Source organism: Corapipo altera, unplaced genomic scaffold (genome assembly GCF_003945725.1).
Source record: "Corapipo altera isolate COAL_440 unplaced genomic scaffold, ASM394572v1 78, whole genome shotgun sequence".
Taxonomy (NCBI): domain Eukaryota; kingdom Metazoa; phylum Chordata; class Aves; order Passeriformes; family Pipridae; genus Corapipo; species Corapipo altera.
Window position 1 is genome coordinate 5,931,924 of NW_020884904.1, and position 107,917 is coordinate 6,039,840.

The 107,917-nt window shown below is 39.0% G+C and overlaps 3 protein-coding genes across 3 annotated transcripts in view; 1 reads left to right on the forward strand and 2 right to left on the reverse strand.

Annotated features, from left to right (window-relative positions):
- NUCB2 (nucleobindin 2) overlaps window positions 1-1,112 on the forward strand; it is a 29,939-nt gene extending 28,827 nt beyond the window's left edge. The window contains exon 13 of the mRNA XM_027651259.1: window positions 1-1,112. This exon is cut by the window's left edge and continues 1,707 nt beyond it. The gene's annotated coding sequence lies outside the window, so the exon portion shown is untranslated.
- Window positions 1,113-17,493: 16,381 nt separating this feature from the next.
- KCNJ11 (potassium voltage-gated channel subfamily J member 11) lies at window positions 17,494-19,894 on the reverse strand. The gene has a single exon (XM_027651324.1). It carries the CDS (start codon window positions 19,799-19,801, stop codon window positions 18,599-18,601), a length of 1,203 nt encoding a protein of 400 aa, XP_027507125.1. The 5' UTR covers window positions 19,802-19,894; the 3' UTR covers window positions 17,494-18,598.
- Window positions 19,895-24,805: 4,911 nt separating this feature from the next.
- On the reverse strand, window positions 24,806-104,520 carry ABCC8 (ATP binding cassette subfamily C member 8). Its single transcript, XM_027651290.1, has 39 exons — window positions 104,269-104,520; window positions 102,737-102,878; window positions 99,964-100,085; window positions 94,484-94,650; window positions 92,510-92,752; window positions 91,427-91,615; window positions 84,545-84,709; window positions 82,445-82,600; window positions 76,566-76,700; window positions 74,933-75,095; window positions 70,574-70,614; window positions 70,122-70,267; window positions 65,575-65,680; window positions 65,243-65,353; window positions 63,199-63,274; window positions 63,004-63,109; window positions 58,333-58,368; window positions 56,747-56,782; window positions 53,352-53,450; window positions 52,482-52,566; window positions 51,152-51,232; window positions 48,430-48,567; window positions 45,974-46,099; window positions 45,210-45,309; window positions 44,446-44,693; window positions 43,731-43,891; window positions 42,483-42,552; window positions 41,633-41,790; window positions 40,340-40,432; window positions 36,192-36,294; window positions 34,707-34,820; window positions 33,962-34,082; window positions 33,659-33,789; window positions 33,028-33,106; window positions 32,048-32,156; window positions 30,547-30,650; window positions 29,604-29,737; window positions 28,189-28,251; window positions 24,806-25,430 (listed from the first exon to the last, which is right to left on the reverse strand). Exons 1-39 carry the CDS (start codon window positions 104,462-104,464, stop codon window positions 25,293-25,295), a joined length of 4,791 nt encoding a protein of 1,596 aa, XP_027507091.1. The 5' UTR covers window positions 104,465-104,520; the 3' UTR covers window positions 24,806-25,292.
- Between the last annotated feature and the right edge of the window lie 3,397 nt (window positions 104,521-107,917).

A 107,917-nucleotide genomic window follows, 5' to 3' on the forward strand; every position in this document is an offset into this window, starting at 1 on the left:
GACCTGGGCATATTCTTGTGCTCCACACGATATAACAGAACTCAGTGTGAGAACAGATTAGGGTTCCTTATCTGTTTCATCTTGTTAATTGTCAGGTCACATTTCCTTCATTTATACCACTCAAACAGTTGGACTTCTTTTACCTTTTTTTTTTCATTCTTTATGCAAGTAGTTGGCACTTTGGTTTCCAAAACCAATGTCTCCTCTGTTTGTCACTTCCATGCAATTCTAACAACGGTTGGATTTTGCCTGTCAGGAGACTAAAATACCTTTCAACAGCCTCATCTGTTTGCAAAGAAGCCCAGACATAATAATGGCTACATAAAGTTTCTTCATGCACAGCCCTGGCTTTGAGGTTGTAGCCTGATAATGTGTAACAGGGTGAGGAGGGAAACAAAGAGGGAATTATTCAAATGTCATGGAAAAGGTGAGGGGAAATTCTGATTGTGTTCTCCCTATCCCACATGAAAGTTTGCAGAGGACAAGTGATATAGACACATGTTTGTAGAGAATCAAGGACTGAAACCTTTGGTGTGAAGGCTTTTTTACCATACAAATCATTCCTTCAGGCTGGATCTGCCTCCTAACAAATGCCATTATATGATCATGATATGCTTTGCAATGTAATGCTCAAGCTTCAGTTTCGGTGCAACCTCTTATGTTTTGATTTTAAGATCCTCACTCTGCAGTTGGAGATTGGCCCCCTTATCCCATATACTTTGAAACAGCCAGAGTTTTGTAAAGAGTTGTTGTAACTTGGGTGCTGAACTCGTGAAGTAGAAAGCTATAATCACAGATAAATAAGGGACTGGAATATCACTGGCACAAGTGCTTTCACCTGTATTCTGCTTTTCACCTGTATTTAGGAGGTGATTACAAGAAAGCTGTATCTAACTTTGTTATGCAGACACCAGTATCACCACAAAGATGCAGAGATTTGGTTTTGTACTTGGCTGGGATTTCAGTAGGAGGATGAAGGGGTAAAATTTCATCAATGTTGTACAAATTCATATCTCCAGTGCAATATATGTATTAAAAAAAAAAAAAAAGCCCCACTCTGTACTTTGTATAGATTAGTTTTTAACTGGATTAAACTGAAACTCAGCACAGTGGCAGATGTTTAGTGTTTTATTTTTAGCGGGTGGGCAAGAGGCAGATTTACATCTATACAGCTTTGTATTTACAGAAACATAGAATGGCCTGGGATAGAAGAGACTCTAAAGATCATCTAGTTCCAATGCCACTGCCATGGACAGGGACACCATTCACTAGACCAGGTTTCTCAGAGCTTCATCCAACCTGGCCTTGAACACTTAGAGGGATGGGGCATCCACAGCTTCTCTGGACAACCCGTTCCAGTGCCTCACCACCCTCATAGTAAAGAATTTCTTAATATGTAATCTAAACCTACCCTTTTTCAGTTTGAAGCCATTCCCCTTTGTCCTGTCACTACCTACCCCTATAAAAAGCCTTTCTCCATCCTTCTCATAGGCTCCCTTTAGGTACTGGAACCACAATGAGGTCACCCCAAAGCTGCCTCTGCTGCTTAGAGGTCCTTCCTCTTTGCTCTCCACTTCCTGCTTTCTGGAAAGATGTGAATTTATAAAAAGATGTAAGGGATCTTGTGTCCTCCCTGGCACCACCTGTCTCACTGCAATAGCTATTCACTAATTTGGTACTTGAATACTCAATTTTCTATATTCCTAAATATATAAACCCAACTAATTAAAATGCTACAGCAACAGCATTACAAACTCTTAACACCACATGCTTCTTTGACTTGTTCAGATCCCAAACAGAAATCCTAGAGAAGGTAAAGCACTCGTGTGCTTAGTAACCCATTTTTCTAGAGGTTGCATTCTTTGCTTAGAGATTTTGCATTTATAGCCAGATGTTGGCCACTTCAGGATGTCAGAATGGCTGGGGCAAGGTGTCTGGTGAGATCCACAGGACATGATGCCATACCCAGGCACGTTAGAGTTTTCCATCTTGTAAGTGTATCTTGATTAGGAAAAATATGTAGAGGAACATTTTGCAAACAAGCAAAGCTCTGAACTCTGGCTTGTCCCTTGATAATTTATGCAAAAGTAGGTAGCAGATGTCAAGAGCTGTCCCTGAGGTTGGCCCCAGCAGTACTTTCTTGTTTACATCCTGAAATATCTGTTACTGAAATCAAGAGATAGTTGCACCAAGGTTGTGAAATTAGAGTCCCATCTAAAAAACCAGCACTACTGACTATAGTTTAGTTACATTTCTAAAAATGAGGGGTTTTTATTTTTACATGATGAGAAATAGGAATCTAGCTTGAGTCCTATTATTTATGCATCCACAGACAGCAAATATCAAACCATGTACAGTTACTCTAATGTTACCTAATACCATAAAAGCTACACTTGCCAGATGCACTTTGTATCCAATAGTAACAGTTTTTATAATTATACTATCAAATACTATGCTAAATGACAGCCCACATACTTGCTTCTGTGGTGAAGTACAGTATTAGTGAGGGAAAGTAATTTTTTCAGAGATCTCCAAGTTTCTAGACCTAGTATGTCTTTCAGTGACAAATGCAGGGATAGAGCAGCACTACAAAATTGACCTTTCCCTTCTTTGCCCCTTTTCTGTGAATTCAAGCATCTGTTGGTCTGAATGACTGCACAGTGACTGCTGCTCAGTCTCTGTGCAAGCAATTTGTATCTACTCAAATGTGTATTTGCTTTGACACGCAATAGCTCACAGCTGGTACCTCCTAAGAAACTGCCCACAGAGCCATTTCTGTGTTAAAGAAGGTGATGGTACACACAGTGTACAGAGTTTCCCCTCCAATATCTCCTTTCACACCCTCTCATTATCTTATCATTGCTGTTAATAATACATTGAAGACTTCCATTTTTGTGCCTCCTATCACCAGGGACAGTGGAGAAAGTGGGACGAAGTGCAGGCAGCCCTCTAACTCCAACTCTGTTCATACCAAAGCTACCCCAGTTCACAAGTCCAGGGCCCACCTTGGAGGAGTGGATGAGTTATTCAGCTGTGGAGTTCTCTGCAAACTTGTATGTATGGAAATTTCCAGTCACAGAAAGACACTATATACTTCAGCAGCCATGAGTGAAGTTCCTGAGCCCATGTTAATTCTACAGGCTGTGCAGACCTTGCCAGTGCATTTAATACCATGGAGAAGTGATACAACATCTGTTAAACACACAAGGATTTCTCAGCTAACAAGCATATACAGTTGCATACCATTTCTTCACTAGAGGGAGTCTAAGACAAGGATTACTGAGCACTTCCAAACTTAATAAAGGGGCAGAGTGGTGCCACAATACAACAGGACGTTAAAAACTGAATGACCCCTTAAAAGCTAAACAACATCTGCTATGTTTCAAAAGGGCTTTTACTTTTCTTTTACAAAAGTGAATTTCTTACATTATAAGCTGTTTCCTTTTGAAAGAGACCCTGAAAGTGCAAATAGGAACTAAGCTAAGGATGCTCTTCCTGAACACAGACACCTCTGTACCATCCAAGGACTGTGCACCACAACTGGATAACAACAGCATGAGAACTACTTGGTATTTAAAAACCCAAGGTGCTAACCAGGAAAAGCTACTATTTACATTTGTAGCTGGAAACCATAGTTCTCGAGTAGGATCCTATGTGATAGTGAAATAAAAAAGGCAATGCTGTACCATTCCTGCCAAAAAATACAGCTGGAGGAAACAGGATTAAACAGGTGCCAGCTCATTGTCACTCCTGAGGCTGCTCAAGGAACAGCTTCTTTGGAGGCAGATGACAAGTTGGTTCACATTAGCTTCCCCCCTCCCTCATGGGAATTCTAAAGCTGAAAGTTGCACGTATTAGAGCCAGTTTAGGGAAGCTGATTCACTCAGTCTCAAGCTCCCAGGGAAGCACGATCACCAATGAATAGCCAAGCAAAGTGATAAAGATAATTCTGTTAAATGCTGAACTGAGATAAAGGAATAGAGAGTTGTCATCCAGGCATGCCTTAAGTTTTTGTGCAGAGTTTCCACACATCTCTAGTTTAATTGTGTTCAACGTCATGCTGCTTACTACATATAAGGCCACAGCTCAATTTCAACCACAAAAGTTATATTTCTTAGTCTAAATAACCTCTTTCTATGCATTTTATTTTTAACAAGGAAAGAGGAAAATTATATGCTGTAAATGTTAATAGATTTATGTTCACTGAGGATTATAAAACTTAATAAATCAGAGACACTATTCATAGTTTAAATAACTATCTGTGTTTTAAATTTCTACAGCATTTTCAGAAAGAAAAAAGCCAGTCTTCTGTCCTGATGAGTAGATTTAGTTCAATCTACAGGCAATGACAGTATCACCATAATAGTCTTTATTAATTTATCTATTAATTATTTACAGGTCCCCAGTCGCATTTCAGTTGGCTCAGTCTTTGTATTAACAGCTGCTTGTCTTTCAGTTGGGCTGATTGCTTTCCTGTACATTAAGCACTATCAACCACATCAGTGGTTTCCAGTGTCTAAATTTCAATTCTGATTGTATTACAGTTTTGACACTGAAAACTGTTCTTGCAAATGATTTTATTCTAGGGCTAATAGGAGGGATCAGCGACTACAGCCAGCGCTGGAATACTCCTTTTAGCGCTACTGTGATCTTTAGCCCCAGCTCCCAAAAGCAACACTCACATGCTTTTGCTCCCATTTGCTTAAAAGCAAAGTTTTCCTTTGGTCCTTTGGCAGCTGCAGGCAGGCTGGAGATTGCTAAGCCATCTGTGCCGTTACGTGGCACTGCAGACCTGGGCCCTGCCGGCTTATGCATGTTTCATCCCAGCTCATCTGTCAGTCTAGACATGTCCTCAATGTTTCAGATGTCCCTTGGGCTCCTCAGGACAAAACCAGGGTGGCACTGAGTATGCACAGAGCATATTTTTAAATATAATAAACAAAAAAGCCCTCAGAACCAAATTGCAACACAGTAGTTATGAAACAGGGGAAAAACAGGGCTGGGACTAGATGCAATGTATTCACATGCTGCCACAAAGGACTGACTGAAAAGATGCAGTTTGACCCAGAAAGTGCCTAATACACATCATTCTGCTCATGCCTGATGCACATGTGCCATCAGTAAATCTTCAAAGTGGTAACTCTCAAGTGTTTGATGAGGTGCTTTCTTCATTATTAAACACTAACAAACTTATGCATCTAAATAATCCATTTACAAACAAATCCACACAGAAGAAACCTTGGAGGCTGTGTGGTTGTGCTGACTGTACAGTCACATGTCTGCCATCAGTGGTGGACTAAACACTGTTTAAATAATTGCAGCTCTTCAATCCAGAGAATGTAATTGCATGTTTTAAGTAATAAGGCAATAAAATACTTTTATGCACTATCACAGTCTAGTATCTAAACCTTTGTAAAGTGAAGAACCAATTCGTGTTTATGAGTTGAAAAAAAAATAAAGCTAACTCAAGCTTATTTCAGGCAGTCATTAGCACTGTGTAAATGCTAATAGCTGTTCTCTTGGTGCACAGCTCCTTAACGCTGCCCTAAAACTGGCTGCAGTCTGTCCAGCATTTGGAGGTAAGTGTGCATCTAGAAACAAGTGAGTCCTTTTTTCCTTACAGTTCCTCAAAAAATAGTAGTGTTCAAATGAAGCATAGAAAAGAAGCAGTGGGAAGAAGCAGTTTTGAACCATTAGCTTGTGGGCTTTCATCCCAACTATTAATACTAAAGTTTTTATCCAAAGTATCCATACGAGAAGAATGTACAAATTTTCTTCTGTACCACACAAAGCAATGCTGCAAGAGAAGATAAAGCAGTTCTGCTAAAGGACCAGGATGATCTAAAACCTTTTCAGTTTTGGGTGCACATAGAGGAGAATGGGACTTTCATGGCTCCACACACCATTCATGTTTTTCCAAATGTATGTGAGCAGCACAGGGCAGAGCCTTCCACTGAAATAATTTATGACATTCTTGTATCATATATTTTTTATGACATTTTTTATAAAGAAAGACAGAAGTAACATTCTCTTGAGTGGACAGCACCACTGACTGTCAAAATGCTTTGCCATGAAGTGACAATATAGTTTAGTTTCTGGAAGACAAGGAGGTGTGGGATTTACAGTTGGTAGAGCTACAGTCACTGTTAAAAAAGATAATCTTTTTAAAGAAAGTATCCACTTTAAAACTCCTAAATTTTCATCTCACTGCTGTAAGGATGGGCATTCTTTGTCTCCAGAGCTTCTACTCCAGACACTCCCATATGAATACACAGTGATTCTTATGTGTTCACATGGAATTGCTCTTAGTAATACTATTTATTTTCTCCAAATAGCTGCCCTAGCTGCCACAGTCAGCTGTCCAACAGCTGGTCGTTTCCCTCACAGGCCTGCAGGAACTAGGAGGATGCAAAGCATTTCCCGAGATCTTAAATAAGATGTCTGGAAGCCATTTCCCCACAGAAGTCACATTCCCTGCACAGAAGGCAGCTTAATCTCTCAAACACTGTTGGTCACAGCCACTGGATTTCTCTAACTGGGGAAAGCAAACACCCTTCAAACACATTGTTGCCTTTTCTTCAGAGGAATTTAACAGCTGCGTAGGGTGCGACCATGAAACCCATCCTTCCCCAATCCTTTTCTCTTTGCCTATGTTATGAGCTTCCAGCAGGGATTCCTCTCAGGGATGAAGAACTCCCCCAGTCAGCACCTTGCAGTGTTCTGTATTGTCTTGATAACATTTAAAGGAATCTGGTGATTTGCTTTTTAGCTCTACCAGTGCTGGATGCAGTGCAATGTTTAATGGGCACGCCAACTGCTGCGCAGGTGCTTTAACTTCAAGAGCCCATTCCTTCTTTCCTGAAAGGAATTGAACTCTTTAGGCATAGAGGTGATGAGTAACTCTCAGAAGGATCCTCCACAGATACTGAAGTTAAAAGCAAAAGAGTCTCTTCCTGCTGGAGTCAAAACTGTATTGCAAGGAAAACCAAATTTCATTTACAAGACCCTGCAGTGCAGTTCATTGCTGATCCTGCACATTGAAAGAATACTACAAGGAAATCCTGTTCCCTCAGTTTACAAGGTGACTCTCTTATCCTGTGTTCTTTGGGCAGTGTGTTTATGCCTTTCTCTTTGATTCACTTGAAAACATCTGGAGAGAACACACTGTCTTTAAACCTGTGTTGGCTCTGTCATGAGACAAATTTGCTCAATCTGCCCTGGAGTGAGGTCAGTGCAGCTATGTCCTGGATGTCCAGCTTTATAAGCATTGACATGCCAAAAATAGAGAGTTTTGAGAGGGCCGAACCTAAGGAGCAACAAAGATACTGCTCCTGATCAGATTTCACAGGATTTGACATGATTTTAATAAAGTGCTAAAAAAAAATCCTACACAAACCTGAGTGTTCCACTATGGCACACCTACAGAGCACTGCACTTGCAAACTAATGCACACAAAAGAAAGAAAAATGTAAATGTAGATCTAAATCTAGCCCAGGGACTAGATTAATCTTGAGAAACAGAGCTAGCCTGAGAATTTCAATGTCCACAGCACCTGTATTCCTGTCTCCCCCACTGCAAATCAGGGAGCCTAATCCATTGAGCAGATGCAATTGTCTATGTCTTTTGGAAGCTTTTAAGAAACTATTACAGAAAAAAAAAGGAAAGAATAGCTCTTGGAGTTTGTTAAGTATTTTCTTGAGGCAGCATATTTTAATAAGATGACACTGACTCTTGAAGAGAAAATAAATAGATTATTCCGCAGCAGCAAAACTGCTCCAATTCATAACCTTTTAAATTGTGCTGGCGTCGCTGTTTTTAGGGGACCGTAAGAAGGACTAGCAAGGAGAAGCTGGGAACTTCATAAACCAGGGAAATATGTAATTACATGTTACATTCGTTACAGAAGCCCTGTAGGTGGATGAGTACTAAATTAGTATAAATAAATACATTTTCATATCCAGAGGACTAGAGGTTTGTTATGTTTAAGCTGTCAAATGAACATTATTTCTCATATTCCTTACTGAGACAGGATTCCTCTTGCTTCCTCTATAATTAACCAGCTATATAAATACCAAGGCTATAAAGAGATAAATAATTAAATTTCTTTGGCCTCCTTTTAACAACTTATCTAGCAGTAAGAAATATTTATATTCTATGCACACAGACACAGAGACTAAGTGGTTTCTGACCTGAAGAGATTTAAACTTAGTGGTTAATGGAGGAGATATAATCAAGACAAGAGTTACTGGCCTACTCAGGCAACTGCTTCTACCTCAATTTTGTGCTTCAGGTAACACTACAGCTTTCATATTTGTGGGGAAAAAAAATGCTTTTAAAGTAATGTACTTTGTAGCCTGGAAAAAACAACAAACAAACAAACAAAACAAAGCAACAAACAAACAAAACAAAACAACAAACAAACAAACAAAACAAAAAAAAGAGATTTCTAAGGTTCCCAGGTATGTATACTACATCTATGGGTCCTTTCACCATGAGGGCAGTACAAAGCACTATTTGATGTAATTTGTAGGGGAAAATAATTTTATTTCAGTGGTACAGAGTCATTTGGAACAGGAAGGTGTAACTCATGAGTCACTGTGCAAGTCTGGTTCAGGCCCAGGAGAGGCCAACTAAAGTTTCTATAGAATTAGTCCACACAGGTATATTCATTTGGCATGTTATTTTTGCTACAGAGAGTCTTTACAAAAGCTCCAACAAACTGGTGTAAACAAAGGTTGAATTTAACTTGGATATTTGTTCTCCTTGAATTGTTTTATTTCAAATGAGTTAAGAATGTTATACTCCCTGCTACGAAATGCTGAAAGTGGTTGGGAAAAAAATAAAAGCCAAAAATTGAGGTTCTGTTACCTTTAATCCAGCTATTTCACCACCAATTTGCTTTCCATGAGATATCATATCTGACAGGATCTATTTCACTTACCTTCTACCCTCTGAACCACAATATGTAATTATCATATTTACCCTGCTGTAAAATTCTAGTGGCAAGAAAGCAGTATAGATTTTACATTTCATATTTGAGGACTGTTACCATCAAACCCTTGCCTGGGGTTTACTTCTTAACGGGTTTGTCCTCAAACTATAAATCTTCTTTTTTGTAGCAAAGTAACAGAATGTTTTAATTGGTGGATGATGGTGAATGGACTCAAAACAGCCTGTCCTAGTCAAGTGCTTTATTGCTATCGTGTTGATAGGAGTCATACTTTGGTCATATTCCTGCTGCAAGAAAAAAAAGCCACCCCCTTTAACAAAGAGTAAGATTTCTCTCTTCTAATACATGCAGTATGACTATTGGTATGTGTGTACTCAGTGTCTTACTGAGTCCAGGTATAGGGTACACAAAAAACAGCACATATACACTTTTTTTTTCTGTTGCAGTTCTTTGCTCTGTAATAAATCACTCTTGGCTTAGTGTCCCAGAAGTATTTTACTGCAGCAGCTTTTTAATGGAAGACTTTCTCTCTTGGTTTAGCAAAGCCTCCTCCTTTCTCCATGATAAGAGAAATTCCTACACAAACCACAGCCAATAAGACTTGGTGTGTCTTGAACTTTCCATATCAAATTTTGTACCTGACAATATCAAACACGTGTGTAGAGCAAGCCTTTCAACTCAAGCTTGCAGGCAAAGTGTATTGTTTTATTATTGTTTGTTATCTCTTAGAAGTTAGTTTAAATTTGGATACTAGTTTGCAAATACTCAAGCTTCTTTTAGACTGGCTGGATAAAGGAATAAGACACCCCACAAAGTTATTAGAGGTATTGGAGTCTTACCTAAAGGAGATCATATCTTTAAGGAAGTATTTTGGTATACCAGAATTATGTGGAAATATTCAATTTTCTATCCCAATTTTGCAGTTGAATGAACTAAAGCAATACCATAAACTTTAAAAGCAAACTAAAAGAACTTTCCACCAATAATTCACTAAGGACCAAGTCAAACTTCTGAATTAATGCTGATCAGTATTTTTTCATTTATAATAAACTGTTTCAGGAAAATGAATGAAATGTGAGTGCCAGTACACTATTTTAGCCAGGCTTTCTCTGAACTGCATCCAGACTTCTTTAAGTCAGTAAGACAACATCTGTTGAATTTAGCACACTGTGGAGTAGTTTCTCTGAGAGTCAGTGTGGAAACCAGTGATGACTGGATATTGAGAAATACCTACCACTAAAAACTTTGTTGAGTGGTGTAAACTGGGCAATACTTTTTAATACAAGATCGTGTATTTTTCTACAGATACATTAACTCCCCTTATGATAGGACAGGATAAGAGTATTACTACTGTAATTAATTTAATTTTTTCTTACTTTGTAGAAGAACCTAAAAGGGCTGCTAATAATCTGTCTCTGACACCAAATCAAATGCACACAAACCCATGAACAACAAAACTCCGTTTTAGTTTTAAAACAGAGCTATAAAGGCCATTCTGACAATATCACACCTGAGCATGACCTCCACCTCACCAGGCAAACCTCACCTCACCACCAAACACTACTGGAAGGTGTGATAAGTGACAGGGTGTTTATTCAGCAGCTGTTTGGCCCTGTATAACCTACAGAACTCCAGGCTTGGGATCAGCAAGGGGAAGAAATAGGCAAAATCCATATTGTCCATCACCAGCAAATCAGTTGTCTCCAGGTTAATTTTGGTAGTTTTTAAAGAAAGCCACTTTTTGATATGAAAGTCACCTGAAGGAGGCAGTAAGGGACCTCTGGAAGTCCAGACAGAGGTTCAGGGATAAAAGAGAAGTTTTTTGAACATGCAAGTTTCACACTGAGCCTACTCAAGGCCAAGTCCAAACAAGAGGAACAAGCTGGCAGGGAGTCTTATATTTATAGCTGTCTCTTCAGGTAGTTATTTAATGTTACAGTGAAATGTGAAAATTACAGTTTCAACAGTAAAACACAAACCATTCATCCAATATGACACATTCATGGAACAGCTTTGCTGCTAAAACACTTATTCTCTTCTCTCTGGAAAAGTAAAATAAACGATTCTGATTCATCTAGCCAAGAAGCAGTTCCCACATTGAAGATGAAGTGCATTACTACACATCCAAAGGCTACTGTGGATGTGACACCTCAGTGCCAGGTACATGGAAGTAATAGAAACCGATTGAGTTTAGTTACCTGGTTTAAGGGACTATTCCCAATGGAGAAAGAAGTCGAAAATAAGGACTGGATGAGGAGGGATTTGATTTCATCTCTTGTGTAACTTGCAAAACATAAAACAGAGTGAAGAATGTAGGTCCAAACATGAGGTTTCTACTGAAGGTGAGACTTTTGAGGAAACATAAATTTTAAAATTTAACTCCACTTAAAAAGAAAATGGATTCTCTTCAGTGAGGACAAATCTGGACAAAAGAGTAGAAACACTTGTAATACCATGGAAATATCTTGAAAGTAATTCAATACTGTAATTCAAGAGTTCTAACCACAGGTCACAGGGTTATGACACACTGTGGAACTTTTTATTTTATTTTTCTCCTTAAATAGATGATGTTCAAGAGCACAACAGAAGTGATGTGCTTTTCAGGTTATGTACAGTAATGAACAAAGCAAGTAGGAAAAAAAATGAAATAAAAATTACAAAAAGGAAACATGAAAGAACAAACTTTCAAACCAAATGAATCCAATTAGTAAAGCGGGTAGATTCTAAATGTAAAGATTTTAGTTATGAATATCCAGACAATCCTTGATAGAAGAAAATCTGTGAGAAAATAACAGCTACTTCCTACAAAGTAATTTTTAAAGATAGATACTGACTTTCAAAAAAAAATCTGTTTATTGCCTATAATTTTAGATAAATTCTCAGCAAGCATGAGCTTTCTCCAAGGTTGATGTAGCCAGCCATTAGTTCTTTCAAATCAAGCCATTCTGGTATATTCAGTGATTAGTATACATACAGAGTGATAGACATCTTGTAAAACATCACTGGGTAGGGTAGCTTCTTTACCCTCAGGTTCAAAATTTACCATAATTTTACACAAGAAAGGTGCTCTCTGGGCACTCTGCTACACCAAAATCCATATATTTCGCAAGAACATCGCTCTGATCTTCCTGCTTATCTCACTGCTTCTCTTCTCTACCCATGCCATGAAAGAAGCATTATCTAACTTTTATTCCTCAAGTTTTAAATCTAAAGTAGAACTAACATCTCCCTTACTTGTATGCACTCATCAGCAGACAGTGAGAACTTAGGATAAAAGAATTGTTTAGGTTGGAAAAGACCCTTAAGACCAGCAAGTCCAACCATTAGCCCAGCTCTGCCAAGTCCACCAGCAAACCATGTCCCTCAGCACCACAGCTTTTAAATACCCCCAGAGGTTGTGACTCAACCACTTCCTCGGGCAGCCTGTTCCAATGCCTGACCATGCTTTCAGTGATGAAAATTTTCCTAATATCCAGTCTAAACCTCCCCTGGCACATCTTGAAGTCATTTGCTCTTGTCTTGTCCCTTGTTACTCAGCAAAAAGAGACCAAAACCCACCTCACTGCAACCTCCTTTCAGGTACATGACAAACAGGACAAGTTGATCTAAGACAACGACATAAACATTCAAGTCATTCAAGTGCCTTAGCATAGAGGATTATACAACAGACACAAGGGCCATATTCTCTCACTCTAGAGAAAAAGAAATGAAACAGGATTTTTACTCACAAGGCATAGGAAGAAGTTCCCAGGAGATGCTGAAGCCAGAACAGCATCACTATTGCAGAAAAAGCACCATCAGAGACTATTTGAGTCAGCTGCCCACCCCATTAACCTAATAGTTCCCAACCCTAAGAGGGAAATCCTGGTGCTAATGAACTCCTTGGCAAGCTCTCTTGGATTTAAAGGCCCAGGATTTAAAATGAGGGCTGGATAGAAGGGGGGCTCATTGAAGTCAAGGGTCCCTTCTTTCTGGCACTGATGCTCACTGTTAATTTCTGTGCTTCAGCTTCACTCAGGGATAACATTATTGTGACTATAACAACAACAATGCTATTTATATGCTGTGCCTACCCTCTCTTGGGCAGAGAAAACATAAAGACAAGACCCTAAGCGGGTATTGGCCATTTAAAATAGCAAATGAAAAAGGAAAAACTAGAGAAGGAAAAATGTGGCTCCCACCTCCTGCCATAGCATGTGGCAGCTCAGGGCCTCAGCTCCTGAAAGGGAAAGAAAGAGAAGACATGCTTCTCTGTGGGGCCACTGTCACAAGGCCTCTAAACCCTCTCCAGTTCAGACTGAATTGCTTATTTAATGCTGCTGAGCTTTGCAGTAAGGGAGCTGGTTAGGAAAACCTCATTGGGTGTTGTCATTGGCATTTAAACTCCTAAGGCACAAAGGTTGACAGAGGCAAGTGGTGAAGAGGAGCTGCAGGTGGTGATTTTTGAAAATTCTCTTTAAACTGAGTCATTCCCCTGTGATAACTCCTTAAAGTCACACTATATATTAAAACAGGGGCGTAAGCCAGAAAAACATGCAGCATGCCATCCTCTGCAGGCACCCAGCAGTGCTTAGAGCAGGATGGAGGCAACGGTATCTGCAGCCTCTTAAGAATGTCTTCTGCTCTTTTAATAGTTCTCCTTGGGGGTATGGAGGTTTGTATCACGTATCTTTCTCCCGTTGCTGGATCAAAAATAGTGCACTGAGTCACTTGTCACAGGCAGTTTGACAGTCCCCAGCCACGCTGAACACACGTCCCACTTCCTGCCCTGGTCCAGCTCACCCAAGGCCTTCTTCACCCAAGGGTCCTCTCACCTCAAACAGCATCTTTGCTTCAGTAAGGTCTGCAGTGATGGTTAAATCCCCCTTTCTGTTGCAGCACATACTTTCAGCAGGTTGGCAGATTATGCCATTTGATCCAAAACCACACTGAAATAGGTGGAAATTTTTCTACTGCCTTCCAGGAGGCTTGGATCAGGGCTGATGGGTTTGAGATGTCCACCTTGGAATGGGGCAGCTGGGCCTGGATAAAGGCAGTTCCACACAGGAACATGCACTGCAAGGAGCACTGACCCTGCCCATTTTTAGTGGACACACCAGTATAACTTTGAGCATAAGGAGAGAGAAAGGTGTAACCAGGGAGCCTAAAATGCAGTGATTTTGAACCTTCTTCTTTTCTCCTCAACCTTAATCTGAAGAGCTAAAGCACTTCCCCTTCCACACAAACCTGCAAAATGAACAAGAGGGAATAATTCGTGGTGGTTTATTAATACCCAGTTCCTAGGAATAGGTATTTCCATGCTTTGTACAAATAACCACTATTAAAGTTGCAAGCTTGGCAATTTCACAGAGGTTTTTGAGTTTCTAGTATCTATTTAAATTTTGTATTTTATTTCTCAAAACATTCTTGTGCTTTATCCCAAACAATTGGTGCTAGCACACCTATGATAATTACCTTTAGGGGACACTGATGTACAAAGAAAGAGTGGAAGAGAATGGAAAACATGAAGTAACAAATTCAGTTTTCAAAAAACTATTAATTACCTCTTAGTTTGATATTATTAACTATTAATAAATAACTAACCACAAGGGTCAGATGCCAAAAAGTCCTCCTATAACACTGCTTCCAATAGGGCTCTGTTGTGACTCGTACCTTGCTCAACACACAGCAATATTGACCCACTGGATTGAGTAATGCTGATCATGCCCAGCCTGCAGTCTTGCCTTACAGGGCAGCCACAATTTTGACATTGACCCTGCTGCTAATCTATGCTAGCATGTAAACCATGGCCTTCTTAAAGACTTTTATACCAGCCTCTCATAGCTGCTTTTTAAGCCTCTGATCTCACATACCAGCATTGTCACACCTTTACTGGTCCTTCGAAAGAAAACAGTTTATTACTTCTTGACATGCTCGTCTTCTCACTGTGTAATTTCAGGATTTTAAATGTATTTATTTTGTGTCCCTTATTCCCTTTTGCCCTAATATGCCACCTCCTCAGTTCACTTCTGGTTTGTATCTATTTTATGGAGACATGTCCTACTGAAGTACTGTATTTATTATGGCCTTGAGGGATAAAGAGACAAAGTGGGACCTTGTTATACTCTAATTTTGCACAAGTATGTCCCTTGATTTCATTAGGAAACACAACGTCAAACTGATACGTTCAGTGGCTCACCAGCAGTCACTACAAGTATTTTAAAACTATGGCATAAAACATAAGTGTTCTCCAGTCTCCCTTTCTGATTAACCAGCTCTATGATCTTTCTCTCCATCCAAACAGCTTCACAAGCTCTAGTTTGAATGCACTAAACAGTGTGAACTTATGAGTACAAACTGATGATATCTGGATATCTGGACTCTGAAGCACATGAAAGACAATTCCCATGGACTCAGCTGGTTCTGCCACACTCAGAACTCATCACTGGGTCACTACAAAACCTGTGCTTCCTACTTCTTGTGTCCATGTCCACACCTCAGCCAGGACAAGCCTCCAGCTTCCCTCATGCCGGTTTCTGCGCAGAGGACATGTGGGAGCCACGGCACACTCTCCCCGGCTGCTAAACAGGATCCAAACTGTGATACCACCTACCAAAAAGCAGACATGGGCTGAGAAAGAAAGTTCAAAAGCCCACTCACTTTGGACTTCAGCTACAAAAAACTGCAGTGTTTGCTCATTGCTGAGAATGAGGACTTTTGTACGTCAAATGATTGCACTGACGCCTTCTTCAGAACCCTCCCACGGAGAATGGGGGCGGTCAGCACAAGTGCAACTTTCAGAAAAATTTCAGATACCTGTGCTCCTAAATACTGAGTAGATGACAAAATGAAAGGATCTCCAAAATGAAGTGATATCCCTAGTGCAAAATAAATACACTTACTCTTCCTTGCTCTGCCCCTGAAATGCTTTTGAGTATTTTCAACGGCGAAAGAACAGAAGGATTTTAGATCAAAACAATCCCAAGATTCAAAATCACCAACACTTCGATTCAAATAATTCACTGTTTTAACAGCACAAATCCTGCCTTCCTCATAATATTTTGATGTCTCTTTATTGCAAGACGTGGAAAATCAGGCCAATTCTTGTAAAAGAAGTGACATAAAAGATGGTCCTGACAGCAGCCCAGTGAAAGCAAACTGTTTCCTCCCATCTTTTCCCTTCCATTCACAGTGAACAAAGAGAATTTTCTACCTCTCTCCTTCACAGATCTCCCTGAGGCAAAAAGAAGCTTGCATCAGTTCCTGAAAATAGTTGCATGGTATTGCTGCTGAAACTGCTTCACATTTAGGTCAAACCTTGAAAAGAGCTTTAAAATTGCAACCAGAGCTGAAAATGTTTTATGAGAGAACCTTAAGGTGTATCTTACACATTGAAAGAAGGCACTAAGGAGGCCATGGAGAAGTCAAAGGTTTGAAGTCACTGGAAAGCTAATTAATATTTTGTCTATGGCTCCTGTAAGAATAGAGCAGTGCTATTGTGACAAGTGATTAAAAAAATGAACTTTCAAAGGAATGAAGGTGCCTGGGAAATGCAGGTAGCTCTACGGGAAGTGCCCTCTGACAGGCAATGGGAGACAGCACAGGGGCAGTAAAAGGGAAAGCTGGAAAATAATGTGAAAGTTCAACTCAGTCTGACAGGAGAAATTTAATCATCAAAGGCATTTAACTGTTCAGTATTTTAAAAAATAAGGGGGGGTATGATTACAAATGTAAAATATGCCTTTCCAAATTTTCTTTGCTGACTACTTGTTAATGCTAGTTTTACTGTCTTTCTGTTGTCAAACTCTTATCACACTTTCAGAGCTGTTCACAGAAGAGTACTGGTGTAGTGGGAATTTGGAAACTGAGCAGGTATTTATTCCTGTAACTGGCAGTCTGATAATGCTGATACAGGACTTCATAAAACTGAAATACACAAACAGCAAAAATATAAGTAATATTTTAGCATTTTAAAACAACATTTGATTTCAGCCAAAAATTGTTCTGTTTCATTATAAATGCCTGAAAGCATTCTGTAGTCACTATGGAAGTTTTCTTATACTTTTGAATGAGTTTGTCTTATTGTTACACTGACAAGGCATAAAAAGTTTGCCATAATGTTGCCAACACAAACCATTTTGGGTGTCTGTTGTGAACTACATAACACACAAGACTTGATACTAGAAGCTCCTTTAAGTTGAAACTAACTTGGTGCCTCTGCACAGCTTGTGTAACCAGGCGTTGGATCAGCTCTGTAATACTTATTTTTAGGTTGTATTTGAATATTATATTTTTTCCTGGGTGACTGGTTGCACTGTAGTTAATCCTGGAGCTACCTCCTGATAACCCTGCATAGAAATAAAATTGCTGCTGTTACCAGTGTGCCCAGATAGTGGATTTGCAGGAGTGTGCTAAGGGGAATTGCTCCTGTTATCACTGTGGAACCGCGAGGGTGAACATGGCTCCTTCATGTTTGCTGGTAAATGACAGATCTGGAATTCAGCTAAAAATCAAGGCAGGAGCCGGGTGTGGAGGGAGATCAGGATGAAATTAGAAAGGGAATAGTTTCCTCAGCAGGAGTATATTTTGTGACACAGCATCCCAGAAGTGACCACACTGTTTTACACATCCCTCCTTCCCCTAAGCACAAAAACCTCAGCTTCTTTTATAAAAGGGAAAGGAGTAAAAGGTTTTGCCTACTGCATGCAGATATAATTTCAGCATTCAGCACTGCCCTTTCATTTAAAATATCTAATTCTATTTTTATTCTCTGATTACCTAGCAGAATTCACCATGACCCAAGAGAGGTTAATTTTTTTCCTGAGTATCCTATTGCTATGTGGCTTGGGCAGAGGGAAATGTTGCTTCTCTTCATGTAGAAATTGAAATACAGAATTTTTCTGATTTATAATTAATTTAAACTGTATATTATCTGTTACTCCTTTTAAAGGCAAAGTATTGCTTACTATCAGAAATGTACAGTCCAAATAGGTATTCCTGAATGTTTTATTTTGGAAGTGTAAAGGTTTTTAAAATAAACAAAGGTAAATATTCAAATACATTTCATATTGCATCTGGTAGGAGTGGCTCCATACAACACAATATGGATGATGCAAATCCAGCAGTATATTTCTTTGAGACATAGAGTATAATATATAGACACTTCCAGATCTGGTCTTCCGTCATACATAACATTGTCTGACCCTTTTGTTATAATTTAAATCCAGCCTACTTTATTAATTATTAATATTTTATTTTGCTATATTGATTGTTCAAGTAAGAAAAAAAAGCAGTTAAAAACTACTGACTTGCGAACACTGCAAGACCCTAAAAACTGCAATGTCTGAGGATAAATACACATTTATTTTTTGAGAAAATGTGTTATTACCTGCAGTTGAATCAATGCAGAATGATCGTGCAATTAAATAGTCTGACTTGAAATTTAAAGCTGCAGACCATGATTTTTCTACACCCAGTTCTGCTTAAAATCTCTCACATCTTTAAAAAAATATAATTAGCTTTAGATTTCCCCACAATAAATAACACCAGAACATACCTTGTGCTACCAACCTGAATTTAAAAAAAAGTAAGAGGCCACCTCAGTGTTTTGAGTTCATGAGATCATCTTTCAGATACAAAGCCCTAACAGAGTTTTCCAGTCAGAAGGCATCAGGAAGGCTCCTCACTTATGGTAAACTTGGGTTTTAGCTTGACAGACCTCCTCCTCATTGTGCTTTTAGGGGACAATGTCATGGTGTCCATAATGCTCCTGTCCTCCTCTAGCTGCCTCGCAGTGCAAGAAGGGGTGGGCACTTTCACTGTGTTGCCAAATTTAGAGTAATCCACAGAGTATCGCCCATCTTCCTCTGCCACAATGGGCACAAACCTTTGGCCCCAGAGGATTTCGTCTGCCAGGTAGGAGGTTCTGGCTTGAGTGGTGATGCCTGTGGTCTCCACCACCCCTTCCAAGATGACAATGATTTCCAAGTCCTCGTGGTGGTGAAGGTTCATGGGGGAAATGTCATAGAGGGGGCTGTTCTTGTCTATCACGTGGTAGATGATGAGTGGGGAGACGAGGAAGATGCTGTTGCCCCCCACGGGGTTCTCCATCTGGATGTCGATCTGGTTGAGGGGCACCACCTCCCCCTCCAGGCTGGCGGTCTTCTTCACCACCTGCATGCGGATGGTGGCACTGATGATCATGCTCTTCCGGAGGTCGCCCACGCGCAGCATGAAGCAGAGCTTGCCCTCCCGCAGGGCGATGACCGCGTGCTTGCTGAAGATGAGGGTCTCGGCCCGCCGGTGGGCCTGCGAGGTCTTCATGAAGATGCAGCCCAGCATGATGGCGTTGATCACCAGCCCCACGATGTTCTGCACAATCAGCACCAGGATGGCGGCCGGGCACTCCTCCGTCACCATGCGCCCGCCAAAGCCGATCGTCACCTGCACCTCGATGGAGAAGAGGAAGGCAGAGGTGAAGGAGTGGATGCTGGTCACGCAGGGCACGAAGCTGGCCGGGGCCCCCGCCGCCCCCTCCCCGGGGTCCCGCTGCAGCCGCGTGCTGTGGTCCAGGTCCCCGTGGGCGAAGGCGATGAGCCACCAGACCATGCCGAAGAGCAGCCAGGTGCAGAGGAAGGACATGGTGAAGATGAGCAGCGTGTGTGGCCACTTGAGGTCCACCAGCGTGGTGAAGACATCCTGGAGGAAGCGTCCCTGCTCCCGGATATTTTTGTGGGCCACATTGCAGGCGCCGTTCTTGCCCACGAAACGCGCCCGCCTCTCCCGAGCGCGGTACCGGGCGTGATCCGGCACATCCTCCGCCAGCCGGGTCAGCACGTACTCCTCGGGGATGATCCCCTTCCTCGAGAGCATGGCTCCCCGCCGCCGCTCCGCCGCTCAGCACCGCCCCGAGCACCGGGGGCGGGAGGGACCGTGTCTCTGTGTGTGTGTGTGTGAGTGCGGCGGGGACGGGGGGGCGGCCGCGCCCCGGGGCCGAGCGGGCGAACGGCGCCGCCGCAGCCCCCGCCGGAACCGGCCCTGGATCGCTCCCCGTGCGAGCTGGGGGCGTTCCTTTACCTTTTACCCCTCAGGGTGTTGGTTTTGGTTTTTTTTTCTTCTCGTTTTTACTTATTCATCTTTCTTTTTTCCCCTAAAGGAAGGGTTTCGTGCCGCGGTTTGTTTGTAAACATTTGATCCAGGATGGATTTACTCCCCCAGCTGCCTTCCATTAACAGGGGGCTGCTTTGTGGGATGCTGTGGCTTCGGGTCAGGTGATTACTCCGTGAAATACAAAAAAAGAAAGAAAGAAAGGAAACGGTACTGGGCAATTTTTTTAAAACGAATTTTTAATGTTAATAATAATAATAATAAAAATTCCTGAAATTCACCTGCACGTTTTTTCTTTAAAAAGAGGAAAGTGTTCATCTAATAAATCGGGCAGTTGGTGGCAGGAAATTTGCTTCAAGAAGCTAAATCCAAGGATATAATGGTTACACAGAGACCTGGAAATAAAGGGACTGAATCCCACTTCTAGAATTTGCTTGAGGAAGCTAAATCCAAGGATATAATGGTTAAACACAGACCTGGAACTAAAGGGGCTCAATCCCACTTATAAAATTTTCTAGAGCTTTTTAGACTAAACAAGGATTTTTTTTTTTTTTTTTTTTTTTAACAAAGGAGCCCATGAACTTACGTGAGCTATGGCTGCTCAGGAAAATGTCTATAGTCCAAATAGAAGTAAAAATTGCAATAAAAATGATCCAGCTGCAAAGGGTTAACCCCTGGTGACATGAACTTCCAGAGGGGCATATCCTCGGAAGAGGCAACAAAAGGAGGCAGGAAGGTAGAACCCATCTGTGGCACTGTGATGTCTCTGTGGGTGTAAATACATACATGTGCACGCCTGAAAGGATGTATCTTCCTGACAAAATGCATTATTCAGAAACATTCTGATCTGACTTTTCTATTGTGTAAACAGCAATATTCTCATCCATGTGTTTACTTACTCTAATTTCAATATTTTGTTTCTATTTCAGTTTAGACACCAACATTGTAGAATTGCTAAAACATCCTAGGATGTTTTAGCAATCCTGCATAAGGGGTTTTTCTTTAGTGCCAGTGGATTTGTGATTATTTTTTTTCTAATTGCACGTGTCCATGGACTTTCCCTTCAGTTTAAGCTCTAAGTGCTGTGATACACACTGTAAACAGCTATTGGCACTGATTCCCTGGGCAAGGCAATTGTCCAGTTGATATTTGGGAGCCAGCCAGTTGGGGTTGAAATTAACTTTCACCACCTACAGCTACTTAAAGCGACCCACCTAGGGATTTCACACTACTATTTTGAAGTAATCACTGAGCACTCTGAGCAGTTGTTATCGGTCTTGCAATTAAATGCTTACTTTAGACTATTTCTACTTTTTATACATGAATAGTTGCATGTCCTTGCACACATCCATTCCTTTTAGAGGGTCCAGTTTCCCAGTATTGCATGATTTCTCCTATTCTAGGTCATCTTTCTTGCTTTTTTGATAAATAAACCTAGAAAAGCAACATGTGGCTGCCAGGACACCGAGTGTAGCCAAAGGTGTTTCCCCTTTCTCTGTATCACTTTGCTTGGCTCTTTTTGTGTGCTTACTGTGAATATGTCACCTGCACCTACACTTTTAGTTTTATATATAAATCATGCCAAGTACATGATTTATATATACAGTTTAATTTTTAAAAAATTTGGGTTTTTTTAAAATACTTTTTTTTCCTAAACATTTTAAAAAACCCCAAAACAACCCAAAAGGATGAAGTAATTTGAAGATTTACTTGTCAAACGTGTAGTTCTCTGGCTGATAGCAGCTCATACTTCCAGCATTTTGCGGTGAGCACGAGGAGGCTCTTTAACACCATGCAGTTCTCAGGCAACATTTCACACTCTTTTGCAGACATGGACATAGGGATTCAAGAGGTAGTCCTGACTTCTGTGCCGTTTTTCCGTACTCTTTTCTAGCCGTGGGCTTATTCTGTACCTTTTCCTCCAGGGGGCGGTACCTCCATGAACGTAGAATGGTTAAAAACTTGTGTGGGGGAGTGTTTTAAAGGGAAGAGTGAACTGCTGCGTCGCCTGGTGCTACGAACTACCCATGGAGCCCGCTACAGCAAGGGATATGGCATGAACACATTCACTGTGTTGGTTTTAGGAATCCTGACCTCTATAGAGCTAGAATGGTGTTTCCTTGTTTCCACTTCTGTTCTTTATTGGGACCGTCACTGGCTTACTTCTTTTTCTCTACCTCTGAGCACTTACGGGCTGAGATGGGATAGCAAAGCAAGTGGCTTCTGCTGAGGAATTTCTAGACCAGAATAAAAAGAAGCCCTGTCGTTGGAGATCAAGTGGCAGGTACTTAAAAAAGTGACAGATCTTCTGAGTGAGCCAACATAGTTGTGTCAAGAGCTCCTGAACAAATTGGGCTCCCAGGAATGAACAATCCCACTCTGTAATATTGAATCACAGGGGGTAAGTTTTTCAAACGAAAAACAGGATTTACATTTCAAAACTCCCTCCACCCCAATTTATCCTAATTTTAATGGCTATAAGATCTTAGGATAATTGTTAAATTAAAATCTAGCTGTTGCCATGGTATTACTCTGCCTTTAGAAGCAGAGTAAGGCTACAAAGGCTTCCCTTGGAAATCAGAACATGGTGAAATGGCCACATTAAGACAAGGGAATAAATGCTATAAAACCTTTCGTATAATAGAAGCATTTATAGAAAGGAAGCAAAAAAAAGTCTGGTTACATCTCCACGGGGAGTTTATCCCACAAATACCTTTGGGACTGAACTGAGTCCCATCCCAGAGGAGAACTGAAATTCAGGCCATGGCTGCTCCTGTGCTTTCTTGCACCCATTTCAGTCCAGCCCTTTGCTTAGCAATGCTTCACTGACTTGAAAACACATATGAGCCTGATTCAGTAGCAACTTCTGGACTGCCTATCTTGAGGCAACAAGGTTTATTGACTTGGATAAACACAGCGAGCCTCCCACCATAGAAAAACGGTCTTGGGTATTGCTTCAGACCACGGCTGAGACTCTAACCCTTTAGAGTTAGGGGCAGAAAATCCCTGGGACTTGGCCCCATATCAAGAAGACCAGATAAAACGTGCTGAGGAAATGTCAAGTGTGTCCTGTTCAAGTGGCAGCTGAGACTCTCCCTGTTCACACATATTTATTCAACATTGTGGTCCCATTGAAAAGATATAAAATCGTTGAGTATGAACCAACTCACTCTACTCTTCTACAATACTGCTTTTGTGAAACATAAGTCCCATTTAAAATGGAAACATATGACACTTGTACTGTGAGTTCTAATTTCTTAATACTGTGAGATGTAGCACAGTCACATATGCTGTGTCCTTTACTCCCCTGCTTTCCCTTCTGGGTGAGGTTGTCAGAAGCTTGTAGAATAGGAGCTAGTCCAAATTGCAGTGTCAAATCCCAGGCACTTAATTAAAAGCATATGAAACCTCACTTCTCTGCATCTCTCCTCTTGCCATTAGGATTTAGGATCTTCCACAGATGGCTGCAAAACCTCTGAGGATTTCTCTCTGCAGCATGAGTTTGAGATGTCCTGCAGAGTGGTGTTTTCCTAAGTCTTTACAGGATGAGATCCTGCCTTGAAGCAGTACTGGAAAACTAGGAGACAGCGTACACAGTAGCTGTAGTAGAAACTTGCTCTGTGCCCTTGAAAGGATAGTTACCTGTCTCCCATTTCCTCTCACTTTGCCCTAATGGAAGCCTGGTATCCCAGAGTAAAAATACACAAATAGTTCTGCAGCCATTTTTTCTGGGACATTGCCCAGCAAATGATTCCTTGGAGGAGGAGATATCTTCCAGCTGCCCATTTTCTCTCTTCAAGTGTAGTAGGCCATGTCAGAGCTCATGCATTTCATCTGCATAACCATATCCTACACCTCCCCACTTTTAACACTGCTCATACACCAGTGACCTGCCCTTTGTTATTGCCCAAATAACAGCAGGCAGATGGTGCAAATCCTCTGCTGTGGCACTGGTAACACTACTTAAACAGCAACAACAGTTCTTCAGTTTTCCTTGCTTTCTGCTGCAGTGTTAGAAGTAATGCATTAAAATATCATATATCCCATGAGAACATCAAGCTGTCTCTTTGTAGAAGATGAAGCCTTTAAAAACAGCTTTCAAATTAATTGAGCAGATTAAAGAGACAAAAAAAGAGTTCTCCAAAGTGTCAGTAATTCTTCAAAAAGGGGAAGATGACAACAAAAAAAAGTATGTAAAGGCAAAGTTGCTGTATAAAGAATAAGGGTGAAAAATGCACTGCAGCCTTCCATTGGGCTATTGACATTTTAACCCCCTAACAATGAAAAAATCCTGAAATGATTCTCACAGGGCAGAGATGAGTAGCCATCTAGCCAGATCAGGATACTTTCAGTGGTTAAAAATTATCCTAATAAGTATATATAATATAATTCTAAGGATCACAGTGAATCCAGAAATAGCATGACAGTGGGTGAAATATGTGAAAAGAGGAGACGATGAGTCAAGTTCTCATGGCTCTGAGCTACAGTGAAAGGTTTAATACTGTTTATTTACCAGACTTGGAGGGATAATTTCCAGATGAATTGGTACATCTGCACTGGTCTGGAAACAGTGGGCATTAAAACACTGATACTTTATCACAGCCTGCCTCCTCTCAGCTTCTTCATAGTTTGGGAAAGAGTCTGCCTCATTTCTGCCTAGAATCAGTATTCTATGGGCATAGAGATGGAATCAGATCGTGACTAATTTCTAGAAGGTATTAGAGAGTCTAAGACAACACAGGCACTATCAATAAACCACAATATAAAAAATGTTTTATAGATTTTATATTTGGATATTAAAGCTTTACAAAGTCGTGTGATTGAAAGAGATACAAGCTTTTCAGAAATACCTTTGGTATATAATTTTTCCTTCTGCATTTAGTAAGTCACGAGCGTTATTTACAGTAGGGCTATGACACATTAAAAAAATAACAAGTTCATAAATGACAGGAGAGGTTTGAGAGTTACATAAAAACTCCTTGCCGGCTATGTTTGTTTGGTGTTTATCCTGTTGCACGTCACCCCTGTAGTTTTTCTTAACTATATTTCATGGTTCTTTGGTAGTAAATAAAAAGAAGAGTAGTTGTATACAAAAAAGTAAAGTACACAGATAATTCATTAATGCTTTAGATGGAGAAAAATGGCTCATTTTATTAAAAAAGGAAAAGCTCAATTTATTATGAAATATTATTTATTTACAGTTATTTTACATTTATGGAAAATAATACAATTGTAATCTAAAATTTTTTTTTTTTTACTACTTATCTGCTTGTACAAAAGAAGCAAAGACACTGTCTTCTTGTTCTAGCAGAACCTCTGGCTTGTCATATTCCAAAATAACACCTCTCTTCATTACGATAACCAAATCTGCATTGAGGATTGTGTTCACACGGTGCTGAAAAACAAATAAAATGCCAGGTCAGTGTATCTATCCCAATATATTCCAAGATAAGACAGACTTCCAGAAATTAGTTTTCGTATCAAGTTCAAGTTTTATTCAGGCTACTTATCCTACTTTTCATCCTTATTTACTGTGCAAATACTGCAGATAAGTATACACACCAAGGGCCATGTGGGTATTCAAGTATCTAAACAGCACACAGGTACTTCAGTATGAAGAGTCCTATGAGTCCACACTAGAATGTCTCCAGCCCAGTGTCCTGCCACCAAGTGCTGCCACAAGAAGGTAGCCAGGCAGAGTAGAACAGGGCAAACAAGTGTGGTACTGCATGTGGGAATTCTCCCAGTCCTGGGTTACTTCTAGGTCAGGGAGCGTTCTTGAGCTTGATGTGGTTTGTCCATTTGAAAAATCAAATAGATAATTTTTCTAAGACTTTGCCCATGTCTTCTCTTGAGCTTTCATAAACATTTTGCATCCATATCCTTTGGAAAAGATTTTTCCACACTTCCACCCCACTATATGAACAAGTACTCCCTCCTTTTGTGTGCTCTGGGCCTTGTTGCTCAGAGCTTCATCTAATGCCCTTGACTCATGACTTTGCAGACCTCTCTCACATGTCCTTACATTGTCCTTCTTCCAGAAAGAAGAGCCCCAGCCTACTCAGCTGCTCCCCTTTTGGAGCAGTTCTAGCACCTGCAATCCTACTTGTGTTTCTCAATGTTTTTCAGTTGTAATGTGGTGTTCTTGGAATGAGGAGACTGGAACTACCCACAGTATTCAAGGTATATGCAAACTATGGACTTATACAGTGGTATTTTGTTTTCTTTTTTTGTTCCCTCTCCTTTTCCTAGTAAGCCCTAACTTGATTGATTAATTTAATAGCAAGAAACCTCCCCATTTTTTTCCACTGAAAACAATTACTTCAACTGTTCTGCAATAATGTTAGCTTTCATGAATCAATCATCAAATAGCCCTGTAAACTGACTGACATCTTGCCCCTGGTGTGTTTCATGGATTCTTTATTACTTTTTATGGCCCACAGATACTGCTCTCTTTTTGTTTTCTTTTGTCTGCCTTACTGCTCTTCACATGTAACATGCCATTTTGATAATTTCTCTTTTCTTTATTTGGCTATGAGTTCAGCTTTTACAAGAATGCCTTCTTGTTTCTAAGAATCTTTTTTATTTGTTTAACCATACCACTGTCTTTCTATCCTTACTCAAGTATTTCCTTAAAAATAGCATGCATTGTTTCTCTTTTTAAAAATAAAATCCTTCAGTGATTTCCAAAATGTCTGTCAGATTCAATTTTCTTTGCTGCTTCCTTTAGCTTTTTTTCACCATTTATTTTTGGGTTTCGTTTTTTTGCAAGCCTCCCCATATTGACAGAATTCTACTTTTTAACATTGAGTGTAACTGCATGGGATTTTTGGGGTCTGCATTACTCTTGCAGGGATATTTAATCTCAGAATACTGTTACACAGTCGCTTTTCACCCATAAGGATTTTTATCAGGTTTTGGGCACTCTCTGTACAAAAATAGCTCTTGTATTTCCTTCTGTGGCTTCCTAGCCAGATGTTCCATAAAATAATCACTGATGGCATCTACAAATCTCATTTCTGCTGCAGTTTCTGTGACATTTATCCAGTCCACAGGCAGTGGGAGGGAACTGAAATATCACATTCCGGTTGAACTTGCTGCCCTTGCTGTTTGATCTCTTTCAGTATAACACAGTCAGTGCTGCTGTTCTGATAACACAGTAAGTAACACAGAAGATAATATAGGGCCAACATTATAACTCTTCCCATTCCTGTTCTTCCTTAACACAATTTAGGAATATATGGATTTCTCTGGAAAAAGCAGACAAACAAACAAACCCCCAACCCCCAAAAGAACAACCCAAACAAAAAAAGGTCAAAACTACTACCCAATCCCCCCCAAAACAATGTTATGATTCTGCTACAGAATGTTTTGACTACAAACCCACCTGCTGTAAACCACATTTACAATTGGAAGAAAAAACATTAAAAGTGAGTTTATTCCAAGATGTCGTTTGTTTGAACTGTGCAGTTTAAAACTCACTAAGAGAGTAAAAAACTAATAAATCTGTCCCCAAACAAACTGAAAAAGATAGACAAATGCAGAATGCAGTGCAACTCTGAATTTTCATGCAGAGAAATCAGGAAATTTCATGCTTATGGTTCCTTTGCTTTTTTTATAATGACACACTGAATGGATACCATAAGATAAATCAGGTTTTCTATGATACGTGTGCTAGATGAGAATAAATGATGCTCAAAGACTGCTGAGCATAGATTTCTTGATTCAATTTGTAAGTGTTAAGAAGCATACTGACTTTATTTCACCTCCCTGAAATATGTGTATTTATTTACTTGTCCTTAATTAAGTAATTATTTTAGCTTGATGAAACTTATTCTTAGATTTCACAGTAGTCAAAGCATATGGTATTTCAAATTAGCCTAAAATGGGTAACAGAAGACAGACTACATACATAGATTAGGAGCCTTTACAGGCAATCTCACTTAGCATCACGCAGCACATTTAAGAAGCTGCTATTATGAATTTAAGTAAGAAAGTAGTTTAAATTGGAAAGGAAAGCTTACATTTAAAAACCACTTGAAAAAAAAAGATTAACGGCCAAATTAGCACATTCATTAACATAGACAAGAACTGACTAATGGGGCATTTCTGATTCTTGTTTGCCTTAGAATAGCAGCAGAGACTGTACTTACTGCTATCGTAACCACAGTACGGTCAGCAAACGCAGTCATGACCACCTTCTGGAGTATGTTCTCCTATGGAAAGAAGAATATTTTATGCTTTTCAAACAACAGAATTTACATGATAGACACAGACACTAAGAAGGCCTAAGTAACCACTGATTATTCCATGCTTTTATTGATCTTACACCACTGAAATGAAAAATTAACTACATGCCAGAATGAAGTCTGAGCCTGGTCTCCAGTTAGACAGCCCTGCTCCCCTGCCACCTCCACTGCCTCTGGGGTTCAGAGGGCACAAGAGCTGTGCTCTGGCCCTCAAAATTCCTGCTATCCCGACTTCAGGTTTACAGTGAGGAAATCCAAGGTGAATTCAGGGTGCTGCCAGGCTGCAAGTATGCTGGCACTCAGTAGTGTGTTCTTCACCCCACTGCAAGCCCAGGAATGTCCCAGCACACTGGGGACATCTAACACCAAGGGGTGACAGAGACAAACAAGGGAGTGTCCTGTACCTGGCATATTTAACAGTGGAGATGATATTTAAGATGGTCTTAACTTACATAGCTCTCACTCAACAAGTACTCATCCTTTGCTATGTAGGAGACACGTTGCATACCAAACTGCCTAGAAGTGTCACTAACACAGATACTTTCATTTGGTGTTATCTGTTCTTTGGATAAGTATTTCAAGGGAGGAACTCTATCCTTAATGTGTCAAAATCCAAAATGTGTTTTAACTGGGCTGCATACAGTAGAATTCCCAACCCTACTGACAACTTAACATTTTACTGAACTAAAAATTGTAGCTGTTGTAAACAATCCTCCCCCAAATATTTTCTTTACTTATAGCAGGAAGGAAACTGAAACCTTTATTGTAACAACCTAACAGATGGAAAAAAAATCCTAAAAATGTACCATTCTATTTAGCTAAAATCCAGTCACTGCATTGTTACTGAGTGGTTTAACATCTGCCCAGCAACTCCAGACAATTAATGCAATAATCCAGTATGTCTTTTCTGTGTCTCTGTTTATTTCCTTGACTCTACTTTCAAGCCTTTTAACTTCCTGACTTGTCCTGTCCACCATGCTGGGGAAATTTGTTGCTTGCCCATTTACCCTTCACTGACCAGTCCAACTGACCTTCCAAAGCTTTGTTTACTTAAGAAACTGCCAATTAAAATAACCTGCTTCATTTTCCTAACGCAAGCAGTTCTGCAATGTCTATTAAATTCATAGTAAAATGGTTTGAAAGGTCTTTAGATTTTTTAGCAATGACTCCCAATCACGTGGACTTGGGAACACATCTGCACTAAATATGGCATAAGCATACTAGGGAGTAGATAGAATTGCTTTCCACCCTTTTCTTCACATGTTGTCAGTTGTCTCCCCTTCAAGGAAAACAAGAAATCAGAAACACTCTAAACTCACCGTTGCCATGTCAATAGATGCTGTGGCTTCATCCATGATGAAGATGCTCGTCTTCCGCACAAAAGCCCTTGCCAGGCAGAACAGCTGCCTTTGGCCCTGGCTAAAGTTTTCACCCCCTTCTGTGACTATAGCATCTGGAAATGATACAACAAAACCAGTATTTATATTGTGTGTGTGTGTGTATGAGAAGGTCAGATCAGAACAGAGCACATGCTTGGAAAATAATGTCTCACTTTCAGCACAAAGTAATATTTCCTCAGTCTACAGCTGCTGGTGATGTTATTTTACCTGTTTATTTCCATTGTTCAAAACAACCTGTACTTTTGTCTCACTATATTCTTTATATCTGTTAGATATCAAAGTAGCTAAGGATGTTTAAGAGTGAGTTTCTACGGAACTCTATGACACAGCACCTCCCTGTCAAAGTAGCATCCATCAATTCTTTACCCTAAGGATGTGTAATTTAGGATTATACATTTTAAGGGATTTTACTGATGGTTCATTTGTTTGTCTTCTGTTTGGTTTGGTTTTTTTCTTGTTTTTTTTTTTTTTTTTTTTTTGCATGGCCAAATGATTCACACCTTTAAGCTTTTGAAATCTTCCTCCCTGGACATGACTATTGGAAAATAAAAAAACCCCATGTTCTAGATAACACCCGACTTGTTGACACCTTATTTGCATTTAAGAGACCCATAAACCTAAATACTTCATAATGAAGACATACCCACTGATTTGAAAAGAAAGAGGATTCTGCTCCACAGCTACAGTTGATAAAGCAGTTACATGGAGGTAGAACCTTTGACTGCAGCCAAGCACTTTTTGTCACCTTCCACAAACCTAAAAAGCTCTTTCTTCACCAACTACACTTTTAATAAATAAACAAACATGAAACAGGAATGTTGTGAATACTGGAAACGATATTCTCAAAAGGAAGTCTTATTACCTAGGCCCCCAGGTAGTGCTTTCACCACATGCTTGAGCTGCGCTATTTCCAGTGCTTCCCACAGCATGCTGTCAGTGCATTTCTTCTCAGGGTCCAAGTTAAACCTACAGTCATGGGTAATTCAACAACATCAGTCAATAGAAACTTCTGCAATGGATTTCTTCTTTTAGTGTGCTTAGAAACAAATCTGCAGGTAATCAGAATCATGTGCTAAAGATCTGTGCCTGACTCTGATCAATCATTGGCGTAAATCCACTGAATTTTCCAGACTTAACATTTACACCAATGTGATTAAGAAGAAAATTTGACACTTTCAGTTGAGCAAAAAGGAAAAAGCTTCCTGTTTTGCAGATATCTTGATGGTTTTATAATTTATTTTGTTCTGAATAAACTAAAGAAATTCTCATGTTTTACTGGAAAAACCTGTGACTATACTGAAGTCTAAATTAACACTAATTTTTTAACAAAGGGCAAAAATCTACCCTCTCTCCTTTTAAATCCAGTGTCTCTTTGTTTTTCACTCCTACAGAAACCTTAACAGAATAATCAAGCTTCATACTGCATTATGAAATGCAAGTCTTCAGTGCAAATGAGCAAATCTTGCATTTATGAATAGATGAACATTATTTTAGCTTGCTGTGGCCCAGAAATGATAGCAACAAATGTGCATCTCATATTACATTAGTATATAGAATGATAATAAAAGATTCAATGGTGCATAACACTATTTTTATGTTTTACTCCTGCTGTATGTGTTGTGAATGACAGATGCTGGCCTAAATAAATTTTTTAATAGGTTAATTAGCACAACAAAGGTATACAATCGCATCATCTTCTTGATGAGAATGAATTGTGCTCTATTCAGGCATGTTCAGGAGATAACCATGAGATCTGTATTAGCATGGAGTCAGCAAATCACAGAAACCTGTATCATTTTCAGTGAACTCTAATGACTTATGTAGAAACTACAACTGCAGGTGATATAAGTGTGCACTAAGGATTGTACTGTTCTTTTCCCTAGGTAAATGTCATGGACACAGGGAATGATATTTGTTGGAAACTGGAATTTTTGCCACTGTTTCTACTGCGACCTCTTCTCAGAGAAGTAGAAAGAGAACAAAAAAAAAAAAAAGGAACTAAGGTGTTTGGCGTCACAGATGAGAGACTAGCTCAAAGAGTAGAGAAGAAACATGGATAGAGGCTCCAGGATAAAATAGACCAGTCTCCCAGCACTTCTCATATTCTATTGCTTTCCCTCTGTCCACATCACTTGGTAGTCTGCATTTTTTCCATCTCCTATTTTAAGACAGATAGATCAAAACAGGGTGAGTGAAAAGCACAGACAGAAGGCAGTGATCCTCCCTACTCCAACTGAGGAGACTGGAATTGAACAGCTGGGCATAAAAGTGATTATATAGTATAATTAGAATATATAATTCATATTATATGACATATAAGCAATTACATATTGCTTTATTTATTGATGGTGCTTAATACTTACCGGATTGTTCCACTGAATAAAATAGGATCTTGGAGAATGATTGACAGCCTGGATCTTAACGTCTGTAAGGGGAGCTTAGCAATATCTATACCATCAATGATAATCCTTCCTATTCAAAAGAAAATGGACAGTCTGTTTACTGTGCCACACAGCTACTGGCAAAGACACGGCTCACTTCCAGGCTGAAATGCAGTACAGCAGGAACAGGCCTTGTATCAAATATCCCCTTCACTAACAAAGCATGCTTTGGCTAAGCAGCAAACACAACTGCCCGGACACTAAGCCTCAGCTGGAAAGAACACGGAGTATACCTGTAGTATCTTGTGAATGATTAGACACACTGCTTAACCGCTTGACCAATATAAACATTTATCTAACAACAAGGTCAGACTTTACTTCAATCAGGGACTAATTACCAGGGGCAACAAGCATTTCAGAAAGCAAAATTACTGTTGAGCACTGTGAAATTTTATCTCCAAGTACAACTGTCCAGCTCCACATAAGGGCTCTGTGGGTGATGTGGCTGGGAAACGGGCTAACATCTTTTTGAGATGCACTCGGTGAGGCACATGAACATGGCACACAGAGCAGGAAATATGGCAGGAAATTCCAGGGCAGCAGGCCAAACTGCAACCCCCAGTTGCTGACTTTTCTGGGCCCAGCAGATCCCATCTGTGCCCTGGATCTTTCTTTGTGCTTGGACACCTTTCCCTTTTATGCTTTTCTTCCACTGTTGTGATTTAACAGCACAAAAGGCTGTCATCTGTCACTCTTGGACTTTTACTTCTGTCAAGTAGAATTTTTATTGATCCAGCTTAGGAATGGCACAGCTGTTAGGTGACAGATGACATTGGATTTAAACAGGGCCAGAAAGTCTGTCCTGCAGATTCAAAAACCATACATCAGAGCTGCTGATGTTAAGAAGCACCAAAGCACCTTCAGGTACTAAGCTTGACTAATACACAAAAGTGTAAGCTTACCCTCAAAAGTGTCAACCATTCTGAAAAATGCAAGAGAGAAGGAGGATTTTCCACTGCCTGTTCGGCCACAGATCCCAATCTGTGTGACAAAGAAAGCAGATGAACATCAGGCAAGAGGAAATGGATAATGTCTGTACTTGACACTTCAGAGGAGTGGGTGGAGGAGCTGCTCTGATCCACATGATTCTCTTGTCATCCTAACAGGTCAGTCAAACTGAACTGGCTATAACAGAATCACTACATTTGCTTTTTGTCTTTAGGGGTCTGAGCATTTAAGGATAAATCGAGGCCAGTCCTATATATGGGAACAACAGGAGAGCAGTAATGATGGGGATAAAGGCAAGAGAGCCACATGAGAAAGATGAAAAGTAGGTCTAGCACAGTAAGAGCTCACTGTCACTTCTTCTGGCACAGTTTGCTGATGGCAGAGCACTGGGATACTGAGGGGGTGGGGTATACTTAATCATACCAAGCTAACAATCCCTCAGACCCCTTTTCAGTGCACTACACTCTTTGAGAGAAAAAAACCACTGTAATTCAGTCATCAAAACGTTCTGTGGTATGTTTTTTAACTCTGATTTATGTGAGGTGCCAGTCTAAAGAGCTTCTCAGAATTACTGCAGTTCTTTACCTTTTGTCCGGGTGAGATGTGGGCATTGACGTGCTTTAGCACTGGCTTTAAGTTGCTATCATATCGGACACTGAGGTTCTGGATTTGGATTTCCCCTCTGTCTGGCCAGTTCTGGGGAATCTGTGAGGAAGCTGTACCAGGAGCACAGTGGCAGGGGGGAAAAAAAATAAATTAAAAATCAACCCTCTTGTGATAAATTAATTGGTCCATTAAGTGACTTACCACAATTTCCATGGTAATACACTACAAAATCATTAAAATTTCAGTAAGCTCATTCTGCATGCTGCACAAAACTGCACTTACAAAGGAGCCCTTCGTAATTTTCAGCTTCTGTTTTGAGAAGGCCATTGATTCTTTTCACTGCACCCAGCTGGATCTCCATGTCAGCCAAGTTACGAACCATCCAATTCAGATAGTTAGACACCTGATGTAAAGCAAATACACAACTGAATTCCAGATTTTTAGTAGTTTACATCATTTGACCAGCATGCAGTTTATATTCCTACACAGGAATGCCTCAATAAGTGGAAGGTTGTGAACAAACTGTATGGTGCACATCAACAGGGAGGCAACAATGACTAAAGGTTAAATTTCCTAACTGCAGTGCACAGATACTTTGGTACTATGGAGATCTTTCTACACCCACGGAAAAGAGGGGGGAAACAATTAAGACAGGTGACAAGACATCATCTTGGTAACATAAGGTTTGACAATCTTGAATGATGTGTCAGGGCATAATTACAATTGATGCACTGAAAATGTATTCTTCACAATGCAAGACAACATAAAAATTATGAAGCAACTTGGCCATGTTTTGTTGACATATTTGAACTAACACCTTTATGTGCATTTTATCTAAAAACTGAAGGAAACATACACTCAAATATGTCAAGCATTAAATGTGAACTGATGTAAGCACATGGTTTCAGTGATGTTACAGTACCCACTATAGATGTACAGACACCTTCAATCTTCCTGTTCATCTTTGTGCCCTGAAGAATTACAAAAAAATGTTTGGGAGAGACAGAAAGGGTCCCGAGATTCTTACCATAAGAGCATAGGTTAGTCCCAAGCCTACAAGTCCTGAAGTGAGTTTATTATACAGGCAACTGGTAATAGAAGTGACAGCTGCTATGAGTACCACACATGCTCCAATGTACTCCTGAAGGAATATGAATAAGCTCCATCACTATAAGTCTACAAAGGATCAAAACATTCTCATAACTTAGCATATCAAATAACAAAGCCATTGCATATTTTGAAATACAGGCCAAAACCCCCATGTAACTCCATACAGACCCTGCCTAGGAAACCGTTCTTACTGCCTTTAGTGGGGCCATGCTGTTTGAAAATGCTATTGTAACAATACTCCTAATCTTCTTCTGGAGGAGTCAATCTTAAGCATGTAATGGAGGTGGTTGAAACCTTGCAGCTGATGTTACCTGGGATAGGAGGGAAATGTTCACGTGATCCCATCTGTGAGCAGATCCTCTCTCTGTGGCCGATGATGAACCGCTGGTAGGCTCAGCTGCTGCTGCTGAATTGCTACCATCCATATTTGTTCAAACAAGCTGTTCTTGCACAGCATGTACCTGTTAGTTGGACTGTGTCCACCCATAATGGGCTTTTGCTGCTTGAAGTTAAATCACTGGTGATTTGACTTCCCACAGACAGTTCTTTGAGTAAAATCGGGTAACAGACTAGAGAACAAACTCTGTAGGAGGGAAACTGTCACTTGTCTATGTTTGTACTGTTTAGTGATATAGGCATTGATCAAAATTAGGGACTTTGGGTGGTCTAGGCCTGAACATATAAAAGGATAATAACACTTTATCTAAGTCATACTCAATACCTGAACTTAAGTAGCAACAGGTGCCAGATAAAATGGCATGAAAGTTGAATTAACATACATTTATTACATATAAATGGAGTCCGTGTTACCAGAACAGCAGTACTACATCTGCATCTAAAAATCTGATACCACCATCCACAACACAAAATTCCTTGATTTGTGTCTTGGAGAATTATTTTTAATAAACCATTTCTCATGCCAGGCCACTTAACTGAGCAGGAAACAGGCCAGAGAATATCTTTGGCATTCTTCAGATGACCCCAAAACAGGCACAAACCTATCTACAACCTTCTTCTCATTCAGAGAGCTTCCAAGATGTTGAAATATTCCTAGGGAGCCATAAGGCAGGGACCTGCTGACATTGACTGATACGGTTCCTTCCACAATGGCATCCTGGCTGGCGGCACTGCTCAACTAGCTCTGATCACTCTTCACACACAGAGGAGCCAATGTGACCTATAAAAACTATTCTTGTCTTGGAAAAACAGCTGCAAGCTATGGGGAAAATTCATACTCCATTCAGGTTCCAGGATGGGTTTGGCACGTGCTCATTACAGTCAGAGAGACATAAAGGGCAAAGGTATAGCTTTGAAACCCCGCTGAGGCTGTTGGATGCCTCAACAGATTCCTTGGAACAAAGTCAAAAATTCATTGTGTACACTTAATAATTAATGTACTTGCCATGCGAACTTCCAGCCAGCGATTGGCAGCTGTAAGGAAAAGGGAAGCAATGTTGTTGGAATCTGTGTATTCGAGAAGTTTTTGTCGAAATTTGGCTTCATACCTAAAAAAAGAAATAAAAAAAAGGAAAGAAAATAAAAGATAGGAAAGGAGAAGAATGAAGAAAGAAAAGAGAAAGAAAAGAGAAAGAATAAATGAGTCAGGCCTTGGAGTCTTGGAAAAATGAAAACTACCTTTCAGTTTCTGAGGTATATGCTTATGGGCAGCTTGACAGAGGGTCTAAATCAGAATACCCATAGTTCAGACTGACATAATCTGTAGACTCATATTTGACAAAGGCAAACTGTATTTGTGCGGTATCTTAATGAGTAAATAAATGTTATTGCTTTGATGAAACTCTGTGGGATTTCAAGATCCCACTGGACATTTTCTGAATGTATTTTATTACATAGTAATTGTGAGAGAAAAAAATCTAAAACTAAAAAAAAATTAAAATAGTTATGAGAGAAATAATACTCGTAAAAAAAGTATTAATGCTGCAGAATGCAGTTTCTCTTCTCACTTAATCATATAAACTCAAGTTTTAAAATTTATATTACTGTAGTGCCTAGGAATTGTAACAATTTGTAAGTATAAACTCAAAGTACCTGCAGTCATAGAGCTCCCATATTAGACAAATATGTTTGTCCTTATTATTAAACAAGTGGAGCACTTTGGAAAACAGAAGTCCGACTACATAGTGCAACAAAAAGTAACAGGCTGCAAAAACTCCTTCCCCTCAAGGAATTAGCCACACTACACAAAGCAGGATTAATGGCAAATAGGTCTGTTTACAGTGTCTTAAAGTGGATCTGCACCCACTCATCCGTTTACCTGGGCATATTTATTTTTAGATGTGTAAATTCATGTGATGTTAATAATAAAGCGTCTCAACAATTATGGCTTATAGTAAACAAGTCTAGCACAAGATTCTTTTCCAGGGTAGTAACAGAAGTTTGAAGGCCTGAAGATTTGGTTTGCTTGCTTTTTTCTTCCCTTTACTACATCAGCAAGTTTAACAAACTTCTCATGTTTTCCTATGAAACTTTATCCCATTTATATCCTTTAGCTATTATGGCTGCAACAAGCAGGTCTCCTTATACTGATATGAAAAAAATAGGACAATGTCTAAGTATGAAGTACAGGGCTTGGAGAAGCTTTCAAATTTGTTCACTGTAGAGTACTTTAATCCTTCTTCTGAGTACAGTATAATAAAGTTACGATTTTACATAAATCATTTCTGATTTTGAGGAAAAGAAATATGTGCCTCTTAGTGGAAATAATTTAGCTGTTCCCAACTTAGCCATGTGCCAAGACATAAGAGATATGTCTGTGTGCAATGGAGAAGCATAGAATGGCCTGGGTTAGAAGGGACCTTAAAGATCATCTAGTTTTAACTCCTCTGCCACCTTTCACTAGACCAAGTTCCTCAGAGCTCCATCCAGCCTGGCCTTGAACACTTCTGGGCAAGCTGTTCCAGTGCCTCACCACCCTCACAGTAAAGAATTTTTTTCCTAATATCTAATCTAAACCTGCTCTCACACTGAAATGATTCCCCTTTGTCCTGTCATTCCATGCCCTCATAAATGGTCTCTCTGTCTTTCTTGTAGGCTCCTTCAAGTACTGGAAGGCTGCAATGAGGTCACTCCAAAGTTGCCTCTTTTCCAGGCTGAAAAAGCACAATTCTCTCATAGGAGAGGTGCTCCATCCCTCTAATCAACTTAGTGACCCTTCTCTGGACTTATTCCAAGAGGTAGGTGACTATCCTGTGCTGGGGACCCCAGAGCTGGATGCAGTACTCCAGGTAGGATGCAGTACTCCAGGTGGTTTTGCCCCTCTACTCACCAGAATGGAGTAGAGAGGCAGAGTCACCTTTCTCAACGTGGTCAGGCTGCTTTGGATGCAGCCCAGGATCTGTGCTGGCTCCGAGCATGTTGGTGTGTTTGCACAGCCCAGAATGGCTGTTCCTGAAAGCAGGCATTTGTGTCACCGTGTCAGAGCTGCTAAAGCCTTGTCTCTCCTCAGGGCTCATTACCCTCAGCGCACTACCATGCAGAAGTGGCTGTGCTGCTTCTGGAACCAATTCAGTCACACTTAACTTTCATATGTCAATACCGTGAAGAATTACATGATGCAGATACACTCAAAAGATGTTAGCTACACATCATGAGTCAGTCATGCACGTACATGTGGAATGAGGATCCCAACGAAGTTACCGCTGTTGCTGGAGCACTGCAGAGATACTAGAATTTCTTCTTCAGAAAGTGTCCCCAGATTACCAGGCCTCTCAGAAAACAGACCAGTCTTTGCAGAAGCCTTCACATTTAAATTTTATTGCTTATTTAGCACCAACACGATCCAAAGTGTCAGACAGCAAACTAAATCAGGCCAGGGCATCTGCTGAAGGTGCATTTGTAGGCGCAGCAGTAGCTGTCCTTCTGATCTCCCTCTGGACTTTTTTTATATTTCTTTCCTTATGCATTTTGAGTAAATCCAGGACAGAGAGTTACCAAGGGTAAGGACACTTAGGTAACAACTGTCACCTCGTAACAGAATGACTAGATTCCTGAATTAGTGTTATTTTTAGGGATGCTCATGCTAGCAAGTCTAAACTCCACTCCTGCTAATATGTTAGGCAGCTGAAAAGCTACACAGTCCTAAAAATAGCTGGGTTACCAGCTGATGCAGGAGGCTGGCAGGAAGATGGAATACAAAACTTACTGAAGGCACATGGTTGGCTGGGTCAGAGACACATCAGTTACTGCAAGATTTAAGAGAAAGGAGGCACCAAACACAATTCTTTGACAGAGGAATTAATTCCAAAGTGACAGGAAGAATCAAGAGGGTATGTTCTGAAAGACTGAAAATATTAGCTAGATGGGAATAAATATTATTTTCTGTATCAACAACAGGAAATATACAGCCATAATACTCTAAACATCCTCTTGATCAAGTAGAAGAATATATGGATAAATGAGAAAAGCAACAATTAAAAGAGAAATTGATTTTCCCAAAAATTTAACATAGACATAACTACAAACTTGAGGACACTGTTGGCACTTAATGGATTAAATATTCAATAACAGTAATTAATAATGGAAAACACTATGCTTTTCTACCACTCTCAGGGAAGCTACCTTCAGTCAATCTTAAACTGGTTGTCCTTTCATTGAGCTATTTATGTCCTATTTAAAACAGTTTAAGAAGAAGTTAACTTTGTGCATTACTTTTATTATAAAATTAAAATTACAGGTTAGGAGAAATAAGCACTACTGTTTCAAAGATAGAAGGGTAACAGTAATAATTAACTGAAAAAACACACAGACATTATCTATATGAGATGGGTGCAGAAAACAGTTGACTGTGTTTGAGTCAACTGGGAGAAGACAAGAATAGCACTAGTGCAGGGAAAGCATCTGGTAAGCTCAGCAGCAGTTTTATTGGTACCTCTGACGTATCAGCATGACTTCCAATTTTGTAACACAGATACACAACCCAGGCACATTATCAGGTATTCCTGGGCTGCTCTCCTCTGAGCTTATGTGGATGGAAAAATGAACCAAAGGAGGCAAAGAAACACTTTGTCTCCAGTTTTTGTATTTACAAAATCAGTATTGTATTTACAAAAACCTGAAAAATAATGTGGGGTGCTGCTGTATTCTCTGAAGTCAAGCACATGCACAGTTTATGTTACCACGACATCAACTCATACACAGATTGCTCTGGCATAACAAGTTGGTGCATATTAGTTATGTCATGGAAATTGTCCAAGCCCATAGTCTGCCACAGCACATGCTGTGGTAATTGCAAGCTAATTTAGCTTCTTAAATCACATTTGATCACAAGTCTTTTTTCAGACTGCATACAAGTGTCTGGACAGTAGCCACAGGGCAAATGACACACATTAACTTGTTTTTCTACAGCAACCCCTTCAAATGCAAAATACTTAAAGTTCTTCAATGCTTTAGTGTAGCCCTTACCCATGTTTTGGGGACTCTGGATTTTCCAGGTGATCCCAGTAACAATTACTTATAACTGCACAATTGCAGAACAGCATCAGAGATAAATATTCAAAAGTGAGGTTGTGTATGTTTCTTAAAAAACTATACCTGAAGGCTCGGATGGTGGTAAGACCTTCAACAGTCTCTGAAAAATGGGAGAGCAATGGTAGCTGAGTGCTGTCATCCAGCTGCTGCAGGTCCCTGGAGAGGGTTATGAAAAGAATTTCGTAAAATGCCAGTTTTATTGTGCAGTTATTCTCTTGAACCAGGCCCAGGGAGTGAAAGGGAATATCATCACAATAATTATAAATATAAAGTTTAGATAAATTGCAAAGTACTGCCACATGTCCCCAAGCAGGGAATGAAGTCCCCGGGAGGATTTTTCTTTTAACATTGAACTAGCTGGAGTTATGAATGGGCCTTTTCCCTTCACTGCCTTCCCTCCTTTCTCTTATATTCCTGTTTGTTATACTCCATTGTTTATTGATTTAAACACCATTCTGGCTCTATGCTGAATATAAATTTGATAGGATTCTGCAAATAAGAGCTTGAGTTAAGCAGAAGGCAAAATCCATCCCTAGATGACAGCATAACTCCTCACTGAGCTAACAGCATAACTCAAACACTCAATGCAGTAAATGAGAGCACATTAGGTTGCACTTCTCCATGTCATATTTAGTCATCATATCAGTAAAAGCACATGTAGGGTGAAATTCTATTTAGTCTCAATTTCTTCCAGCAGGAAGTAAATTGGTTGCAGACTCCCTTTCAATCTGTGCATACATGAAGGAATATGCATATTTTTGCATTGCTGCAAACGTTTCTTGAGTGTCATGAGGGGAAAGCTGTTTGACCTTAGAAGGAGAAAAGTCACAGATATGGTTATAATTTTTCATCTTGTTAAAAACTACAAGGCACTCAGAACAGGAGAGGTTGCTTGTGCATGTTGGATTCTTAATGGTCAGCTGTACCACCATGGTTATACTGCATTCTGCAGCCTCTCCCTGGCTTTACAGATTTCCACTTCCACCTGGACAGGCAGACATCAGTTTTCCAGTTCTGTCACCACATTTTCTTGGACATACCCATATTGCAGCCCTTGGGGACAACAGAATCCAACTGGGTTTTTGTCTCCTGCGAACTCCAGAAAACTTGGATCATGCACAAAGGCTCTGCTCATGCCTCCCAGAAGTTCTGGGACAGCTTGAGCTCTTGAAGAGCTGCCAACAAAGACACTTGTAAAATGACACTATAGTGGATTTGTCCCACTTTCAGATAGGAATGTGGCTTTGACAGGACCAGATTTAATCATGAAGTCTTTCTGCACTGTAATTCTGCAATGCACTACTCATGCACTGCAGATGTTTCTATTGCCAGAATTACATTGGTTTATGTTCTTACCGTGAGGCGACTCGGAAGTACTTCTGGATGAAGTAGCACATGATTGCAAGGGGAACCAGGGCAATGAGGAACATGGGTGTGACGTACGAGATGACAGCAAGGGCAGATACACACAGCAAAGTGGAACGACTCAAGCACTCCAGGGTAGCTGGAATGTGCTGGATAAAGAAGAAAAACCGCACAGAAACTTCCATAACATACCAAGTTTAAACCATCATTATTTCATTTTCCTCTCTCCCACTTGCACAAGGAATAAAATTTTTGAGGATTTGAAGCACTAAGCATACAGGTCTGCTCTTGAATTTACTGCTGGATTTTGAGAACACCTGAAGGGATTCCTGTGGGGCTGCTCCACATGTCTGTATTGTGGAGCACAATCCTCATGTCAGACAATTACAGATGGATGCAAGAGACGATTTTAGCAGTTGCATCAATCCTATGAACTGGCAGTGCAGTCTGGAGTAAATAATGATAATGTGAATTTCAATAATTTCTATTTTAGGCAATAACATTTGCCTTTTTCTCATTTCATTTGCTCATATTGCGAAATGAATGTGTTTACCCACTTTCAAAAAAAATTAGATACTCTTTAATTTGGAGATATCACTATAGATCTAATTTCGCTTCCCCTTTCCATACAGGGCATCTTAATAAAATAAATGGTTTTTCAATGTGCATTTAAGATGAGGAACTCATTCAGAACTGAGAAAATCATGATGCAAATTGATATAGTCAAAAATATAGTTAATCAGAGAGCTTTATCTAATTAAGTCTATAATAAATGAAACTCCAGTCTTTCAGATTGAGAAAGACAGGATAACTTGGGAGCTTGAATATATTTATTCAGTACCTGGTCAATGGTATTGCAGTCAGCTGAAAACCTGTTCAATATACTTCCCAGAGGTGTTGTTTCAAAAAACCTAAATTGCAACAAGGAACAGCAAAGATTGCAATAGTGATATTAGAACTGGTTTAGTTTATTTTTTTGTCTTACTTAAGCTTGGCACTATATCACAGAAACAAGCAAACAGACTGACAGCCACAGTAAAATTCCTTATTCTTCCCAGTAACCATGGCTTTCCAATAGAATAGTAGTCTGGAATGTACAACCACAAGCATCAAACCAACTACTTAGAACCTACAAGAAACCTACAACTGCAAGCACACCCTCAGCTCCCTCTACTGCTTAAGGTATGCACATCATATGATTACACTTGAAAAAATCCTTTCAGATTTTGATTTGAGGCTCCTTCAATTCATGAAAAATGCAAAACAAGTTAAATTGGAGTGCCTTGCATTTTTATGGGAACAGAAATGCATAACTAAGAACAACTGTTGGAATAATATATTAAAAGGCATATGGATATGCAAAATGCAAACAACATTATTGCTCTGTAATTTTTTACTGTTCCATAATTCATGTTGAACCTGAAGTCTAATTCTATCCTGGGGGGAAAAAGAAATAAAGTGAGGTTTTCCATGTATGTTATTTCTCTGTGATTTCTGGGTCAAATACAGTTAGCATAGAAATAAGATGGTATTTTTCCTAATGTCCAGTAAGAGCTGCAGGTTTGAATCAAGCTGCAACTTTCCTGTCATGCACAGGAAAGAAAGTTTCTGGAAGCAACAAAGGCCTTCACTGTTATCTGTGCATCCCAGTGTCCTCTAATGATGCTGGTAATGACACTTGTCTAAACTCATTATCTTTCATTGACTTGCACAGTTGCTGCCTGACAGTACATGTTTCCAGTGATTAAGATGATAATGCAGGCTATGAATTTACTGTACAACATATTGATCAATAATTGTGTTTTCTCCCTAATTAAAACAGGAAAGAGAAATTAAACATTCAAGGAAGTAAATCTCTGAAGTCACAGTCAGGCAGGAGAGGCATTTGTCTCTGTATCCAGGAACTCAAGCAGCCTGGGTATCATTTTCAACAACTACTCAGGAGTTTGATACTTGGTGATTTTCACAGACATGTTAAAAAACCGTGATGCACAGTTACTTCTGAATAAAACCTGTACTTAGAAGGCTGTCTTGAAGTAAAGAAGACAAAATCACTACAATACAATTTGTATAACAATCAGAGAAATACCTCATTGGAGCCAAAATAATTTTATTTAGTAAAGCAGAGTGTAGCTTTTTGGTGACTTTCAAACCAGTCCACTCCACTGCTATTGATGTGACAAGACATAATACGATGCCAAGGCAGCAGAGAATGCTGAAAACTTTAGAATATGGAGAATGGTCGAAATCCTAAGAAGCAAAGAGTAACACAATTATTCTCTTTAAATTATGTTTAAAATTTATTGTAAACACACAAGCACAAGACTGAAAAAACATAAGGAGTAAATTCTTTTTTCCTCCCTAAATTAAACTGTCCATGATTTTTACTCAACTCACAACTTTTTAACCTTTGGAGAGTGAAGTGTTTGCATGAAAATAAGAGATTAATAAGAAAATTAAAATTACAGAATACTACGAAAAGCCCTGCTTGCAGTGATAATGCAACAGTACAGGAAAAATAAAAAAGACTTATGATATCAAAATTACTTTAGAGACCAGAGTTTAGGCATATCAGCTACGTGACAAAAATACAACAAATCTAGCAGAATGAGAACAACACAACAAACTTAACTGTTAGTTTTACTGCACTGTGTACCCAAAAACGTATTGAGCTTCAAAATACTCTGGAGGGGTTCTTTTACTAGAAATATAGTGCATCACACACAACTCCTGGAGCAGAGGTTGACCATAGGAGAACACCACCAGTTAGATCATAAGAGAAAGGTGAACAAGACATTGCATACCGTGCAGACAGAGCAGTTTTTCATCTCTGGTTCCAGTTTGTTAGTGATGACAGCCTCGGTCCAGAGTGCCAGGCAGTAGTCGATGGCCACCATCACCGTGTGCTTCAGCAGCTGGGACAGGACCAGCAGTGGCAGAAGGAGGATTCCTGCTGCACTGAGGTACTTGCCACAGGCTCTCCAGGGCATCTTTGCTCTCTGGTGCAGCACAGAAGACAAGTTGTCTTCATCATCACTTTCTGTTACTTCTTCTGCAACGTGCAAGAAAAAAGTACAGCCACACTGACTTATTCGTGCACACTTTTCATCAGAAGTGGCAAGTGGCAGTTACAAACCAGGTCTTACAGTACAGGATAAAGAGTGGCTTTAAGGTGAAAGTACCTGTTCAGGCATGCATGTATTAACCTGCTAAAGTTTGTAGTAATGCATGCTAAGAAGCTACAAAAAAAACTCAGCACTTGGTGATCAATTTCTTGAACCATGTTTTTGCAATTTGAAAGTAGTAACTTTAATATTATTCTTTGTTCATTATTAAATCACATTCACATATAAGAAAAAACCTGAAGTTTGGAGGAAGTTATGACTTGTAAATGCCTGCAATCACTGTAGCCCAGAGGTAAAAGCAATAGAAACATTACTCTTACAAATCATGACCACATGGAAAATGATTTGTTCTCCTGTCAGTTTGAATGATGTTAATTCATTCTAATATAATTTAACTGTGAAACAGTAATGTACTATCCATGGGTTCAAAGGGTGCCCTTTACCTTCATCCTCTTCATCATCTTTCAGCAGTGCTTCACGGGAATACATAGTCCTCCGGAGATTTGTTCTTTCCAAAACAGGGTTTTCCTCAACAGTGGTTTCCTAAAAAAGAGACAGTTCATGTATTTTCAACTAGAGGAAAAAAAATTACTAGTTGTGATAAAATTGTTTCCATTCAGTAAAAAATACAAGTGAAAATCTCACAGCAGGCAACCATAAGTGAAGGATTTGCTACATCTGTATAAAACCAAAGGACATAAATTAAATATCTAACATTAATTTCAGGTTGTCAGTCCCAACTCCTTTGGAATCTTAACTTTGACAATTATTCCTGACTTAATAAGAACAAAGATTAATATCTCATTCTTCCTGTGTCATAGGATGAAAGGAAAAACATCATGATATAGGCACATCTGAAAAGCTTCTACCCAGTGCAATGAGTAAATTCAGGCATATAAAAACAATTGCCAGTATTAGCAATGCTTTTCCTAAAATGGCCCTATTTAATATTCCTTAGACAAGAATATTTTTATAGGGCTCCCTATAAAAAATGGATTAGAACAGAATCAAGGAAGTATGAGGTGTCCAAGATGAAGGAAATTATCTTAATAGACAAATAATAATGCTAATACTAATAGGACATTCATATTAAGTTAGATACCGTACACAGCATGTCAACCCTTGCTAATGCTTTCAACCTAAGCAAAAAAAAAAAAAAAAAAGACACATTTTCTTCTATATATTGATTGCCCTTTCCATCAAAAACCTTTTCCAGCTCTTGGTCTTGTCGATTCATTAATGTCTTCCAGTGTTCAAAAAGCTCAGTCTCTGATTTCTGAATGTCCTTGAGTGTTCCTTCTCTCTGGATGTAACCATCTTTCATTGCAATTATCTAAAAAGTTAGAAACACAAGTGGTAAGATAAATAGCCAGGTATGCCTATTTATTTTAAAGTTATGTTGCTGTGCCTTGACAGGATTTTCTCTTTTCTTAAATAAATAATATTTTTGCAAACGAATCTGTCTTCTAAAAGGATGGTGACATTATCTCTTGACTCTACCCTTCACTGAAGGTGCTGCAAAAAACCAGAACTCTCATTTTCAGAAAAGAAGGCTGCTTTTAAGAAAGAAGAATGGGATTTCTGTCAGCAGATAGGGGGGCATATTACTCTTCCTAAATACAAGTCATTAGCAAGATAAGATTTTAGAGTTCTCCTACCTCCTAAAAGGAAAAAAGCTTTTAGGAGCACACTGTGTGCAGTATGTTTTGACCTCATTCAGGCAATTAGACATGAGCATGCTGGCTCCCTCTGTTTGATACCACGGACTGATAAGGAAGAGCTAGGGAATTTGAATCCGTAAAGCTTTAAAAGCATAAATTGTCGACACAGTTTGAAAGGAATTATATATGCAAGACAAAGTCTGAAGAGAATGATTTCTGGGTTTGCATCAGTGTAATTACATTATAGTCATGGTGTAACTACCTTCACTTTAGATCTGACAAGGAGAATTGGAAAATGAGGCGTGCAGATTGCAAACCCACATGACATCATTAAAAAATAGTTAATGCAGTAGTTATTTTTCTCTCTCCCTGGAAGCTCAGAAATTTCCATGGGTAGGGTGTGGGGAAATAATCTTTTCTGCTTATTGCTAAGAATTTACACCAGAGCAAAGGTAAAAATGGAGCAAACAAGGATTTTTTTGTGGTCAGTGCATTCAGGAAACCTATAATTGGATTGGACCTGGAATTCTTCTGAGGGTTTTGCTACAAAGATTTAGGAGGCCATCACATATACTTCAAACAATATTTTTATTTAAAATTCCTTAATAGAACAAATATTCTGTCTTCACTCCATTGGCTAAGGCTTAATGACACTTGTACTTAGGAATAAAATCTGAACTATTTGATAATAAGTATCTTTAAATGATAAAATTAATAAAAATCCTTTCTGTCCTACAGGCTGCTTGGAACAATATATATAATAAAATTACTGAAACACATGTAGAAGATAATAAAATGAAGTAAGCTTCATACACTTCCCAGAACACCAAGACCTAGAAATGGGTCTGACATTCGCAAAGAAAATTAAAATGATTATACTGACACAAGGTCATAACTGAGTATATTTTTAAAAAATGCAAATATTTAACAATAAAAAAGAAGTTAAAATTGACTTCATAGGGAGAAGAAGAAGGCAGAAAATTACTGTATCCTGAGAGACACTAACCAGAAAATCAGACCTCTGCTGAGAACTCAAAGGTGTACAACTGAGGGACAAGGTCACAGCAGACACCATACAGGACAAATGCTGCCCACCAAAAACATGGTCAAAACAAGATTAATGTCTCTCTGCAACTTTATACCAAGCCAATATGAAGCACAGGCAGCAGCTGAAATATGATTATTTCTTGAGACAAGTAAACTGCTGCTGTAGTCTGTGCAAGCTGCAGAACAGAGAGAAGTCCTGCTAGGAAGTATAACTGCAGTCATCAATCACCAGGGGCAAGGAGACCTGGGATGCTGTAGCTGGATAACCATAGGAGAACTAAGTGCAAGGCCAGTGCGTACCAATGGAATAATTAAAAAAAACCAATCTGAAAAACCAAACTTCCTTCTTCATCTTTGACATTTCCAATTACAAACCTTCATTTTTTTCCCTGTAAACTACAGGATATAACAAAGAAACCTAACAAAACAATCAAACATTACATATTTCTTAAAATCTTACAAATATACAAAGGGTAAAGATGTTCTTGATACATTATATATTAGTACTAACCACAAGGAAACACTGGTATTTTCCTTATATTTCCATGTACCTCAATACCCATAAATGCACCTTCTTCTGTGACAGCACAAATTCCTAGTAACATCCCAGCAAAGTCAAATGTGTTACTCAAACATTTCATTGTTTTAAGAGTAAAAAAAATGAGCAGAATTTTTCAATATAACTTAGGTTTAATTTCAATATAACTTAGGGTCAATATTATTTTAAATGCAGCCTACTTTCATAAGTGTTTTAAGTAGCAGCTCCATGAAAATCCAACCTGTTTAGGTGTTCTAAGATGGGAATCTCAAAATTATGGCACCCCTAACTCAATGGCCAATTTGCAAAAGATCTTTACTGTATATCTTCTCATTAACTATGAAAGCATTATTTGTAGCAAGACATGTTTGTGCCATGTTCTTGCCTCCTCAGAAAAAATGGGAAGAGTTTCCTTACCCAGTCAGCATGGGGCAAGTACTGCAGCTTGTGAGTCACCAGCACAATGGTCCGCTTGTCTTCCCGCAGCATTTTCAGGATCCCTTCTTGCATGAGATGATCACTCAGGTGGATATCCAGGGCAGAAAATGGATCATCCTGTCGTCAAGATAAGGGGTCAGCTTCTAGAGCCACAGCTTCAGGGATTTAAGGAAACTGATAGATTTCAGTACCAGTAAAAGTAATTAGATCAATACAGACATATAAAAGAAGCCCCAGAAGATCTAAATTGTGCAGAGGAATGGTTTTCTTAAATTACATAACACCAAACCTTGAACTGTCTTTTTGCAGTGATCACTCAGACACATGGTAATGCCATGACTTTTTAAAGGCTTTCTTGGGACCTGGTCCTGCCCCCAGATGTGTTCATGGCCCACATCACAGCACCATACGGTGTCTGTCAGGCTCGAGACAATGCCCCAGTGTGGGTCTGTGGCAGGTATTGCATAACTGCTCCAGGGTCAGGGCCAACGAACACATTTTCATTTCCTTTGTACATAACTGCCTTCAGATTTTTTTTTTAAATTCATAAATCAATAATCTATTAACAATGAATCACAAAAAAAAAATCACAAAAAGGAGCAATATTGGTCATTTTGATGCCTCATCTCAGACGTTTGATTTATGACCCAGATTACCTTACTGAATCAATGAATTATAGGCAATTCATTTAGTCATAAGATAATCTGTACCATCTTTTGGGAACTTGTTTATCTAATCCTATTTACATGAAATTACAAACCTTGTGATTTGATTTGATATTTCTGCTTCCAATAGTGATACTAGTTGTAGGATTTACTTAGTATTATTATTTCATGCTAATATATTACACTAAACCCAGGCTTTCTTGAAAATCAAATTTCGGGTTTTTTTTTCCAAGGGTTTGTTGATAAAGTAGGGTTGAATTTTAATTAATTCTGCTTTCTTGGTGACATCACTGCCACCAGTTAGTTAGGGAGAGGTATAAGGAAAGAGGTGAGTGCTTTAGAAAATCCCCTTAAATTTTTTATTCCTTTAAATTTAGCAACAATTTCTATCATGACTGTATTAGACACTTTAGTATTGTTGCTTTCATGCACCTACAAACCCAAATATACCTGAAATCGAGTGTAAGATAAATATGACCGCTGAAATCTTAATAAATCAGAGCATCATAACATAAAGCACCTAAATAGTGCTTTTGAAACACAGTAACTTCTAACTGTGATGCTCGATTTACTCTCAAAAATGTATGTGCAACTGTGTGTCCACTGAGCTCACTGAGCAAGGACGTGTGTTGTCACGTCTGCTGCTGCAGTCTTCCGATCTAGCACAGCCCTAAACACCATTCTGAGCCCAGGGTCTGTGCACAGCCACCTCCAATGTGATGCTGCACCTCTGGGGACTGGCACTGCCAGCTCACAGAACACAAGAATGCACTGTGAAGTCAGGTGAGGCTGCTCATTAAGGCAGCACTCACCACATATATGCTTATAATGATACATTGATAACAAGACACCTGAAAAGATTCAGTTCATGCTACAGGACTAGTCTGATATGGACTAACAAATAAATGTAACAGTGAATGAACGTAATTAAGAAAAAAATAAGCAATGAATCATCACATGACCTTTTCTTACATCTGCAATTATCACAAGAAGTTTAAGAAGTATTACATTCATACATGTAAGAGAGAAGTTTCATGAGCATTTGTCCACAAAATCAGTCTTAAAAGAACTGACTATTTGTAAATAACATAAGGGATTCCTGATTATTTTCTTCAAATATTAGGAACTGGAAAAAAGTTTATTTGTAGGTGGTTTTAAATTATCAAACCATACGAGAACCTGCTACTATTAGGAGGTTATTGAGTGTCCTTCACAAAAGGGGCAAAACGGAGTTACAGCCTGACTGGATCTGCTGATTTGCAGCACCTGGCCCAACAACTCTTTACTCTCCTGCACTCTGATCATTGCCTGGAAATACCCTACACACAAAGCAAGCACATCGTGGTCAGCCTAATTACAGGGAAAGGTCTAAGTAACCTCCCAGACTTTTAGGGATGACCTCTAATGTGCACTGCTTTTCTAATCCCATGTGACTCATCTCTCACTGTCCTAACAGCTGGATTCAAACCTCCTAGAAAACTGAGCTAGAGAAGGAAGTCCTAAATTGGAAAGCCATCAAGCTCACTACTCGTGAGTATGTAGGATGCATCTGTTTTCCCTCCTATGAAGCTGTTAGAGCCTGCTCTCACTCCTTTTTCCATAGTATGTCTGTTGAAGCTGGGACAGGATATACAACGTGCAGTTCAGGGAGGAAAACCAGCTTAGTTTGTTGCAGAAAGGAAACACCCCAGACACAAGACAACATTAATTTTAGACCTGAGACAGCTTGGGAATTTTATGAAGACAGTTAAAATTATTAAATTTCCAAAGATAAAAACAAGGGTCAAAAAGAATTTTCAATATACTGAGAGGGGAAGCATCAGCATTTCAATTTGTAATACCCACCTATCTGCCTGTCTGCAGCGTTTACAAAATGCTTCTTACCTGCAGGCTAGCTAACAACAGATATAAAATAAACAGTGCACATTTGGCTTGGTTCAGTGAAACACAGTGTTCAGTGTGTGACCCCTGAAGTACTCTAAATGCTTGCATCTCGTGCCTCTGCATGGAGCATAAACATAAGGGCACCTACTCACCAGGAACACAACATTCGTCTGCTGGTAAAGTGCTCTTGCCACGCTGATACGTTGGCGCTGCCCTCCAGACAGATTAATACCCTGGAGATAAGCAGGAGAAAAACAATCAGACAGTTAAAAAAGCATCAACTGAATATTCATATTCTGATTGGAGTACTCATAGCAGAATCTCTGGGCAAAGAAACCCAGAGAAATTTTTCAAAAGCATGAGGCTGCGATCCAGCTGGGAACATAGGACACAAACTGTTAGAGAAGCCAGAGCATTCCGTAAGGGGCTGTGCTCCATACAGAGGGACATGAAATGTTTAATGGTTGTGGTGACACAATGCTGTAGGTGGCACAGATATTCTGCAGGCAGCCTAAACTACACTTCTGCTGAAAAGTTAGCCTTGTGAGTCTGGCTGTGTCCTGGGCTTATTTTTTTCAGTTTACTATATGTTGTAATGCTAAATCAGCTTCATTATATACTATAATCAGTAACTGCTAGGTGGGAGGTCAGATGATGCTGACATAGACATTATGGACATTTCCTGGTTGCTATTGTACTTCTTTTGGCCTTCAGTCCCCTGCTACCACCTTGCTTTAAGTTATTTATATTTCCTGTGATCCACCTGTAGTTTCACAAACACCTTAAGCTCTCACAAGCCAGCACTGCTGCCAAAAGATGCTCTCTCACCTTCTCCTTCCCCCGTTGAAAATATTTGTTTGGCTACACAATGAGCTTGGTTTGGAACTATTCAATTTAAAATTAACATGGCAGCCAGTGCAGAGATTAGGCATGGAAATGTTTCCTTAATTTATCTGTGTGGGGGTGGTTTGTGTGTTGGGGCGGGGTGGCAGCTGCGTTCTTTTATTTGTTTGTGCCAGTGCCAGTATATGCTAGAGTAAATTATTTACAAATTTGTGACTTCTGTTTCCTTTCCTGTCACTTCTTAGTCTTCCTTGATGTGATAAAGCTTAATTTGCTGCTGATTAAACACCTGCCCTTTGGTAAATGAAGAGGCTCTAAAAAATCTATGTACTACTTATTTTTATGTTACTCCTAAAGAAACCAAAAAATGCCCTGTAAAGTCAGGATATCTGCAATAGCAGCTGCAGAATAGTCAAACATTCTGATAGCACCACATTTAAATCATTGCACCTCACATAAATGACAGTGTTTCCATGTTTACTGAGCAATGAGCTTTCAGACTAATGACCCAAACATACACTTAACTAAAAGATTATCTTTGTTGCCAAATAACCCATAAGATTTTAAGAACACCACAAAATAATAAAACCCCCTCTATATATTTAAAACAAAAATAGAAGCCTGTAGCTGTTTACTGACCCTCTCTCCAATCTGGGTTTGGTCTCCATGAGGGAGAATGTCAATATCAGGCTGGAGGGAACAAGCATCAATTACTGCTTTGTACCTGCGGAAACAAAAAGGGCAATGCAAAATCCACACAGATACTGCTAAAGAAGCACATTTCCTACCTGCAGAGGAACAAAAATTAACCAGCTGGAAAAATCACACGGTGGAAAACATATTTGTTGCCCACTAATTGTTCTAATGGGATCTCTTTCAATCACAGGTAAGTAAATAATATTTCAGCTAAGAAAAAGGATCTTAGGTCAGCTTCCCAATTAAAAATGTTAAATAGTTAAACCCTGGAAACACAAACACAACTTCTTCCAAGGCATATTGCTACTCTTTACCATTTAATTTTTTTCATGCTCAGGGCCTTTGTTTCTTGTTTCAACATCCAAGGATGACAGAAAAAAATGTGTGTAGGATGTGAATACATAGTCAACCACTTCTTTTAAGGATGAGGGGGATGGAATATCAGCAATTGACTCCTAAATATTTTAGGATGTTTGGTGGGCATTTATACTGAGTAAAAAGGCAGCCCAATAATCCTTTACAAACAACATTCCCACTCCCAAATACCTAATGTCCTCCTAGGTGAGTTAAACTAGCCAATTAGGTGTGGGAATACTGCATGCTAGACAAACATGGTTCTTGGAAATGAAAACATTTGTACACTTAAGTTAAAGTGAGACATTCAGGAAAAACATGGTCAAAGGGGGATTGTCATATTCAGGCAGGTGCAGTACATTTGTTAATAGAGGGAGATGGGGACCATGCTTGACCCACACAACCTCTATATTTAAGGAAAAGGGGAGTAAAACACATAACAGGGCTGGAACCTGTTACCTCTGTTTGTTAAAAGAGCTTTCAAATGTGATATTCTCTTCCACTGTGGCATTGAGCAACCAAGGCTTCTGGGATGCATATGCTACTGAGCCTCTTTTCCTGGAAAAAACCAACCAAATAAAAAGTTGTACCCAGCTTACCAGTGCAGTAGGTGTTTTTGGAAACCATTTTCTTGTAAAGGAAGAAACTGGTAATTACTCTTCAAAAATGCTGGTTTTCATTTCTTTTCTTTAAGTCAATCAATAGCTTTCCCATTACAGAAATATATAAGATGTTAACTTTCCAACAGAATACTGAAATTGTTCACCCAACTGAATTTCACTTTGTTTCCTCTTTTTCGGCTGTGAAGTGGGTTTTGGAGAGGCTAGCTCAGTAAAGCTGCCTCTTGAGCAGTGTGGATGGCAGGAAGGAAATTACAAGAGACTGAATCCCAGCTGTTTGGATAAATTAATTAAAAAAAATATGGATAGCAGATCACTAGTTAAACAATACATTTCAGGGGGGACATTCTAAAAAGATATTTTTTAAGTGTTTGAAATGACCCAAACAACTCCACACGTGCACAAATATCCACCCTAAACACATATATTTTCCCCATTCTAATCAGAGACCTAAAGTAACAAAGTAAATGGGTGAAATATTTCTATGCCTATAAAGGAAAGAAAACAGAACACAGATAAAAAATATTTCCTAAATTTCCCTGCATGGAATTGCCCTCAATATATATCATCAGAAAGGGACAACTTACCAGGTATAGTCAACGGGGTCTCACCATGCACATATTATTTCACAGGAGTTATTATTATTGCTATTTAAACATAAAAGTATCTGCCTGCTAGTGAAGTAGCAGTGCTTTTGTTGGCCGTGGTGCACTAACCACCTCAGTAAGACAGAGCTGGGAGAAAGGCAACATCTTTTGTTAGAACAACTGATACTGCTGGAAAAATCATTGGCATATCACCATTTTTCCAGAAAAAGGCCAAAAGGGGGGATCATACACCTAAAAGCATATCTGTTTCCTTTCTAGCTATATCAGCTAATCCAATAAGGAGATACGATCTCTCACTCAAACGTGGCCTTTGTCTGCTAGACAGCCATTACAGCAGCTTCCTTCTAGTCAGATCTGAAAGCAGTTGAAAACACGAGCTGCCAAAATAGATTTTATTTTTCTTTATCAGTTAAGGTCACTTGCCCTGCTTGTTTTTTCAGGCTTTTACCAAGCTTGCTTTGAAAGTCATGATAGCATCCAATGATCCAATTTTCGCTGACGACCTGGAAGGACACACAATTCCACTACTCTGCTAACATGCTTCCAAGTCCAAATTTCTGATGGTTCATTAGAATTTAATGGTGTTTTACAAATTTTCTTTACTGGAAAATGAAACAGATATAACAAAACACAAGAAAAAAAAGACAGAAAAAATTCCCTAGACAGTACAGCCTGCAGTGACAAAATCTAATGCAAAGAGCATTCAGTTCTGCCTCAAGAGGGAAGCATTTTTTCAATCACTATGAAATTTTCATACCGATAATTGAGAAAAAATTGCTCTGAGCATTCCAAGATGAAGATTTATTCCCCTCCTCTCCTTTTCATTGCTCGAAACTGTGCCTTTGCAGCTCTTAATTCTCAATGCCATCAAAAAGTTACTTCTAATTTAGTTTTTGAAAAATAGTAGCCAAGTTTTGAGAAAAAGTCTTTTACAACTTGTTTGAGTGAACATACAGGTATTGCCCAGTATGATGTACTCCATGCTGAGAACCAGCACAGTGCCTGGGAATACCACTCACACTTGGAATATATTCTGCTTGTAGGACATCAGTGAGAATTGATTATTGCAAGGAACTTGGGAACAGGCAATGAGCTTGGCAAAATTGATTATGGACTTAGAATTTAGTGAGTTCCTCCAAATTAATCCTAACTGCGAACTGACACTAGGATGACATATCAGAGCAGATCATATTTTGACATAAGCAAAAAGTTTGCAAGTGCTTGACCACATGTGAAATCTATTGCATGTCTACAGTGATGCTTACAGGCAAGAGGCAATCAAACACAACTGTTGTTGCAACTGTGAGAAACATGTGGCAAAAAAATCCGGAGAATAAAATATTCTGAAATGAAGTGTGCAAGACTTGGTCTGAAAGTCTGCCTGGAACCTACCTAAGGTTTCCCACTTGTAGGACCAAATGCAAATAAATGGCTTAGCAGGTAAAGACTTAGGAGGGATTTATTCTACAAGTGGAAGCAACTGCTTCCTACTCCCAGAGTGCATAAATAACTATGTGTTTTCATCAATGGAGTATATTTTTCCCCTCTGGCAACACAACAGACTAGCCACAGCCTCTTAATTATCACAGAGAGGCAGACGGAAAAATTCAGCCTTACAATAAATAGAGAAAGCCTCCCCTTAAGGTCCCTGGAGATTATGAGCTGTGGCCAATATAGAATTAAGCCTGTTCATTAATCATGAATCATATTAATTCATCAATCAGAAACAACACTGTCAAAAGAAACAGCATCCACTTCTTTACTGTGCAGGTGACCAAGCACTGGAACGGGTTGCCCAGAGAGGTTGTGGAATCTCCCTCACTGGAGATATTCAAGAACCATTTGGATGCAGTCCAGTGTCATGTGCTCTGGGGTGATCCTGCTTGAGCAGGGAGGTGGGACCAGATGACTCTGGCCCCTTCCAATCTTACCCATTCCGGGATTCTGTGGTTCTGTGAAGATTGTTTGCTTAAAGTTCTTAATCTATCTCTATCTTCACATTTCATTTTATTAAGTCCAGTAAGGTCAGTACACCTTCAAGACGACTGAAAATTCAACTAGTTAAGGGACATTCATACACAAATCTCAGTACCTTAATAAATATAGCAAGTCTGAAATGCCGGTGATTTTAAAAAGGAAATAGATGCACTTAAAATGCAATGGAGTTATTATACTGGTAGAGGAAATAATACATTGCAAAGTCTTTCCTGTGTGTTTTGGGATTGCTGACTACAGTTTTGTTTTGCTTATTTTGCACAATTCATTAATTTCTAATATAAGTCAACAACTCAAATTCATGTGTTCTCCAGGTATGAGGGAAATGTGTACTGTTCTGTCCTGTATTATCACTGCATGCACGAAAAATATGCTTCTCTTATTTTCAGCTTGATGGTATTGGAGCATTCTGGAGTATATTTTTTTTTACCATTATTAAATTGCAAGGGTCACTTCTTTGTTTTTATTTTAAATCTTGCAGTAGCTGCATACAGAGACATCCTGCTTGTCTTCTAAGAAGGAATAACTCATTAAGTGCAGAGGCTTCTGAACAATGTTCACACAGAGTCACAGAATGGATGAAGTTGGAAAGGCCCTCTGAAGGTTCCCATTAGTTTTTAAAATGTTGTACCTGAATTCCGTGTCAACAGGAGATTCTTTCTCTGGGCTGCAGAAAACAAATACAAGGTGGGGTTTTTTTAAAAAAAAAAGACATTTTTTTAGACAGTGCAAATAACATCACAAAGTACTATCACTATGCTATAATTAAAAATCCAGCAAAATGACTGCATAACAGAAATGAAAGTCTATTTATGCTAAAATTCTGTGCTACGTGATATTGACCTAAAATGGTATGGTTAAAGCTTCTGTTTTGAGAAGTGCTAAACAACCTTGTAGAATGCCTTCAACATCTATGAGCAAATCCTCAAGACCTCACAAGAGTGGCTCAAAATGCTCTCTCTTTTGAGAACACCAGAGGTGTTCTACAGGATCTTAGAGCAACAAAACCACCTGAGATACTCTTATAGCACTTAACTAACCAGGATTAGCAGAACATAGGATAATGTAGGTAATTGCTTCATACAGACTAATATTCTTTCCTACTTTTTAATATGCCATACTGTGGTGCATGTTATCTCATCCTTTGCTGTCCATTCCCACAACAGTTTCAAACATGTGAATGTCTAATTCTGATCGTTATTTCTCTTGTATCTTAATGTATCTTTAACTTGGCCCAGAAATTTCAGTCTCTCTTACACAGACAGAACTGTGAGATTTCCAAGTATCCTTTACCATGAGGGCTTAGTCATTAGGTACATGAAACTCTCTCTTATACTACACATAGATGGCAGCAGAAGTTTTGCAGGACTCAGTCTGACAACCAGGTAACAAGTCTCTGAAATAAGGTAAATGGGAGAGAAGACGCTGATAAATTTAAAGAAAAGGCAGTGGAACAGTTGGTGAATCACAGAACTGAGAAAATATTCTGGCCAGTAGAAGTCACACAGTTTAGCCTAAGTCAAGAAAAAATCACATTTTTCCTATGCTGATTTCAGTAACAAAGTTCTCACTGACCCCAGCAGGGACAGGATTGTCACTTGTACAAGGTTTACCATTCTGGAGATGCCACACCAGAATGACAACCCAGCGAGAAAGCTCTGTTCTTAGTTGATTTGATAGATACTCCCAGAATCCAAGTTGAGCTATGTTAATCAGGTATAAATAATTTCCATGCAAGGATTCCATGCCAACAGATGGACTAATCTACTACTCTCCAGACTTCTCAGTCTGTGTGAGCCTGAAGAATGCTAGGTGAGAAAATAAACTTATGACAGGATGTAAAAACTGTAGGGTAATGGGGAGAATTTGCTTCAGTAAATGAAAATACTATTTTTTAAAGGGTAGTATTAGGGAATAATCTGATTCAGGCTTCAAGAGAAGGATTTTCAAAGACATACAGGAAAGTTGCAACATGATTTTCAAACTCTCCAAATGGCAATGGAGACAATACTTTCATAATGGAAATCCAGTTCTTATTTTCATAACTTCCATAGGTGGTTTCAAAAATTGTATCCTAAGACAATTAATGCAGTTGAAGATTCATTGATTTTCAGAATTCTGACTCTGAAAATCTTAACCATAGATTTTTGAAGCCTCTGGTTCCTTCTACTGCAACTCATTCAGTAGGAAGACCGATAACCGCGTACGATACCGTACCTGAAATCTTCCCCCGTCTCACTGTCAGAAGTGCAGCTGCATCACAAATAGAAAGCAAAGACTGTTTACTTAAGTGAGCACAGGCAATCTGCCCCAGAGAGAAAAACTATTAAATTCCACTTAGTGCACAGGCTGCAAACATTACTTATCACAGAGCTGCAGTGCAGCATCTGTTCCTTCTACACAAACTGACTTAATTTTAGCAGGTAAAAAAAAAAATTTGGTGACTTTTTTTTTCCTTGTAAGCATTAATTTGACTCCACAAATAAAATCACTTCTGCCCTGTCCTGAAGGTGCTAGTAGATCTGAGAAGTCCTGCAGTGACAAGAATGAAGTTCCATTTAAAAAACTAATTTTCTGGGAAAACAAAATGATAATTCATGATACTGGGTTTTTTTCCATGACAGTAACTGCACCTTTGCAGCCTATAATGGGTTAGTGTGAACCCCAAATCCCACCTTCAGCTGACTTGCAACATACTGCTTTCTCTGTCACCCCTATCCTTGGGGGGATGTGCCACTGTTAAGTGTGGGCAAGTCTGAGGGACAGACAGGCTTTGTTTTTGCTATTTTTGAACGTGTACAAAGATGTTCACAGAGCTGTTTTGACAGGATGACTGGCCATATGTATTAATGATGCTAAATTCAGTTCCAATGAAAAGAGTGAAAAATCTGTGTCAAATGGTATAAACAAAATCAAGGAGGAACAAAGTCTTTCATGCTTTAAAGAGGACAGTCTCATTAACTTTATGCCAACACAATTTGCTTATAAATATCCAGGAGAGAAAACTATACTTGCAGTTTTAAAGGTTGGTTTGAGACACTTCCATAAATTTGTGATTAATAAGCAATGACCATCATCTAAATTGAATTTACTGTATAATTTGAGAGCACCAGCCAGCCACTAGTACTTTTATTCCAAGGGTCAGGGTACCAAACAAAGCTTTTCCACAGTTACCTCGCAGTTCACTCATCTTTAGTGACTGTGTGAACTCAGTGGCACCTTCTCCAAAAACCCTGTTGCATATATATATATATATATCTCAACGCATTCTTTACAGAAACTCTTGATAGGCTGAAATACCAAATATCTTTTCCAGCCCATTTCACGCACAACACAAGGACCCTGAACCACAAACATTGGTTCCTGCGTCACCTTGAAGAGGGCCATTCTGAATTATGTTGGGGAATATGTTGGTAACTTATAACATGTACTATTTGTGCATGACAGCAACTCCCTCTCCACTGTGCTCTTTTCCTACACCAGCCTGTGAGGCAGAAAGCTGTGAGCTCATATAATCCATCACCATAGCTCCAGCAGCAAGGATCAGCCAGGGTTCCTCATGGCGACCACAGTTCACCTGTGCTTGTGGCAGGTGTGCCACATTGCACCAGTTTCTGCTCAGAAACCAGGGCCAAGCACCATGTTCACAAGGCACCAGTGATTCTCAGTAACAGGAGGTGCAGCAGAGCACAGTAACATCCCGAATTTCTCTGCTCAGGTCTTTTGCTGTACAGCCAGAGGTACCACCATTTTTGTATCCAAGCACAGGTATATGAATTCCCTGATCTGTGTTTCAGTTTGGTAGCTGGAAAAAAAAATTAATCTCCATTTGGAGTTTTAACTCACCCTTTTCAAACCTCTTTTCCCCACTTTGTTTGATCTGCCCTTTACCCCTTTTTCTGCAAACTCCTACCAATTAAGGATGCCTTGATCTCCAGTGTTGAAATACCAAAGTAATGTATGTTTGATAATGAGGTCTAGATCTAATTTTTCAAGGCATATAAATGTCTAACGATGCAAAGATGAACCTATTGAGTCTTTCAAGCCTCCCAATTTAAATTAAGTACCTCAAGGTCTTTGAAAACTCCAGTAAACATTTTTTAAAAATCAATGTATTTTTTAGGCATCAAAATAACTTTAAAAACTTTGTGATTTGATAAAAACAGTCAACTCCACATTGAGAAGAAAATCTACTATTAACAACCTTAAAACTATCACTTCCTTCACATTTTAAGGACTCGAGATTCAGATGCGAGTATATATATGTCCTGTTTAAAAACAAATGATGTAATTTTGATTGAGCAAACTATTTCTCATTTAGATCAATTTTTTGGTATTATTTACTCCAACAGGACTTGAAATGGGACTATTCAAAATGAGATACTGCCCAGAAGAAATTAGCATAGCATATACTATAATTATTTACTCAATAACCAGCCAAATCAATACCATTTACTACCTGTTCAGAATGTAAAACGATGATTTCTCTATTTTTGATAATCTCTAACCATTTTATACAATATTTATACTGAGGTGCTCTCAGCCTGCTTTGGATAAGAGGCATCAATCTGAGCTGGATCTTCTGAATACATGCCTTAATACAAACAACAAAAAATCACAAATGATCCATGGTTTACTTCTGATTATCCCACTCCTAGCCCAGAAATAAATCATATTACTTTTTAAGGTTTTGAAACAAATAATTTTTATAAGAAGCAAGCAAAAATGATTTGCAGTTAATCGTGTTTTATTCATACAGCATGGAGGCACAGAGGGGGGAAATTACTGGTGCAAGGTTATCCATTAGACCAAGGGAAGGGACAGGAATAGAATCCAGATTTCCTGAGCAGTGAGAGACATGCCAGCAGGATATGCCCTTCATCTTCATAGCTTTGACCTTGGAGGAGGGGAAGGGGAAGGAAATTTGGAGGAGCTAATTCAGGTCTATTCTGTAACATGAATGAAGCATTCCCCATAAAAGAGCTGTGACAAGGAACTTACTGATTTCGGTGACACATTTCATTGCCTGAGCTAAGGCTACGAGTCTGGTGATTACTTGATAAGACTACTCTCCTTGAACCTGTGATAATGTTGCATGTTCCTGGTCAGGCATTAGTATTTTCTTATCAAATTAAGGGAGCTTTCATCCGATAGCTTTACAACACAGGTGTGCAACCCACAATGACTGCATCTATCACTCTGAATAGACCAGGGCACATGGCAGCAGCTCTGAAAGATGAGACAAAACATAATCTGTCCCAGTGCAGCCAGCACTTACAGTGCTCAGATTGTTTCAGCCACAAGTCCCTTTACACATATCTGACAGATAGCAAAGCAAATGTGATAACAACTGAATTTCACCTTGTGATACTTTGGCACATATAGAAGACATGAAAACCAGTTCTGACCTTTGCATTGTTGTGAAGCACATATTTCTAAACAAGTGCTATTTAAAAACATGTCTGATCAGAGCCATCATGTCATCTGCTTTAGTTTAGCATCAGACATTCAAATTACACTTCTTAATCATGTTATGTCATCTGTAAAAAATTACAGGCTTGCTGAAATGAAATTAGTTCACCTAATAAGGCTGCAGGGATTCTGTGTGGTTGCCCACCATACTCTGATTTTCTCTTGGGGAAGTTATGTTCTAACAGATAGATCACGACATTCTGGAACTTTGGCTTCTATTCTTTTCTCCCTCACCAGCTGAAAGGGTCACCCTTCTATATTATATTTTCCACCCCTGCAAAACAGAGAATCTTCCTTCCTTGTTACTATTAAAGTATGTGCAATTCTGAGTAGTATGGCTGGCTTACACTTGAAGGCTGGATATAAATAGTATCTCTCTACAAATGCTCAAGGAATTTGAGAGAACTATTTCACAAAATCAGTGCAGAACCCGTTGGGTAACAGTGACCCTCTATCCATCAGAGTGCGTGGATTTGACTTACAGTTGCACTGTTGTTCCTTCATTCCCAATCAGCTGGAAACAAAAGTAATTGTTTCTCTAAGTTCTTCAGCAATTCCTTGAGCTTTGCCTACAAATAATCATATCCCAAAGGGCAAAGTGCAGTCTGTATGGCTAGGAAGTCTAGTACTGTAAAATAAACAGGCCAAAAATGTTCACACACATTGATCAAACTGTGTACTACAGATGGCAGCAGTTTACCGGAAACCACATACAGGAGTTGCAATACACTACACCATCTGTCACGTAGCTTGAGGGTCAAGAGACCAAGTCCCAACAAAAAAACTCCTGGAGTTCAGTATCATTTTTTTCCTTCCCTTCATGGCTAGTACAAAAGTCAGACACGAAGCAGAATTTATTACTGGCTATCAGAGTACAGGTGCTGTGTCCCCTTGGGAAAGGAGGGAAGGACATGACTGACTCCCTCTTGTCAGATCAGGCAGGATGCTGGGGGAGGACTCTGAGGTCACTGCCACTTAAAAGAGACTCACATGGAGCACACATATAAGCCGGGGACTATTCCTAGTGAGCCAGTACCTCTTTATAGCTCCATGCAAACACACAAGCTCAGGCCTGAAAGTACAAATGCCATTCTGCAGCAGCACAACTCTTCAAGCTAAATAATCCTGATTCTAAATTAGTTTCAATTTCACTCAAGTTATGCTGCTGGAGTGCAGAATGCCCAAGTATGGTTATCCCTTCTTATTAATGGAATAGACAGCTTGTTTTACCCTGGCTGGGGATTCTTTCTGATGTGTCCCCCTACCACTTAGAGCAAGGTTTTGATCTTGACTGTGTATCTAGAAAATCTCTGACTCCACAGTTTCCCAGGATAGATTTCACGCTTTTTCTGCATTACTACTCAACTCAAAATGAATTTTTAAATTAAACTAGAACTTTAAGTTAAATGGCACTACCTGCTCCAGGATATGTTGCCAGAGATCTTCTGCATCTCACCAAGAATGGCCAGCAAGAGCGATGACTTACCACAGCCCACCTGCCCTACAATCATTGTTAGTTGACCTGTGAGAGAGGAAAGTAGATATAAGACTCTGATTTAACAAATGCCTATGGAAAACATCTTATTCTGTATATTTGATGTAATTTTGTACCTTGAGGGATTCGGATGTCAATGTTGGACAACGCTGGAGGACCTTCAGGTGTCCAAGTGAAAAATCCATTTGTGACCTATACCAAGATGGAGAGAAATAAGAAACAGAAATCCTGTTCACTTCTTTTTTCAGCATCAGAGACACTTCTGTATTCATTACACTGAGCCTAGGAACAGAGTGAGACTTTGCTCAATACAGGAAATGGATCTTCAAGTGACTGATTTTGTAAAGGCCTGTATTCTGCTGGGCAACAACCTCTGAAGTCAAATAAGCACAACTATTAGAAAATTACTGAGACTTCATAAAGGGAAAACGAAAGGTTGCTGTTTAGGGTTTCTCTTGTTTCGTTATTTGTAAGGTAGGTACATATAATAAGTGAAATGATTAAGACACAATTAAATTGCATACGTGGTCACAGTCTGCTCTCTGCAGAGCCCTGAATGTCACTCTAGACACAGTGAAGCATATACAGCAATTACACAGTCCAAATTCCAAGCAGATTTGCAGAACTTTCCACCATCCATAGATGTTGCTGCCTACTACAGTATTTTCCTTTGAATTTCTGATATGATTCTCAGATAACTTACTTTTTGCTAGATACAGAAATCTTAATTAAAAAAACTAAAACCAGGAAACAAAGCCTGTTCAGACTTTAAATGGAAATTTCCATGGATACTGTGAAAAACAGGAAAGAGGAGACAATTATAAAAGGTCTGGATTTATACAGGGCCCTCTCCTCTCACTTTTTCAGAGCCACTAAAGTTTCCAAAGCCTTTCAGCTATACAAGGTACAATAAATTTTGATCTAAGAAGAGTGGAAGGGGACAATTCTATCACACCGTTGAGAAAAATTGATACTCTTATCTTGGGAAACTACTTGAAAAAAATGAGCAAAGCAAATGTGGTGTTCCTCCCTCTAGATTCCCAAAGGCAGCCAGAGGATCCTCTCTCAAAAAATGCTCCTTCCTGGGCAATGAGCTGCAGACAGACAGTACCCGCACAAGTGCCCTGACCCAGGGGCAATGATGTCAGCAGATGGAGCCAAAGATTATCGCTGGTCCTGGCTTTTGGTTCAAGCCTTATAAATCCTGTCCTTACAGAGGTTACTGCATTGGCCTCTCCTTTGCAACAAAATCCTCTGTTGTCACTCCAGGTTGTCTTTTGATCCAACACTGCCCCCCAAACCCCTCCCTCTCAAATATTCCTCTTTTCTTCCTGGAAATCTATTCAAGATGAATCTGCCACCAAATCAGCATGTCTAAAAAAACCCTAAAAGCACTACCAGTTGTCCTACTTAGTCCCATGAAACTGAATTATTCATTCTCTTTTGCTGGAAATGCAAATGTAATAGCAGACTTCCACAATAAACAGCATCATCACCATAACAACCATCAGGATTTTTATTACTTCTGGTCATTTCCACAGCAAATCAAGAGCACCAGTCTTCAAAGTGGCACAAGTAATTTTAATTTTTTTCTTCAGAGAAGTTAGGTCTTTGAGAGTTAGTTTTTAACTCTATCTGGAAAGGCTACTAGGAAATCCAAAAGAGGAAGGGAAGATCCTTTACAAGATTATTTTAGGAAGGTCCAGAACAAATTATTTTCTATTTTCTTCATACCATTATTGTGTACAGACACTGGAAATGAAAGAAGGAGTCTAGCATACTTAAAAGGTTGGGCCAAATGATCTTTTGAGGTTCCTTTTACTTGGCTGTTCTACATTCTAGTAGATTTTAGTTAATTTAGTTAATAGATTCTAGTTAATTTTTGTCATGAGAACAGGACTAATGACTTAGACACTTCAAATAGAAAATTGCTGAGTGGAATCTAGAGGAATAATTGCAGCTAATCACAACATAGAGGTCAGTAGTTAATTCTTGAAAAGAAATACAGAGACAAGAAAGGTGGAGGTTAATCTCTGACAAGTGCACAAGTGTCTGACACTTCACATCAAATGCTGGTTCTTGAATTGAAACTGTCATCAGAATACAAAAGTGACTATTAGTGAGCTAATATAAGTGTTATTAGAGTGACCTTCATATCACCTTTACACAAAAATCATCTGCTTCTGTGATATTAATGGGTCTTCTCATGTGAGAGCTGTAATTGTTCCAGTCCTCCCTGGCAGGCCTCTTGCGGTTAACAACTTTGAGGGGCTGTGCAAAATCAGAAAGACAGAAATCAGCAGTAATTGGTGGCAGTATCAGCAAAATGTTCTAAACACAAGCAATCACAGTGTGGATGATACAGTTCGGGTTATTAAAACAGAGGTTTTGCAACTGCAAGAAAAAATTAGTAGGAAATGGAAAAGTAAAAAATTTATCCTAGGTACAAACTACTCCAGCCACTTCACATGCAGTGGAACAGCTTTACTCACCACCGCCTGGTACTTGCTGTGATTATCAGCACTTCTTAGTTCTGAAGATTTATCATGCTCTTCTCCAATTTCTTCACTGGACAGGAACTCACTCAGTTTCTGCACACTGGAAGGGGAAAAAACACAATCACATGTCAATTTTGAAAGGAAAACTTTTGTTCACTGCAATGTTTATTATAGACAGTCCCTTCTGGCACTTCAAGTGCTGTCTGCTGCATAGTTTGTTTTTGTTTTGTTACAGGTGTATGAAAATGTGCAATGGGAAGTTGCCAAGGAAGTTTTCAAACCCTGCCCTGTTGTCTATTAACAAGGATGATATTTTAACAGTTAGTGCAGATGCTTCTCAAGTCTTGTCTCTTCTGACACTACCAGAGACACTACAAAAAGGTTTTTTTAGGCATCTGGTGAGACAAGACCAGCACAACAGTGGCTTGTTTTGAAGCCACATGCTGAAGTGGAATCAATGTCATTTATGTTACTCAAATGTAGCATCATCAGTTCTACTGAACAGCCTTATGAACACTAAGCCCGATGAAATGTGTACGCTGTGAGCTAAATTCAACCAGCTATGATGAAATATGAAGTGCACAAGGTAACATGATAAAGGAATATACCTTACAGTGTTCAACAGATGAGATATAAAAGGAATCCTGACAACCAGCAACAAAGAAGAAGGCATAAAATCTTCACTAGCTGCTTAAGATTTAATTAGTTAAGAGATAATGTGCCTTTATTAAGACATTTAAAAGATCAGGGCATCAATTTTATCTCTGCACCTGACTTTATAAAATGTATGTCTAATCTACTCACAGGGACAGCAAATTAAATTTGTGAAAGAATTAGATTGAATCACAAACTCAACATCAAAGGAACTCAATTAGCTGGAAATAAGTTAAATATCAGTCTTGAAAAGCATAAAGTGCCAGAAGGCCTTAGGTTCCTAAAAATAAATTTATGGGCAAGGACTGAAATAATTGGTTTCAATATTAAGCCTTAGGTTAACTGGGGAGAAAGGTAAACAATGCCACTGTAGCATAGTGATACGTGGCTATCTGTTAGGAAGCCAATCTTACAAAATAAAAATACACACCTCCCCCTTTTATTTTGCATTTCACTGACAGGGTTTTCTTCTTTGGAAGGAGAATTAGTTTCTTCTAAGTAGCTCATGAAATCCCCTCTGGGGGCAAAATGGTGTTGGACCATGGATTTACAACACTACCTAAGGCAAACTCACTGCACAGTTAGCACTTATCCTGCAAGCAGAGATCAAAGTCACCTGGGGACTGCCTAGGAGAGAACTGGTTCTACAGTTTTTCTGTCAACCTACCTAATTGCTAATGGCAGCTGAAGACTAAGAGCTATACAGTGGAGTGAATTTAGCTAGAGGGGGTACTACAACCTTAGCAACAAAAAGGGGAAGAATAACTATTTGGGATGGGATAAGAGGAGCAATAATTAATTCAGGCTCATTTTTGGATCAAAATGCCTTGATGGGAAAGTCTATTATCTCATAGGAAGAGATTAGAAACTCCACCACTAGAGATATTTATAGCTATTTGCACAAAAGTCTGGAAAACAGGGCTAGGAATCTTACCTTTTTTGTCCAGCGAACCAGATGTTTAAAAGAACATTTTAAATGTCTGTAAATGGACTGACTGATGGTTTAGATGCTGCCTATATGGAATTGATATGCAGCTGCACCTATATGCTCTATACAGAAATTACACTGATATTTCAATAATTGCTCTGAAGGTAGAAAGAGCAGATAGAGAAGTCCTCTGTGTATCTGCTCCAGGGTCCAGAGGGGTAGGAAGAGAAGACAGCAAACATACTTGGACCATGCATAATCAAGCAAGGATGTGTCTGTATTAAGCCATTCAACAATCTGATTTTGCTCTCTAGTTGTGTGTCAAGGTGGCTGTACCCTAAGTGCCAATCCCTCTGCTCAATGCATAATTCTGGAATCACTGTTCCCGTGGCAAGTACTGAAGAAACATAGTACAGTTGTGAGAAAATCTTTCGTTAGAGGCAACAGCTCATCTTTCAGGATGCCACACTGTTCTTCAAGGATAAAAAAAATCGCGTTCTCTGCAGAGCTCTTGCTGACAGCGCAATTTCATTAGCACTCCAATATCTCCACGGGGAGATTATTTTTAAGCCATGGAACAGACGTATTGATTAAAACATGGTTATTTGCACAGCTGACTGAAAAGGTGGTTTGATATTAAATCCAGGCAAATACATAATGCCACTCTTGCCGCTTAACCTTTGCTGACAGAAAATTTACACTGTACGCTTTGTCCCTGAAGACCTCACATTTAAGAAACACATTAATTGGCTGCTCAGTTTTAATTTTCAATGGCAGAAATGCTCTACATATTAAAAGGCAAACAAACAAACCAACCCCCCCACTTTTCAAAGATATACCAAAATTTCTCACCTTCCTAAAGGCTGTCAACTGTTCCCCCTCTTAGAAGCAGACACCCAAGCCCCATAACTTGGAAAGGTTTTGGGAGTCCTACACGGAATAGAAGCTTTAAGTCTGTGTTGCTATTGGAATCCACCACACAGAGGTTCTTATAACGTCTATGACAATCCAGAAGGATGCTTTGCACTTGGGCAAACAGGTAATGATTAAAGATACTGACTGATGAGGTTATAAGTCGATATTATTGCTCCTGATAGAATCTGGCATCAGAGACTGTAGCCAGTATTAAAAGAGTAGGGTTTTTGAAGTGCCTGAGACACAAAGCCAGTAACACCTTCTTACTATCCTTTATATGCTGGTTTCACTGCTGGATCATCTTCTGCATCTCTTGGTCCCTTTCTGTTGCTACAGGAGAAGCTGTCTTGCACACTTGCTAAAACCACTTAGAATATCTTAGCCTAAAAAAAAGCTGAAATACAACTTTCCCAAGTTAGATCACCTTTTCCTGATCTTACTGACCAGTTATTTATTAGCAGGAATTAGCAGGACACAGTTATAGCAAGCATTAGTTGTGCTCAATTGGTGCAAACTTGACTGTCTGCTTTTCCACATATACCAAACAAGTTAAGCAAGCAGGTCTTTGCATGGGTTGAAAATATCTGGCACATGCTTCCAAAGTATTGCTCTGAAGGATGAGGCACTCTATCTAGAGTAGCACCAGCAGCACTATGGAGCAATGCACTCTGGGACATCACCCGGGTGACTGTCATGCAAACAGCCAGGAAGACAAGGATCAAGTCAGTTTTGCTAGAGTTTGATTCCTGTCTGGATTACAAATGCAGGGCAACAGCCTGCTAACAACAAGGTATCTACAGAATAACTCATAAAGAACTCCCAGCGAGCAACAATTAATACTTAGTTAATACTAATTGCTTTAGAGTTGTTCCTGCAGCATTGACAGACACAATTAATTTACAAAGAAATCCTTAGACAAGCCAAAATAAACACCCATTATCAATGCAGGCCCCCAGATACTTTGCTGGATGTCATCTTTGCAAGACAATTTGTCGTGACTCTACTGACTATCACAGTGGCTCAAAGCATTTCCTTCCAGCCACTGATGCTCTCAGATTTCATGCTCCTTAGGAGAGAGGACACAGATGGGACTTTGCAGTGTCAGGGAATTTTGAAACAGCAAGGGCAATCTCAGCCTCTTGCTGAAGTCTCCTTTCCACCCCCAAAGCACCACAAAGGCATTTATGCAAGGGCTGGTGTCCAGCATCTGTCCCATAGTTTAAACAAGCTCTTCAGACATCTATATTTAAACAAGCTCTTCAGACATAAGGAGGTCCTAATAAAGCAAGAAGCCCCAACTTGCCTCCCCTATGAGTCAGGTAGAGTTACAATGCACAGGAAAAAGCATTATGAGGTTTTTACAGTAATTTGTTGATACTTAAGTTAAAACTCCCAGTGAAACAGCAGTTCTATGGCTGTTCTATTGGTTGTTGTTTCAGTTTTTAAATGCTCAAACTAACATTCTGTAAGAAAGTAAAAATTCATCAAGTCTGGAGTAGACATTTAATCATTAACTTGGTCTCACACTTAATAGTGACTTATAGGGTTTTTTTCATTTGCTTATTTGTTTCATCTAATTCGCCACCAATGGGTAGTCTCTCATGCAGAGGGGTGGAGGCTTAGCACAACCCAAAAGATACACACTGAAACAGGTGTTTCTGTGATTACCTTTTACCCTTCTATGTGCTTGAGGGAGGGAAAACGTTTGAGTGATTTACAGAACTGAATCTTCAGTAAATTTTCACTTCCTTTCTTGTTATCACACATCTGTTACATCCAGTATCAACATAGCTCAACCCATTCTACACAACGAAGCACCAGCTGTGCACCACAAAATATTGGCTGTGACAATTGTGTCAGCACAGAACTTGGCCCACATGGTACAACCAAGGAAATCAAGCAAGGTAAAAAGTGGGGAAGCAGTTTACAAGAGCAGCAAAATAATCACCAAGCTATTTCTAAACTTGAAACCATAAAAGAGTAAGAGATACATTCTCAAAAATTAGAAAGGTGGTAGCAAAGATATTGATTTTACAGTTCTCACCTTACTAATGCTTTGACAGTGGATCTAACCACACTGGAGAGCAGGAACAATGGAGACACAAGAATATGAAACAGAGAGATGGAGGCAAATGCCACTGATGGGAAGAAGTCAGCCTTTCTTGTCAGATGAGCATGGACAACAAATGTCTACAAAGAGACAGACATCATCATCAGTGCTTTGTCATAAAGAAGGAAACAAAGACTTCATATTGCATAAGCATTTCATTTACAGAATCTTAATTTATACTCTACTCTCTCAACATTTTGTGGGAGTGCTGCATATTCCAGGCTGCTTCTGGTCCGAGATGACAAGTGGGCATTTTCCATTCTGTCCCAGAGGAACCACAAATGTGTAGCAGGCTTGCATCCTGTTTTCCTTCTTCCTCATTTCCACATCACTTATACTTGAAAATGCAGTTGTAATTAACATTACTTAGAAAAGTCCATACTTACTATAAGTACAGCTGCAATTGGTATTGCTGCATTCATAAAGACTGTGAAGGAAAACATGTAGGAACATTTAGAAACAATTTCCATTCAAATATGCTAAATACTAAAATACTACTAGCACTGGTATACAGTGTCATTTTGTATGCTCAAGATAGGAAAAATGCACAAGTATCTACCACATGAGTACATTGTTTTAAAATGCCTACAGTTTACTTTTCTTCATGTCACCAGAGTTGTGGCCCCCTCAGGTTTTGGGATGTAATTCAAAGGGTAAGGAAAGATTGGCAACTCTGCACTGTATTGTTGATTTAACTTGGAAGATTTACTCACAAATACTCCTGCTTTGTAAGGCTTGGATACTTTATGTATCCTCAGGAGCTCTATACAGCTTCTAATGGTACCTAAATGTGGTAGAGCTTAGATTTCAGCTGGGCCTTGAGTTATTAAAATGTGAACAATGAACCAGTTTCCTCCCTGACCTTGAACAGCGTCTGTTTTGGTGCTCTGGACTCCCTTCTATAGCAACCCATACATTATTCATGCAGCATTCAGAGGTTATTAAACAGAAGCATGGGAAGAAGTAAGCAAATACCATTTCTACATAGGGTCCTCTCTCAGATCAGGCAGGAATACAGGTTAAGAGTGCAGTAATAACCAGTCATCCTCTGGGAGCTCAAGTCAGAACTGGAGCTATGATCTTACCCTACACATCTGTCCCCTCTTTCACAACCTGAGGATATTATTTAGTCATGATCTTTTAAGTTTTGACATTTGCTCAACTGTATTTCATGTAAGTAAACCATACAAAGAGAGAGTATAGAATTTATGGCTAAAATGGAATTCAAAGATCAGTATAGACAGAACTGATTCCTACTGATTTCTTTCTGTAACAGAAAAGAAAAAGGCTAGCCGCTTGTTTTGTGTTTAAACTGTGCCTGTCTTTCTTTCCTACAACGTATATCAATGTTTAAACAGCAAAAGCTCTTCCTATTTACTTCACCTGAAGTGTCATCATTAGACCCACAAATACTGTTTGGCCATCCTTTGCTGGGCATAAGCCCCTGAAGGACTTTATATACCGTCAGATGTTTCTTTTACCTACATTTAGATTATATTTAATAAATCCTGTAACATAATTATAAACTCTGTACTCATGCTTATACAAAATAGCTTTATTTTATAGCAGTTTTATACTTTACAACTTTATTTTATAGCTTTATTATAACTATGTGTAGTCATTTCATGTAGCTTTAATTCTTTGAGAGAGGGGAGTATTTGAAAATATAGGTATGTTGGTGTGTGTAAATCCAAAATAAAAGCTTAGCCTTTGAAAAATTAATATGTATTAAAGTTTAGAAATTAATAGTTTACACCTCACCCTAGGGAAAAAAAATCCTGTATTTTTCTGAGGAAAATGCTCTTTCTGTGTTGGAATACAAAGCAGCTTCAGGCCAGACTCTCATTTCTCCTAATGATGCTATTTCCTGCCCAGTTTTCACAGTTTGTATCAGCTTGAGGTGGTTACAGTACAGAAATTTTGAAACAGGGAAATTTGCTGCCTGCAACTATGTCCTTCTGAATTACATCAAATCCTTGCCTTTGAGACTGCTGAAGTACATGAGCTGCCTTTTAGTAATGAATCTGATGAGAGAATCTAGCAAAGCTTCTGCCTACAGTACAAGATGGTACCTGTCAAATATGAAGCTGGATGGATTAAATATTCTATAGGGTGGGCAAAGCATGCTGCATTTAAGACATCTAAGGTACTTGGTGGCTCTCAAGAAGTTGATCTGAATTTTGCTATTATGTGAGATCACATCCAAGGACTTCACTTCAAACTTCTTCTTTCAAGCAAACAAATAAGAGCCACTGGAATTGGGGGGTTGTTTTCCTTTTTTTTTTTAAAATTATGCTAGTGTTCAGAATAATAAAATATTTTCTAAAATGAATTTATTTTGCAGCGAAGACTTTTTATTTAATTAGATTCATTTAAAAGTACTTTGTTACTGGAAAAAGGCAGACTGAAAACTGGGAAAAATGTTCAGCTGGTTCTGAATATTTTAGGGTAGTAACTAGTGTTATTTTCCTGTGAGAAAGTCTGGAGTTATTTTTTTTTCTTACAAATGAAGGAAAAAATCATAGAAGTAGGAAAACCACTCCTTTCTTTCTCTTTTTTTCCCTGAATAGTCTATACTAAATCCTGTAAAGCTGCAACACAGCGTTGACTGTGGTGGGTGTCTTTTGCTAAAATATAAGAAGAGCTAATTTCTATTATAGCTTTTTTAGCACACATGAACAATTCCATATATATAAAACCTGGATCCAGGCACAGGAGTGAGGCACATGAGATCCAATTTCCATGCGGTCGTGAAATGGAATTTTCTTTTGGTTTAGCCAACATTGCCCTGAAACTTTTAGGTATATTTTCTGTACTCCACTGTAAATCTATTCCTTATGAATAAAATAACTCCAACCACATTCTTTCATTCCTGTTAATAACTAAGTGTACTTAGAAAAGAATTCCAGAGTCTATTCAAAACTGTATGTTAAAAAAAGTATATATAAAAATCTCTACTGTGCTTTCTTAGTGTTCTACCATCTTGCCTTCCTCTTGATTACAAAAACATAAAATCTTGGTCCTCTTCTGCCTTTTATTTTTTTTCCTTAACATATATCCATACAATATTAGCTAACATGTTTTGGGCTGATTACGCCTGTCATTCTAATTATGGTAAGAAAAAAGGAAAGGTTCTCCTGTATTTATGTCCCCTTTTTAGTCTGCTAAACTGCAAGTTTTTAAAGATCAGTGTAATTTCTGCAAAAGCAGAGGATGTAAGGTTGAAATAATAAGAACCCTTTTTAAACCAAAATTATGTGCACCATCAAAATAAAGCTGCACTGCTTTACCCCAAGCTGAGAAGTTTTCTCCTGTGTCTTGCAAATACATAAATATCACACATAATACAAAACAAAAATGCAATTGAAAACTTAAAATATTTCAAGAAGCATCAGTAAATATTTAGAATTATTTTTAATAATACATGTTCTTATTTATGTAATTATTTCTTTGCAGAATAGTCAGTACTCTTGAGATGAATACACCTTTTCCTAGTGTTACAAACGACACTGTGAGGATTTAAAATCTAATAAGCCTCCACAGCTCCTTCAGTCTCACAGCTGAGAGAGGTCCTGACTATAAATAGATTTTAATGCCACATGAAGCACTGCAGACAAAGGGAACCCATCTCTGTTGATCTGGGTGCAAGATTGAGTTTCCAGTCTCACAAATTTCAGATAAAATCTGTTTTATGTCAAAACAGAAACCCCTCTCCAAGACCAGAGAACTTAGGATCCCCAGAGAGAAATTCTGATCTCAGAAGTCAATGAATACCTCAACTTAATGTCAGTTAAATTCAGTGGGATCAGGATCTTTCCCTTAGAGTGCATTACCTATGTGATCATTTGTCAGTGAATAAAGTCAGCTGTCTGTGTCTTAGGTGAAAGAAATCAAATAATACTAACCAAACTGCAAATTATTTTTCTAAGGACTAGTCTTCCTTATTATTCTAGAAGGTATTTTTACAGGTACCTTGTAGCATTTGAAAACTTCTTGCTAAAATTTTCCATGTCATTAATATCTCACAGATTATATGAACAGCATTCTTCAGTGTGACTTTACTAATTATTTCTAAAGTATTACAGTAGCAATTATATAGGTGTTGCATATAATCTCCTCAAATACAGAGTTCAATATGCCATAGGTCTTTTTAAAAGCATAATAAAATCTTAAAACAGCTGAAAAATAACAAGAGAAAAGAATCTGGATACAGAATGGTGAAATTGCCAGGATGCTCATATTTTTTCTTTCCAGGATATAGAAATGGTTTTAAGAATCACTTATTTTAATAAGAAATCCAAATTTTGAGTAAGAAAGTGTAAGTACCATCTGTTGGAGCCTCAGTGCAAAGACAATACCTGTCACACATTATGATTTGCATGCTCTGTACTGTTCAAAATGCCGGGAAAAAAAAGAGAAATAAATATCAACAAAGGCTTCCTCCTGAATGCTATGTTATAGAGGAGAATACTGCTTATTGAAGGCAGTTTGTGAAATAGTCCCTTGAAAGCTTTTCTCCAGAAAAAGTCAATGCTATGAAGCATTGACTTTCTCTTTTAGGCATATTTCCCATACAAGCAAAATTCTACTGAAATAAATGGAGAGTCTGACTAAATGGGAAGTGAGGAGGACAGATCAGAGCCTAAAGCAACAGAAATAATCTTGACAGAGGAATGGTAAACTCATTAGTAGCTAATAATGCAGTAGCACTTAGCTGAGCAGTGGATTAGAATGAAGAGACTTACTGGATATGGAGGTATAAAGGGCAAAAGACTTGAGGCTAGTCATTTCTTTTTGTCTGGTTTCCTCCACACTGCTGTGGAATATGTGTTCCCAAGCATAGAGTTTAAGTAGCTTAATGCCTCGAAGCATCTCATTTGTCTTCTTCAATCTCTCGTTGGAGTACTCCTGCAACATTTACACACACATTTACTTGAAGAGTACAATTAAAACACCTGCTCCCCAAGAATAAGGATGACACAACAATTGTATGCAGCTCCTTGTAATCAGTGAGGTATGCATCACTAGTTCTGTCCATTAAGATGTTCTGTTGCAGTGTTTCACAGAGATGAGCTTCCCTAGAGTTCGAGGGCAAAGGTTGTTGGTTTGCAGTTCTAAATCGCATAGTTTGGCCTGAAAATTTTATTCCTCTGTCAGGTTTCTGATCACTTGCAAGGCTGCCCCCCAGGACTTACACCACTGGCTGGATTTTTAACTGGGACCCTGACAATATCCAAAGGAGACTGGAACACGCAGATAAGCTATGCTTGGCCACTGCTCTGACCAGTCAACATGACATGGAAACAATCAAAACAGTCTGGCCACGTTAGCAAGGACTTGTGATCCTGTCAGGAACCTTGACTCCAAGCAGGGACAGCTGGCTCAGGCACAGTCATACACTGGTAAAGTTATACTTCCAGTAAAGTATAACTGGAAGTTACACTGTTTCCATTTTTCAGGCTAGCTCAAGGATCTTTGTACCACGCCACACTGCACAGCACACACATTTCTATGGCAAACAGCACTGCTCCCATCTGCAGGAATTTCTAGGTGACACCGACTGTCTGCTTGGATGCTGTGGGGATGAATGCTGTCCACATTTCTGAAAGGGCACAAGCTGCTGATGGGAAGGCATTACTGGTCACACAGGAAGGTGCACAAGTAACTCTCGTTACCACAAATGATTTGTGGTGGAAGAGATTTCAGCAAGTTCTCTGGCTCCACTACAAGTTCCTATGGCTTCCTTGGCAGTGCAACAGTCGCTGAAAGTGGGAATAAGGTTCAGAGCAGCTGGGCATAGTAATTCCAGTGAATCAAAGTAACTTTCTTGGCAGTGATGCAGGCGATTCAAATTATAGACAAGCCAAATGAGGGATCAAGGAACAGCTCGTGACTTAGCAGACCTCTAAGCTCCCCAGTTCAGGCCCACACTGTGGGAGTTAGGATGGCATGGAGTTAGCTTAAATAAATCCATTTGATAGATTTCCACATCTGGAGTCCAAGTTTGGATGCAGCATTCCTACCTCCTTTGCCCTTGGACAGCTTGCCCTGCACGATTCATTTATTTGTGCTCTGCACAAAGCCATCTCAGTCAACGATTACTGACCCTTTACATCTGAAAGTTAGAAGATTCTTAAGATTTTTTTTTTCTCTTAGGGAAAGATATTTGTTGAAAAATATAACCCCCAAACATACATTTTTACTGTTTACGCTTATCATGTTCCCACATTCTTGAACTTGACATCCTTGAACTTTACTAAATATTTGAGAAGCAGTTCTGGGTCAATGTCCACAGTTAGCTTTGTAATTCCAAACACAGACCAATGCATAATTACCAGAGGTGATATTTATATCACGAAAGAGTTTGAAGGCACTTACCAATGTGCTTCTCTGGGCCTGTGACAGTTTTGTTGCTACAAAGTACTGAACAGGTGCAAGGACTATGATTACCGCTGCTCCAATTAAGGCACTGATTCCAAGAAGGTAGTAGAGCAGAAGAATTCCTACAATTATCTGTTGGGAGAAAAGAAAGTGAGGGAAAGGTCTTGGTTTTACTTTGGATATGTACCACGAACACCAATTACAGGGTAACCAGACACCATGTTCAAACCACGAGCCACTGCAGTTACACCCTACCCCAAATGTTGTATGTTCTGCATCGCTGGCACAGCAAGTGTGATCAGTCAGGATCTCCTGTCAGAGGACCAGACACTCACCCAGTGCTCCTCCCCAAATTATGCATTCTTCATATTTCTGTTTCACAGATGCCCCATTATGCCCAGTAGAAGGTTGTACAAGGTTTGTGTATCTTCTATAATTTAACTCTCACAGCTATTCAAAAGAACTTAATTTAAAAAAAAACAACAGCTCCTTTTAAATAAAATTTTATTTAGAAATACTTCCAAGTAACACATTGAGGTATTCCCTTTAGAGTCACTATTAAATATTTTTTTCCATTGGCAGGATGACATAACATACATTTTAAAATATTTTATATTCATATATTTACATATATATTTTATTTTAAAATATATATGCACATATATAAATATTATTTTTTTTTCTTTTCTGACATTGCAGTATTTTTATATCAGAGAAGAAATTACATCTCCCAGTTTAGTAAGAACTCACTAATCTGCAACACTGGGACTTCCACAAGAAGGAATGCTTCTTTGATTACTATAGAAACTAATATGAAATATTATTAAAATAATAATAATAACAATATTTAATAATAATTATTAATAATATAATAGTATAAAATAATATTATTAAAAATAAACTGATCTTGCAAATGTTAAGATGACATTATTGCTGACCAGCACATTAAAAACAAAGGAACATCATAATTACACCACTGAGAACCTCCCCTTCAAATAATCTCTAAAGTAAATTGGAAAGGATATGTTTAAGGATCTACAGTGCCAGACTCACAATGACTATTAAAAAAGGGTTAAAGAAACAGCTTAAAAAACAAAGGTTTGTCTTTGGATATGTAAGAACCTAGAGATAAAGCCTGTCTGGATGGAGAGGGCTACTGTAGGCAGCTCAATAAACACAAACAATACATACAAGCTACCAGTGTTAATTAACACTATTCTAATGACTGAATCCTGAATATTTTGCAGCATTGACACTCTATGTGTTTAACTGTGTAAGCTGATAAATTAATCAGAAGACATAGTGATAGAAAATTAATTTCATACATAATTTCCCTTAATTAAAAAAATAATTGGAAATTTCCTTAAAGTGTTATCTACTCCTCTTGCTATGTTTGCACAGTCTCATGACCTTCACAGAAGCACTATCTTCTATCATTTCAAAGCTCAATAGTTATATGTCCATCTATTTCCACACCTTTATGGGAATTTGGTGTTTCCACGAAGAAAAGGACTCCCTAGTTTCCACATTTCTATATTGACATTTTCAATAGTTTAAGACACACAGAGAGAGAAAATACAGACTTTTTTTTTCTCTTAAGAACCCTTTATACCTCTCCAAAACTGAACTAAATTAAACATGACCCTCAAAATGAGCCACAGTATTTACTTAGGAAATATGCAGTAGCATGAAAGTAAAATCCTATTGTATACACACCCCAAATCTAGTAAGAGGCAAGGTTAAATTGCAAATTAAAAATCTTCTAGTGACTAATCTGCTTCCATGTGAAGTCAGGAAATTCATGAGTGTATGAAGCCAAACAAAACACACAAGGATACCCCTGGCAGAGCTCTCCTCCAAAACACAAAACTGTCTTGGTCTTTACAGATCAAGATATTCGTTCCCAATGGCTTCGTCACGGATAGACACTCCAGACACTCAAAATACAGGTAATCATTGAACAGTGTGCAGCCACTTCAGAATACTGACTCCCTGCTTTCCCTTGGTACTGGTTCACTGTCAAGGATATTATGGGACTCCCTAGTTCTAAAAAGAGAGAATCAGCTTCTCACATAGACAAGGAGAAAGCTATTCCAGCTGGATCTTGAGGGAGTTAGCTGCTAGCTCATGGCTGCTTTTCCACCTGTCATCCTAGCTATTGAGAGGACAGTCTTCACAATAAAAATTCCCTGTTTCCAATAGGCTAAAGTAATCCCATCTCATCTTCTTTATACTGAGATAATAAGGGCAAACCTTTCAAATATATTCAGTATGTATAGGAAAAAAAAATATGTGAAGACTTGTATCTGTAAAGTGCTGAAATCTGTAAATCTAATTGAATGTAGTTCTGTATCATATCATAAAGGACAGAGTCAAGAATAAACAGTATACAGACAATATCTGAACTCTGGAGGACAGTATTTGGCAGATAGGAAGGCTCTTATTAATATTCCTGAGAAGGTAACAATCATATTTTAAAAAAAAAACAACCTGTGTAATGGAAGACTTTGCTTCCCTTTCATCAAATCCCAAAGCTCTTCCCTGCCAGAGATATATATCAGGAGCAAGAAGCTCACCAATAGCTCTGGTTATTTTGCCTTGATTATTTACTGAGGACAGCAAACACTTTCAGCCAAAACCTGCTTTGTGGGCAGTTTTGAAAGAGACAAATATCCTTTTATTACCAGTGTAAGCTATCCCTACCAATGAGCCAGAGATATGAGAATACAGGGTTTTTTAATAACCACAATGAATTCAAACAAAGGTGTTTATAAAATGGAGGCGTGGGGAGAAATCCTTTATAGCATCTCATTTTGCTCCCAGGGTTTGAGCCAAACCTACTGAGGGCATCTTTCAACTGATTGGCATTCCTGGGCCTCTTCTCATGGATTTCAATAACATTCAAACAGTAACTTACAGTAATTATAAAGCTCCCATTGACTACAGTCAGAGCAAAGATGGGGCTCAAATTATCAGGACTGTATAGAAAACCTGACTTGTTATGAATGGTTACTACAAGATCCACAGCAGATGCTGAAATACTGATTGTTAGATTAAGTGCTACAAAACAATTAAAAATCTGCTTTAAATAACAATGGAGTTTGTGCAACTTATTATTAGCCAGCTCTCAAGCAGTTGTTTTCACTACCTCATAAAGCAAGGTACCGAATGAATGTTATGGAAAAATGGTTCAAAGAAACCTTTGTGACCAATGTGACTCGTTTTTGGTAATACATGCACCATCCACAAAACAGGAGCACGCTCTGGCACTGATCGTCCTCATCTTGTAAGGAACATTGCAGGGGGAATTTTAATGCAAATATAATCATATTTTCAGCAGACCGTCAGGAAGTCTTTATGAGTCCATGACTTCTGGCACATTAGAGTAAAATGTTGTTACAGAATATGCAATAAAATTGGATTACTTCTCAGTTGCACTAAAGCGCTGCCTACACTGAGGTGCCAGAGAGGTCTTATAAAAGAGATGTACATGAAATTGGTACTTTGTACATTGTTTGTTTTACTAACAGACTTACAATGGAGACTAAGCTGAAGGGATAATTGTACCCTAAACATTAACATTAAAGGGGTGGACTCTTCTTAACGCCTCATAGCTCTTTCAGCAATATAATTTTAGCAGTATACAATCACTGGCTTCTTACTGCAGAGTACTTCCATTAAGTGGAACAAAAATACCCTGGTATCCTAATTATTACTAACAAACTGCCAATATGTAGCCATATTTACTATGATATTTCATATCAGTTTCTTTTCATTATAGTTGTCCTCTCTTTTGCCATTAGACATCACTATTAGGATACATTCACTGATCACCTTTTTTTCCCACTCACTCTAAAACAATCTGGTTCCCATTGCCTCCCTCCTTCTCACCTCCATCCCCTTTAATTTCAGGGAAGCCATGCTGATGCTAAAAAATAAGTCAAGAGGGTTTTTTTCTGGGTTAGGAAGTTAATCTGGCTGACCATGGCATCAGATGATTTTAAGACTTGCTTTTAAGGAGGATGTGCTTATCTGATCTGTAGCATCTTGACCAAAACCTCTTATTTTTGACAGGAACAACTATAAAATCAACGCAATTCTAATATGTATCTTTATCATCAGAAAGGAATCCAGATCTCCTGATGGCCAGCACTGTAACATCTCACTCTTTGACATCGGTGCAGTTTACATAATTACTGGAATGGCTGGCTTTTCTTCCCCATTCCCAGCTTTTCAAAGTAATATTCTCATATACTTAACATCTTATAGTATCAGAAGCTGATGGACAAAGGAACTCCTAAACAACACTTCTAAAGCCATGTTAGAAAGATACTGGAAACATGATCTGCCAGCTGCAGTCTATATACAGTCTCAGGAAAATCATTTAGTTTCCAGGCAAGAGCAGGCAATCCAAAATGCAAAGATGCTGGGTAGATTACTTGCAGGTTTCTGACTTCCCCACCAGTCAAATCAGCCTCTCTGTGGTGCTGAAAGTAGACTGCCTTTGTGACATGAAGAGAATGGAGTTTTCATCATGTTTTTGAAATCATGTTATATTCTAGAAAATACCAAGTGAATTTAAACTCTACTGCCTCTTCTGTTTATGTTTACTTCTAGCACTGAAGCAAGCTAAACAAAATACAATGAGTACCTGGAAGAAAGAGGAAAGACTTACAGGTTACCATGTTAATTCCAGATGAAACTACGTGCTTTACTGTCAGCTTTCTCAGGAAATTCTTAAATGGAATTGTAGGATGTTTCTACAATTTTGTTAAAGTACTGGCTCTTACAAACTAAGTAATCTGCTCTTCCCCAATGTTTCAGTAAGTGTGAACTCTGAAAAATGATCCAGGGTTCTACTGAAATCGCTCTGACCTCCTACTACCCCCATCTACTTATTAGAACAGACTTAATCACATGCCTGGTCCAGTGAGATTCACCACTTCACAGACTCAAAGGAATACCACCTCACCGAAAAAAACCCAAACTAGTTTTGATCAGATTTGTTCTTCAGTGCTTCCACAAGCTCATGTGACACAACATACAATGTATTGAGCTGAAACACTGAAGAAGTAAAAATACCATGTTTCCATGTTGGACATCACACACAAACTCCTGTTTCTGTAAGCGAATAGGTTTAACATTAATTTAAATCAATCATGGAAATACCCTCTGAGATGGGACTTTGCTTTCCTCATCCTAAAGACTTGATAAGACACAGTTGTATCTCACTGGGTATTACAAAAGGCTACAGGACAAAACCAGGAATGACAAGGCAATTGGGTGTGACTCAGAACAGTGATCTGTTCCCTGCTATCCATGTGAGAAAGGGGACTGAAGGGACGAGAGTGGTATTTAGAGACAGGAGACCAAAGACACCAGAGAGAATAAAGTAGTAAAACCATTTCATATACGTTATAATAATAAAAAACCCCCAAACTGTGGAATTTGTCATCCAAGAAGCAGCAGTAGTTTTGAGGGATGTCCAAAGGAACATCTCTAAGCAATCACATTTGTGAATAAAGTGTTATTTCTCTTGCTTCTGCTGGGATTCAGAAGACAAATGATTGTAATAACTTCCAGTTAACCTCACTGATGCAATAAATGAATGGACTGCAATCTGCTGCACCCTATAAATTCCTGCTACAAATGCAAAGCATGTTTGGCAGCAGTTAAGATTCTAATACAATCCTAAATACCTAGAGTCCAGTCACAGATGTGAAATCTATTATATGCAATATTTCTAGATGCTAATAGTTTGAAATCTTATTTCCAATTATTCTTTAACTTCTATCTCTACTTTCATAAAATTCATACACAATGAGCCAGTACACGCTGACGCGCACTAAGAACAAAAGCACATTCAATCACCTTACCTGTACTGGCATAGCCCAAAGGTTAGGGCAGAGGAAAAAGAACCACATCAGCTGATTTGTATCTATGGCAACCAGGTTACAGATTTGGCCTGCTGTCATCTCCCCCATAGACATGTTAGAAGTGGAAAGCTGCATAATTTTATTGTATATTTTTGTCTGGAAGAGATATCAAAAGGTGTTAGCATATAGAAATAAACTGAATTTTCTAGCTCCATCTAAAGCACATGTGCAGCATGTTGAGGGAAAACAACATTTCCAGTAAATTAAATTAATAACTTTGAGTTTGGCCATTATGATGTAAAATTTTAAGCTACTTATTCTTCACCAACACAAAGCACAGTAGCTGCATCGTGGTTGTGTAAGTACTCCATTTTTGCATCCCTGTGCATCAATAAGAGAATGAAACCTTTACTGCCCAAAATGCCCAAGAACCACATTAGCAACTATGATTTCTACCTCCAGCACATCCATAGAGTGCCCTTGCTGTAACTAGCACTAATAATGTATTATTAGATTCAATATAAAATCATCAAGATATTATAAACCTTGTTATTTTTCTCTGGCAACCGATTCAGGTCCCATCCAGCCCTCAGAACTATGTTCCTGGCTGAGAACATTGCTACATTTTGGCTAGAGAGCTCAGTCCCATTACAAAGTTTAATTCACAGACTACTAATATCACAGGTACAATTCTGTACTGAATTAAACAGGTGCCTCAGTACAGAATCAGGCACCATGTAGGAAAGTAACTCAATACACAATAATAAAAGTGTGCTTTTACCAGCTGGTCTGGTAAAAGGCTACACAGCAACTCTTTGCCATCATGAGACTGAGCTGACAGGAGGCACCTTCATTCAGTGAGTGTCTTCAGATCAAATGACTGTCCATCACAAAGCATAAAGTCGTAAAGGGCACATTGAAGAGGTGCAAGTTTACACAGGAGAGGAAGAGAGATAAAGTATTTAAAGAAAAAAAGTGTGTAAAATTACCAGCACAGTGAGTGCTACTAACACTAATCTACAGCTTAGAGTGATGGATAAAAATTTTCCAATTTCAATAGTCCAACTGGGCCTCTGTGTAACATCCAGTGCAGAGAACAGAAAACTTTTCTTCAACAAAATTAATTTAGTGCTATTTTCCAACAATTCCCCTTTTACACTTGCTTGTGGTTTCAGTGAGTTGCAGCTCTTCCGCTTGATACAAGACATGCAATTTTTTTTCCTATCTTTTGGGTCAAATCTTATTCCTTCAGGATTTTTCTACTTCACTGTAATAAGGGAAAACCAATGGATGGAATCCAGAAGCCTGGCAGCCGACAAGTGCTTCCAAGTGTAAGATCAAAAGAGAATTAAACAATTAGGCTGCTATTGAAAGCATCCATCCATCACAGACTCCCCACAGGATCCACGTAGCTCAGTGGATAAATAGTATAACTTATAAGGTTGGCTTTCAGGCTGTCAGAGGGTAGATTTCAGCCAGTGCATTTGGCAATCACATGTTGTAATCTTACACCAAATTCTCTCATTTCCAGACACAGAGCTTTGTATGCTACATAAAACTTGAATTTTTCTATGCTACAATGATTACGGACTCCACTTTAGCAATCTTACTCATGTTCCATAATTACAGATCCTGCAATGGCTGGTAGGTTTTGTGGCATGACCCATGGAATAGGAACCACCCTATACATTGGGAATACAACCTTTCCTTTTGTCCAAAGTTTATTTACAAGAGATTTTAAAGCTGTATTATTTGCAGGGGATGTGATGCTACAAAAAAATGCCTTTGAGTTGGTGAAGTGCAGCTCACATCCAAAACTCTTTCAAAATTTACATTCAGTTTTACTATCAGCAAATTTTTGGTTAAAGGTACGAAGAAATAAAACATTGGATATTACAAATAAGTGTTTATATAAAATCATCAAATAAGATGCAGAAAAAACAGAATGCGGGTCTAAGCTAACAATTTTTAATGGCAATGGTTACAGTCAGTACATTTCAGGAGAGAGGCGTTTCAGAATTTAACAACTATAATTATAATTTTTATTTACAAATACATGTATAAGTGTATGGAAAGGTTAATCAGTAATACATTGGGTACCTGTATTGCGCCTCTCAAGTTGATTCCTGTTTCAATAGCAACATAGTATGATGCTTGGAGGAATGTCCTTTGCAATAGAAGTGCAAAAAATAAGAGTACAGCCAAAACATAGGCATTGGATAGGAACTCTTGAGATGAAATAAAGAAGACACCAAGAATTTTAGTCTATAAAAAAAAAAAAGAAAAAAGTTAGAAATCAGGTGCAATGATAATTTAATTACCTGCTTTGCATACTTAAGAAGTGGAGATAATCCCCATTTATTACTTTGAAAGTGCTCCCAAACTTGCCTGAAACCTCACAATTTATCAATTTAAGGAAACAGTTCCACAACGTGCCAACTCAGTAAGCTTCATTTAAATGCAGAATGACATTTACAGGATTTCTGATATCCTTCCAAAACTCCAGGACACTGAGTAACTCCATATGGTCGTTTGTTAAAAGATGTGCAGTGTCCATCATCACAAAGGAATAGTTAACATCCTTTCAGAGAAATTACTCTCACTATTTGAACACCTCAGATTTCTGAACACTAAAAACAACCTTCAGAACTTGTAAAAAAAAATCCTGGAACTATGCACATTATTTTGGCCTGCAGCATCTTGTTCAGAACTTCTATTTATGCTCATTACCTTCTAGCAAGTTCATGAGATGACCCAAGTGCATTTTGAAGCATGTCTACAGCTTAATGGGAAAATAGCGCATTTATTCCAGATTCTATTTAACAAGCTGACACCCTTGGTGCCACAACTAGTTGAGAGGTTGGTCCACCTCTGGAAGCCTTCTGAAACTAAAATATCTGTGTTCCTCTTTCTCCTCTTGGCTTCTTCTGAACTTTGATTGCTGGCTTGTGCTTCCATTAAAGGCAAAATTAGGAAGAGGTCTCTTTCTATTCCCTTTCAGAGGGCTTCTTGCCTACATAGTTTCTTTGCTGCTGAAGTTTTCACACCTGTTATAACACTTAATAAACTATATTTCACAAACTCTCACTGTCTGTACGTTTTATTAGATCTGATCTGCACCTTGTAGTTAACTTCATAGAAACTCCATATGGCAAGTTCATACAGAGGCTAAATTCAGTTTTTAAAGCTGTTCTTTTGTAAGGTGAGGCTGAGCCAACCGGAAAAGGAACAAACTTCTCGCTACCCCTCCTTGCACCTGGCTTGCTCCAACCTGCACAATTCTGTTGTTCACTGTGCACTAGCAGGGGAGTTAACTGGACCTCTTTCTGAGCCAATTTAAATCACTGACATAAGAAAATCATCCCAGGAAAAAATAATGGGCCAAATCAGACCACAGAAGTGCCCACTCAGTGCCAGAGTTAGAGCAAAGAAGAAAACAGGAGCAGAGGTGACAAGGAATGTGAAAGGAGGAAGAGCAAGTCCTTTCAGGTGTGGTGACCCAATAGGTCACTTCATCTTCCTGAGAAACTGAAGTCTTAGGGTATTTTTTCCACCTCTTTTTACTCCATCTTTTGGCATTCAGGATTGCTCTTGCCAGTGCTGTAGTGGGAACACTATCTATACCCTTGATATCAGTAGGGTGATTTTTAGGTCTTAAAGCAGAGAAATGCTTTGCTTTGCAAACAAGCAAATAAGATAATGAGCAAAACTGTTTTAGAAAGGATCTCTTGTTTCGCTCCATGAGAAGAGTGAATGCTTACATTAACACATCCAGGACAAGTTTCCTGAGACAGTGTCTCCCACCTCACATAGCAATACTCCTTTTTATGAGAGGAAACCAGTCTGATCTGTCCACACAATGGTCTAACCACCTGTTGAGGTGCCTGGGAGCTCATTCATCAACACCAAACAGTCATTCTCCATAAATACCTGATCACTTCCAACTGTGGTTAACTCTTCCTCAGATGTTGGCCAAACTAAGCAGCTGTCAAAGTACTTTTGTCTATTATGCAAGACAAACAGACTTGGGTAGATTGCTAAGGTTTACTGCCTTTCCCCACTTACTTCGCATTTGTTACAAGCACTGAGATTCAGAACAAGGCTGGACACAAAGAAAAGCAAGTAATTATGATCCCATTCCTGTAAATCTTTGTTCCCTATTTCCATAAGGAAGCATCTTGATAGTCATATACTACTTTTATGCAAGTACGTGCAAGAACTTGAACATGGAAAATTTCCAAGTGCTACTTAACAGTGCCGAGTTTCACGTTCTGAAAACAGGGAAAAAAACCTACTTCAATAATTTATTTCTTGCTTCCAGAGGTAAATGGTCAGGTGATAATTTCCAATTCAGCTAGGTGCTTTGACTTCAACCAGACTTGATGCACATAACCATTTCAACAGTTTGTAGGGCCACTGAACTCACTAATGAATCAGCACTCAGAGAAAGTTATTCAAGCATACAGTCTCTCAAGTCAAATCAATAGAATGAAAGTAATCACTGGGCATACCCATTTCTTTAAGTCTGTATCAACTGCAAAACTCGGAACAACTACAGGATATGTCAGCAATTATGTTCAAAGAGACGGTTAACTGCAATTTTAGTTATTTGCACCTTAAAGGGAATTTTGGAGTCCTAAATTATTACTTATCCTATAGTAATTCAAATAGGCTACAGCAGCATTATATACTACAAATGTCTACACTACAGTAAAAATGAGTCTTTCTTCTGGATTATTTACAGTCTTACAAGTTCAGCTTTTCAATTCAACTTGCCTTTGACCCTTGCAAGATCTAAGGGTCCTTGTAAATTTATTCTTGCTGTAACTGATGAATAAGGAGGAAGACTCAAGGCTCTCAATTTAGCCCAGAAGCTTTAGAAAATATACCACATTTGGAAAATATATGGAAATACAGTGGAAAATTATAAGTACAACCAAGTCTTCTCCCATGCTAACCACAAGGCCCTAGTCCTTAACTGTACCATTCAAGAGCCACCTCTAGTTTTCCTGTGCAGCATATATATATTCAAATACTAAAAAGAAGGTGAAACAGTATGTAACTGAAAAACTTGGAGGTTTTGCAGAAAAAAAAAGAAAAAAAACAAGAAAAAGAAAAATCACATTTGAGGAGTTAATTGCTATTATTTTAGCAGTTCTTCACTGGGAATTCTTTTTATTTCAATATATGATCATCCAAGAAATAGTGACACCTCTAACACATGAAAAACTTTAAAATGCTTCTTATGAAGGCAAATTTAGAATAACATACAAATCTCCAACACTGGGAGGTCCTGATTGTCAAAGATACTCATATAACAGCAAAGAGAAAGGTCAGAGCAGTATCAGTCATGAACCACAAAGATCAGAGATTGTGCTGTATTCTATCAAAAGCAGCAAGGGAAGTAACATGATTTCAGTGCTGTCCTACATACACAGCTGGCAAGTACTGCTAATTACTGCAGCCAATACTACTTTTTGCTGTATGTTTTTCAAAAACAGGTTTGACAAATCATACTTTCCTAGCAATGAGATTTTGGTGCAGCATTGTTTCCCATCAAAACTTTATATAATAGACAAGCAGCAAAAGTGAGATGAATATTCTCATTATTTCATCTAATACTCCCTTGAGAGAAAAGGAAGACAAACATATATACATAAACTTCACACACACACTTGGTGAAAGCACCAAGATGTTTGCCAAGTCTCAGATGCATTATCAGGCCATTATGGTTTACAAAGTCACTGAGCACCTCTGTGTTTAAACTACAATAACTGTCTACCTACACTTGTCAGCCTGTAGGAAAGACAGAGAAATCACTGAACATCCACCAAAACTTTTGCATTTAAGGCAAATAACCTTGTTTGAAAAGTTGATGAAACTAATCAGATGTTTTATTTTCAGAAATGCCTTCGGGGACATTCAGTGTTCCCCGTTCCTGACAACTTCAGGAGAACGCTGCTTTTTATAAGTGCCAGTAGGCTCTAACCAGTAAAAGACTGAGCAAAAGGCCACTACTTAAATACCTAAAGAACCCAGGGTCACACAGTTTGAAATGTCATTTCTGGGCTTTTTGCTACACTGGGCCCTATGACTTTCAGAGCTTTTTAAATAACGAGTTTGGTGTATCCTTTGAATGTGTTATGTCAGCAGATACTCTTAATACTGGAACTGCTAATCCTAACATTGCAATGTGGAAGATGGTACCAGCAAAATATAATGGTTATCATTCTTTCAGTCTCTTCTTTGGTGTGAAATGATTAACACTCAGAGAAATTCATGTCATAAGAATGTTCTGGGGTGTGCATAAATATTGATACTGGAGTTATAAATAAACATGAAGAGCGTGACAGAATTTAAGACGCTGTCATGCTCTGACTAACTGCGGCACTAACTAAAGCAGTTAATACTGCCTGTGACACCCATGTGATCTCAGAGTTCAAGCTCCAAGGTGGTTTGTATCTGTGTCACACAGGGTCTGAAGAATAGACCAAATTTCATATTTCTTTGCCTTCGGTTTCACAAAGAGAATTTCTGTTTGAAAGATAGAACACCTCCTCAGTCTAAACTATTTAAGATGCAGATGGGGGAGAGATGCGTAAAAGATGCCCTCCACTGTAATCACAGCTTACTTTGCTTGCCTGATTCTGTCCCACTGTGTGGCGACTCTTTCCAACACCCTCAAACTCAGCAGCTCATCAGGCACAGAATGTTTCCTCCAACTTGTCTTTGCCTTCATAAGACAGCGTGTCAGAAGGCTTGTTATTCACACCTATGGGGCTCTTGGGCAAACAATAAAGCAAAGTTCTCTTTCTTTTGACTCATTACAAGTAAAGATACATTCCTAGCAGTACAGCTGGTGTATTTCTTTCCAAAGCAGACCAAATTGGGCACGTATGTGCATACATGTGGGAGTTTTCCTGAACACCCCAGCCTGTTTACAGATAGTTTGAATAGAAAGCCTTCATTAGGAAGATATTCCAGCTAATCCAGCAAAGGCAATTTTCAAATGTTAATGGAATCAGCCTCTTAACAGAAAAAACAATGTGTATAAACAATTGTGTATAAATCAGGTCAAAACAGAAGGAAAAGCCTCTTGTAGACATTTTAGCTAAGCTAAAATCTACTTTGTGTCACTCCTGGACTATCACCATCAGTGAATATTGCTGTCAGGTGATCCCAAAATAGTGTAAATGACAACGATGAGGTTACTGCTTGGCTAATGAGTGAGGATGCCAAGGCTGGATGAGGCTCTCCTTGGGGCCTATCTAGACCAGACATGAGTTTTTTTCACAGAGCAGCACTACCAGACACTTTCATAGGAAAATTAACTATGACAATCCGTAAATTGTGATTTGATACAATTTTAGCTGAAAGAGTATCCCAAACAAATTATCAAGAAGCAGAGCTCAGCAACCTCCACAGTACTTTGTTGCAACACAGCCCTATAGTCTCAATTTTCTCATTTCCTGCTTTAACTCGTTTCCACTGAACCCACTCTCTATATTAAAGTTCCAAATATTAGGATAAGGATTGCAAAATGGACATACAATTAATTTTAGCCTGAGGCATTTGTTATATTTCCTGCACTGCAGCTGATGTATTTCAATATTTACAGTGCACCTAATCCAAAGTGTACTTGAGTGAATGGGTGTATTTCCATTAGTGTCGACAGACTTTGGAAATAAAATCTTACATCAAACATTAACTGAGCTGCAGAAATAAAATAATCTATCTCAAAGAAATCCAGCCAGAGTGACCTCAACTTATAATGAAAAGATGTTTCCTGAGTTACACTTTTATTTTTTTGTTAACCAAGAAGTACATCTGCCTCTTCTTGGAGAACATTAATTTAAATAGCATCCTTAAAAATGTGTTTCAGTTGATCTTTCAAAACTAGTGTCCTCCCCAAAGACACTAGTGGAAATTCTTTGTCACAGTTAAATTACTTGTCATTTTATTATGATGACAAAAGCCCTCTTTAATCATATTAGATATCACTAATTTTGGGATATGAAAAGCCAAGCCTATTAAAAACACACTTTCCTTTCTGAAAAGCACTCAGTCACATACTTGATTCAATCTTTACTCAAGATTGTACCTAAGAGATCCTAAGATTAACTCAGTTGGTTAGAGCATGGTGCTAATAACACCAAGGTTGTGGGTTTTATCCCTGTATGGGTCACTGACTTAAGAGCTGGGCTTGATGACCCTTGTGAGTTCCTTCCAACTCAGAACATTCTGTGATTCTGGATAAAATACTCATGATATTAATGAGATTCTGGGTATGCTTCACTGTTATCTTGAATGAGGTTATTTTCCAGAATGCAAGGCTGACGAGATACACGGGTCACATATTTTGCCCCCCACAGAATCCCAGAATGGGTCAGGCTGGAAGGGACCACAGTGGATCATGTGGTCCCACGTCCCTGCTCAAGCAGGATCATTCCAGAGCACATTGCACAGAATTGTTACCAGACTGTTCTTATATATCTCCAGTGAGGGAGACTCCACAACCTCTCTGAGCAACCTGTTCCAGTGTTCAGTCACCTGCACAGTAAAGAAGTTCTTCCTCATATTCAGGTGGAAATTTCAGTGCATCAGTTTCTGCCTGTTGCCTCTTGTCCTATTGCTTGGCACCATCGAGCAGAGCCTGGCTCCATCCTCCTGACACCCTTCCTTCAGATACTCAAATACATTGATGAGGTCCCCTCTCAGTTGTCTCTTCTCAAAGCTGAACAGGTCCAACTGTCTCAGCCTGTCCTTGTAAGAGAGATGCTCCAGTCCCTTCATCACCTTTGTTGCCCTCTGCTGGACCCGCTCCAACACAGTATAAAAGTGGATAACAGGCAGTACATTCACACCGTCATTTCTAGCATTCAAAAATACATCACAGAGTCGCTTTCTTTACTGAGGCCAAACAATACGTAGTCATAGCACTGCTTTTTTGACTCCCATATTTTTATGACATGTTGACAGTACCTGTGGGCGAATGGTGTTATTTCCTTTTCCAACATTGTGAACAATCCCAGAGATGCAGAGTGGCCCGGCGAATCCAAGCAAGTCAGCCAGAATACGGAATGTGCTACTGAGAAGTAAGGGTCTTCCAAACGCACAGCAGAGAGCAAACCAAATGAATCTGGATCCCTGTGGAGATGATGACCTTTTGTTCTGTTTAGAATAAAAGAAAAATTAATAAGAATTATGTTACACGTTAACCTCAGGTCTGGTAAATGATTGGTATTTTTATTGTTGCTTTAATTAATTGAAAATCATTTGCAATATTTTAGCTAGAAAAGCATAGGAACTACAACTATTGTTTAATTTCTTTTTATAGAGTTAGAACAAAGCATTAATTTGCACTCCCCTCCACTTCACAGAAAGAATCATGATTTCTTTCCTACCCCTTAAAAGGGATCAAATAAGTGTGTTGTTTGTGGCCTGCTGAGGGAGAAAGAAAAAAAGAGGGAGGGGAACTGATAGTTTTTGTATTCTGGTGAACACAGAGACTAGAAACCTACACTTGTTTTAGACAGGATGCAAAAGAGTTCTCTTGATATCTGAAGTACACTCAGCTCCTACCAAGGAGTCAAAATTAATTTGAGCTGAGGTAGTTGCAGCTCCTACCAAGGAGTCAAAATTAATTTGAGCTGAGGTAGTTGCAGCCCCAAATTCTCCTATGAACAAACTGTAATTGAAATTACATGGAAAAAACCAGTCCTGCAAGGCCTTATTAATACTGACTCTGTAATTGAATGTTTCCAGGGTCTTATTAGGAAGAAAAATGGTGTTCAGTGAACACAGTCCATAATTGTTTTCCACATCAAAATAGAGGTTGTATGCATTTTACACATATTTAACCAGTAATGTATGTGACACACGTGTCTAGGTAGAGAAATTTCATTATTCACCAAGTATGCGTTCTCTTTGTATATGGAAAGCTATACCAATGGATACTTGATTTGCATCATGGTTCTTGACAGAACATCATGCTCATCCCATAAAAAGTAATCAAAAATGCAAGCACTGAGTAAGTAGAGAGACACAATTCCATGCTTTGCACACCTTCTGTGCTTCAAAGGCCTCATTAAGACGAATGTAATTGGTCAGAGCTCTCATAGCAATGGGAAGCTTGCCTATGGTTTTCAAGTCTATTGGCTTTTTATGGGCAGTCTTGATGAATGTATTCATCCACCAGTATGTTCCTTTGGATAACAGATTCACAAAAGGCTGTAAGAATCGAACACCGAGGTCCTGGAGGTCCTCAGGAGGTTTAACTTCTTTCGGAGTTTTGAAGAAAACATACCTCTGAAATTCATAAAAATACGAACAGAATCACACTAAATGCATAGAAAATAAAATTGCACAAAGAATAGATAAGGACATTGCAGATAATCAATAAGTCTTGAGACTCTTGAGAGTGGATACAGCAATAACAAATTATTACATTGGCCTAAATAGCAAAAGAGCAAGGGCAGACAGCTGGTGGTTTCCTGTTGTCAATAGAAAATTTTTTCAGACTTCACTCACTTTTGGGAATGAAAAGCCAAGCCTCTTAAAAACATACCTTTGCTTTCTCAATCACATATTTCACTCAATCTCTATTCATGATTAAAATCCTTTTAATCTTAGTAGGATTTCTGGATATGCTCCAACCATAGTTGGAGAAATAATTCACAGGTGCTAGCAAAAATGGTGATGGGGTTGGGAAAGGCCATCTAGAACCATGAGAACAGCTGAAAGAAGGGAGAAGGTACAGTTGGGACTCAAAGTCAAACAAGTCAATTTTCCTTCTTCTAGAAGAAGACCGTGGAAGGTGGGAGAAAAAAAAAAAAAGTGAGGACAATGTCTGCTGTTTCTGAAAGCATAGAGACCTCATCCCCTACTTTAAATTTCTTTTTTCTGCCCCTTCCTCAGCAGTGGCCAACTTTCCATGCATCCCAATGCCTTTCTTCAGCAGTTGCAGCAACAAGCCACAGAACAAGAGGCAGTAAGAAAAAATTTATACTGTTGACTAGTTTATTCAATCCTTTAATAATTAAAAACAAATGAATAAACCAACCAAACAAAAAAAAGGTGACAATAGGCAGTGATCATTTCTTATTCTTCTTTGTGACACATAATTCCACAGAGATTAAATCTCATTTAATTATACAGTTTTATTATGAAGAGGTTTATGGGCAAGTCCCTCCGATGTCACATTTGGATTTCACTGGTTTTCATTTATTATATAAATACTGAAATCCAGCATTTTTATTCCTCTTTGTTTTAAAAATGTTACTACAAAGGCTGCTTTAAGACACATTTTTTTGTCCCAACTTACCAAATAAACACAATCACAAAAGAACAAATATATGACAGGTACAACACACATAGCTGAATGCATTACTAGAAAGAAAACACATGAGGAAACCAGCAAGAAAATTTAAACGGAAATATTTCTTCCCCTTCTAAATTTAATTTGTGCACACAGTTATTTGAGTTCCAGGTCAAGGAAACTTTGGCATTTATCTATCCAGCAGTCTCCAAAATCATCTCTCAGTTTAAATTATGACTGCAGACACCACAGAGGGAAAAAGAAAAAAAATACAGCTGGAAAAAACCCCAGTTGCTCAAATAAATCACTTATTGGGATTGTCTCCTGGAAAATGAAGGATGTTATTTGTATGTCTAGGATATTCTCTGACAGAGCAGACAATTCCTTTCTACCAGTCTTCACTTGCATCAGAAATACTTGTTTGCCATGACTGAAACAGAATTATTAAAAAATTTAAAACTTGAACAGAAGAAATTGACCTTGATTTCACTACAACGGAATCTGGCATTTTTGAAATTACATATTTATCTGGCCTAATAAAATTGGATTAACTTTTGATTTTCAAATTGATTTCTATTCCTAACTGGATTTTTCTTTCTCCTTTAGAAATACATTTTAACCTAAGTACCCAGAAAAGGGAATAAAAAAAGGAAGAAAAAACAATAACCCAAAACCCAAACCAATATAAAACACAGGAGGAGACTTTTGTGATAGTAACTTACCCTCACCCTGATGACATTGATTTCTACAGCTAGTAGCATTCCATACAGAACAACCAGGAGTCCTGTGAGGCAAAATCGAAGCTGAGAAAATCCAACCCCATTATCACAGAACTTTACAAATTTGATGGTTTTAGTTATAAAAGCTAAAGTCCAATAGAACAGCAATGCTGTAGAGAAAAAAAAAACCAAACACAAAACAACTTAATCAGCTCCACAGTTGCAAAAATATACAATAGCATTATAAAGTATTTGTTCAGAAAGAATGCAACAGAACATATAAAACCAGAGAGTAGCCTTTCTCATGTCAAAACAGAAGCCTAATTCAATTCCACAAACATTAAAATATTAAGATGATATTGGTTCTAAATGCCTTTTCTATTAGATTTAGTGATATTTGAAAAGTTTCACAAAGTGAAGTCTGCTGAAGAAAATTTCCATCTGCTGTAAACATGTGTCCACATGATGAGTTCAAGGGAGGGTATTGTTCCACGAGTGAAGGTGCCTGTGAATGATGCTCTTCAGATTTGGTTAATGCTACAAGACTGCTATGAATTTGTCTTGAGGAAAAATTCTCTGCAATTCTCTGTGATGTATGGAGGAACAGATAATAAAATACTTTGTCCAAGCAGCTGCTGCACTATTACACGTATTCCATATAAGTAATTTACAATGTAGATAAAACAGTCACATCAAGGAAGGATAGTCTGGCATTCATAGAATACAACTTTTATTTTTTAGTTATATTGAACTTCCTGTCTAGAAGTGCTCATGCCACCACCAGTTACAGATAAATAATCCCTGCAATAAGCTCTGACGGTTTGGAAACACTCTCCAAACTATTCATCACACCATAAGCCAGCTCCTGTTCCCCATTCTTAAGGAAATGCCTTCTGGGGTTATGTTCTTTTACTTTCATTGCTGCTCTATCTGCCATGGTGCAACACACGCAATGTTATCTAGCTGCCAAGAAAAGCTTGGATGTGCTTTCCAAGTTTTGCCAAAACACCAGAGACAGGCTTTGACCAAAGCATTAGCAACTGTAAGTCTAGTTTAAACAAGGATATTGTCAGGAACTTGCACAAACTTCAAAGAATTTGTGGTGTTCCAGCTACCCCGAGGCACTCCAGAAAGTCCTCCGGGGAGGTACTGTGGGACTACCCTTTCCAAGCAAAGCTAAATTCAACATGGAGAATCCATATGGGATTTGAGACTGCCAATCCTGCTTCTACAGAAATCAAGTGAAAATCTCTCCTTTAACTGAGGACAGTGAATGCAATAGTACAGTAATACTGGGCTTTAGGACATTTGCCAAGAGTCTATCTTCCTCTAAAATTAACAGGCCAGTTTGTCAGAAGAAAGCAGGTATTTGGGCACTGTATTTTAGTGGCTGATGCAGTTGCAGAGAGGATTTAAGAGATATACTTAACAGATTTATCTTATATAACTTTAGCTTTCTTATGTGAGGCTTCCTACTATCTTCCCAACTCATACTGCATCAAATTTAATCTTCTCATCCTGTTTCAGGTTGCTTCCTTCCTTTGAGGCACTATTCCTTCCTATTTGCAATGTCTGACTATAAAATCTTACTTCATCCAATAATACATTCCATACTGTTCTACTCTTAACCACCTTTATCTTTTAAACTTTGTTTTGTCTCATTCTTCTTACAACAGGCTGAGAACACATCCTTCTTGGAGTAAAAGGGACTTATACAAACATTGCAAACTGAAAATATGCACCAGCACAGGACTTCTGAAAAAACAACCAACCCAACTGGCACCTATGTAGAGCTCTTGGAATTCTAAATATGAACTAGCAGAGTCATTCTCCTATTTAGGATTTAAATACGGGTTTATATGACCTTTTATTTTTATAACATTAATCTATCTTTTATCTAAGAAGTATTAAAAAGGGTCAGACACAATATTCTCAGGTGGCCACCCACTGTCATAATTCCTACAAGCCTTTGAATTTAGTTAGCTTGTCACTTTTCAACACAAGTGTATATAATCTAATCTGGTGAATGTTCACAGGCCCCTCAAGATCAGGATCCTTGGAAAAATATAGTTATGGCTCTTTCTTTTAAACCATAACTACATAGGTGATGTTTCTATCTTCTGGCTTGTGAGTGCATATTGGCTGAGAGTTTCTAGAAATTATCTCCAAGAACCTCCACTGGTCTGAACTGCCTAGTGATGAGACCATAGACACATGCATGCATTTACTGGATTGCTTTAGATCTATTCTAGATGCCTAAATGACTTCACTTTTTTTTTTTGGCCTCACTCCACAACACCTGCACCAGACCTCTGAAAATTAAGTAAACCCTTCTACACTTTTATTGAATTAACCCCAATCTAAAAATGCACACACATAACTGGATGGGATTTATTAATTAACCTGGGTCTGTTTGGAAAGAAACTTTTCATGCTAAGCAATAAGCATTATTTTTATATGCTATTCCTTTAAAAGAATAAAATAATTGCAAAGGAAATAACTACAATGTAAAGGTACAAGAATTTTAAATTAGAAAAATAGATTACTGTCTAGCAATGGTAAGGCAGTTGTATAATTAAGATTGGTTAAAAGAAGGACAATTTTCTTAAACTCGTGTGTTCCCACACTACAATCCACTTCAGATTAAAAACTCAAAGTCCTACTGTTATTTCATCATTTTCTCCTACTGTTAATTTCTGAGGTTTATTTATTTTATAAAACAAAGAAACAAACAATGGAATCAGATGCTACCATTTAATTACATATTTTGAATGTCAAGAAAGCTATCAGATTTTCCAATTCAGTATGAAAACTATTCTAAAATGTGTCCTGCTAAACTGTACAAATGTTATTCATCCACGTGGTGCAAAGAGCATCAAAATTAGCATTATTATGAGAGTCCCTGGTAAACAGTGTTACTTGAGAATAACTACATTTGTTGAAATATAATTACAGGTCAAATACATACAGAGAAAAAACACATTTGGATCAGATCAAAGTGTTCCAAGAGTCAAGAAACTCAACTGCAACCCCGGAATCAATCATTATCTTCAGAGAATAAATATTCCAAACCTTGTCAACTTTTTTTGATAAGAAATAATAAGAATGACTACTTCAAAATAGCCAAATGTCTGGGATAAACTGAAAGGCAGGATCAGCAAAGGAACTTTGAGTCCTTGTCTTGCATACCCCAAGGGAACATGCTAATCCCCAGGTCTGTCACAGTATCTATCTGCCTCTTGCTTGTTTATGAAGAGCTACAAATGGACTCGGTTTCTTTAAAGCACAGAGTGAATTTTTTTTTAAAAAGAAAACTTAAAGTTTCACAGGATTGGAAAATTTCACCCTATTCAGAGTTAATGAACTGACCTTCAAAGGTCTACTGCACTGCATCAATGAGTTTCTCTGCTAGGTTTAGTAAATTTTGGATAAGGTTCTGTCAGTCTTTGCTTTCTGTAGCTACCAACTCCTTGCAACTGTGAACATCCTGCAGCTGAGGCAGATGATGTCCTGCAGTTTGGTGGAAATTCACTGATGCTCAGAAGCAGCAAGATGCCACATCAGGTCATTTACTTTATTTGTCCATAGGTTCAACATTAGATCTCTTCTACAACATTTTAGTGATGTCTCATACACTCAACAAAAAGTTTATCACCAACTTCAGCTTTGCCTCATATTCCCATCTACCCCATAAAATGAGGCTCTAAAGGGAAGCTGCTTCATGGCCACACTGCACTCTAGTGGGTTGACAGCGGAGTATAGCTATAATTTAACTATCTCACACTGGGCTAATTTGTGATAATTGCCTCATCCCACATGTCAATACAGAGTACTTGCAATTAACATTTAAAGATGACAGTCCTCTTAGTTGTGCACTTATGAACAAAGGATAGAGGCTTCCAGAAAAATCTGTCCTAGGTTCTCTCAGAAACATAGGACAAATAAGGGAAGACAAAAGAAAAAATAAAATAAGTCAAAGATCATCAGCTTTTGAAGACTTCAGGTTAAGATTCAAATCAGATCAACTAAGTGGGAAAGAGGATGATAGCCTGATTTTCTTTTTTGTCTTTGAGCTATTAAGATCAGATTTTCTGAAAGAGTCTATTCCTTGGAAATGCTTGCAAAATTAAAATTCATCTATAATATTTAAATGTTGGTATTCACTGGTATAACTGTTTACTATTCAAGTATTGTCCAGAGCTTACCCAGCATTGGTACTCTAAATACTGAAAAAAATTATCATAAAAGAGAAATCTCTACAGAGCAGAACTTATGCAAAAATGGGTAATCAACTATCAGCTATAACTTTGTGCTACCCTTCTTCAAGACTTAACAGTGGGAATGCAGTAATGACACTAAATTATTTAACCCACAAGCAACTGTAACTGGCTGGCAATGCTTCCCTGAGACATAACATCTAGTCCTACGAGAAGGCATTAAATAGACTGTTGACTTACTAAAAAATTAACTGAACTACCTCACCTGGTTATAAAATATAAAAAAAGATCCTACTTAGAAGAAGGGTACAAGATGAAGAGCAGTCCAAAATAAGAAGACATAAGTTGCTAAGCCTTGATAGAAATCTCAGTCTTTAGAGAGGAATTTTTTTACAAGCGTTATAGGCTCCTTCTGCAGAGAAGGATTCTCGCCACAACATGCAGTACAAAATAATCCTCAATATTTCAAAGCTTTCTCAAATCCAGTTATTACTGACTTTTTCCCACCTGACAAAAACTAATACAAAACTTTGATACAAAGAGCTACAATGGCACAAGACAAATTTTAGCAGGATCTATTAACTCAGAAAACTAACTCAAACAAAATTTGATGAGCCAGGACCACCAAAGAAGTAACAGGTAACAAGATGACTAAACAAGTAGACATCCACAGCCTGCAGTCTACTTAACAGAAGACAGCATACATGACTGTCAGCAGCACTGGATTTTCTCTAGCTACAGTTTATTCACAACCTTGAAAAAATATTTAGTATACTATGTAGGTCTCATTTTCCATTTGAAAGGTCTTAACACAGTTTTCAAAGGGAGTTTTAGGAACACTAAGCAAGAACAAGCAGGTGAAGTAATATATCCAGTGTGCCATACTGAAAGTCAGGGATGTCATTTCCTTAACTCCTTGCATATTTCAACAGACCACACACACAAAGACTGCTTCACTCTTATATCATGCTTGAACACAACAAGCTGGCAAGCAGGGAACTTGGACAGCTTTTAAAGCTAAGACTTTGCCATGCTACTTTTCCCACAAATCCAGTTTTTCCTAGAGAACCCTTTGGATTCCCAAGAACACTATACAGAATACTATTAGAAGTTAAAAGCATTGATAATAATGAACAGTTTCAACATACATATTGCTGCAGCTTTATTCATACAAGCCATTCCTGAAACTGCAATGACCTGTCCCAGGAAGAGCAGACACACAGCACCACAATCACACTTCCAATTCTGGTGAGTTATGAGACGTACCTATTAACAGCTTTGGGAAATTGGATGTTTCGATATTATGGTAATAGACAACTGATGTGATGGCTGCCAAAAATGCCATCCCAGCTGGCATGTACAGGTGTAAATGGCGTGATTCCGAGACCCTTCAAAAGAAAAAAGTGAGCATCTGTTAAAGTCAAACCATCTTAGCTATTTAAATGTTTCCCTCTACCCAGCTCTGGGTTTTTATAGATTTTTTTTCTTCAAGATTTTTCTACAATGAGTTATGGATGCAAAACTCTCCAAGTTTTAATTGAATTTATTCTCCTAAATCACAAAGCTGGACTTCAAATTCCTCCCCTGTGATGAAGATGAAAGGTGTGTACTCCTATTTCCTACTGAAATCAATTGAAACACTTTTTAAATTAGGATAAGCAGCTCAGCTCCAAAAGGAGAAAAGTTAATTTAAGCTAAACTAGTTTGGGAGCTGTCCATCAAAGTATGCAAATAAGAACAACTGACAGCACAGTTCAAGATTTTCTATAGAAACGTTTTGTGGAAATGTTTCATTTTTTTCAGTTTGGGAGAAGGAACATCACCACAGCACAGGAATTACAGAGAGGCCTGTATTTGATGACTGCCAACAAACAAAACCTACAACAGAATAATGCACCCTCACATTTTGTCCTATAAAGCAAAACTCTCCTGATACTTTGCTTCAGGCAGCAGCAAAGGGGGTCCTGCCAACCACAGCCCTTTGGGAATATAGGAGTTGCTGGGCAATGCTATGCAGAGTTGGATAGAAATATGTTTCCCCCCCACCTCCTCCTTCTTGTTATCTTCTCTTCCTCCCATTTTCTTTCCTTTACAACAGGAATTAAGCACCCTGTGCTGTCAAAAGGTACAATTTCCTGTCTCCCAACCAGCTTCAGGAGAAAAGGGCCCAAGAGAAAGACTTCAGGACACAAATACTCAGAGAAATTCACACCTTGTCCTCTGAACCTCATGGAAAACATGCTAATAATGTCTTGACTTCTTCTTGCTGCAGCAAAAGTGACTTTTGTGTAGTTTGGAGAGACAAAAAGGGTTGTGCTGTCAGGGAAATGGGAGATCATCATAGGACATCACATGTCTAAGAGCAGAACACCCCAAATGTCCAACAGATCCATAGGAGCTCAAGAGGACCCTTTCCTGTATCTCTACTGTAGGAAAGAAAGGAAAGTCCTCCCTTACATGGAGATTATGGTGAACTCTACAGAGCTGGCCAAAGCCATGCTGACAGCCTGTGTCATGAACATTGAATTCCTCTTACTGACAATGAGCTTGTACGCGTATACAGCAAAATCAGAAAGGATTCTCCAGACTCTGAATTCCTTAATGCTGGGTTTTGTACATAAGGGCTGAATTCTCAGCAAGAAAAAAAAAGCAACAGGAACACATTTCTTCAAACAGCCTAAGCTTCAGTGGGTAACACTGCAGTGGGAGGCTTTTAAAATCTGTTTATTTCACAGTTGCAGGAATTCCCCTATATAACCCTACTTCCAATAGGCTGCTTCTATTGCTGAGGTGCCAAAGCTTTCAGCACCCAGTTGCTGTCAAGAGGACTTACCAACATGATCCATTTTGGTCTTAGAAAGCTGATGAGTCTCAAAACTTGCTTTTATGCACCGGAGCACTCACGAGCCTACTGAGTGCTCGGGGAGGCACAACTGTGGGTTGGCACTCCCCCAGTAGAGCTCGGAGCTTTGATTCTCATCAGGTGACACCTATTACTTAACAGCAGTGTTCTGAGTCAAGTTCACTAGCAAACAAACATAATGAGAGGGATTGCTAAAGAGCCAAATAAAAGAGAAAACACAAAGCAGGAGATTTTGCTCTGAACATCCCACACCCTGATCACTCTGAATAAGCATAAGAAAAATTCCTTTTTAAAAAAACTGGCACTCAGAAACATCCTATTTATATATGTTTAAGAGAACTTATAATAATAATGATGATATCAGCTTCTACAGCAGAAGACTGCAGTGCCTTTCACACTGCTTGATGCATACTTGTTATATAGATGGCTAATCAGAGAGGTTTTGTTCTATTTAACGAGGAGCTTTGACTTCATCATCCTTTTGGTTGCAAATTCATAACTGTTATGAAAATCATACCTCTCTTCAGAAGAAGATGATCATATTCATTGTTATACACCGTTAGGTTTTTTGATAACAAATCAGTCTCTTGTATCACTTGTTTCACTTGGAATAATTTTTCCCCACAGATTTCTGTTTAAAGACATCCTAAGTTGAATAACAGATGATGGATCATGCTCACATAATATGAGATGCTCTGCTCCAGGTAACAGACCAGCTGTACTGCAAAAACATCAGAAGAAACTCTGTAGGGCGTGAGATAAGGCCCAGTACATGCACTACTTTCATTAAGATGAACAGAACACAGTTTGGGGAGGAATAGTATGACCTGCTGTGCACATGGGAGTTCCTCCCGAGTAAGGACTGTGGGACTGGGTCCTCGGACATAAAACATATTACGAAAATGTCACCATCTGTTTGAATCATTAGGATTTATCTATGATGAGCCTTTGGAAAGATAGTGTCATTAAGCTGAACTAAAAATGATTAAGGTCAGTTTTGCCTCTGTACATCACTTGGCAAGGTCTGTGGAATTTCTGATATATAAGGTTGATAGGTTAATCACTAAGAAAACAGATTACATGTTTATAACCACATGGAATATGGCCTAGATGAGAATTTAGACAGGGAGAAAATATCTACTCAGTGCTACCAGGAGAAGGCAGACATACACTTACCCATCAGATACTATGCCCTCAGCAATTTCACACACCAGCACAAACAAGAGGATAAAAGTCAGTATCCAGCGTAAATTGTGGCCAGGAAAATGAAGCCATGTGCTATGATGTATATGTACTTTGGAACTCTGACTTCCCCATCCTAGATGAGAAAAGAGAATCATGAAGAGCTTTCTTAACAACGAGGGTGACACACAAAGGTCCTGCATAAAAGAAAACCAAACCTAAACATACATGTAACAATCTAGTGTACCAACATCGACAGAGCTGTGTTGTTAAAAACACATGCATTTGAATATTTTCAGAACTGTGTTTACTCCACTTCATAGGGAATAATATCAACAATGCAGACAGGATACAGCCTTGAATTCCTATACTTTTGGCAACTTACTAACAAGTAATTACGTTGCACTAAACATTTTCCAAATATATTCACAGTTTAAAGAAACAGCAAATTAACATCTTGACAAATATGCACAAACAATAGAATAAACATACTACTTGGGTTTTTTTAAAATTCTTTTAAAAAGTTAAAAAAAAAAAAAGCACAAGTTAAGGTGTAAAGCAACTCATTCTCTTGATCTAGTTAAAAATTAACAACACTGAGAAATTCCAGACAAACACAGAGGACCCTCAGCAGCTCTTCAGCTGACCCCGTTTTAACAGTCGTGCTGGTTGTTATTCCCGCACCGGACCTTTTGTGATCCACAGCAGCGAGTGTTAAACCACGCAGCTCGTGCTGGGGCCCTTCGGGCCGGCCCAGACTGAGGAGAACGGGACCGAGAGCAGTGAGAGCCGCGTTTGCTGAACCACCGGGCCACCTACCGGCATCCCCGGGCTTGTGACACCAAATCTCACCCACCGCAGGTACCGCAGCCGCCGGGCAGCCCTCTTGGCCAGGACCCGTAATGAGGAGGGCTGCCCGGCGGCTATACCTCTGCAGTTATTACAGGGAGCATTGTTTGATAACGTAGGACTTACTCGCCAGGTTTTCCGGGGATTAATAGCACATTTATTTCTGCTTCCCGCGCTGCTCGTCAAAACCGGCAGGCAAATCCTGCGGTCTCCTCCAGCATCACCCATCTCTCCGCTGCCTGCGCAAGGGGGTTTCACCTGCGGGAGCCCCCTGGGCTGTCCCGCCGCGGAGAGCCCCGGCAGACAGAGATGGGCATCGCTGCCGGGGCGGAGAGCGAGCGGTGCGGGGGCAGAGGGGGAGAGGCGGGCAGAGGCGGCCGCCGGAGCATCCCGCAGCTCGCACCGCGTCCTATAACACCCTCCGCAGCCTTCAGCATCCCCGCACGGCACGGAGGGCAGGGCTAGGCCGGGGGACACCCTGCCAGGGGAGGCCAGGCAGGCGGGGGGAAACGCGGCAGCGCGGGGGGGGAAACCCGCGGCGAGCCAAAGCCAGGCGGGAGAACACGGCAAGGCAACACCGGGGGGGGGGGGGGGGGGTGGGGGGGGGCAGAAGGAAGGGGGGCCGGCAGAAGGAAAGGCACAGGCGGACAGGGTAAGGGAGACTCGCAGGCACCCACCGATGAAGAGGATGGGGAAGGTGATGAAGAGCAGGAAGACGTGCGGCACCACGTTGAGCGCGTCCACGAAGCAGCCGTTGTTGAGCACGCCGTGGTCCACGTTGTAGGCGGTGGAGTTGCCCTCGTCGCCGCAGAACGCCAGGGCCATGGCGGGACCCTGCGCGCAGCCCGGCGCCGCCTCCGCCCCGGCGCACATCAGGCGGGGCCGGCGCGGGTGCGCGGCCGAGGCTCTGCCCGCACCTGCCGGGAGCGGCACCGGCCCGGCCCGGGCACCGCGATCCGCTCCCCGCCCCGCCCCCCGCACTCCGCCCCGCCCCGGCACCGCCCCCGCCCCCCCCGAGGGGTCGGGAAAAGCCCCGAGCGGGGGAAGGTGAGGGAACGCCCGGCAGGGAGGGAGCCGGGACATCCCTTCCCCGACACGGAGCGAACGCCCCGTGACAGCCCTCGGTACCCCAGAGCAACAAACCCGGTGTTCCGGGGCTCTCGGAATCGAGTGTTTCATGCATTGTTAATATGACAGAATATAAAAAAATACCCCACTAAATTAGTGATGACTATAGGCTACAGGAAGTGTATTCTTTCAGCCTTGTCAGCTTCATGCTTTTTTCTCCGCTATGATGAAGATATTATTAGATTAAGTCGTGTATTCAGCCATACTCTCTCCTCAAAGGAGGCTTCTACATCATATCCTAAACAGCTGTTATGTTCGTTCCTTACCTTTTTTTACCCCTAATGCGTTCAAGCTTTTTTCTGTTCTCCACCAACACTTCCACAATCTGTGGAAATCTGACCTTTAATTTGAGTGGGTTCCATGTCACTCCCTAAGCATTTTTATGTACGTCAAAGTAATCTATAAATCAAACTTTTCAAACCTTTTTTACTTGAGTGGAAGTTAGGCTCAGCTGAGCTAAAGCTGAACAAGAGGTCTACCCAAATATCTCTCTGCTAGGGGATGATACTGGAAAGTAAAACTTGACGTGCATCAGAAGTCTGCACTTCCCAGCACTACCTGTGTCAAAGCCTGAGATTCAAATATCTCTGGTGTGTAGCCATGAAATACTCAACAGATTCATAACCAAATCCTTTCCCTTGGAGCTCCTTTCATTCCTAGTCACATTTTTCCATTGCTTTGCTGTGTACTTCATACAACTTGCCACATCTTACAAACAGAAATGCAAACAAATAATGCCCATATATCAAGGCTTCACTCTTCAAAATATGAAAGCTACAAGTTGGCTGAATGCCTCTAAGGGAAATGACCCCATGAATAAAAAATTTCTTTGTTCTTCCTTCAACATAACAGAGCACATTCAATTTCTAGGACAGACAGCTCCACTAATAGACCTGAAAATTATGTTTGTCATGCTGCTTTTATTGATCTTGCTGTTGGATAGGAGCAAAGAAAAAGCAATTCTCTGCATGCATCATATTATTTCCTATATATGGTCTTTTGGAACTATAGCAGTGCAGTTAAGAATAAAAATCAAAAGACAAACCCCAAGCCAAATCCTGTGTATATGTATTCTCAATGTGAAAGTTACACCCACACTGAAAAGACTACAATTATTTTAAGTTTTGGACAGAATCCAGCATTCATCTGAACTTCTGGTCAAGATCATCTCTGTTATCCTAATACTTATTTAATAAACAGTATGAGCAGTTTGCATGAAGATACTTTAAAAATAATTTATATTTTACTATTTCCTGAGGCCCCAAGTGACACTAGGGCTCTGTGCTACAGAAGAACAAAGAGCAACAAAGAACACTTGACAGTTTACACTCTAGAGACTGAAATCATGGTAAAGATTTGGGGGAGGAATCATCATCACCTTCACTGTGGCCACAGAAATGAACACAGAAATTTAAGTTTGCCCAACGTCTCCAACGGAGTACAAGAACTGAGCTCACATTCCCAACATCTGCATGTTCTCTGAACCTTTTAGACCATCTTCCTTTATTACAAGGTGTCAATCACAATTTTTTTTAAAATATGTATCTCAAACAACAAAACATCAGGCAACTCCATAATTTTGAATTTGAAATTTGTCTTCCAGTGGTTTTCAAATGCAGCCCGGATTACCTAGTTAACATGGTGGTTTCAAATTAATGGTCTCAGCCCAAATCCTAGGACAGATCTGCACCCATCACAGAGCTAAATTTGAGTCAGAAATGTATTGGCAACCTGAACATAAAATGATGGATTAAATGGGGAAGTGTCTTGGATTACAATTAACTACTTAATGAAATACTGAAAAAAACCCACACTAACAGAAATCAAAACAGTTGGTAAACTGAAAATGGTAAGCTGAGCATTCATAGCGATAACTGACGCACACACACACAAACTCTTTAAATAAATCACTTCCAATAACAATGCCCCAATTTTGTCCCTGCTGTAACAGTGAAAATGGGTGCCAAATGTGGACAAATACTGGTTTTCCTCACTAGAGCAGCAAACGATGATTTCTTTTTCACTGGCAAAACGTGAAACATCTATTTTGTGACTTTACAAAATAATGATAAAGTATAGTTGGATCATTTTATGTAAAGCTTAGATGTGATTGCCTGTGGTGTCAAAGGACTGAACCTCCTTACCCAGTCTACCTCTGCTAGTCCTGTGGGCTTTGGAGCAGATCACAGGGGAATAGTTTCTTTCTCAAAGCTGCGATTTTGTGAAGCTTTGTGAGAGCAGAATCGCTTCTCAAAGTACAGAAAAGGCAAAGAAAATACGAAACCAACAGGTAGACAGCCACGTTCATCTGCATATTCCAATGCAACCTAATTTTTCACAAAAGTTCCTTTAGATCTTGTTTCCCTCACTGTTTTCTGACTATTTCCGTATCACAAAAAGTCAGCTTCCTTCTTCATTATTTCAGTATTTCTGTTAGAAATGAGACATCAGGTTAGATTCTGGCAGCCACTAGCACATTCAGTAAGTGACTGGATTATTTGATTATTTAAAATTGATTTCCAAAGAGACAAGGGCAATATTTTTAATTCAAGGAAATTAATTTAAGGAAAAATCTCTTTTCATGCTTGCCTTGGAATTTGATTTTGTCTATAGGATGCAGGCAGGTTTTTATTTTGTAGTGAAGCACTGACGCTTCAGAATTTGAAACCTGATAGTTGTTTTCAACTGATATTCATTTATCTGGAAGCTTTCATTTTTATTTTCTATCTTTGTAATTTGTTTCTTGCTCCTCTTATTCAGCTGCTTTGCACTGACTTCTCTTTCTCATTAATGCTATGTAGGGGAAGTGGTCTCTCCCTAAAAATCCTATTTTGCTACTGGATCACTCTGCTGCAGCTTTTGGCTTGTGTTCGCATTTAGAAACACAGATACAAAAAAATCCCCACAAAACTTTTGAAAGTTCTTATGTTCAGCTACAGCCCATATTCAAAGTTAGATGGTTAGGCATATAAATTTAGGCATCAAGCTGGAAAATTAAATCATTAGTGAGACCAATTATAAACAGGAAATCTTAATCAGAAAAAAAACAGTAATAAAGCAAATTCTCATTGTGATTTAGAATTTGCTAAACAAGATGCACTGATCTATGACTTTTGGTTCCTATTAAACTCTGCTTTGGAGGTAGAGAGGAAGGAAACTACCAATCCGTTTCAAAAACACATTGGGAAAGGCTGAAAC

What these genes read in the sequence shown, in the direction of transcription:
- KCNJ11 (XM_027651324.1), bottom strand. Translation starts at nt 19,801, where the DNA reads ATGCTCTCGAGGAAGGGGATCATCCCCGAGGAGTACGTGCTGACCCGG.
- ABCC8 (XM_027651290.1), bottom strand. Translation starts at nt 104,464, where the DNA reads ATGTGCGCCGGGGCGGAGGCGGCGCCGGGCTGCGCGCAGGGTCCCGCC. An exon ending in AGACGAATGTTGTGTTCCTG is followed by an intron (nt 48,568 to 51,151) that starts GTGAGTAGGTGC and finishes TCTTGACGACAG; the next exon opens with GATGATCCATTTTCTGCCCT. An exon ending in AGCACTACCTGGGGGCCTAG is followed by an intron (nt 29,738 to 30,546) that starts GTAATAAGACTT and finishes TATCATTTCCAG; the next exon opens with ATGCTATAGTCACAGAAGGG.